At 36.6% G+C, this 126,612-nt stretch overlaps 3 protein-coding genes across 6 annotated transcripts; all 3 read left to right on the top strand.

The window, feature by feature from the left end:
* The first annotated feature begins 5,067 nt into the window (after positions 1-5,067).
* napab (N-ethylmaleimide-sensitive factor attachment protein, alpha b) lies at positions 5,068-15,628 on the top strand. The gene is made up of 11 exons (XM_060877681.1): positions 5,068-5,254; positions 5,790-5,869; positions 6,828-6,944; positions 8,469-8,515; positions 8,895-8,972; positions 10,491-10,546; positions 10,728-10,812; positions 13,097-13,201; positions 13,305-13,373; positions 13,705-13,755; positions 15,045-15,628. Exons 1-11 carry the CDS (start codon positions 5,157-5,159, stop codon positions 15,144-15,146), a joined length of 888 nt encoding a protein of 295 aa, XP_060733664.1. The 5' UTR covers positions 5,068-5,156; the 3' UTR covers positions 15,147-15,628.
* A 16,075-nt stretch (positions 15,629-31,703) lies between these two features.
* On the top strand, positions 31,704-49,992 carry st14a (ST14 transmembrane serine protease matriptase a). 3 transcript variants are annotated; one of them, XM_060877680.1, is made up of 20 exons: positions 31,704-31,719; positions 31,946-32,151; positions 35,362-35,521; positions 37,230-37,360; positions 37,528-37,598; positions 38,201-38,358; positions 38,457-38,486; positions 38,588-38,819; positions 40,951-41,096; positions 41,504-41,607; positions 41,698-41,795; positions 46,494-46,627; positions 46,748-46,852; positions 47,347-47,454; positions 47,552-47,671; positions 47,817-47,933; positions 48,135-48,318; positions 48,489-48,757; positions 48,959-49,095; positions 49,237-49,992. In XM_060877680.1, the coding sequence occupies exons 2-20, from the start codon at positions 32,107-32,109 to the stop codon at positions 49,396-49,398; spliced, it is 2,511 nt and encodes an 836-aa protein (XP_060733663.1). In that variant the 5' UTR covers positions 31,704-31,719; positions 31,946-32,106; the 3' UTR covers positions 49,399-49,992. The 3 variants fall into 3 exon arrangements, with proteins under 3 accessions (XP_060733663.1, XP_060733662.1, XP_060733660.1); XM_060877679.1 differs by lacking the exon at positions 31,704-31,719 and adding an exon at positions 31,733-31,762; XM_060877677.1 differs by lacking the exon at positions 31,704-31,719 and having other exon boundaries at positions 31,769-32,151.
* Positions 49,993-59,947: 9,955 nt separating this feature from the next.
* aplp2 (amyloid beta (A4) precursor-like protein 2) lies at positions 59,948-112,159 on the top strand. 2 transcript variants are annotated; one of them, XM_060877675.1, is made up of 17 exons: positions 59,948-60,213; positions 79,333-79,506; positions 80,562-80,691; positions 87,209-87,321; positions 89,706-89,908; positions 90,264-90,460; positions 90,583-90,750; positions 92,111-92,244; positions 92,381-92,455; positions 94,707-94,865; positions 98,205-98,333; positions 101,012-101,111; positions 104,092-104,256; positions 105,788-105,873; positions 108,190-108,267; positions 110,533-110,706; positions 110,857-112,159. In XM_060877675.1, the coding sequence occupies exons 1-17, from the start codon at positions 60,142-60,144 to the stop codon at positions 110,968-110,970; spliced, it is 2,271 nt and encodes a 756-aa protein (XP_060733658.1). In that variant the 5' UTR covers positions 59,948-60,141; the 3' UTR covers positions 110,971-112,159. The 2 variants fall into 2 exon arrangements, with proteins under 2 accessions (XP_060733658.1, XP_060733659.1); XM_060877676.1 differs by lacking the exon at positions 108,190-108,267 and having other exon boundaries at positions 59,949-60,213.
* The last annotated feature ends 14,453 nt before the right edge of the window (positions 112,160-126,612 follow it).

Below are 126,612 nucleotides of genomic sequence, written 5' to 3'. Positions count from 1 at the left end.
ACCCAACAAACAGTGAGTCATACTTATCCGTGCCAAAATCCCATACCACCTTTTTCCATTTTCAAGAGTAACTGCAGCCCTAACCTCCCTTTTTTCACTTTTTCTCTTTCACACAGCTTTTTACTTCTGTTCTGTTAGCACTGCATACATGGCAGATGTTTCTAAAGGAAAACATCATCACTCCCCCTCCACTCCAGCACACCTTCATGGAAATATACACAAATGAGAAACAGGATCGAACCACCCATTCCTCCACACTGACTGCTTTGCAGTGTGACTCATATGTGAAGAATGCAGTGGGCTGGACTGCTGAAGTTATTAATATATCTTTTCCTAGGGTCCCCTAAGTTTTCTAAAACGCAGTCAGTAAACACTGCATCCATATAAAAGAAGTTGAAAGCAGGTCCCTATTTGGATTTTTCCCTTAAGGCCATATTAATCCCCAAGCCTGTACTTTGTGTACTCTGTGTGTGTGTGTATCTCAGAGAGGGAGAGAGGGAGAGAGAGAGGAGGGGGGAAGGAGGATTCAAGTTCCAGCCTACTGGGCCCTTAAACAAGGCCATTAACCCTCAACTAAGTCACTCTGGATAATGTTGTCTGACAAATGCTGTAAATGTGTGTATTCATAACAGCTGGGGAAAAAAGAGAAGACAAAAGCAACAAATAAGAGAGTGACTCTTTCTGATACCTATCATAAAGTAAAATTCTGATAAAGACACATGCCATCATTTAATAAAGATCACCAGAAATCTGCAAAAGCTTATCATACACCCCACCTTTAAAAGTAAATATGTTTTTTCCATTGGCTAGGGTTTCACATTCATATAAGACATGATTATCACATGAACTTCCTCTTATTAAAATAATTCCAGCTCACTTTGCTCTTTACACCTCATGGATTTTCAATTGTTAGTTAACAATGTTTTCACTGTGTTTAGTAACAGGGATCTTCAGAAGAATCCACAAGCAGCACGTCCTGCATTTGCAAAAGATGTATTGTAATATACAGAAAATTCACAAGAAAATAAAAGCATCATGTTACTCTGTACAGACATATTTTGATTAGACATTTTACTCTGTTTCTCTTAACCAGTTCATGCCAATCAGTTGTATTTAAAAAAAAAATGAAGCCATACACTCAAATTCACATCAATGTAAAATGGAACTGTGCTAATTTCTTTAAAAAAAAACACTCCTGCAAATTATTACTTTATATTTTTCAAGCTTCCATGGTCCGATGTTCTCCTTGTCTCATATTTCCTGTCCATTGTCCAGCTTCCAACCACCATCCAAAAGCAAGCAGAGTGGTGGTTTATCTGATAATTTGCTTCTAGGTGTCAAAGAGTTTGTGAATATGTGTGCATGGCGCTCTGTAATGGACTGGCATACCAACCAGGGTGTATTCCTGCCTCATATTCTCTGACAGGCTCTGGATTCTATGTGACCCTAAACAGGATAAAGTGCTTAATGAAACTGAGTGAGAGTGGGCCTATCACTGTAGTACTTTTATACAGTTATAGGAAGTTTGTGTGTATTATTTTTCTAGGTAGGGCTTCTACAACTCTAAAATCTAAATATTCCAACATTTTTGCAACAAGAATTTGAAATATATTGGTGCCATTTTTAAATTAGGTCATTTATGTCATTTACACTCAAAATAACAGATTCTTGATGAAATGAAGGAAAATAAGAAAATCATTCAACATTAATAATTGAAATCCATATAAAGGAAACTGGTGTCAATTATTCATTTTGTAATTTGATTCAAAATATTTTTTGTATTTCTTTTTTGGAATTCCCATCATTTTATGCATAATGGGTATCATTTAATTGTACACAATATTGAAATAGCCTTTTCTTTCTGAATAATTAGAGCTAATTAGATTGATTTACTATCTATATCTAAGAATAAGGAAGATTTTAAAACTCTTTTTTAATGTATTTATATTAATTAAGTAACCTGTGTTCTTTGTGTATTGTGCTTTTTCAGCTATTAACAAAACAATCAACAAGTCTGTATTGTCTAATGTTGGTTTAAAAAAGTAGAACAACGAAAAAGATAAATATTTAAAGTAAAACTTTATCATGAATTACTCCAAGAAAAAAATGGAATATGAAGTAGCTAGCTGAACATAAAATGACAGCAACAGCTGTGAGAAAGCCAAAAGATTACAGGCCCTTACTGCCAGCTACACAGACCATACCCAAATACATCACTATGCCTACATGAGGAATACTCTCTCACTCACTCACTCATTTTCTACCGCTTATCCGAGATACAGTACCTCGGGTCACGGGGAGCCTGTGCCTATCTCAGGCGTCATCGGGCATCAAGGCAGGATACACCCTGGACGGAGTGCCAACCCATCGCAGGGCACACACACACTCTCATTCACATGAGGAATACCTCAAAATTAATTACACAAACCGCAACTCAGACAGCTTGAATGCTTACAGTAAAAAATCATGCCCCCTGGTGGGGAGTTGTAGGTGTTTTGTACCATTGTGCACTTGGATCTGACAACAGTTGCTATAATTGAGGATAATATACTTCTATACTAAATCATACTTCCCTGTCTTTAAACAGAATTACTCTTAAAGTGACATGACATACAGCTAAGTATGGTGACCCATACTCAGAATTCGCTCTCTGCATTTAACGCATCCAAAATGCACACACACAGCAGTAAACACACACACACCGTGAACACACACCCGGAGCAGTGGGCAGCCATTTATGCTGCGGCACCCGGGGAGCAGTTTGGGGGTTCGGTGCCTTGCTCAAGAGCACCTCAGTCGTGGTATTGCCGGCCCGAGACTCGAACCCACAACCTTAGGGTTAGGAGTCAACTCCTAACTTCCCCTTTAATCATCCTGTTCTTGACAAAACCTCACTACATTTTTCAACCAATTTTTGCTGAGTAACATTTTAACTTGTACATTGTCATGCAAGACAATTCAAATAAGTCAATTAAGTAATTGAGTTCATAGTTAAAATTTTTAAATCTATTAAATCACAGACTTCATGGACTGATGTTAAATACAAGGAGGGTCATCAATTTAACCCACCCCAATACCAAAATTGTAGTGGTAAGAGGAAAATGTACCCCACAGCATTCAATTTGCATAAGAGGTGATCTAATGAGGAATGTATGAAATGAAAGCATATAGCTGTTAATATGTGGATGTGTCTCTTTGAATATGCAGATCTTTTTGAACTAAACTATGTTTAATTCAAAAAACTATGTCTACAGTTAATTGAGGGAACAATGAATGCCAACATTTACTGTGCTATACTGAAGCAGAGCATGATCCCCTCCCTTCGGAGACTGGACCGCAGGGCAGTATTCCAACATGATAACAACCCCAAACACAAATCCAAGACAACCACTGCCTTGCTAAAGAAGCTGAGGGTAAAGTTGATGGACTGGCCAAGCATGTCTCCAGACCTAAACTCTATTGAGCATCTGTGGGGCATCCTCAAACAGAAGGTGGAGGAGCGCAAGGTCTCTAACTTCCGCCAGCTCTGCGATGTCAGCATGGAGGAGTGGAAGAGCTTTAAGCTTTACACTGACTTCTTTACAATGTAGCACAGTGTTATTTCTTCAGTGTTGTCACATAAAAAAGATACAATAAAATACTTACAAAAATGTAAGGGGTGTATTTACTTCTGTGAGATACTGTATATTTATGATTTTTGCATATATATATATATATATATATATATATATATATATATATATATATATATATATATATATATATATATATATATATATTTTATATATATATATATATATATATATGCAAAAATCATATATATATATATATATATATATATATATATATATATATATATATATATATATTCCATCCATCCAAAAATCATTACATTCAATATTCTCAGAATCCTCTGATACACCAACTGGCATGTCATATCATGAAAGCTGAGAACCTGTCAGCACCTGCCACTGGGAATGTTTGAAGTAAAGAATCTAAACAAGTATAATGCAAATGTTTATACCCTAGGGCAGTGAAATTATCAAATCTGATTGGTCAGAAGTTGTGCATTGCTTAACAAAAAGGCTCGGCCCCAGCTGTAAAATAAGTTACTGTATTATGAATGTGCTCAATCAGATACAACGTAGTTCCAATATCAACGGCTCATACGTAGAGACATTTTTTAAGGTGACATTTATTTAACAAGTCACCGATATCCACGTTTTGTAATGTTTCCTAGCATTGAGGGGAAAGGGGGGTCTATAAATATCATACAGGGAAAACCAGGGAATTAACCCAGGAGCTGGTGGTCACTGACAGCAAATCATTTGCCATCATATAAAAATTTTCATTTCATATCTTGTTTGTTTGCCCAAATACTAGTGCAGCCTGGTGGTGTTGGTGCCCATATCTGTCCATTTGGAACAAATGAAAACAAAACAAGTTTCCTCATCCTTATGTTTGCAATCAGTCACAGGCCTAACCAAATATTGTATTACATGTCTACATACAGTAGATACAATATTTGGTTAGGCCTGTGACTGTGAAACTGAGGTTCAAGTAACTTTGTATGACCTTTTAGAGACAGAGCAAGAGAAATTTTCTGTTCATGTGGTGTTCAAGGATTTGGAACAAATGAAAACAAAACAAGTTTCCTCATCCTTATGTTTGCAATCCTTGAACACCACATGAACAGAAAATTTCTCTTGCTCTGTCTCTAAAAGGTCATACAAAGTTACTTGAACCTCAGTTTCACAATCACAGGCCTAACCAAATATTGTATCTACTGTATGTAGACATGTAATACTGCTGTCAACTAACTTAAGTGTGGAAGGCTTACTTGAAACTAGTCATACGTGTGTCATATATTTTACTTTCAAATTTGTAACTTCTGCTTTTTGTTTATTTTTATCTTACATCTATTCATTTAACATATTTTACCCTTCAATTTAACCACCACTAGAAAGCATGCATAAAAATTAAGTTATCGTTAAATAGGTTACTTTTCAGGAATAGCAGTGACTCGTTTTATAAGGGCTTTTATTTTGAAAGGAACTTTCTTCTTTCCGTGTGGCCATCTCGGAAAACTCGATGATTTGTGTTGATGTGGCTCAGAGCTGTAGTTCTTAACTCACCGTTAGCGGTTTCCAGGAAATATGGACAACTCGGGCAAAGAAAAAGAAGCCATGGCTCTAATGGCAGAAGCCGAAAAGAAAGTCAAATCATCGCAGTCCTTTTTCGGCTCCCTGTTTGGGTGAGCAGTCAATAAACAAACTGTTTATTAGCATTAGGGTAGCCACTTGTTAGCTAGCTTTAGCGTTGTTAGCTATCCGTTTAGCATTGATCTGATCAACTGTCAGACCAAATCACGTGTCATATACAAGGCCTGTAACCTCGATTCTTTTGACCCGTGTGAACTTGGATAAAGTAATGGTGAAACACCAGTGTTTAACATTTTCAAGCCGTCTCGGCAGCCTTTCTTTCGCCTTTTAAAATATCCCAATATCAGTTACCGTAAACTGACTTATATACGTGCAGTTCGGTTCGGAGTTCAGTCTGGATGCAGATTGTTTGCTGAGTTTGATTGAAAATACACTCGCGCCTATTGTGCAAAATAATATTATGTGTAATTCTTGATGTGTACAGTTGTATATTTTCCTTACTAACACAGCACACACACATTATATATGGAAAATAATGTCCACCTTGTAACTAGCATTATAAATAATGACTATACTGTTATTTGAGGAAAGTGAAATCACAATTCTGAGTGCTTTTTGCTTGCTCAGGGGTTCTTCAAAGATGGAGGAAGCATGTGACATGTATGCCAGGGCAGCGAACATGTTCAAGATGGCAAAGAACTGGAGTGGTTAGTATGAATTCTATGCACTTGTAAACTTGCTTATAGCAATCTAATCAGCTCATCTTGTGGCAGCAGTTCAGATCATGCAGATACAGGTCAAGAGCTTTGGGTAGTTTTCACATCAAATATCAGAATGGAAAAGAAAATGTGGGTCTGACTGATCGTAGCTTGGATGATGGCACTAGATGATCTGATTTGAGTATTTCAGAAATTACAGGTCATCTGAGAGTTTCACACACATCAGTTCGATCAAAGGAGATATGGCTACTCAAATAAGCACAGCTGCAGTCAGACGAAAAGCATCTCAGAAGGCACAAAAACTTAAAGGCTCAAGTTTTGCATGTTGTGTTGACATTATTTTTAGAAGTAAGGGGCATTTTACTAGCCTCTCTTCAACGAAATCCATACTTGTTCAGTCTTTTTTATTGTGCTGTTCTAATATTTAATGTGCTTCCAGGAGCATGTAAGTCATATTATGTAGTTGTCAAATGTTGTAACATTTTCTTTATGTATTTGAGAATTATAGTCCTTTTCACAATGGAGTGGTAAATTTCAAAATTGTCTAGAGATGGCCTTATAATCCTTCCCAGAGCTGCTTCTATGAGGTTATGGCTGATGTCCTTTATTCTTGCCATAATTTAGTGCCCCCAGAACACCAAACTGCCAATAGTTCTGCTCTTATAGAGGTAGAGGCACATCTTGTGCATTTAATTAGTAGCATCAAGCTGCTATTAATGTTTTTAATGATTGTGGTATTTAGAAAGGGTGTACTTATTTTTACCCATCTGGTTTCTGAATGTTGGTTTACTTTATGGGGAAAATGTATACATATTTAAATTTGTGTCTTTTTGTTACCTGATGCTATTTGTTTGTTTTTTGGACATTGGTTGTATTTTTTTACTTTCCTTTTCCCCATGATTTTAGACTGATTTTTTTTTTTTGTTTTTCTTTGTTTGTTTTTTAGCTGCTGGAAATGCTTTCTGTCAGGCAGCACTGCTTCACCTACAGATTCAGAGCAAACATGATGCAGCAACAAACTTCATTGATGCAGGCAATGCCTTTAAAAAAGCTGACCCTCAAGGTTTGTTCTTGTTATATTTTACATTTTGGCATGATTTCCAAGGTATATTGCACAGACAAATATAACCTGTCGATTATGTTTAATGGCTGAATTCTAAAAAAAAATGTGAACAAATTCATATTTTATGCCAACAGTTTGACATTGAAATGGACATAATCCTAATTTACACACTTATGGATATATTAATGGAAGGCTTATTTTTGAACAAAGGCCTAAATAAAGTACAGCACAAATAGGAGACGGGAAATATTTGGGGATTTGAACTATTCACAAGTGCTGCTTTTTGACCCTGTTGGGGATGAGGATGAAACTCTTTGTCAGATGAATGTTTGATCATAAACTACATATAAAAAATACAATACAAAATAATACATCCAAAAAGTTTGACTCCGCATATCACACAATATGCTATTTACATCATGTATATTAGTGTTTGATTAATTATGTATCTAATGCAGATGCACTGTTTGAACACCAGTTCCAGTATGTCTAAACCAGGGGTCGGCAACCTTAAACACTCAAAGAGCCATTTGGACTCGTTTCTCACAGAAAAAAAACACAGGGAGCAACAAAACCCATTTGACATCTAAAAGGAAGATAACACTGCATATATCGTTTTATACCTTTATGGAAATTATAGAAAAACTGTAGTGTGTTGCATTTATGAAATCAATGAACTGCTACCAAGTAAACGAAATTTTATTTCTTCAGGCAAACAAAAATATTTTGAAAAATTTGAACTAACCTTAACAAAAAAGATGCTGGGTTGAAGGTTACTTTCAAATAAAATGTTCAATGTCTAATTGAGTCCTCTTCATATTCATGACCAGGGCTCTCAAGTTTTGAAGACAGGCAAGCTTGACATCTCCAACCAAAAACTGCAAAATTGCAAACACAGACTTTTCCTTTTACACTACTATCAGCAAAAGACACATGTAATTACTTTTTTAATTCTACTAAATTTCTGCTGTACTCATGTTTGCCATATGCGAATTCAAGGGAATTATGGCTGAATAGAATAGAAGCCTTTATTTTTTCACATATACATTAAGACATAGTGATTTTTTTTCTTGATATATCCCAATGGTGGCACTGCTGGGTCTTTGCGTACATCTGTGGAAAATGAACCAAAATGTACTTATTCACACAGAGAAGAAACACACACAAAAAATCCAAGAATCTTTGAGTTCCATGTTTGAATCTAGGAATAATAAATAGGAGAGAACATTATTTTATTTTAAATAGTGCTGGGGAAATTTTTTTTAGCATGATTGAAGCAAGTGAATTTTGCCTGAAAGCATTTCTAGTGTTTTCACTCATCTGTTTTGAGCAGCTTTAATTAACTCTTAAAATAATCCCAAAATGAATCGTGGATTCAGGCTTGAAAAAAATCCAGAAATACAAGCATATATTGTATACTTCTTAAAGACACCTAAATGCATTAATGTAATTAAAGGCTTCTTATGTTGCTGTAAATATAGAACAAGTCACCTGTTACTCACGTGCCTTCTTCTATCTCTACAGAGGCCATAAACTGTCTGATTAGGGCAATCGAGATTTACACAGATATGGTGAGTCTTCACTTAACTTTAATCTAAAACAACTGAACATTCATTTGTAGTTTTATTTTTATTTTAATGTAGTGGAATTTTTAGTGTTTGTGGAAATTGTTGCTAAGAAATTCCAATAATTGGTGTAATGAATGCCCCGAGGCGGAGGGTCTCGGATCTATTTGTGGATTTTAACAAAAAGAAACTAAAGTTCCACAAAGACAAATCCAATACAGTAATCAATATTTAAATTGTAAATAATATTTCTGTGAGCAAATAAGCAAATAATATTTCTGAAATATATATTTCTACAGAAATATATCAAAGTCTGATGTTCATGACACGTATTTGTGAAGGAAAATATATATAGTTAGGTTTAGAATTTTTTCTTGTATTGTAGGGTCGTTTCACAATTGCAGCAAAGCATCATGTGACCATTGCAGAGATCTATGAAACAGAGCTTGTTGACATTGATAAGGTAAGATTATTATGGGTTTTTTACCAAAGACTTTAATGATTTTAATTTTAATGTATATATGAATCTGTCATGCTAGCAAATTTTATGGCTAAAGTTTAGGGTAACTGTTCCGTTTCCTATATATATATATATATATATATATATATATATATATATATATATATATATATATATATATATATATATATATATATATATATACATATAGTAATGGCATGTTTAGGAAATTATTCATGAGAGAATTGAATGAACAGTCTGAATATATTGAATGAAAAGTCTGAATATATTGAATGGATTCTGACGTCATCAAGACGCACTTGATATCTTGTACCATAGGCAGAATGACTGAGTCAATAATAAACTTATTTGCTGCAATTTTAAGAAATGAAGAGATGGTTAACACGTTTAACAGTGCGTGCACGGCCCAAAGTCGTGCCGTTAACCACACTAGTGTCGGACTACGGATGAAGAACTGTATTCGCTATTTCACCGAGGAAGGTGAAGGAAGGTTTCCCCTATTTACATATCTAACAGACACGGATCAAGATCACTAATTTGGATCTCTTTTGGTGTCCACTACACTACTGTCTGCCTATTGTCTGATGCTAGGTAGGTGGATTAATATGGGTTTGTAATAGCAGATTTGGTTGTAAATTGTAAATAATTGTATTGTTATAAACTTTCAAATTACACTAGGTCATCTCACATCTCACTTTGAAAGTTTATAACAATAAAATTATTTACAACCAAATCTGCTATTACAAACCCATATTAACCCACCTACCTAGCATCAGACAATAGGCAGACAGTAGTGAAGTGGACACCAAAAGAGATCCAAATTAGTGATCTTGATCCGTGTCTGTTAGATATGTAAATAGGGGTACTTAATTAAAGTTGGGTGCATTTTCACAGATTCGAGTTTCCTGAGTCAATAGCTCCTGAACTAAAGGGTGTTACTACACAAATAACACCTCTTTTTTTTTTATCGTAGTAATGTAGAGAGGCAGCTACAACCCAATTTTCCTCAAAATCAGCTTTCCTCCATGGTGGACAAAACACATAAGTCTCTATGTGCAGACGACTGAGAAACAGATTTCAAGGGACCGTCAGCAAAGTGCAAAACCCAAAAAGCGAATACAAAAAACAGTCAATAACTTCACTGTAATACACTATACTGTCACCAAATTCAGCTCACACATCACTGATTTCCTGATAGTTATAATACAACACTTATTTGGGGGAAATGTCTTTTTGTATAATTTTTATCATTTTCTTATGTGACTGCTTGCACTGAGAGCATCATGATATAACTTGCAGCCTATACTAACCTATATTGCAAAAAAAAAGTTTATACAAAAAACTGTATTCCAGAACAGTGACAAGCCAGGCAACCAAAACACCATTGGTGCCTGTCTCAAGTGTTAAGTGTTAATGGTGTAAAAAAATATAGCAACAGCAAAATTCATAAGTGTTCACAAATGTTTATAAAGTTCAGCTAACATTAGTTATCTTTTTCAGGCTATGGCTCACTATGAGCAAGCAGCTGATTACTACAAAGGAGAGGAATCCACAAGGTTAGCACATATTTATGATCACTATACATACATACTCTGTTTATTAATATATCATTTTTGAAAAAGAACATAATTTAGGATTCTGTCTGGGGTGTTGATTATGTAATGATTGTCTGTTTGCAAATTATGGTGAAGTTTTTGTCAAATTGTATGACTATCAGTGATTCTCTTCTCACTACAGCTCAGCCAACAAGTGTCTGCTTAAAGTTGCCACCTATTCAGCTCAGCTGGAGCAGTATCCAAAAGCTATTGAGATATATGAACAGGTGAGTATATGCTTGTAGTGCTTTTTTCACTCTGTCAGCATGGTGGGTAAAATGACATTAATGTGAATAACTAACTATTGTAGCAGTAACTATTGTAACTCTGCATTCCCATCTTAAACACCAGTGCTGGAACTGCAAACATCTTTGTTTGCAAATTTGGAAGTGTACAGTATGTAGTTGCCTTTTGAAACCTGAGCTGAAATAGTGAACAACGGTTACACATACAACTTGTAATAATTGCAACATTAATAAATGCACAAATCATTCTTAAAGCTTTCATCATTCCCCACTGTGGCGCTGTGCTACACACCAGCATTTCAAAGAATCTGACTACTTGTAAACCACTAGATATAAACTCATAAAACTAATATTCTTATTGAAAAGAGAAAATTCTTTGAAATGTAGGTGTTTCCCCTTAAAATAAAAGAGAAGATTCTAGAAAAGGTAAGTTATACCTAAAGCATCTTAACCCTTAAAAGGGCTAAAAGCCAGTCATATTAGAATAATATCAAGAAACCCACAGAAGAGTCCACACTGTTGTATGATCCTCCCAGCAAAGGCATCCTTTAGACAGTGGGAGGGGTGTTGCAGCTTATGAGGTGGCAGCAGCCTTTAGTGAAATGGCAGCAGGGCAACGTGACCCAGAGACAGGCAGTAGGCAGCAAGCTGAATCCGTTAGCCCTAGTCTGAAAAAAAAAAGGAACACAGAAGAGGCACTCAATTAGGCGCGATGAGCAGAAAATAGCCGTTGTAAGGCGACCGTGTGTGATATATTTTATATATATATACACACATATTTTTTATATATATATAAAAAATATGTGTGTATATATATATAAAATATATATACACAAAAACACAAAAGTGATTTTGTGTGATAGTTAAATATTCTAAATAAACTACAAACAAAAAATACACATTTATTTTGTCCTCACATTCTTTCTTGTAACTCCTCTCTCAGTCACATACCTGCCTGAAAGGCTCATTATGCAGCTCATTATGCTGGCCTTTGTCTTCTCAGGTGTGAATCACATTAATATTCATGATAGTTGACGCCCACTCGCATATGCACTTTACAAACAAAAAGTGTCTTAGAAAATTTAAATCAATATATTGTTTTCTGTGAGCAAGTAAACAATGATTTTCACATAATTTTGAAGCAAAAACTCTAGGCTACAAGATCCAGTTCTCAAAAGTCTTGTGAACCGATGTTCTGTATGTGTTTTATGGCCTTATTCAAGTGATGTAAAATATTTAATTTTTCACTAACCACGCATAAACATTGTTTTCTCAAAAACACAATCATGTACATACATGCTGCTCACATATTATTGTAGTCCAGTTTGTGCTGATTACAGTGATATTAGACTTTAGCCATTTATGTATTTATAAGTAACTGAAAAAAGAACAAATGTCAGCGTTTGACACAACTTCTCCAGGCCCTAAAAATACCCTCAGACTCCAGAGGGTTAACGGCATTGGCCTCTTTCAGCGAAATAATGTGATAACTTGCAAGACAACTAGAAAATGTTCTGTAAATTGCCATAAGTCAATTTTTTTTTAGCTAAAGTGTTTAGGTGCATATTTATACTCTAATTTGGTTCAAAGCTAGTGAATAAGTAGTAAGGCAATTTGTCCTTGATGTACTGGCAATGGAAGGGGTCATACTGACCCATTGAGCTCAGCGACTTTAAACAATGCACTGTCATAGGATTCGCCCATTCCAAAAAGTCAGTTTATGAAATTTTTCCCTAGTGAACTGTAAGTGTTATTTTTGTGAATTGAAAGTGATTGTAAGGAACAACTGCAGTTCAAGGTAGGGAATAAGTAGACCATGAAAACTTAAAGAATTGAGTTACCAGTTGCCCAACATTGCATTACTAACTACAGAGTTTCAAGGAAAAGGTGTCTTGTTTGTTTATTATTCAATAATGCTTCTATAATACTGGAGAAATGGCAGCAGGCACCAATGTTACAAATTTTAGGCATAGTATGTGGATACTTGAATTCTCACTTCATATGTATTGACTTGGTTCTAGATGGTACTAGAATAATTTGCATGGTGGTGTGCGACCTCTTTATGGAAAATATTTCTTCAAATTCATTTAATTGTAAAAACATTACATTTTTTAAATACCTGGTACTAGCAAGTAAGCATTGCCGAGTTATATTTTTAGAAACCAAAGCTGCATATTTTTTCTGTAAACCTACTTTTGATGTTAGATTCTAACACCTTGTCTCTCTCCTTGTGTGTGTGTGTGTTTGTGTGTGTGTGTACTTGCAGGTTGGAACTCAAGCAATGGATAGCACGCTTTTAAAATACAGTGCTAAGGATTATTTCTTTAAGGCAGCTCTTTGCCACTTCTGTGTTGATATGCTTAATGCCAAGGTTAAATACTTAAGCCTACTTTAATTAATATATATTTATTACTTGATCATTTCTATTAATTTAATTCAGTCTAATTCTAATTATTTTCCTCTATTCCTAATAGCTTGCCTTGCAGAAGTATGAGGAAATGTTTCCTGCCTTTTCAGACTCACGCGAATGCAAATTGGTCAAGGTGAGGTTTCTGTTATTAATCCCTTTTAATGTTAATATGCTGGACACTAAAGTAAAATGTTTCTGATGGCAGTGAGGTAACCAGTTGTTATGTTTAGCAACCTACCTAACTACAATACTGTGGAGAGCAAAATTCACTTGTCTGGATGCTTCTGCTTTGTGTTTTGTTTTTTTTAATACCTTGTCTGTGTGTATTGATGATTAATAGATCTTATGTGCCCTGTATACTTTATCTGATTTTTGTATTTTTTGAAGTTAGCCTCTTCAAAAAAACTAAGAAATCAAAGAAATCTAGCTAACTTTAATCAACTACCATTGTCTTTGTTACTCAGAAACTTTTAGATGCATATGAGGAACAGAATGTTGATGCATATACTGACTCGGTAAGTCAACATTTTGACCACCTATGAAATCTTTAGCTTGCTTAAGTGGTACTATGAGGGAAAATACATATTTGGACACTTAACATTAAAATAAAAAAAAACATTAAATCTACTGACAGGTGAAGCAAATTGCTTGTGTTATTACAGTGGCACCTGCCAGTGGGTGGAATATATTAGGCAGCAGGTGAACAGACAGTTTTCAAAGTCGATTTGTTGGAAGCAGGAAAAATAGGCAGGTGCATGCATCTGAGTAACTCTAACAAGGGCTAGAGGACTGGGTAAGAGAATCTCCAAAACTTGAGGTCTTCCCAGTATGCAGGTGGCTAGTATCTAGTAAAGGTGGTGCGAGGTGAACCAGTTACAGGCTCATGAGAGCCCAAGGCTCTTAAATACATGTGGGGAGGGAAGGCTCTGCCCATCTGGTCTGATCCCATTGAAAAGCAACTGTAGCATAAATTGGAGAAAAAAGTTAATGCTGGCTACGATAAAAAGGTGGTGGAACACAAGTGCATTGTAGCTTGCCATATATGGGGCTATATACCCACAGATTTTTTCAGATTGCACATGATGACCACTGTCCACCATAATGACACAGACAGTGGGGCAGATGAGTATCAGAACTGTACTATGGAGCAATTGAAGATGGTGGCTTGGTCCGATGAATTTTTTAATCATGTGGGTGGCACCAGGATGCACTATGGGAAGATGGCAAGCCAATGGAGGCACTGTTAAGCTTGGCATTGATGGGAAACCTGGCATTCGTGTGGACGCTGCTTTATAAGTTCACCACTTAATGGAACCTGTATTCCCTAATGTCAGTAGCCTCATTCAGCAGGATAATGCACCATGCCACATGGCAATTGTTCAGAACTGGTTTGAGGAACATGACAATGAGATCAAGATGTTGATTTAGCCTTTAAATTCCAAAGATTTCAATTTGATCTGTAGCATGTGCTAAGTACAAAACAATATAATCACTCGATGCTTATTAAATAAAGTGTCTAAATACTTATTTCTATCAGTGTACATAAATATTACTACACACTCCCTTTATCCACATAATATCTGCAATATTGCAAATTATTTATTAATAAATTAATTGGATCGTGATTTAGCGTGATCTTTTAAGAATGGAGAATCAGGGAACTTTGTAAGTTATTCAAGAGTTTAATACTGCTTAAAATAACTTCAGATTTAAACATATGTACAAGTATATGAATTCTGTAGGCTGTGACAATTGCAGAAAATAATGTTTGTTATAATCTATTTCCCTTACTACCATTTTTTAGGTGAAGGAGTTTGATGTAATCTCACGACTGGATCAGTGGCTCACCACTATCTTGTTGCGCATAAAGAAAACCATACAAGAGGATGAAAGTGACCTTCGTTAACAACCATATTTTTCCCCCAATTTTCCTGTTATTTTTGTTTTTCTTTATTCTCTTTAATGCATTGTAGTGATTTCCTTTTTAAGTACTTCTTCCTGGTTCCCATTGCCTCATCTTTGCAGCTCAGACATGGATAATAGGCTACATACAGTAATGAAAGGACACTAAAAAATAGCTTGTTGTTTAGGCAAGCAGAGGTTTAAACAGTGCCTTAGAACTAAAACCAACTGCCCACTTTTATTACTATGCACAAAATGCCTTTTGCCCCAGTTTATGTTATGATTTTCTAGTAATTCAACAGACCTATTTACTAGTGTTACATGCATCAATGATGCCATTATGAATTCACTGCAATAACATTTTACTGTGTAATTCATCATGGCCTTCCTTGTGTATTCTCTAGATTATCCAGTTATTTTTCTTTCCTTATTTGTTTTATATTTAAAACAGTGATGAACACTGATAAACATTACTTCTGGAAATAAGGTTCTGAGATTATTACAATTATTTATATATATATGTATGTATGTGTGTGTGTGTGTGTGTATGTGTGTATATATATATATATATATATATATATATATATATATATAATATACACATGCATACATACACACACAGACATTTTTAATATGAATTTATAACATTAAAACATAGTTTAATGTTCAAACTATAGTAATACTGGGTTCTCTTACTTTCTTTTTCTCAAACATGTATGCTGTCCTACCCATGCAGAATATTTCAAAATTTCAAAATAGTTTAAAATAGTGAGAGCTAGAGCCAACAAAGGTGGTTTTCAATTCTTGTACAGGAAGAATCTTTTGATTCTGATTAGTACAGTGGTTTTACAACACAAATTTTGATCATTCCACATTTCTGTTCACTTTTGCTTTTTTTGTCTTTGCTGGAAACTTGGAGTTGGGATAACTCAAAGTCTTTACACTTACTGTTCACTTTAACACCTGTAAACTTCACCTGTACCTTCACTCAACTGGGAAGACTTTCCTGTAGATTTTGGAACTTGGCTATGAGAATTTCTGCCATTCAGACACTATATGTCATGCTGACTGGACAGTCTTATTAGACCTCTTAGTGGAACTCATATATAAGGATGTAAACATCTTTTGAATTGGTTATTTATTTCTTTGTAAGCAAACCTGGGTGTTATTCGGACTACAGGTTACGTGCTGAAAGTCCATCTCACACATGCCCACACCCACCAGGCACTTCATCTGGAACAGAGTACAACTGGTCTTCAGTTTTTGTGTGGAGTTGCAACAACATGCCATCAATCCTGTAGCTACTTGCACGGCTGTTGGCTCCTATGGGTGGGCTGAGCTTATTGATTAAGGATACTTTGGGATACCTTGGCTGGGTCGGGCTGTATGCTGTTTTCGTCAGTCCCTTGGCTTTGAAATTGTTGTTCTCCATGGATCTTGACAGCTTTGTTTAGCTTTTGCAAGAGGACACACACATTTTGCAAGACTTTATTGGCGGCATCATCTGGGCACTTCACTCTTCTGGTTTAACTCCTCTTGGACTACAGTCAGGTGGGGTATTTGGGGACCCTGCATGCAGCTTATACTACAGAGCAGGGTGTTTTTATGTGGCACCAGAATCACATGCTTCAAACTTAAGTTATGCACTTCTGACACCATATAATTAACTAAAACTATAATATAATATACTTTAAAGAATTGATAACATTTGTTTCATTTTTGTAACAAATGCTTACTTTTATTAAGAGCAACTAACTTGGTTATTACTAACTAACTAGTTATTTGTAAACATTGCACAAGCTCTACACTTTTTGATCTTTTTTCAATTTGTGTGGTCCTCACCAAATTCTAACAACAAACAAGTATAATTAAAGTCTTTCAATAAAGTATTTCTTTTCAAACAAACCTTCAGAAACCAGACGAGACACATATGTACACCCTACTTCTACAATTAATCAAACAGTAATTAGGATCTAGGTGTTATTAATGGCATGCACAAGATTAGTTAACGACAAAGTTGTGTGACTAACTCTAAAAGTAGAGCTTTTGGCAGTTTGGTGATCTGGAGCACTCCAGTGTCTACATCATACCAAAAGGAAAGGACATGTTTAACAAACATGATTAGAGAGCCATCAAGAGGGTTGTCTATTTTCTCACGCATGAGCATCACAGCAAATTCAGAACCGTCAGATGTTTAAAAAAAAAACGAGTCAAAATGCCCCTTCCCTTCAAAAGGTTTATGGCAGCATGACATAATTGCATATATACAACCCATAAAATTGTATATAACAATGTCTTTTTTGAGTAATAATTCCAAGTTGGAGATATTTGGTCATCATGCACAGTCCCATGTTTGGAAAAATCCAAACAGTGCGTCATTACAAGCATCTCAAACCCAATGTGGTGGAGTAATTTGGGCTTGTTTTGCAGCTAATTTTTTTAAAAATTGAAAATTGTAATGAATGAGAAAATTGCAGACTAACTACACTTTATTACCAGATTATACCAAATATGAGGCCATCTGCCCATCAGCTTAAACTGCACTCTAAAAAATGATGTGTTGGATTTACTTAAAATATGTATGCACCATTTTTGCATCACACTTTTTAAGTAAACCCAACTTGGAAAAAAATTACTTAAAATTAACAAGAAAACTTATATGTACTTAAATTTTTGGGTACACAACATTGTTTACTTAAAAATATATGTAACATGGTAGAATTTGCTAAGTAATTGCAAGTTAAGTTAACTTAAAATTTAAGCTAATTTATGTTAAAACAAGATAATCAATTGAGTTGAACCAATGTAAAATTTTAACTTATTTTAGATCATCAGCTATTGGTCTGCATACTGCACTGCTGCTTGAATGGGTTAAACGCAGAGCACAAATTCCTAGTATGGGTCACCATGTCACTTCACTAAAATAAATTACACATGCAAATCACACAAAATAAAGCATTTCACTTTATTTTTTTGAAACAGGCTGCAATCCAATGGTGAAGCCTAAAACCACACATCATGAATGTACAACAAATGTGTCAAATTAACAAATGGAAGTTCACTTCCAACAGGACACTTCCTTGATGCTGCCCCCTTTGCAACACTTTCTTGCTCTGAACTAGAAGGAGAAAAAAAACAGTTTTATATTTAGTACAGTATGAATAGGCAAGTCATTGCAGCGTCTTACTAGCATAGACCTTTTCAGTAAAAGATTATATATACTAAAATGACCTAAAATGACGCATCACCTTTTTTTTTGGCAAAATACTCATATACTGGTAATTTATCAAAACTGTTATTTAAAGATATTAATAGATTACGTTTTTGCATAATGTGCTATGCTGAGACCAGCGGATGTCGCTAGCGTGTCACGCCCTTCTGCTCCGCATTTACGCATGCGTAGAAGTTTCTCATTATTATAAGAAAATATGTTACGAGAAACAAAGTCATTATTGCGAGAAACCTTTTCCTTATTATGAGAAAATAGTACTGGTGGTATGATCCACCCGTGACCGCTAATTATATAAATGGAAAATCAGAATAATGTCATTTTTAATTTCATTTTATTCAAAAATCAAGATTCAGACGCAACAAACCAAACTTGCAGAATCGAAAATTAACCTGATTGGCAATTATCTGTTTGTGAATTATTCTAAAAAATGAAGAAAAAAAAAACGTTTCCAGCCAACTTTTCATTTGGTTCATTTTGATGGTGGGAATTGAACAAAGAACTGCAAAGCGTTACACGGAGCAGGGCGGGAACAGATGCGTCAGAATTCGCACTGATCTTAATGCAAACGTGCCAACGCGCTGCATGGTCATATACCTCTGAAATAAACAAATTAACCACTAGAACATTCATTCGATGGAGGCACACTGCTTTTAGGCGGACAATCGCGTGCACACTCGTTCCTCCTTTCATACAATAACTTACTTGTACAAACTGGACTTTCATAAGTATTCAAGTAACAAAATTAGTTTCTAATTGTTGAAGCTAAATTCGTAGCAATTCAGAAATTCAATTTAAAAAAGTTTCTTTCTTGACCACAAACGCATTAACACAAATAAACGAATGTACGTTAAAACGACAAATCTTACCTCTTTTCAGCATCTTCGTCTCTTTGCGTTTCAGAAAATATCTTCATCTAACACTACAAACAAGTGTTTATTAATGTAAAAACCTCAAAATCGAATATTTTGCTTAGTTTATAGAAAGTTAAGCTTACCTCTTTCCACCGTCTTCACATGTGCATCACAAAATGGCTCCAGTTTGTTTTTCCCCAGATTTGCATATCACATGGCTCACAGTCAAACTTAAAATATTATGTTATAATTACTTAGTTTTGATGCAATTTTAATACTAGTTGACGTGACTTATGTTTTTTCATTATATTTATGCATACACTTAGGTTCACCTTGTAACTTATATATTTATGTTACAGACACTATATATGCTAAGTAGAGGTTGGAAAGTTAAAATTACTTTGTTATTTGTGTTTAGTTTATTTATTTTTAAAGGTAATGGTTGTTCAGCCAACGAATCGTTTTTACAGTGTGGGCTGAATTAAGTTCAGGCAACAGGACAATGATCAGGAGGACAAGCAATACAATATCTGAATGTCAAGAGACGAAAAAAAATCAAGATGTTGGATCTAAATCTAAAGCAATTAATACAAATAATGCTTTCCTCATACTTATCCTGGTTGAATTTAGTTAGATTAAAATAAGAATTTGGGTTAAATTATTTGAGATTTACTAATCATTTAAGTCATAACTCATTTTACCTACTTGTGGGTGTTACTACAACTAATATTTTAGTAAGTTTTTCCATGGTATCCAGATTTATAATTTCTTTTTGCAACTCAATAACTGATGTCACCAAATGCTAAACCACGGGATAACTTTGGTCAGATGGGTGCAATTTTACATACAGTACAACAGTTTCAGCACAGTGTTTTCTCCAGTAAGTTTCAGTTAAATAGTATTAACAAAAAGAAGAATTGTTATAATTATTATAAGGAAAAATTCAGGAAGATTACTGTTAGCATGACTCATATGGTTGACGCCTCAACTGTGGATTTATTTAAAGCCTTAAGCTTTAAATAAACTTCTGAACAAACTCTTGCTGTGTTGTGGGTCAAGGTCAAGATCAATACAACTTTAATCATTAGCTGCAAATATGTCACTAACCTTAACAGGTTATTAGTTTGCTGTGCCACAGACAGTTTAAATTAAAATTAAAAGACCAGCATACCAAGTGTATATAATGCAATCACAACTTCGAGTGTAGAACATGGCCACTTGCTTGAAATGAGTACTCAGCTGAATGTAAAATAATGTAATGTTCACCACCTGAGCAAGCCAATAAATGGAGTTCAGTTTAAGCATTCAACAAAAAATATAACTGACTCCTTTGGCTCATTTACATAATTTCACATTTATATTAACTTACATTATACTATTTAAAGAGTTGATATGGTGATTCCCATAGGTACTCCATTAAGCACTGTATGAGAAGATCATCTATCATGTTGATGTTAGGGTTATATAATAGTCCAGTGATATTGAACTATGTTTCTTTTTGCCATTTCCCAATTTTCATGTGCATTTGCACCTTTAGTTCTGCAACCAATGTAGTTTTGTGGAACTGCTTGAGGTCTGCTAGTTTTGTCTGAGCCTTTGTATGGGATCCCTTATCATGTTGATGCTAGGTATGTTTGGAGCCTGAAATGGCCAAAATAAACATTATAGTCCAATATTATGTTACTCTAATTCTGCAATTAATACTGTAGTTACAGTAATCCTTTTTTTCTCCAAGGAAATAGACTTCAGGATGAGCTTTACACAGTGGAAATAAGCAAATAACATGTCAATTCAGTTTGATGTCAAAATATCTGGCATACCATATTAGCAAGCAAAATCCTGGATCTGAAAGACAATTAAGGAAGAATGCACTAATGAAAAAAATTATAAAACATAAGTATCACATTCTACAATACATTATACGTTCTCATAGCATATTTATAATCCAGAGCGAAGAAAGTTATCCTTCTGTTGTTCGACAGTACAACTCAAAAAGACAGAAAAAAGAATTTTTTTAAGCCTGTCTGGATAAACATTTTATCTGTGATGATCCCTTCCTAATACACTTTCAGTATAAAATTAAAAAAAGAAGAAGAAAATGTACAAGAACAAAATTTTTGGAAGAGTTCCATTAGGTTAGCATTACTCAGATGGCACAAAACAGTTACAGTGGTGTGAAAAAGTGTTTGCCCTTTTCCTGATTTTTTATTTTTTTTTTGCACGTTTGTCTCACTTTAATGTTTCAGATCAAACAAATTTAAATATTAGTCAAAGATAACACAACATGCAGTTTTTAAATTAAGGTTTTTATTATTAAGGGAAAACCAAAAAAATCCAAACCCACATGGCCCTGTGTGAAAAAGTGCTTGCAACTAAACCTAATAACTGGTTGGGGCACCCTTAGCAGCTAGAACTGCAATCAAGCGTTTGCGATAACTTGCAGTGGGTCTGTTACAGCACTGTGGAGGCATTTTGGTCCACTCAGCTTTCCTTCGTAAATCAATTGTTGTAATTCACCCACACTGGAGGGTTTTCGAGCATGATCCAACTTTTTAAGGTCATGCCACAGCATCTCAACAGGATTCAGGTCAGGACTTTGACTAGGCCACTCCGAAGTCTTCATTTTGTTTTTCTTTATCCATTCATAGGTGAACTTGCCATTGTGTTTTTTGCATTGGACCATTGGGTCCGGCTGCAGAACCCAATTTCACTTCAGCTTGAGGTCACAAACAGATGGCCACACATTGTCCTTCAGGATTTTTTGGTAGACAGCAGAATTCATCCATTTACAGTGCCTTGCAAAAGCATTCATACCCACTGAACTTTTCCACATTTTGAGGTTACAACCACAAAGAAAAATGTGTTTTATTGGGATTTTATGAAATAGACCGAAAGAAAGTAGCACATAATTGTGAAATGGAATGAAATTTTTTTTTTTTTACAAATAAATATCTGAAAAGTGTGGTGTGTATTTGTATTCAACCCCCTTTACTCTGATACCCCTAACCAAAATCCAGTGAAAACAACTGCCTTCAGAAGTCACCTAATTAGTAAATAGAGTGCACCTGTGTGTCATTTAATCTCAGTATAAATACAGCTATTCTGTGAAGCCGTCAGAAGTGTGTTAGAGAACATTAGTGAACAAACAGCATCATGAAGACCAAAGAACACACCAGACAGGTCAGGGATAAAGTTGTGGAGAATTTTAAAGCAGGGTTAGGTTGTAAATTAATATTCCAAGCCTTGAACATATCACGAAGCACTGTACAATCCATTATCTGTCCAGTGAAATGGAGTATGTCACAACTGCAAGCCTACCAAGACAATGGCCGTCCACCTAAACGGACAGGCCGTTCAAGGAGAGCATTAATCAGAGAAGCAGCCAAGAGGCCAATGGTAACTCTGGAGGAGCTGCAGAGATCCACAGCTCAGGTGGGAGAATCTGTCCACAGGACAACTATTAGTCGTGCACTCCACAAATCTGGTCTTCATGGAAGAGTGGCAAGAAGGAAGCCATTGTTGAACGAAAGCCATAAGAAATCCCGTTTGCAGTTTACGTCAAGCCATGTGGGGGACACCGCATGCATTTGGAAGAAGGTGCTCTGGTCAGATGAGACCACAATTGAACTTTTTGGCCAAAATTCAAAATGTTATGTGTGGTGGAAACCTAACACTGCACATCACCCTGAACACACCATCCCACCGTGAAACATGGTGGTGGGAGCATCATGTTGTGGGGATGCTTTCCTTCAGCAGTTACAGGGAAGCTGGTCAGAGTTGATGGGAAGATGGATGGAGCCAAATACAGGGCAATCTTAGATGAAACCCTGTTAGAGTCTGCAATAGACTTGAGACTGGGGCGGAGGTTCACCTTCCAGCAAGACAATGACCCTAAATATACAACCAGAGCTACAATGGAGTGGTTTAGATCAAAGCATATTCATGTGTTAGAGCGGCTCAGTCAAAGTCCAGACCTAAATCCTATTCAGAATCTGTGGCGAGACTTGAAAATCACTGTTCACAGACGTTCACCATCCAATCTGACTGAGCTTGAGCTATTTTGCAAAGAAGAATGGAAATTGCAGCGAAAGGTGGTTCTACAAAGTTTTGACTCAGTGGGGCTGAATACAAATGCACGCCACAATATCTGCCACACTTTTCAGATATTTATTTGTAAAAAAAAAAAATTAAACACCATTTATCATTTTCTTTCCTCTTCACAATTATGTGCCACTTTGTGTAGGTCTATCACATAAAATCCTAATAAAATACATTTTTGTTTGTGGTTGTAACGTGTCAAAATGTGTAAATGTCAGTGGGTATGAATACTTTTGCAAGGCACTGTATCAGAGTCCTGATCAGAGTATTTTCCCCAAAAGTGTTGGGGATTATTAAGATGTTTTCTGGCAAAACTGAGATGAGCCTTTATTCTTTTTGGTTTTGTCTTGGAACTCTACCTTGCAGGCCATTTTTGCTCAGTCTCTTTCTTATGGTGGAGTCATGAGGTGTAAGTGAGGCCTGCAAGTTCTTTGGATGTTGTTGTGGGGTCTTTTGTGACATCCTGGATGAGTCATCGCTGTGCTTTTTGGGTAATTTTGGTCGGCCGGCCACTCCTGGTAAGCGTTTTTTTTTCACCGCTGTTCCATGTTTTCGCCATTTGTGGATAATGGCTCTCACTGGGGTTTGCTGCAGTTAAAAAGCTTTAGAAATGGCTTTATAACCTTTTCCAGACAGATAGATCTCAATTACTTTCTTTCTCATTTGTTCCTCAATTTCTTTGGATCTCGGCATGATGTGTAGCTTTTGAGGATCTTTTGGTCTACTTCACTTTGTCAGTCAGGTCTTATTTAAGTAATTTCTTGATGCAAACAGGTGTAGCAATAATCAGCCAAACTGTTCTATCAAGTTACTGATGGCTGCCTGGTCAACGACAGAATTATTAGAATTTAATTATGTGACTTAATTATGTTTTTAAGAACCCCAAGAGATGAAGACAAACTGAAGTGAATGTTTTCTACTAAGGCTTCGATGCACTTTATTGGGATGTTATCTTCTAACTTGAGCAGAAGCAATTCTATGTTTCTGGTAACCACATGTGATGTACTTTTCTGATAGGACTAGTGCCCTTGCCATCACTGGCTCTTCAGGATGATCAACAGTATGATTGTGGTGTCTCTCACAAGATTTTCTTAAAGAAATCTAAGTAATATCTATTGTGTTTTCTGTTTTTATACATCACATCCTAAAGTCACATCCTTCAAATACACAAAAAACATCTTTCATTCTTCTTCAAATGAATTCCAATGTACAGAAATAGTCCTTCTGTACAGAAAAGTGAAAATTTAAACATTTAAAAGAAAACACTTCTTAGCTTCATGGTATCTAGATAAATGTGTCTGCAGAGCACTTGCAGTTTTAAACAAACATGGGCAGCTGTCAGAACGACATAGCTGGGACTGCCCATGACCAAATGTGTTGTGTAGCAGTCTGTGATGCCTCAAGAGACTTCCTTTGAGAGAGGACCAGGATCTGCAGATCTTATATTGCCATCTCAGACAGCCACCTATGGTAATAGAGGAAAAAAATCTTACTCACTGTGTCCAGCAAATAATCCACACCTGTAAAACTAACTGAATATTTCAGCATGACCAGCAATGTTTTGGGAACCTTTAGTACAAATTCATGTTACAATTAATAGAGCTGTCTGATATATATACAACATTCTTTATGAACTTTTGCTCCGTTTCATGTTATTACACCTTTTTGATGACAAAGCACAGAATGTGTTTCTTTACCTTCACATTATATTGTATATGTGGTGTGTACTGTATATACACAATATATTATTAAATAAATATAGATAGATATACATTTTTACATTAAAAACAGTTATTGATAGTATATTTTTCAAAAGTATGTCAATCAAATGTTCACAAGCATGTCCACTTAATGAAAAACACCATTAAATTTGGTGTCTATGCATCCATGTGGTGTGATTCAGCTGTAAGTGGAAGGACCTGTCCTGGACAACGAACACCTCCAGCCTGATCATGAAAGCTCACCAGCACCTGTTCTTCTTGAGGACACATCGCCTGTCTTCAGCCATCCTGGTGAACTTTTTACTGCTCTGTGATTTAGAGCATCCTGTCCAGCTGTGTCACAGTCTGGTATGGGAACTGCACAGCCGCTGACCGCAAGGCACAGTGCGCAAAACCGCATAGCGCATCACAGGAACTTCACTTCCAGCCATTGAGGACATCCTCATCCTTAGGATACGTTGTCTACATTGAGCTTGCAGCATTCTTAAAGACTCTCTCACATATATATATATATATATATATACACACACACACACACACACATACATATATACACACACACACATACATATATACATATTTTATATATATATATATATATATATATATATATATATATATATATATATATATATATATATACACATATATATACATACACACACACACACACCGGTCCTGTTCATTATTTATATGGACAGGATTTCTAGGCGCAGTAACCTAGGGAGGGAGTCCGGTTTGGGGACCACAGGATGTCGTCTCTGCTTTTTGCAGATGATGTTGTCCTGTTGGCTTCCTCAAATCAGGACCTTCAGCGTGCACTGGGACGGTTTGCAGCCGAGTGTGAAGCGGCGGGGATGAGAATCAGCACCTCCAAGTCCGAGGCCATGGTTCTCAGCCGGAAAAGGGTCGCTTGCCCCCTTCAAGTTGGTGGAGAGCTCCTGCCTCAAGTGGAGGAGTTTAAGTATCTTGGGGTCTTGTTCACGAGTGAGGGAAGGATGGAGCGGGAGACTGACAGGCGGATCGGTGAATCTTCTGCAGTGATGCGGTCAATATACCGGTCTGTTGTGGTGAAGAAAGAGCTGAGCCGCAAGGCGAAGCTCTCTATTTACCAGTCGATCTACGTTCCTACCCTCACCTATGGTCATGAGCTTTGGGTGAAAGGACAAGATCCCGGATACAGGCGGCCGAAATGAGTTTCCTCCGCAGGGTGACTGGGCGCTCCCTTAGAGATAGGGTGTGTGTGTGTGGGCAGAAGACTTGTTTTTGCCTTGACACTTGCCTTAGTGTTAATGTATAGATAGATATAGAACCATATAGAAGGATGGTTTCCTTAAGGTGTAGAAACATCTGTGTGTGTGTATATACATATATATATATATATATATATATATATATATATACACATATATATATATATACACATATATATATGTATATATACATATATACATGTATATATGTATATGTATACATATACATATATACATATATATATTTCACAGCATTTCACTTTTTCCACATTTTCCAGCCTTATTCCAAAATAAAGATCTGTGCCTTAATACAAACCTGTCTCAGAGCTCTACAGCACACCACCTGTGCTGGAGTGTGAAGTGATTTCAGTCTAGCAGTATGTCACAAGATATCAAGTCACAAGTCTATATTCTATTTCTAAGACCACTATGCTTAATATATTTTAAAACTAGCCTTATAATTTTCCCGGATCCAGGCTTTATGTTTAAAAGGCTATTGATTGTAAATACTTTGCAACCTATTCCCTGTAGCTCTCTCACTAACTCATTCCTTTCCAGATCATACTTGGGGCAGAAAACCAGCACATGTTCAACTGTTTCCTTTACTTGACATAATTCACATAGTCCTGTACCATGTTTCCCTATAATGTAAAGTATAGAATTGAGTTTAGTGTGTCCCATCCTTAGTCTTGATAAAATAACCTGATCCTCTCTACTTAAATTTAGTATCATATTACTTTGTCTTACGGTTTTATGTATATTATATAAATGCCTTCCCATTTTACACTCATTCCAATTCATTTGCCATTTCTGGTTACAAGCTTCTTTAATGATACTTTTCCCTTCCATCCTACTTAATGCTACAGTAATATTGAGGAAGTTCAGTTTTAAGTGACTCCTTTGCCATTCTATCCGATCTTTCAAATTTAATTATTACTCCAATTTGCTTTAGTCTGTACAAAATATTCAATATTTCTACATAAATATCAAATCTAGCTGTTTGATAAGTGAGTAGGCTTATAAGTGATGCCATTGAATCTGAACAAATCACAACTTTGTTTGGCGTCACCTCTTCCACCCAACTAAGTGCCATCTGAATTGCCACCAGTTCAGCAGTATATACTGAGGTCCCATCAGTCAATCTCCCATATTTTCCTATTTTAAATTCAGGAACATAAAATGCTGATCCAGTACGACCTATCGCTGGGTATCTTGATCCATCTGTGTAAATTGGAAGAAAAGTATAATAGACTGTTCTAATATATTCAATTGTATAGTTCTTAATATCAATATTTCCTTTTTTAACACTCTCATGAATTAGTAAATCAACTTCCGGTTGGCTAAAAAACCACGGGGGTATTGGGGAAATAGTTGGCGTTAATGAAAATGGTATGTTATCTAGCGATATTCCTGAAGCCCACTCCTTTGCTTTCCAAGCAAAACCACTTCCTGTCAGGTGTATAGTCTCCCAACTCCCCTCAATAATTGCCTTAGTATAATGTTCGTGTTTATGCCCTTGTAAACTGATCCAGTAAGCGACAGCTAATTTTTGGCGTCTTAATTCTAACGGGTACTCTCCTGTTTCCACTTGCAATGCTGAAATTGGAGTTGTTTTACTTGCTCCTGTAATACATCTCAGTGCTCGTGCCTGAATTAAGTCTAACCTTTTAGGCATACTATCTGATGCAGATCCATATATCATGCATCCATAATCCAAAACGGATCTTAAGAGAGTACAATATATGTTAATCATAGATTGTTTGTCAGTTCCCCATTCCTGGCCTACTATACATCTCATTAAATTCAGTACTTTGCTGCATTTCTCTTCAATATATTTGACATGCATAACCTATTAAATTTATCCCAGTCGGCTTTATCAAATCTCCATCTACTTGGCATTGTTTTACTTTGTTGATAAATTTCCAATCCCACATTGCATAAAATTGGATAATGATCACTTCCCAATGTAGATTGCTCTAGTACTTCCCATTGACATTCTAAAGCTATAGTTCCAGAGACTATTGTCAGATCAATACATGACATTGAAGAATCCCTTATATTGAATCTAGTACCCTTCCCGTTGTTTAAACAGACTAAAGCATGTTCCTCCATAAACTCTTCTACTACCCTACCATTTTTATCAGTGCAAGTACTACCCCAGAGTGAATTATGTGCATTAAAATCACCACACCATATCAAATTTCCTCCAGCTTTGATTATCATATTTAAATCCTCTAGAGTTAATTGATTACAAGGATTATAAAAGTTTACCACCTTTAATCCCCCTCCCTGAGTCCACACCTCTACAACAACACATTCCCCTAAGACATCTATTATTATTTCTCTACAGGTCACCCCATCTTTAACAAATGTCCCACATCCTCCTCCATTTGTACCAACTCTATCCTTTCTAACCAATTTGTAGCCCGGAATACAAAAGTTCAACTGCGGATGAAGCCAAGTCTCCTGAATACATATAATGTCTGGTAAAACTGCTAGCTGGTAGACAAATCTTTTAAGTTCTTGCCCATTCGCAATCAAACTTCGAGCATTCCACTGTAATATTTTCATATCTTACTTTTACTACTCTGACTACCCACAGGATCACCCTTCCCTACTGTTCCTTCAGTTTGTCCTAGTATCGTTTGCATCTGTTCCACTGACACTTCAGTAATACCAAGTTGCCGAGCCGCTGCAGATAAAACAATTTTCAGCTTTTCAGTTCTTTTGTCTGTTTGAGCTGAGCAATTAATGACTTCGGCTATAAATGCCACAAAATTAATTTTGTTTACCACAAGCAAGTTTCCATCCTCAAGACATTTATGACTGCAGGTGTCTTTAGACTGATTTACTATATTTTCCCTCAGATTTCCATTCATCGCTTGTACTTGCTTGACTGCTTGAGCATATGATATATTCTGTACTGTTTTGAGTTTCATTGCTTCCGTTGCTTGCTTTTGGGCTTTACAGCCTATAAACGCTGCACTGTGTGGCCCTCCACAATTACAACATTTAGGTTCGATCCCCTCGCCACATTTTCCATAATCATGTTCTCCGCCACATCTGCAACATCTTTTTTCCCCTTACAGACAGAAGCAACATGCCCCAATCTTTGGCAATTAAAACATCTCAATGCTGGTCTAACAAATGGTCGTACCGAATAACACACATATCCAATTTTAACACGTTCCGGTAAGTTTTTACAACTGAAAGTTAGTACAACAGTAGTACTTCCCTCTTTTTTACCATTTCTAATAGAAAGCAGACACTTCACATCTGTCACCATTTTGTTTGCAATCTGTGCCTTTAAAACGTCATCAGATAAGGATTAGAGATGAGCCGGATACTCGGCTGAAACGAGTATCCGGTACGGATAAAGCACTTCTGCCGAGTACGAGTATTATACGAGTAATACGAGTCAATATCTGTGCTCGGATTGAATGAAAATCATCATTGGGTAGCTGATTGTGTCAGCGTTCTGTGATAGGCTAGTAACAGCGCCCCTCCCCTACACACATACAGATGTATTGTGTTGCCGTGTCTCGCTCTGCTCACTCACAGTCACACACAGAACAGCTCTCTGTCTCTCCCTCAGTCACTCAGGTTCGCGGGTCTTTTCCGTTAACGTTTAGGGTTTCTTCAGCTTTTTACTTCGGGTTGTAACGTTAATAATATGTATTTACTAACCAGTAGAGTTCTGGTAAACGTGGGTTCGTTCAGACGTGGTGCTTGCTTGGTAGAATGCAACTCGCATTGCGTCTCTGCCTGTCGGAGATTTTTGTTCTTTTTTAAACCTTCAGCTGTCTCTAACCAGTAACCAGACACTGAGTGTCTGACACGTTTTTGCTGTATTTCATAAAAACATAAAGGTAGTAAGCTAGTGTTATAAATATTACAAATTAATTATTACCGGTTAAAGCCCCGCCCATTTCAAGACAAACCGGGTTAGGGCCCACCCACTCCGAGTACGGATACAGATACAGATAATTCATATGGTTAACAGATACGGATACAGATACAGATAATGCTGTACTCGCTCATCCCTAATAAGGATACAGGTACCCCCATAATTACTCCTTTAAATTCCCCCGGTACATAACAGTTGACTGCTTTACCTCCAAGCTCTTTGATCTTCAGTGCAATCTCTTGCTGCTTTTTGTCAACACAAAAAAGGAGGATACGGTTATTTGACAGATATCTTGCTGATTTAATATATCCAATTGATTTTTTGATTATTTTTGTAAGTTTCATTGGATTATTGATGTTTTCAACTGTTCCAGAAAATGCAACCATTACTTTGTATTCTACGTCAGTTTTCCTTACTTTGTTTATTTCTACTCTAGTATTGTTGTCATCTGACTCAGAATCTCGAGTTTTCCTTTTGTTTGTTGAATCCGTAATCTGTGACCATCCCTCACTATCAATTACTGAAGAATCATCTTCATCATCCATACTACCTGCTTCCATACTCTCCAGTCTCAGCACAGTTGATGCTACCCCGCCGCACGAGCCCTTAGCCGACAAACGGTCAGCTACTCACTCAACTCTACGATGTCGAATACCGCGAACTTCCCCTCCCGGCTACTGCACTCAACCGACGGCCACAGGAACCCTGACATGCACTGTTAACTGTGGGACCTTATATAGACAGGTGTGTCTCTTTCCAAAACATGTCCAATCAACTGAATCTACCACAGGTGGAGTCCAATCAAGTTGTAGAACCATCTCAAAGATGATCAGTGGAAACAGGATGCACCTGAACTCAGTTTTGAGCGTCATGGCAAAGGCTGTGAATACTTATGTACATACATTATCAAAGATTACAAACATACTTCTTTCACGTTGTCACTATGGGGGGGGGTATTGTTTGTAGAATTTTGAGGAAAATAATGAATTTGATCCATTTTGGAATAAAAATGGAAAATGTGGAAAAAGTGAAGCACTGGATACTTTCCAGATGCACTGAAAAAGTTAACAAATATACATTAATCACATAATAGTTTATCTTCTACGTTTCTTCTTTTAATTAAAATGAAATCTTTTATTTATTTAAATTAATTAAATCTATTTGTAAGAGGGGGATTTTATGTTTCACTTCCGTCTTTCTATGAAAAAAAAAAGAAATTAAAAATAATAATAAAATAATAATAATAATAATAATAAAGGTGTGTTTTATTAATAAAACAAAACCATACTAAGTGCTTTTTCGCAAACTCGAGAAAACAATGTGTTAGTTTGTGAGCCCGCTCTTCCCTATGAGCCATTTTGACGCAACAGAAACCTGTGTAATGTGTTTTTGCCGGTCAGTAGGTGTGACAACTAATGAGTATTAAAGTACCCGGTTTCATCAAAACTGAGTTTCTGACGTGTGACGTTTTTGCGCTCCGTCGCGTCTCCGAGGGCGCGGTCATGAGTCCCACAGGTTAGTATCGCTTTTGTAACCTGAATCCGGAAGTCACACACAGGTAAATGACATGTTCCGTGTGTTTGTGAATGCGACTCTTTATTGTTATGCTCGTTGTATATGAAACGAAATAGCTCCTGGATTTAGAAAATGTACTTTTAGTTATTCGTATTTGCGTCGTTTGTTTTTAATCATTGCGTTTTCATTTAAAAGACTACGGTTTTATTTGTTTGGGGTTATTTAGGTTACTCGGCTCACCTGCCGTCGACAACGAACAGCAAGACAGGTTTGAGGACTGGTTTTACTCAACCTGAATTGTTCTAAAAAGAAGTGACACCGGATGTCTAAAGGTACTGACGAATAGGCGGAAGAAAGAGAAACATTACAAACAAATCGGCAAATGTCATGGACCCGATGGATGCAGGAATGCGTTACACCCCAAAGTCTTCGGTAGGCCTTTTACCTTTTGATGCTATATTAGCATTGCCTATAGTATCATGCTTTAGAAAAAATGACCTCAGTAGTTTTCTACGCAGTTACCTGCCAAGACATGGTTATGAGTATAAATTACTAATATGGATTTTATAAAAGCCCATCTACTGTTTTTATTTTTTATTGTTTAATACGTTACTATCAGTTATCATAATTACTAAAATTAAAATAACTAAATTAAGATAAAATGATCAAACAAAGGTGTTTTTTATTATTCACCTATTGTTCTGCTTTGTAAAATGAGAACGAAGGTCCAATGTTTCACTGAAAGAGGTTGATAATTAAGCTTACACATATATGATAAACAATAACATGTTCTTTGTTCAATTCATCTTTTTAAAAGGACTGTAAACTGTTTGACTGGTTCTTTAAAATCTGCAGTGCTATAGATGAGTCTAGCTTTTTGTGTTATAAACAGTAAGAAGATAGTCCGTAATACACACACACACACACACACACACACATAATCTCATAAGTATATGAAATGGGATGTTTCAAAACAATTTTAATATTTAAATTTTTTGCATATGTGTCTTAGTGTAATAAGAATTCTGTAAAGGATAAAATAGATCACATTCAGGTATTTTATGTGATTCTGATATTGCTGTTTAGTTTCTGACATGAGAAGAAAGTACAGAGGACTCCAGCTGTTTACGCTTAAAGCTAAAGGCTGTTTTCCTCCTCAGTGAATGAGTGGAATTGCAAGATTACAACATTGACTGCCATTCATGAGAAAAATCTGAACTCAGTTAGATTTTTTTCAGTGGATTTTATTTGCATCATACCTTTTGTCTAATAAAATTCTGAGATCTGATATCTACATGAGTATTTACAATGGTGCATATGCTAGCGACATTTGGAATGTGTCTCTTCAGTGTATTAGCTAAGCGTGTCATGGCATGTATTTCTTCAAACAGTTGATGTACAGTATCGCTTTTGAATTATTAGGCAATCGTGTTTTACCACGTGTTCCTGCAGACAGGTTTCAAACCCCCAAAAACTGCCTTGGCACTACTATTATGCCATGTTATACTAAAACAATAGTACACACAACACTTTTCATTGGTGGTGTATTATGGTGCACAGTAGGGGCAGGCCTGGTCCTGTACACAGATAATTTAAAGCATTTTGCATGAACCGTACATAAGCACCACTAATAATTTTAAAAAGGTTCAAGCTAAGAATTTGTAATGTTTAATGTTTGTAAATAATGTTTCTTGTGGTCATGTCAGTTTAGTCACTATTCTAAATGAAAGTGAATGAACATGGTAATGGTCTAATATAATTTATGACAAAGGCTTATGTATGTGCATGTAGCTTTTGAAAGCCTGGCTACAAATTTAACACAGAAAGCCATTTTTTTATGCTGTACTGCCATCAAAGGGTGTTGACAAGACAAAAGAAAAACAGCACTGAGATGTCATTTTAGCTTATTAGATTGCCAAAAACCAAACCTGAGAAGTACAACTGACTCATAGTTGCAGTACACATTAGTGATGTCTGATAACATCTGTATCTTTCAAGACCTATCTGCTCAATTAGATTCAGGTCAGTTAGTTAACTTTAAAATAGTCTTTAGTTGCTTAAAAATGTATGCTTCAGGCCATCTGCAGTGTGAGGTTTTGACATAGTTGGTTGAATCTATTTAGATAATATAGGCCTATACACTTATGAATTAATCCTGCTGCGTTTATCATGAATAAATACAAGGAAACAATTCTTCTCGCAGTCATACATGCCCATGCAATAACATGAGGTAGTGTTCTAAGCAGTTCCTTTCCTTCTCCATACTCTTCTCTTCCCATAATTTTGGTACAAGTTGATCTTTGTCTCATAAATCGATTGGCTATAAAAGCTTTTTATTTAAATAAAGTTTTTCATAAACTCTGATCTAGTCTACCCAGTTTTTAGGATTGCCACTGGTTTACATTCTCTGCTATGTCTTCTGTATTTGCTCTGTTGAAGGCTTCCTTTTTATTGACTTTCACACAGATAAACCTTCCTATTGGAGGGTCATTTAAGGATGGCTTACTTCTCTTGCTGCCCTTTAGACTTCATTTTAAGAGTTTACTGCAACAGATTTTAAATGTAATGCAACAAAGCCAAATCTAGACCTTTTAACTCCTTACGTCTAATAGAAATAATGAAGGAATAACACGTACAGTTGAGCAGATGGTTACCCAATTACTTTTGGTTCCCAAAAAAGGTGACAGATCACACAGGAAAAGCTGTTACAATGCTCACCTGTACAACTTTGTACTATAATGACACTAAAATTAAAGTGGGATGTCTGTACTTCTTTTAATTTTAACTTCAGTATAATGTGGTAGACAGCCCAAGTAATTAGAGTTGAGAATTTTGGTGCCATTCAGTGTGTCCAGGAATGATTCTATTTACCTGACAAAAGAGTAGAATTCTGGTCACGTTTGACAACATAGAGAGTCTCACACTTATCCCTCACACAAACCCCAGTGATGAGTGGCATTGCATTATTTAGCTAAGATGTTTACTTGTAGACTAGCTGTCTCAGGTAAATGGGTATTAATGTGAAATGGGAACCATCCAAACTACATACAAGTTCTGTCTTAAAAACCTATACAACCACCGTAGCTGTGATTAACAATTCAATGAATTGTGGCTATTTGAATTAGAGGTTAACAGCAGGTAAAGACAGAACTGCCAGTATCAGCATGCTTAAACACCTAGCCTACATTTTAACAGCAACTTTTTTAGTCAGAATCATTATATTAATTTAATAATTAATTTGCTTTCATGAAGTGTGCACTTGTGCTGACTCCACAAGTTTGTCAAACCTTATGAAACACCGAAAATTCAAACCCACCCAATCTTTACCTGAACATTCTTCAAAAGAAGAGATTAAGCATGAGAAAAATTTGATCATTTGTACGAAGTAATTAACATGGTCAATATTGGAAATATGCTTACATTTAAATAGGTACCTATAAATAGTGCAGAATCTCAAGTATTAGAGACTCCACTACTACCTGAGCTCTCAGTGTGCTAATTTAAAAAGATTCAGTGATCAAGTGGGTATGGCACTGCAGCATACAGAAACAATACACAGATCATATCTGGTTTAAAAAAATACATTAAAATTAGCTCTTCTGTACTTTTCATTTAACTGCCTACCATTGCTTGCATTTTTAGGACAAGGACTGGGACCAAGCAGTAACATTTCTTCCAGCAACAGATTCCAAAAAGCTGGAGAAGAAGAAACATCCAGGGAAGACTGGTGCCATTATTGGCATAGTCATCTTTGCTGCTGTTGTGGCTTTGATGACAGGACTTCTTGTGTGGCATTTCCACTGTGAGTTCTTGCTGAATGCAGTTTTGTTAACTGTTATCCACATAATGTATTAAGGCATAAAATTACACTTTGGCTCAAAACCCCATATTTATTGAAATAATTGACATTTATAGCAATCAGTGTTGTAATGAAATATGCCTGGAGGAGGACACGGGTACATTTTGATTTTACACATTGTGAGAAGGCTGGTTAGAGAGCCAGCCAAAACATCATTACATTTGATATTATTTCTCTTTCACCTATTGTTTCTTCAGCCAGCTTCCAGGTTTACGGTCAAAGGATTTGATTGGGGAAACTGGGCTGCATAAAATTGTCCCGTTAGTTATTTTGTACTGTGACATACTAAAGCAGAGCATAATCCCCTCTTTTCGGAGACTGGGCCGCAGGGTGGTATTCCAACATGATAGCGGCCCCAAACACACCTCTACAACAACCACTGCCTTGCTAAAGAAGCTGAGGGTAAAGGTGATGGACTGGCCAAGCATGTCTCCAGACCTAAACCCTATTGAGCATCTGTGGGGGATCCTCAATCAGAAGGTGGAGGCGCACAAGGTCTCTGACATCCACCAGCTCAGTGATGTTGGCATGGAGGAGTGGGAGAGGACTTCAGTGGCAACCTGTGATGCTCTGGTGAACTTCATGCCCAAGAAGATTAAGGCAGTGTTGGAAAATAATGGTGGCCAAACAAAATATTAACACTTTGAGCCCAATCTAGACTTTTTTTTACTTGGGGGTGTACTCACTTTTATTGCCAGTGGTTAGACATTAATGGTTGTGTATTGAGTTATTTTGAGGGTACAGAAAATTTAGTTATACAAGCTGTACACTCACTACTTTACATTGTAAAGTTCTTTACATCTCCATCTCTACATAAAAAACATCTAGGTGTTATGGCCACTACCACTGATTGCCCAAATATTATTTATACCAACCCACCCTAATGTAATTGGCTGGAACTGGCCCTGATGGGAAGTGGTAGCTCCAATGCTCAGGGATGAAAGTTCAAAAGTTGTTTGAGGTTCAAGGCCCAGCACAGCCAAGCTGCCACTGTTGGGACCGAATTTACAAATATGTCCTTTTGACCATAAACCAGGAAGCTACCTCAAGACGCAACAAAACAAGAGAAATAGAGCAGCACTGTCAGGTTAATATGTCACTATATTCAGTGATAATGCAGTTGTTTTTTTTTCCTTTTTTTAGTATCACTGAAATTATTGTTCAACATGTTTGCAGGAATGTGGTAGTTGTTAGTAGACTATTGTGTAGCCATCTAATGGTATCCCAAAATCTAATTTGTGTGAACGTGTGTGGTGAGGTTTTCTGTCACAGTAGCATTTGTCAGAGAAAAGTTTGCAAATGTAAATCCTCAGTTTGTTCTACATACAGTTGTGGAAACATGAATATACAATATGTTGCAGATAAGCCAGAGTCTTTTAAAATGTTTAATTCTTTTTTGAGGGAAAATCAGTACATATTGAAATCTGTTGTCATCTGAGGTTATTTTCTGTTTGTTGAATTTGCTGAGGATCACACAATTGTAATTAATATACAAAGAACTAAAGGAGGATGTTCTCTTTTTTGTTTTACCTTGACCTTAACACAGAAATGTTTGTTTGTGTTTATTTCATTTATATGGAGCAACGTATGACCTCTCTTGGTAATTTTAGCATCTTTTTTTATGTTTTAACATCTATGCCTGGTCTTTTAGTTCGGAAGGATACCAGGGTGAAAAAGATGTACGCTGGCTCTATGAACATCACAAATCAAGTCTTTTTGGAGGCTTATGAGAACCCCAATAGTACAGAGTTTCAGGACCTGGCCAACCAAGTAACTTCCCAAGTAAGACCTATTGTCAGAACACCTGAGTAATGTAATTAGCCTTGGTTTGTGGGATCTCTCTCTCTCTCTCTCTCTCTCTCTCTCTCTCTCTCTCTCTCTCTCTTTTTCTTCCTTTTTTTGTTTTAAAAGGCTATAAAATTTTTGTTTCTCAATGCTATCCATTTCAGTTAAGAGAACTCTACTCCAGGATTCCCCAGCTGTCAAAATATTATGTTGGTTCTACAGTACAAGCTTTCAGGTACTGTCATTAATCTGTAAACTTGACTATACTGTAAAGAAAAAAATAACCTACAGTTAAAAACAAAATTTATTCTTTTAACCCAACCACTGGGGTATACATATTGGGAAGTGTAATTGGTTTATTTGTTTTATTATTAGGTTCATTTGGCAACAACCAAACGGGTTCTGTTCTTTATGAACCTGCTGATTTTATGAAGTTGTTGCCAGTTTTTAGGTAATTAAAGTCTGCCAATTAGTATTTGTTACATACTTCAAATAATACCAGTTTGTTACTTAGTCATTGTTATTTTTATTGGGTTATTAGCTTGGTTAAGGATATTTTTAGTCATGTTATGAATTATATATTTATTTTACAAATAACAGCGGTCATAAATGTCAGACTTAATATTTGAGAAACTATTAGTTTAATATTAGGTTAGCTACATTTGTGAATGTTTATTAAATATAATGTATATTCACACAGACATGGTGTGTGTGTGGGTATATATGTATTTATTAATTACTATAATACAAGGGCATTCAGCAGTTTGCTGTTTTTTGGTGAATGAAATGATTGCACATTGTATAAAATAACATTGTCCTTCTTCCCTCTTACTCTAGTGAAGGCAGTGTAATAGCATATTATCTGTCAGAGTTCCATGTTCCAGTGTCACAGGAGGCTACTGTGGATAACACAATGACTACTATGGATGACACGATAAAGAAGCAGCGAAGTCTAAAATCAGACAATCTGTTATTCACTAGAATAGATACTTCTGGTACATAATTTGCATGGTTCTATGTATTAATTTAGACCATATCACATTTTTGTCATCTTACCATCTAATTTTTTCATTGGGTCTTTTTCTGTTTATAGCTTTAGATTCTCAGATATTTACAAAGCAGAGTAAGTTGTACTTTTTAAAAATTTGGTTTAAAAATTTGAATGAACTGATATGTTTTGTGGGTTGCGTGTAAGGAATGATACTAAGATTTATTTCCCTACAGTGTATACGTATGCTGTGCACACAAGGCCTAATGAAGTCATTGATATCATGTCACCTGGGTTTCCTAACTACCCATATCCACAAAATACGTTTGCACAGTGGCAATTACGAGCTGACCCTGGCAACATCATCAAGCTAGACTTCACTACTTTCAATGTGGAGGAAGACTGCAGCAGTGACTTTATCAAAGTGTATGACTCACTCTTGGCAATGGAGAGGCGACTTATGGCTCAGTAAGTTTGAAGTACTTTTTTCTTTTATTCTTCTTTTCTTTAAAAGGAAAAAAAAATAAACTTTTTTTTTTTTTTTTAATTATGTATGGGATACAAGTCATAATTAGTCATTGTGTACATCTTATTTACAATACATCCAGTTATAGAATGTCTGCAGATTAGTTACAAATTTGCTGGACAAATTATTCATGAATAAGAAAATAGATTTTGCTGATGAGTGAGTTGTGGCAGCCGGTAAAATAAATCTCACTGTTTATTTATCTAATTTCCCTAGTCAGTATTCAGGGACTACAAACTGACAGACTATTCAGAATTCATGCACATCTGGTAGTCATTTCATTATTAACAGCTGGCTATTAATTACTCTTTTAATAATTGTTTATGCAGGAATGGATTTCAAAATATTTCCCATGTGTTTTTCGAATGTTTGTTTAATTTTTTGGGGAAAATTTCTATATTGAAATCTTTTGCGTTTTTGTTACCTTAAGATATTTGTTTACTGAGGTTGGTGAGGACTGCTAAATTGTTATTTAGACCCTGAATAAAAACATTGAAAAGGAAAAGGAAATGAGGTATCTATTAAATGAAGACTAGGGATGTGGCAGCCTAGTGGTTAAGGTGTTGGGCTACCAATCGGAAGGTTGTGAGTTCGATTCCTCCGTCCACCAGGTTCCCACTGCTGGGCCCCTGAGCAAGGCCCTTAACCCTCAATTGCTCAGTTGTATAAAAATGTAAGTCTCTCTGCATAAGGGCATCTGCTAAATGCTGTAAATGTAAGACAAAATAGGACTGGTAGAAAACCAAAAAAAAAAAAACAATAAAGCAAAATGTAATTTTGCTTTATTGCAAGAGGAAATAAAAAAGTCAATTATCAAACAAGTAAACTTTTAGTGATGACATTTCTGAAGTGTGTTCACTTTGCTGCAAAAAATGGTTTAATTAACTAGAGTTTAAATAAAGACTGGTTAGATAAAGGCATGAATGTGCAGGTGTACAGGAGTGGACTGGCAATGCTACTTATTTTTTTATTTAGACATTTGGATTGAAATCAAAAGATGACTGAGATGATAGATCAGATCTTTTATTTCCTGGTTTTTTACATCTAGATGTGTTTAACACCCTGCCACCTCTTGTGGGGAACCAAGCAGTTTTTCGATGAGCAAATGATATTACAAATGACACAATATTTGGTTGAATATCCCTTGCTTGCAGTACTGATATCATTAAACTGTTGCATTCTTCATTTGTGATGCTTTGCCAGGCTTGTATGCCAGTTAATTTCTGTTGTTGCTTTTTGAGGGACTTTTCCCTTCAATCTTCATATCAGGAGGTGAAACACATTCTGTCTTTTGTTGCATGATGAATTTCTTCCTAGTTCGATTGGATGTATTTCCCTGTAAATTGGGAGACAGAACGTTTCTTTAGACTTCTGAATTCCTTTTGCTGCTAGCATCATGAGTTACTAATAATAGTTATATGTATATTAATAAAGATGTTCAAGAAGCAGCAATGCAAACCCAAGTGTTTAATGCACCAATTATGTTTGGCCAGTGAGTCCCAGCTTAATAAGTTAAAAGTTTTTTGTTTTCCCTATGCAGAAATTTTGCATATGAATGAATAGGTGATTTATAGTGAATCGACAAAATTGATGTATTATTTTATGTCTTAATTTTATACGCACACTTTGTGACTTTGTCTAAATTAGGTTTTCAGTTTTTTCCCTATTTCTTTGATATTGAATCATATCCTGCTGAAGGTTTTTCTGTTATTGGCTCACTCTAGCACCACCTGCGTATATTTGGGCATGTTTCATGAAAAATAGATGATTTGGGGCATGCTGTATTTACAGTATATGATTCTCAAGATTTTGCGTCCCCTCATCTGAAACCAAATTTTCCAAGGTTTGCAGAATTGGGGGTACCAAGCAACTATCTTTGGGGAGGGTTTATGGAGCTAATGTATGGGGAAATAAGATGTATTGAAAAATAATTATATGGAAATAATATTGACATTGTTACTTACAGCATTATTGTGGAGGACTTCATATTGTGAATGTTTTTTTTCCCCATATGCCTCTATCATTAAGAAGATTAAGAACAGTTTGATCTTATTCCTTTTTTGAATTTAATAGGAAATGTGGACACTATTCACCCAATAACCCCCTCGGATTTATCTCCTCTGGAAATGTCATGCTGTTGACTCTTGTAACCAACGAACTAGGGGACTTTCCTGGTTTCAGAGCACAATTGTCTCAGGTGCCTGTGGAAAGAAATGGAGGTATGAATAAGGAATATTTAAGGGATCCATCAGTGGTTTAGCCTGTACATTTAAATGCTATATATTATTTCATATTTCATATGCTAAACACAGTTCATAGATGTAATATACTGTTGTAAGGTCACATAGTGTATTATAATGTATTCATATTGAACTAAAATTGTTTAAAGGACAGAAAATTTGTTTAAAAGTTTGTTAAAAGGAGTTATTGACTCTACATTCACGTGTTAAAGCTTTTAACATAATTTCATCTTGGTTGTGAATAGTATTTAGATTGTGAAAATCGATTAATTTTTTTAAACAAACAAATGTTTTTTTTTCCCCAAAATAAATACCTCTCAAAATGCCTTCTCGTGAATCCCTTTTAAGACCAGATTTCTCTTTCTCTTGTTTCTGCCTGCCTGTAGCAATGACATGTGGTGGAAATCTCACAGGAATGTCTGGAACTTTTACATCACCAAACTATCCAAAATACTATCCACCACTCATGAGGTGTGAATGGAACATCGAGGTTAGACAGCCTCTTATACTGAAACTAATATTTGACTACTCCCTTTACTGCATTTAATCATATTTTTGTTTGAACATTTTTGTCCTGAAGGTGCCACCTACAATGCATGTGAAGCTGACCTTCTCTAAATTCATGATGTCTGTCGGTGGGTCCTGTTTGAATGATTTTGTCCAGGTCAATGATGAGAAGTGAGTAACAATGCAATTTGTTGGGTTTGTTACTTACCTGAGAGAGTGCAAGTGTGTGCCTAAGAGTAGAAATATTGACAACATTAATGAAACTAAGACAATGATTGTGCAAAATAAAAATTGCACACATGATTGAAACTTTTTTGCTACTTTTTTTTTTTTTTTTTTTTTTAACAAAAATCCTTCTCAACATAGCTCAAAATACTATCAGCTTTAAATGCAATCAGGCTAATGATATAGGGATTACAGTTCAGTACTGGTGAGCTCAGCAAGACCAGAAGGCCTGGAAGACCATGGAACACATCTGTGGTGGATGACCAAAAATTTCTGTAATGAAAAAAAAGCCCTTCATAATAGCTGGCCAGGAACAACAGAACAGAACAGAAATCAACTCTCAAGAAAAGCCTTAACCAGAGTATTTTTAATATTTCGGGCCCAATAGCAAGCAAGTCTTCTGGTGGTAAAGGCATTTTAAAAGAAATTGTAATTCATAGTCATATAAATATAAACGGCAATTTACCGGTGACAGAAGCACTGATGATGCAGAAATCCATTACAGATTATTCTATTTGAAGTGAAGTGAAGTGACGTGACACAACTAAGTATGGTGACCCGTACTCAGAATTTGTTCTCTGCATTTAACCCATCCAAAGTGCATACACAGCAGTGAACACACACACGCACACACACACACACCGTGAACACACACCTGGAGCAGTTGGCAGCCATTTATGCTGTGGCACTCGGGGTTGGGGGCAGTTGGGGTGGTTCGGTGCCTTGCTCAAGGGCACCTCAGTCGTGGTATACCCGAGACTCAAACCCACAACCTTAGGGTTAGGAGTCAAACTCCTTTACCTTAGTCACCTTACTCTTTAACTCCCATCTACCTTTTATTCTAATAGCTGATTTTAATAGCCATTGCTTTCTGTGGAGAATTAATCATTGCAATACAAAAGGAAAGAAGATTTAAAGATTTTTTTTTTTAATCATATCTTATGACTTAAATTATGGATAGAGTACTTCTTTAAATTCAGGAAATATATCATATAATATATCTTCTTCTTCTTTCGGCTTTTCCCTTCAGGGGTCGCCACAGCGAATCATCTCTCTCCACCTAACCCTATCTTCTGCATCCTCAACACTTGCACCCACTAGCTTCAAATCCTCATTAATTACATCCATATACCTCCTCTTTGGCCTTCCTCTTTGCCTCCTGCCTGGCAGCTCCATGTCCAACATTCTCCTACCAATATACTCACTCTCCCTCCTCTGAACATGTCCAAACCATCTTAATCTCGCCTCCCTAACTTTGTCCCCCAAACGTCCAACATGGGCTGTCCCTCTGATGTACTCGTTCCTAATCCTGTCCAATCTTGTCACACCCAAAGAGAACCTCAACATCTTCAGTTCGGCTACCTCAAGCTCTGACTCCTGTCTCTTCTTCAGTGTCACTGTCTCTAAACCATACAGCACGGCCGGTCTCACCACTGTCCTGTACACCTTCCCCTTGATTCTTGCTGATATTTTTCTATCACACAGAACTCCTGACACCTTTCTCCACCCACTCCAACCTGCCTGCACTCGCTTCTTTACTTCTTTCCCACTCTCTCCATTACTCTGGACTGTTGACCCCAAGTACTTAAACTCCTGTACCTTCTTCACCTCTTCACCCTGTAACCTTACTATTCCACTTCCCTCCCTTTCATTCACACACATGTACTCAGTCTTACTACGACTGACTTTCATTCCTCTTCTCTCCAGCGCAAACCTCCACCTCTCCAGGTTTTCCTCCACCTGCTCCCTGCTCTCACTACAGATCACAATGTCATCTGCAAACATCATCGTCCAAGGAGACTCCTGTCTGACCTCCTCTGACAACTGGTCCATCACTATAGCAAACAGGAAGGGGCTCAGAGCCGATCCCTGATGCAGTCCCACCTCCACTGTAAACTCCTCTGTCTGACCTACAGCACACCTCACCACTGTCCTGCTCCTCTCATACATGTCCTGCACCACTCTGACATACTTCTCTGCTACTCCTGACTTCCTCATACAGTACCACAGCTCTTCTCTTGGCATATCATAATATATATATATATATATATATATATATATATATATATATATATATATATATATATATATATATATATATATATATATATATATATATATATATATATATATATCTCATAACCTTTTTGCTTGTGACAATTTTCCAATCACAATCAATTTAAAGTTGGTAAAGTACAATACAGTAAATTGTATAAACTGGTATTAGTTTCAAACTCTGTTACGAGAGATTTGCATGCTTTCTAGAGGACAACCCAGATACCATGCAGAATTTCACACACACACACTATAGCAAATGATATAGTCCTAAGAAATCTCTAAACAAAAACCCTAGACCAATTCCATGGTCCAATGATAAATGGACAAGGAAGCTATAAAAAGAGGCAAAATGCTGTAATACTTTGATTCAGACATCCAACAAATCTAGCAAAAACCTTTGAAACACATTTAATCAGTTGAGAAACTTCTACTTTAGATCTAGTAATATAGAGCCATACCATCAGCTTTTTTCAGTGGAAGAAAATAACATGTTGCTGTCTTTTTTTTTTTTATTTCGAGAGTGTCTAGAAAACAACGTGGACACTTGGAATTTTAAAAGATTTGAACCCAATGAATTGCTGTGGTACTTTGCCTAATTTCTTTGTAAGATTTCTATCAAACAGACTCTTTTAGAGTCAAGGTAGCAAACACCCTTACTGTCTGGCCTACATAAACAAGAAATTGGAGTACATCAAGGAAGTATTTTGTCTGTAACATTTGGGTACTGTACACCACCAAGGCACAGAATTGGCTTTAGAGATTGACTCTGAATCCTTATTTGTTTTGTCAGCATTCAACATTATATGAAAGAAAACCAAATTACATCTGTTTATTAGGTCTACATATTATCTGGAGAACCTAAAAGTGGATTTAAACATTTTGTAATTCCTCTGTGGGAATCCACACAACATACCACACTATAAAAGGGATCTAAATCTGGGAATCAGCAGCGGCTTTTGGAACAAATTTATTGTGGCAGGGTATATGTATCCACAGCAAAGTTCCGTTTTCACTGCAGAATCTATAAAAATTGACCACCCCAAAAAGTGTGAAGACTTAATTAAATTTCTATCTCCTGTCATCTCAATGAATTTTAATATTATTTTCTGCTGAGTACTTGGACAGTCAGGGCCTTTTTACACCTGGTCACTTCATGTGTTTTCTCTGATCCGATAGCTCTCTGATTTGTTAAAACCGTTCCAATTACATTAGGGAACATAAATGCGTCTTGGCGAATCGGATATCAATCCGATCTTTCTACTCCCGCTCAAAATGCAAATATATTTTACCTCATTTCCAGGGTAATTAAAATGGAACATGCTTTGGTGTATGCGGTTTTCAGAATGCAATCAAAAAAGAAGACGAAAAAACTTGTTACTATGGTTATGCTACAAAAAACAGCATTTACTGTTATCTGCATTTTCACTGGCGGCAGCAGTGCATTTTAAGACCCAACGAGACACCTGGGTGAAAGATCACTTGCGAGTGACGTACTTCCGTTTGGGAGGAGTATAGCGCAGATGTATGTGGCTTGAACAACCACATTCATTTACACCTGTCCAGTTTCATCTGAAATGCGTCCCAGACCACCTCCTGAAGTGGTTGATCGATCGGATTTATATCCGTCTCAAAAACGTTTCGGAGGGCATTTAGACCTGGTCTAAAACGCATGAAATGACCAGGTGTAAAATGCCCCTCAGAAATATCTGGTAATCAGCAAGCAGGCAATGCTCCCAAAAATGCATTATCTACAGAACCATTAAAATTCTCTATACTTTCATAGAATTGAGACTAACATGAAATGCATACAGTAAAAATAGATGGCAATAGAATGGGATTACTAAACAGCGAATAAAATAAAACAATGTTCAGATAAAACGTATTCCCTTTTTTAATAATCTGTGGGAGTGAGTCATGCCAGTTAGGACACTCAAAACACAAATTTTATCAGGGGTAAATTCTCCAAAGTGCTCATCTGGTCAGAATCCATTGTCCACCAAACATATTTTACTGTATTATTATATATTGTAACACTTCTACCCCTTTGAAGAACTTGTTTTATTCTGTTGTTACTTATGAACATTAAACCACTTTACGGCTAAATTTGGATTTAGTTGGTTAAGAAAAGTAAAATTTTAGGAATGCTGAATCTTAAACATGTTATTTAGATTTACTTCTGAATAACTACCGGGCTTTCACCATGATTATAGCCATAGAATCTTGTATGGCGTTAAAAAGAAATGGTCTCGTAAACCGATGACACATCTAAAAAATACTGTACTTCCTGCACCTTCACCTGATTTTGGATATAATTCCCTAAAATAATTATTGGAAGACACATTCATTACATAATTTAATTACATCAATATACTGTGTTAGACCACTAAAATAAGTAAACAAAAACCTACTAGAAGACAAAGATGATCTAAATACTGCAGATCCATAGACAACCATTATTACTTTGGAATTTTTGAATATTTGAAGCTGTAATAATGTTAAATGTCAGGATATTCAAGCCCAAAATTCGGTAGTTTTTGGTAAAAAGATAATTGGGTGTTCAGGTGTTGACTTTGTGTTTATCCAAAGGCTTTGTGGTTCACTACCATCTTCCACCATGCGGACCAGCAACTCAAACCAAATGACTGTGATTTTCTACTCTGATGCATCAAATGTGGATCGAGGCTTTAATGCAAACTACAAAGCTTTTGTACCAACTAACCGTAAGTGTTGAGCCCTATTCTTCAAAAGGAACTCAAGATATACCTTTGCCACTTCCAGTGCCAAAAGTAACTAAGACTGGCATTAGTACTAAAACTCCTTTCTCTATCTTGTTCCCTCAGCATGTCCTGATAAGTTCCTGTGCAACAATAAGCGCTGTGTCAGTAATGCCCTGGTCTGTGATGGTTGGAATGACTGTGGAGACAATAGTGATGAGAAGAAATGCGGTACGTACTGCCAGGACACTGACCTAGAATACCTGCACGTACTGAGTTGTCAGGTTTTCTACCAATCATAACAATATTTCATACATTGATATACTGTAATAATGAGGGTGTGGGGTAGCCTAGTTGTTAAGGTGTTGAGTTACCAAACGGAAGGTTGTGAGTTCAATCCCAGGTCCACCAAGCTGCCACTATTGGGCCCCTCAGCATGGCCCTTATCCCTCAATTGCTCAGTGGTATAACAATTAGATAATGTAAGTCTGTCTGGACAAATGCTGGAAATGTAAGTGTAATATGCTCTGTTTGCTGTGAGAGGTGAACATAACTTTTTATACTTGTCCCTGTAGATATAAAAGTAATTTTGACTTAGTAGCTGTAAATATATAGCCATTAAAATGCATAAGTTTATTATATAACTAATATTATTAGCAGTCAATATGTAGTGTTTATGCATGCATTTATGTTTTTTTTGTTTTGTTTTTGTTTTTAACTTACAGAATGCAAGTCTGACATGATCAGATGTAACAACGGTCTTTGTAAGCCAATGTTCTGGAAATGTGATGGTGTTGATGATTGTGGAGACAGGACCGATGAAATGAATTGTGGTAAGAGCTGAGCTTTAAACATAATTAATGAATTATGACAAATTAATCTTTCATGTTTCACATTCTCTCTCACACACTCTCTTGCACTCTGCCTTAGGACCTGCCTGTAAAGAAGGAGAGTTTGCATGTGGAAATGGTGTGTGTATCCCAATCAAACAAAGGTGTGATGGGAGAAATGACTGTAGTGATAAGTCAGATGAAGCAGACTGCGGAAGAAGTAAGTTACATGTTCATGTTAAGGTTATCCATGATGTCATTACATATTACATTAGATTACTTTTCTTTATCATAATCAACATTACCATATTAATGTGTCAACCTTTGTAATTGTATTTATATATCTGGTCTTTTTTCCCTTTTAGGCACTGTATGTCTGGAAACTAATTACCAATGCAAGGATGGCCAGTGCATCAGTAAACAGAACCCAGAGTGTGATGGAGAGAAGGATTGTACTGATGGGTCAGATGAGAACTGTGGTGGTAAAAAATAAAATTCAAGAAAGCTAATACATAATTAATAATTTTTTTTATTTGAGATTTGATATGTAATATTAACTTACATATTAACAGGTGATTTGGACTGTTGCACTGATTTAAAAGATACTAAAGGAAATTCTATAAATTAACTTTTATTTTCCTTTTTTATGTAGCCTTAATAATATTTCCTTACCTCTCTTCTAGTATGTGGAGTGCAGCCTTTTAAAACCTCACGTATTGTGGGCGGTCAGGATACAACAGAGGGGGAGTGGCCTTGGCAAGTCAGCCTTCATATCAAAAACTCTCTGCATGTGTGTGGAGCATCAATCATCAGTGAGAAATGGCTAGTCACTGCTGCTCACTGCGTACAAGACGAACCAAAAATTAGGTAAACATGGCTCATTTTATGCTTTATATTTACCATTGAAATTAGTGTTATCTGTTTTTCTTTTTTCTAAACTACTTATGATGTATTTAAAAAAAAAAAGCACAGGGCACCAAATAAATAAGCTTGTCTAACATCTTCCAAAATCTGTGTGCATGTGTGTGTGAGAACAGGCTCTCTCAGCCAGAATCATGGGAGGTGTATCTGGGCCTCCACAGGCAAAATCAGTTGAATAAAGCAGAAAAGCGTTATCTAAAAAGGATCATTGCTCACCCCAATTACAATGAATTTACCTTTGATTACGATATGGCTCTTATGGAACTGGACACACCTGTCGCTTTCAAGGAAACCATCCGGCCCATTTGTTTGCCATCCTCCTCTTACGTCTTCCCTGTGGGCAAATCAGTGTGGATCACTGGCTGGGGTGCCACCAGAGAAGGAGGTGTGTTCAATTGGTGTTTAATTGGTGTTTAATGCTTATGATGTGAAATGTTCACTCACTCACTCTAATCAGTTTCAGCCAAAGCATTTATGTACATCACAAAACTTTTGCATTTTTTAAAAGGAGTGAGAAACAGAATATTTCTTTGGAAAGATCTGATAAATATTTAAGTGAAATAAATATTTGTGTGTGTTTGTGTAGGTTCTGGTGCATCACTGCTTCAGAAAGCAGAGGTTCGCATAATTAACAGTACAGTATGTGATTCATTGATGAATGGGCAGATCACATCACGCATGACATGTGCTGGAGTCCTAGCAGGAGGGGTGGATGCCTGTCAGGTGTAGTTTCTTTCTTTTTTTTTTTCCTTCAAGTAAAATGTACCTACTGGTAGTTATCTTACTATACAGACACAAATGCTCATATTACATATTCATATCATTTTTTTAGCTAATGACTGATTCTGTATTTTTCCCTCTCAGGGAGATTCCGGGGGTCCTATGTCTAGCAGTAATGTAGTTGGACGAGTGTTTCTGGCAGGTGTGGTGAGCTGGGGTGATGGATGTGCCCGTAGAAACAAACCTGGCATTTACACCACTGTCCCAAAATTCCGTGCCTGGATAAAAGAGCAAACAGGAGTATAATTGCAGAAAGAAAAAGATGATGTTGGCTGTTTCAGGAAACCGAGTTACCAGGACTTTAGTGAAGCAAGTTGATCAGAAAATGATATTTATTTTGTTTATGTGCCCGAGAGGACAAATGGAAAAGATGTTTAGAAATGTATGATATTGAGGCTGTCTCTGAAATTAGGTCAGTGTGATGAGCCCATAGCATTATGACCCTGTGTCCATGAAACAGTATGTTTTAATCAATTCTGTCTCCAAAATGCATGTAACCATCTCTTGATTGAAATATTAGTGTAGACAACCGTTTCACATTTTTTGTGAATTGAAGTACCAGGCTATGTCTTATTGTAAATAGATTCAGATTACTTCTTTAAATTTGTTTCTTAATAATGAATTGCTTACTATTTGATGCCTGTTTTGTAGATATTAACTGTTCGGAGTTAGGATTATATAGCATATCTTTTCAACACTCTGGGATCCCTAAATACACAAAATGTAAACTAAATGTGAATAATGAATTTTCTCATTCCTGTGTCATTCTGTTTTTATCATCAATGACTTGTAATCAGAACATACTGACCTAATGTTTTTTAAAGGTCTACTAATGTGCCATTTCCGAGTGATTTTGTGATTTTTAACCTATTTTACATTTTTGTGTTTTAATATTTGATTTTCTTTTACTTTGTCATGAATTGCTTCAGGTTATAATCCTAAATGCTAAAGGTACTGTTTTTGCTATGTACAAGACCCGTTTTAAAACAATTTACTTTAATAAATGATGCTTGTCCTTTTTTAAAGTCTTGAAATACGATTTAAAACTTCAAGTCTTGAGGCATGAATGCAGGCTTTAATTCTACCCAAATAGGATGGGTACAAGTGGAAATAGGTGGAAAGGAAAGCATGCAGCCACACCACGCCTTAGTGGACAAGATGAAAAACCTGATCCTGATCTGGTATATGCAAGAACACCATTAGAGATCCAGATCTTGATCAGAATTGGTTGATGTACTAAAAGGCTACAGTATATGTAAACAATTAATATACCTTGTAATTACAATATTAATAGTGTTCAATATCTTGTAGTGTACATGTGCACTCATTCTGTGCATTTTCAACAAAGTGATTTAGTGAATATCCAGTATATACAGTAAATGCTATCATACAATAGTCATATCCTTTCTCACCTACCACGCCACATAAGTAAAATATGGAGCTATCTGCTATAAAATATTTTGGTATAACTATATATATATATATATATAGAGAGAGAGAGAGAGATTTGTAAACACCTTTAGCATTTAGTTGTTTAGCATTTTTGTTTGGCACTAGTTAGTCACTCAAACATTTCATGCAGCGCATGCTTGCTGTAGCAGTACCTGAGTTCATAATTAGATTATCATTTATTTATTTATTTATTTATTTTGTGAGCCATTGTCCCTTTTATATACCTTGCACTGTTTTGCATTTGAAGGTTCTTGTTTTCCACTACACAATTGGTGGAAATACCTCTAATTTGCACCTAAATTTCATATTAATCTTAGTGAATAGCTACAATACTCTAGGTGCAAGATTTATAGTAATACGTCCAGTGTTAAAATTTCATATAAAAGCATGAACAATGTGCTCACTGATTTGGCCACCCCCTGCACTGACTGTATTGCATTGACTATTTTGACACATTTGAATCCTTCCAGTTGTTACTGGCTGTAGTGATAGCTGCCATTTTGGAGATTTATCCTATCTGAATTGGGCTGGAAAGTTCATAACAGCAGCTATCAGGAATCGGCAGTCCCCAGCACACTCCTGGTTGAGCCCTGTGATACACATTCTAGCTTAATGTGTTTTATCCCTAGACACTGAGCACATCTTGTGTTATTGTAATCAATTAGAACATCCGTAGGTGTGAATATTAGGAATTAAATGCCAATTAACTCTACTGTGGTCACAAACTCCTCTTCTTGTTTAATAATTACACTTGAATGGTAAAAATCAGTAAAACCACTCATTGTGTTTAAAAAGCTAAACACAGTCATCAGACTAGTACCTGGGTGTTATGGTACAGTACGCCTTATTCTAGATATGCACAGAATTTGAATTGTATTTTTGAATTTGAATTTATGTACCAAAAATAGACAGTTTTACACTGTGTACATTTGGATTTATATAAATCAGGGTTGTCAAAGACTAAATCTGTCTGGGCCAGATCAGCATGTTTATGTTTAGAAGTTGACAACCTTCTTAAGGCCCCTAAAATTCTAACATTTTTAATCGGTTTACACAAATAACCAGCGCTGAAAGTAGAATAGCACATTTCTAGGAAAAAAATATGAATAAAAAAACCTATTTTGTATAACCTGGAATAACATGGAACAGACTGTGCAGTTCTATCTCAATAATGCAATAAGTAATGTGAATGAACAAAGCAAAGTGGATTACTTTTATAAGGTCTGGAGTTTGTTATTTTGCTTATATAAAAGCAATTTGACAATGACTACAATGTTTAACATATTACTTTATCTATGTTCATATTTGTATTTATAGTTTTATTCATTTTTGTGAAATGTCCAAGAGACAAGTTAGTTATCAAGTGAGCATCAGAATTGGAACAGTTGGAGAAGGAGGCCTTCTCTGATGAATCATGTTTTCTTTTACATCTTGTTTAAAGCCAGGTGTGTCACTTACCTGAAGAAGAGATGGCACCTTTGCCATCGGTTAAGTGCCAACGGGTATGGTGGAGGTAATGTAATGCTCTTGGCAATGTTCTGCTGGGACTCTTGGCATTCAGCTGAATGTAAATTTGACACATACTAAATTACTTAAACAGTGTTTATAAATGGTAGTGACTTCATTCAGTATAATAATGTGCCCTGCCACACTGACAACATGCCAGTGAATTTAAGGTGGTGTTTTGGCCTGCAAATTTCCCAGACCTCAGTCTGACTTCCCATCAGTGGGATGTGCTAGACCAGTGGTCTTCACTATTTTTTTCATGTGACCCACACTGATAGGACAAAGTCAATAGGAGAGCCACTTTCACCACAAAGTATGCCAAGTTATTCAGTCTTAAATAGCTTATCTGCTTAAATACAATGTACAATATTGCAATACAATTATTACTCCAGTTGCGGATGATGCATGCTCCCCATCAGTTACCTCTTTTGTCACTGTCACATTGCTTTGTTGCTGTTCATTTTGTGCGCGGGATTGTTTGATAAGAAATCGATCCATTTTTTAGTCCGTGTGTACAGTAAACACAAGTTGTTAACTAGCATGAAACACAAACTAGCTTCTGGCAGGCCGCCAAAAACTGGCTATTGCGCAGAACGCAGTGAGTCAGTGACGAGTCAAATAATATATATAAATATATATTATTATTTGTAATAGAGCACATTCGTTTTTCTATGCTTCCCTGATTGTTTTTAATGTTATTTAAATGAAAAATAAATTTTAACCACATGATCATATCATCGTATTATTTACTGCCATGCGAGCCGCATATTAAAGCTTGGCGAGCCGCAGGAGGCTCACGAGCCGCGCAATGAGTAACACTGTGCTAGACAAACAAGTCTGAACCATTGAGGCCCCACTTCTCAACTTACCGGATATAGTAAATTTGGAGAATGGCCACATATTGTCCTATTCCTATTCCTGTCCAATTCTTCTATTATATGCAAGTAAGGGCTAAAGCCTTCTTTCAAGCCCTACCTTCCATATTTTCTATTTAATATTTGATTTTTTCTGTCCTATATTACTAGTGCTTTCTGGAGATATACAAGAAAATGTATACTCATTTGTTGCATCAACTGCTCAAGTGGACAGCTGTAAGAAAGGGTTTTATTTAAATAACCACTGCCATGCAATGACTGATTGCCATTTTGCTTCCACATTGTTTATAAATGTGCAACATGTTTTAGATAATTAGTGAGTTTCTGATTGTGCTGAGTAAACTATCACAATCATTAAAAGTAGGCAAAAAGGCTATAACAACTTTTTTTTTTACAGTAATACTGGCAGCAAAAGGATAAATAAATAAAGTTTTGGAAAGTGCAAGTGTTCAATGTTTGAGTGATACTGGGGTAGGTGGGTGGTAGGAGGCAGCAGGGTGTTGAGTACTCTGACTGCCTCAGGGAACAATTGGTTCCAGAGTCTGCTGATGTACTTTCTTCTAGTTGGCAGGAAGGTAAAGAGTATATGAGATGAATGAGAGGATGCAGAGATTGTTGAAAGAGATTTTAAGGGTGGTTAAAGGGACCGTGATGATCTTTTCAGCTGTTCTCACAATTTTCTGTAGGGTGTTGTGGTTAAAGGGGCTAGGGAAGTTTAGCTCTCTTCAGCCTTGACAGAAGGGAAGGCACTCTGGGTCTGTTGGCAAGTCAGGTGGTGTTGAGAGTCTAGGTGAAGTCCTCCATCATGTGCACACCACGAAACCTGAAGCTTTTGACCCTCACACTTGGATAACATCATCTGATATACTGAGATTAAATTTAAAAGCATTTTCCTCGCTAATGCGCGGTCCCTGGTGAACAAAATTGTTGACATTTGACTTTGCTTAACAAACACTAAAAGGCTTATGGACTGTAATATCATGATTTTCACTGAAACATGGCTCAACGGCAGTGTACCAGACAATGCTATCAAGCTAGTTGGACACCACACACTCCAGGCAGAGAGAACAACAGACGAATCCGGTAAGACCAGAGGCGGAGGATTTTGCATTCATATTAACAAAGCCTGGTGTACACACTCTTGTCATTATTGGAAGGCACTGCACAGTTGGCAGCCAGGGGCATCAAAAAGGCCAAGCACCTTTCCACCTTAAAGACCCTGATTCCAGAAAAACAGTTTGCAGAGAACTTTACAAGGCCAACATTAATGGAAGAGTTGCAAATGCTAAACCATTAATCACAGACACCAGTGCAAAAATGTGAAAAAGTTGTTGGCATAATCATAAAACCTGGATGGCTAAAGACCTGAGTGATATGGTCTGATCAATCATCATTTATAGTATTCCCAATAGCAGGTAGAGTTTATGTATGAAGAACCTCCAAGGAAGCAAACAACTTGGACTGTCTGGTTCCTACTCACAAACATGGGGTGGATCTGTGAAGAGTTTAGCAGCCATAGCTTAGTATTCTGTAGACACCATCATTAGCCAACATGGTCATGCTACTGCCAGCAAGTATTTGAAAATTCTAAGTGATCAGTGCCATATGGTCCAAATGATGTTTCCAGGCATACACACAGCCAACACAGTTCAGTCTTGGTTTAAAGAGCACCAGTATGAACTTCAACATGTGCGAACTTTTGGAGAGACCTGAGAGAAGGTGGTTCTCTGCTCCAATCTCTCTGAAGCAACTAGAAGATATTCTGATAGGTGAATGGTACAAAATTCTACTAGAATAGATTCAGAAATTGTATGAATCTATTCCAATAAGGCTAGAAGCTGTATGAAATGCAAATGGTGATCCAAAACATTATTAATAAAGAGATTATTTATCTATCTCTATCTGTCTTTATATACAGTGGAGATCAAAATTAGAGAATTAGATCTAAATTTCCTAAATAAACCAGAGTAAAAGAACATTTTAAGCATATTTTGAGTTACATATATTTGGAAGCACAGAATAAACACTTCAATGAGAATAAAAAAAAAACACTGATCAAAATTAGAGAACACTATCAGATACCTCCCAGTAAATGGTGTTAATTTGGCACCTGGTGTTAATTTCTTTAATTATTTGACAAACCCTATTTAACTGGCAGCCTAATCTCAGTGGCCAATTGGTTTAAAACTGCAGATGAGATTGCTCACCAGTTCAGCTCTGAACAGAGTAAGGACCTGTCTCTTTATAGAGTCTTGATGTTTAAGAGAATTTGGACTGAAAGCCCACTCTGCAGTGAGCAGAAAGAATCAAAAGGCTAGACTAACCTTTGCTGAAGTGCATGTCATGTGGACAGAGGAGAACTGGTACAAAGATCACTTTATTGATGAAAGCAGGTTTATTTATTTGGGTCCGGTGGGAAACATTATGTTCCATTGGGGAAAGCATGAACCCAATGTGTGTAAAGAAGTCAGTGAAAGGTGGAGACGGAAGTGTCATGGTTTGGGGGATGTTTTCTGCAGCAGGAGTTGGGCCACTTATACAACTACATGGCTGAGTTAATACAAATGTTTCAGCCCCTTCTTCGACAGCATGTGGTTCCTTCCCTGCGTTCATCACACAATCAGCCAGGAACTGACCCAATGCAGTCCCTTTCTTCAGCTGATGCTGACCAGTTGAGATCTCCTAGGTCGTGTAGCAAACATAACTTTTAGTTCTGGAAATGAATAATGTATCTGGAATTTCTGTGCATACCAGACCAACTAGACCGTCCTTTTCCTCAGACAAACCTCCATGATGAGCAGTGTTAGCATTATTTATCTATATTTACTGGCGAAGCAACCATTTTGAAGCTGAGAAAAATCTGCAGCATTGAACAAACATTGGCTATAGACAATACAACAATTTGGAATGTCTTAAAAAAAATAACTAAAACGCCTGCAGTAAAAGCCTGGAAAAGCATCACAAAAGAGGAATCAATTTGCTGATGCCAGAGTCACAGGCTTGATGCAGTTATTGTAGGCTTTGTAGATGCCAATATTCCGTTTTCCTATTTAAGCTTAGACAAAAATTTATCAAGAGTAACTCCTCCTAGGGCTTTCGAGCCACATGCACCAAATTCGGATATGTTGTAGACCCTGGCCTGAAGTTGCTATGACTTTTCTAAGCGATCCGAGTACTGGTACTGCCGGTACCGGGTCTCAAAGTGGCCTTTTTTCCCATAGACTCCCATTATAAACTTTGGAGATTTATAACTCGGCAAGCTTTCGAACTATCTACACCAAACTCGGCCAGCTCCTTTAGGGTGATACTCTGAGCAATGTAATTGTTTTATTGTTTTAAATTTTAATTGGTGTACCGACTGGCCTTTCTGTTGTGCCGCACCCCCGCCCCCAAAATATGCAAAATCAAAAACTTTTTACAACATGGACATGTGACATATCAAAACACTCAGAACAATGAGGGGAACTTCCTCACGGGTATTCTGATGACGTCATGTGACAAAAAGTAACACTGACCCCTATGTCCACTCGCCTCCAAAACGCACCGCCCTTTACGAATACTTGCATCGTCAAAGCCAACATCAATGTTTGTCGCGACAAACTTTACAAATCTAGTTTACTTTAAATTTTGAAGGAGCTGTGAAGAGAAAGACAAAAACTACAGTCAGTTAGGTAATTATAATCTACTCCTGATGGTAGCAACATCATTAATACTTAAGTTTACAGGAACGTTTTGTCTGAAAAATGTACAAAGAAATGCATCAGACATCATCATGCAGCAAGATAATGACACACTGCCAGCTCAACAAAGGACTTCATCCGTGGGGAAAAATGTTTAAGGCTGGTAAGGGAATCACCAGAGCTTAAACCAATTGAGCATGCAATTTACCTCAAGAGTAGACTGAAGGTAGAATCCCCACAAAACAAACAACACCTGGAAAAAAAAAGCTTGGGAAAAGTACAAGCCTGGAAAAGTGTCACAAAAGAGGAAAGCAACAGTTTTGTGATGTCAGTGTTTCACCAGTGTGATGCCATATGAAACAATATGCAACCAAATATTAATGATCATTTACTTTAATTCCCTTTACAAGTTCTAGTATTTACCTAAGTAATTAAAAATTGTGTGGGTTGCCAACCAAGGATGCTAAGTAAACAAACAATTTTTTAACATATATCAGCCATAATATTAAAATCACCTACTTAAAATTGTGTAGATCTCCTTATGTCCAAGGATATGACCTCCCTAACTATTATACAAAAGAAATAGTGATGAGCTGTGTGTCAATGCTAAAATATTATTATTTAAAGGTGATATTTGACATTAAACGGATTTCAAGATACCAAACATTAACGCACCTGTTTCTTAGATGTCAACTCTCTGTCTGAGGTAAATGCGAATTGGTAGGTTGATTCCATTGGCACAAGTGACCACTCGGGCAGGTTTTTTAATTTAAATTAAAATAAGATTTACATAGTACGCGATCTATTCCAGATGTCTGTACCTTTTCCAGACATAATGTGCCCTCTGGGTGCTTACTCGGTTTTCTGCTAAAGTTTCAGAACACGGTAATTCAGTCTGTGACAAAGATTTCAGCTGCTACTAAGCACATATCTTTTGTTCTCACACAATTGCAGTCTGTTTGTGCACAACTTTGAATTGCTCATGCACGAAACTGTATGTAAACTCAAAATCACCATGCTCATGCGTGAATCCGTTGTTCTTATTTTTTGGAAACCTGTAAGCGCACACTCAATCACACAACTTGCTCTCAAAACTTCCCTCGCTTTCATGCTCGTGAGAGTTTCCTTTCTATCTTAAATTTTCGGTGCAATAATAAAAGTGCTTAAAGCCAGTTTTACACTACAATTTCAACACTTTAATTACTTATTATTAGTCATGGTGAATGGCTACACGATCTTTGTGTATCTAATGTAAATTTAATGAAATTTGTTTTGTTTTCCACCCATTAAATCATAAGCTTTGTCTGCTCTTTGGCAGTAGGCTTTAATAGCCAAAGAAACGGCTTTTATTGACTTGTGTTTATATTTTATTTTTGAGTTACAGATGCTGATTTTATAGTTGGTTCCCAACCACAGAGGCCCATTAATATACTGAAGTCTAAACTCATTTAAGTTGTCACACTGAAGTTCTCATATTTGAGATTTTTGTGGAGCATTTACATCTGAATTTTTAATCTAGCCACAGAAATTGCAAGCCAGTGACTTCTTTGCCGAATTGCATCAGGAAGAACATCCGACATAAAACATCCCAAATTTAACCATGGGATTCATCAGTGTTAATTCCATACAGGCCCAGTTTAACAACGACTGCCACTAGCACTGTTGACCTACAGGGTGCTGCTGGAAATTGGTCTACTGTTGGTTGAAGCAGGAGAGGAGGAAGAAGGATTTGCAGCCAGAGAGAAGAGGAAAGGCAGGAGTATAGGTCTGAGAATAGGGACTCTTAACTTTGGTACAATGACAGGGAAAGGTAGAGAGCTGGCAGACATGATGGAGAGATGGAAGGTAGATATACTGTGTGTGCAGGAGACCAGGTGAAAGGGGAGCAAAGGAGGTAGTATCAGAGGGGGATACAAACGGTGTGGATATGAAGAGAAATGGGGTAGGAGCGATCCTGAACGATGAGCTTGTGAGGAATGTTTTAGAGGTGAAAAGACTGTCAGACATGGTAATCAGTTTAAAGTTAGAAATCGGGGTAATGTTGAATGTCGGCAGTGGTTGTGCTACAGTACACATGTAGGCTGTGAGTTAGAATAGAAGAAAAGTTTCTGGAGTGACTTAGATGAGGTGATAGAGAGTATTCCCAGATGGGAGAGAGTAGTGATTGGAGCAAATTTGTTTTCAGAAGAGAGAAGAGTGGACATTCAAATGGACTATTGAAAATGGCCCAGCAGAGGTTGTACTTCCTTTGTCAACTGAAAAAGTTCAACCTGCCCCATGCACAGGTGACACAGTTTTACTCAGCTGTTATTGAGTCGGTTCTGTGCTCTTTTATAACTGTTTGGTTTGGGTCAGCCAGCAAATCAGAATTAAGAAGACTGCAGCGGACTGTTCGGACAGCAGAAAGAATTAGTGGTGTACACCTGCCCAACCTCCAGGACTTGTACAACTCTAGAGTGAAGAAACGGGCAGGTAACATCATTACAGACCCCTCTCACCCCAACCACAACCTGTTTGCTCTTCCCCCTTCGGGAAGAAGCTACAGATGTCTGTGTACTAAAACATCTAGTCTCAAAAACAGTTTTTCCCCATGCCATATCTGGCTTTAACAGCTATATTATTACCTGTGTTCTGTAATTCATTTTGTAATTCATTCTCCATCTCTAATTACTGTCTCTTTCTCAAGAACTATGTAAATATGTAAATCCTTACTGTATAAATGTTTGCTTTTATGTACGTATGCATGTATGTATGAAAATATGTATGTATGTATGTATGTATGTATGTATGTATGTATGTATGTATGCATGTTTGTATGTATGCATGTATGTATGTATATATGTATGTATGCTTGTATGTATGTATGTATGTATGTATGTATGTATGCATGTATGTATGTATGTATGTATGTATGCATGTTTGTATGTATGCATGTATGTATGTATATATGTATGTATGCTTGTATGTATGTATGTATGCATGTATGTATGTATGTATGTATGTATGTATGTATGTATGTATGTATGCATGTATGTATGTATGAATGAAAGTAGGTATGCATGTATGTATGTATATATGTAAATATGTATGTATAAATGTATGTATGTATGTATGTACGTACCAAGAGAAACTCAAAAATCACAACTTCCTTGTGTGTCTGCGCACACTTGGCGAATAAAACTGAGTCCTAGTCTGATTCTGAGTCTGATCAACCAGTAGGAGGCGCGCGTTCGCGTGTAGGCGGGGTGCTGAACGCTGATTGGACGTCTGACAGGAGACGGCGCAGTACATTCCGTGATTAGACAAACGCACACGCAGTGGCTGCTTTAGCTACATGCGCCGTTCGTGTGGAAAGAAAAGAACACTTTCCCGAGAGGATCGACGATTTAACAAGGGAGCAGTTGAACAACTGCTGCGGTGTAAAGGCTGGTGACAGAATCCTTTAAGCAGAGGTGAAGCCGGACGCTGTTTGGGAGATGGATCCAATCCCGGCGGTGTCTATTTTGATTTTGGGAATCGTTGTCCCTGGTCTGGCTGGATATATGGAGGTAGGCTTTGACACGCAGCTCTTTCACTGATTGCGAACAGCGGAAATATATTTTCGAGCGTATTGTTATTGTTCTCGTAGTGTTCTTTAAAGCTTGCTCATATTTTACATCGGAATGTTTTCCCTAAATTGTGAAATGCGTTCAATTCCCTATATACGACACAGGCTTATATTTTAGGTCAACCCATTTCCTGTATTTTGCTTTAGATTGCAATGAGTTATTTGTTGAGCATATTTTTTTAAATTGAGCATATTTTTTTTTTTTGCATGGTTTCATTATTTTTAAGGATAACAATTTTCCCTTTACTGATCTTACATAAGGATGCAATATTTAAATAGACCTCCAATAATCCATAATTTATTGCTTGTTATTTGACTAGTCTCAGGTTTAGTGTATTGTTTTGCTGATTAATGGCACTTAACTAATCTATATAATGTTCCTCAGACCCAATGAATCTGAATTCATGTCTACTATACTGAAAGTAAGATAACCAATATGCAATAGATATGAAATATGTTGCCAGACATGTCACAGCGTGTTACACTGGCAGTATAATCACAGTATAGGATTTTGTCCATGTCAACCTTCCCTGTCTATCTGTTATTTATTTATATATATATATATATATATATATATATATATATATATATATATATATATATATATATATATATATTAGAGAGAGAGAGAGAGAGAGAGATAGATAGATAGATAGAATTAGGGTCCATTCCGGATATAAAGTGAATCCTGTTAAAGTACATAATGATCATTTTGCTGCAATACTGAGCTGATCACTGTCCCTCTTCATGGGGGTATTATGTAAGGTAATCTGAGTTATTGCTGTTTCCTGTCTCTAGTTTCCTGCCTTGCTTTACATCAAACAAAGTTGGACAAGACTGTGATCATTAGTAAATCCTCAGTATATGAAATCTTAACCAAGTCTTATTAAAAAAAATATGAACTACTCTAAAATTACCATACCATTACCATATGAAAAAATGAAAATGATTTGATTTACCCCAATGAAAATGATTTACACCTTGTAGCTTTCACTTTAAGAAATACTGGATGTAACATCTGTTCAGATCATATCTGTTTTGAAATGTATATTAAAAAAACAACAACTGGAAAACAAATACAGATTGTTTTACATAAAAGCTCTTTCATCTAAAACTCATCATTTTTAGCATCAGAAAGAAACCTTTTCAGGCATGTCATTTACCAGACCTACGTAATTATATATTCAATATTTTATAAATTCTATATGTTTTAAAGTTTGTAAACGGAATGAAATCTGAAGATGCACATACGGTTTGACAAAGGAGATCTAGAAACATTTCTAGTATTTCATCAGCTCAATTTATGGTGTTTTACAAATTTCAGCTTGATTAGACTTATTCCTGTACTTGTTCCCCATAACTAACCATTGCAATTTATTTCCTCCTTTTTCCAAAGATTATGGCCCAACCGTCGCATATCACACCAGGTTCTTTTCCCATAGGTGTTTATTTTTAGTTTTTTGTAATTACATGCAGGCATTCTCGAAATCCACTTAGATTAATTGGCAGCCTTACTGTTCACAAATGTCAGTCTTTTTTCATATTTATTTAGGTTCACTCTCTCTTGTATTTTGACCCCAAATGTATATGGTTCGAGCAAAGGAATCAAAACAAACAAGAAATTCTACAGTGCTTCTTTGTTCAAGACATGCTTATATATGCAAAACTACATTTTAGCAGATTGATGTAGTATACCCAATCTCAGCTCAAGCAGATTTGCAGTCTAAAAAACAGCTATTCAATGACCAGGTCCCAACCTCAGCAGACATCTTCAAGTTTGGTTCAAATCCACATTATCAGATCACAGTAGTCTTAGAATTGGCGTGTGGAGGCTGTAATGTGGAGGCTGTAATGTTCACCAATGTCAACATAATTTGGGTAGTTATTGAAATTTACACAAAGTATTCAGCTGCATATTGTGCAAATTATCTCAGATTTATTTAATTAATTAAGTGGACAAAGACATATTGCAAAGCCAGTTTTTTATAGGTTTGTGTGCAAAAAAAACCCAAACCGAGTTTTAGGTGGATGGTATTCTGTAATCTAGTTAATGTATTCATTGATAAAGACTTAAACACTTTTGTATGTGGCTCTGGATAATGCCTTAAATTTAAATGCAAACAACATAACCTGAAGAAAATTTACTAGACAGATTTGTTTTTCCCAAAAGATATGCTTGCTTATGTATGGCAAAACATTAATAGTTTCACCCATCTCATTACATAACAATGAGTTTGTAACCAAACTGAGAAGTTTAATGAAGATTCCCAATGTTAACCCTGGCAAATATCTGTTGATTGACCGATGGCACTCAGGGACATTAATCACTAAATTATAAAGAAAAAGTTGTTTAGCCTTCGCACCTTCCCCTTTGTATGACCACATCCCAAACCCAAACTTGCTCTGACTTCTGCCTTATTTATGCTTTTCAATTTTTCTTTTTTGCAAATCCACATAAGCATGCATGAGTTACAGTTCTTTGAGTAAAATAATCTCTACCTCATGTGTTGGTCATATTGTTTACAAATGTCTGCATGTTTGTGATGATGATGATTGTGTTTCAATAATTGCTGAGTAGTTTAACATTAAATGAGTGAACACTGGACAAAAATCCAAGGATTATTTAACAGACGTAGGTTTTACATATTATGCAAATTAGTTTATAGTTTTAATGCGTGGAATAAGCTAGTTCTTGAGGCTTTTTTCTGGGAAAGAACCCATGGAGTCAGTGAAAAATGGAAATGTGTAGGAGTTATAGTTGATGAGGATATGAAAGGAAAAACCTAAGCTATTGCTACACCTATTAGGCTAATTGGTCCCCTTTTACTTTCCTGAATAGCATGAGGTAATGCTGTCTATAGTTTGTTTAATTTCTTTTAGATTTATGTTGATGATTTGTTTTAAAACAGACAAATACTAAATCTAGCCACAGTCAGCAAACAACTGCAAACACAATGAGCGGATTGCATCACAGGTAGCTAGAACTCACCAGCTTACATAGAACACTAAATAACACTAATTACTAATGAACATACTAATCAAATTTTATGCTACGATGTGACGGGATGGCTAATGGCTGCCATTTTCATATAGTAAGGAAGTCAATGGTAGAAATTCACTCACTGGTGAGTACTATAATGTTTGGGCTTGATTTTGAGCTTGTTTCGAACAGTCTGAGAAACTGTTATTTGTTTCTAACCTTGCCCCTATTACTGCCTGTCGGTTTTCTTATCCATCCACTGTGTTGAAGTTCATCATGACCCAAAAACACACTGTTTCACATTATTTATCATTATCAGCATCATTGTGAGCTTGTAGTGTATCCAATGACTATATATTTTAAATGTTGTTTTATTTTTTGTCACAGAGGTCTGTGTGGGGGAAGACTGTAGTTCCTTAATAGAAATTTGTTATTTAACTGCTACAATTCACATTCCTTTAACTTTTGATACCCAAGTATATTTCCAAGTAGTTTTGGACTACTTATAAAGCTAAAATATGCTAAAGTTGGCTAAATGCTGTAAATGTAAAATATACATGGAATTTTTTCTGTGCTGCTTTGGTGGTTGGCTTTGGTGGTTTCTTTTAAATTAAGTGATTTTAACCTAAGAGCTTCTTTTGTCAGAATGCTAAAAATAAGATGACTGCAATAGTAAGATGCATGTAATCATCCTTATATAACTACGCTGGACCTGTAAATATTGTATGCATAATATAAATAATCTATGATACTCTACCTCAAACATTCTTTATAATAAGCACTACAGTCCAAGTGGGTGGATATACAGGCATTTTTAAACAAGAGATCTTTGTGTTACTGTGTGACGGATGCATCTATATCTATATCTGCAGATGATATTAATTATCTGTGTCCAATAAATATTCATTCATCTTCTACCGCTTATCCGAACTACCTCGGGTCACGGGGAGCCTGTGCCTATCTCAGGCGTCATCGGGCATCAAGGCAGGATACACCCTGGACGGAGTGCCAACCCATCGCAGGGCACACACACACACACTCTCATTCACTCACGCAATCACACACTAGGGACAATTTTCCAGAGATGCCAATCAACCTACCATGCATGTCTTTGGACCGGGGGAGGAAACCGGAGTACCCGGAGGAAACCCCCGAGGTGGAGGCGGGAATCGAACCCCGACCCTGGAGGTGTGAGGCGAACGTGCTAACCACTAAGCCACCGTGCCCCCTTCCAATAAATATAAACAACAATTTCAAGCCATAAAATCTCACTATTGTATTATTTTAGTAATAAAAACAGTTTACATACAAAACAGCAGCAGAATTCACAGTAACAAACCATACTAACGCCTGAAGCATAACAGCATGTATCACCCGAACATTACAGTATTATGCACTTTGCTTAATTTAAGTCGAGCCACAATGAAAATTGCACAGTTTTAGTTTATGCACATGCCACATTGCTTATGGTATGTAAAATAATAAATCGCTAAATAAACTAAACTAAAGGTACTAAACCCCTTATTTAGCAAACATTAATACCATTGCCAGAGGCAAAATTGAGGAAAAATACCAAATTATTTATTTATTATTATTATTTTTTTAAATTAAGTAATCAGGCCAACATCAGAAATTTACTTACAGATTAGCAACTTTGCATATGGCCCAGAATCGTACTGTGTGTGTGTGTATATGTATGTATGTATGTATGTATGTATGTATATATATATATATATATATATATATATATATATATATATATATATATATATATATATATATATATATATATATATATATATATATATATAAAATCATATTGAAGTTTTCAAAGTCCAGTCATGTTGGACAGATATTAACTGGCTCATATATATCAGACCTTAAACCAAATGAACATGCAGTCCACCTTCTGGAGAGTAGACTGACAGGGAAAAAAAGTTGTCATTTTCCTCCCAAAATATAAACCAGTAACATATAGGTCATCCTTTAGCAGAAATTTGAAATATACATTCTCTGTAGGAGTTTCTCACATTATTTTAGAGAAATTTTGGGTCTTTCTTATTTATAATGTTACTTCGTTTATTTTGTTTCATGTTTGAGGGCATTTGTTTATGTGCAGCTCCCTTAAGATCCAATCACAGTATCTCAATGAAATTGAGGTCTGAACTTTGATGTGATACTTTTTTGTTTGCTTTAGCCATTCAGATGTCAATTTGCTGGTGTGCTTGGGATGAATGCCCTGTTACATAACACAGTATTAAACCAGCCTAAGCTGCTGGACAGATGGGCACTGCAGAATGGTACATTTTGTGTAGAATGTATAGAGATGGCCTTATAACATTTACCCAATTGAAATTCAAGAACATTAATTTCTCTCCCATCTCTTTCTGCAACACAATAAAAACAAAACAATTAAGAAAAAATCAAGGAACTTAAGCTAATTCATCACAAGAATGTAACTGTAATCTGTATTTGATCTGTATTTTGAGACTAATCTGTAACATTGGCCATAATAATGTCTAATCAGACTTTTAAAACAATGTTTTTCACTGCTCACAAACACCCCATAGAGTGATACGGTAGCCAAGTTAGTATAATAGAAAGCTAAAGTTAAGTGTACAACAGGTCCCCGCTTCTCAACAGTTGCATTCACCAGATTCATTAGACTGGTACTCTTCTCAACTACTTCTTTCTTAGCTGCTGAAAGCATCCCTAGTCTGTGGTGCCTCTCCGTGCAATGCAGGATGTTGTATGTAGAAAAGTAGCTAACGGGTAAAAAAAAAAAAAAAAAAAAAAAAACCCTGCTGAACTGATGTTTCAATGGCTTCAATAGCCTCCTGGGTGACTCAAAACAACAATAAAAGAGGTAAAGATGGAAGATTTTGTCAGGATTTGCAAGAGTCAATAAAGGTCTGTTTAGTCAGAATTTGCAAGAGTCAACCAGGGAAGCAGGTGGGTGAAATAATGTTAATGCCTCGTTTATGTTAAAGTTTATAGCCTAAAGAAACCAAGATTAAAATTCTGTCTCCATGGAGATAAAAAGGCATGGTCATAACTAAAACGTACTGTTATTTTAAGCGATTTAACTAAATTACACATTACATTACTATCAAATTCATGTGTGTGTGTCTGCGTGTGTGTCTGCGTACACAGTATGAATGCATGTATTTGTATATTTTAGGTCACTATGGAGGAAACCTAACGTTATTATTTAAGTTTATCTTATATATACATTAAATATACTATATCCAAAACAAGATCTGTGTTAATAGGGATCAGCTACATGCCGTCATAAGGTTATTTATCTTTCTTTTTATTATCTTGGGGACATTTTGTCCCAACAAACTGATAAATGTACTCACACAGGGGCTGTGTTCTTTGGCTCTTTGTCACTTTTGAGCAGGGGTGTGGAGTTGATATTCACAACATCATGGAGAAACCCAGTCTCAAGGACAGAATATCACCCCCAAGCCATCTGTACATTTTGTACACCGTCTTGTCTGCATGGCTCATTAACACCTCATTTTTCTCTCCGCAGTGATTCACAACAAGCACTGATCACACATTGACAACTAATGACGGTTAGGAACAGTTTTCTAGAATGAGGTTAAACTTATTGATGAACTCTCATTTGAAATCCGTTGAAAGGCATGTTGAAGACTCAGCAGACGCTAAGTAAGGCTCTGATAAAACTCAACTTTATAAAACACATTTGGCAAATCCCAGAACTGTTCATCACCCTGAGAACAATATCCACAGTCAGTCGGCTTATTGTGGTGGTAGAGACTGAAGAGTTAAGTTTGGCCTCATGATTGGTTATTCTTTTCATGTTTGCCTATGCCACTAGGTACAATATCTCAAGAATTAGTGGTTGATTGATTTTTCTTTTTGTAGGATATTCTATTTTAATTATCATTGTAACCTGCAGCTGTTCTGATTAGCTTTTCATATTGATTCAGACAGGGTCACAACAAGGACAAATGTCTGAAATATTTTTTAAGGGTTTCACAATGCTGCTTTTAGGAATTTATATAACACACTCTGGTTTCTTCTTCTGGTATTCCTGTTGAGTTCCTGTGTCATTTAATTGCAAACAAGAGGACATTCTAAGGCCATAATCGATACCAACAGCCTATTGTCTACAGATGATGAGCAATCTAGTCAGAGAGAGAGAGAGAGACCACCTTTCATGCTTCAGCCACTGTGAGAGACATTGCAAGACAAAATAGGGATTGAAAAGTGTTAATTATTTTAAACGATTTTAGGAAATGGATTTTTATAAGTGTAAATCCAGTGGACTCTTTGGACTGTGTGAGAACAGGCAGACTTAATTAAGACTCAGGTGTAGACTGTTGGTTCCTGGAGCAGAGCAGAGGATAAATGTCTATTTTTGTCCTTAACATCTGGCCTGGTTATGTGTGGAATGTAATCCTCTCACAGCAATGTGGATTCTAAGGGTGGATAAAGAGAACTAAGGTTGCCTGCTCAGTCACATGACCTGAACTTAGAAAGAATAAAACGGAGAGTGGCAGATCAAGAGATTAACTAGTTGAGGCTAGATTGGTTAAAGCAGTAAAGCACAACAAGGCAAGGGCATGGAGCACATGAATCCATAGAGGGCCACTTGTGAGACCAGCCATGAAAGGCTGCATTCAAAATGAGCGTTGTGTTGGATACTGTAAACAGGAAGTGAAACTTCATCATTGCTAGGGCTAGGCAAGAAAATAATCTCTGTTTGCATTTGTATCTTGTATGTAGCACAGGACATTATTACATGTGTGGTCTGGCTTATTCTAAAATTTCAATAAAATATGGTAATTATATTTTTCTATATTAAATATTTGTGTCTATCGTTCATCCGCATTTTATTGCCTCCAGTATTTCACTGCACAGAAAAGCCCCTGATGCCCCTGATGCAGCACTTACACAGCTGCATTGATCCACTGCTTCTTCAGGATCTTATGACACATTCAGGTACACTGTATTTTTAATGGGAGGAAGGATTAATGTTTATTGGACCACAGGCTTTTAGTACATTATTTGGGTTTTGTCCAGTTCACAGAGAGTTAGAGGGGGAACAGGAAAAAAATGTTTATTAAATGTTTTTTAGACAGCACACTCTTCAAATGTACCAACCAAATGCACAGATCAACCATATGATTACTTGGAGACCTAGGATGTAGAATTGCTGAAATAGTAGTGAACATGACTGACATCTCAAACTTAAAAATATTTGGAGCAAATCAGACTCCCAGAGTGATAGAAGCTGCGGCGGTTCATCAGTAATCAATTCATAGCAGATAGACATAACTAGGATAGCTTGGTATTTTATTATAATTGGCAAACATTGTAAATATACAGTTGTGTTTATGTGCTCGTGTGTTTGTTTGTGTTGTTTGCTAGATGTCACTGAAACTGAATGAGCACTAGCTAGTTAGCAGCTATTCTAAGTTTGTCTGATTTTGAAAAAGTCTTTTGATACTTTTACTTATGAGAAGATACTGAGACATAAAAGTCCAGACCAAAAGATACCTCAAAAGCCACTTCTGCTGTTGATTGTTGTGGGTGCTCCTTTTCCAGTTATTTATTCATTTTTGTTTGTTTGTTTGTTTTTAAAGCTCATATGAGAAATGCTAGTTAATGACAGTTATTTGGAAGAAAGCTGATTCATATTTTACCAAATTATGTTCAACAATAATTAACTACTCATTTCTTTTCTAGGTCACTAATTAGTAGCATTTGTAAGCAACTGAAAAAATATTATTTTAAAGAACATATTTTATTATTTAGTTAAAATTACCACCAAGTTAGATATTGCCTCAGTTCTGAATTTTTAGTGTAACCCCATATTAGGCAGTTGAGCTCTAACAATATACAGCCCTGCATTGTACAGAATAGACTAAGCCTGTTTTGAGGGGTTTTAGAGAGACTTTTGTTACTCACAATTGTCAGGTTTCTGAAATGTTTCCAGCCCCACTACATCAAGAAAACTGAAGCTAGTCCAGAAAATCTGGCCATGGGGAAAAGGGAGCCATCATCTCAGTCTTTGTGTGGGATGCAAGGTCACCTTGTGCACACACATTTGAGATATAGACATTATCCTCTCCGTAAACCTTCTTTCCTTCTCACAGTCTTTGTAATATCTTAAAAAAATTACCCATTACATCAGGAACACACTGTTTGCCCTTAGACATTTTTCCTTTTTGTGTGACTTTCTGCCGCAGTGGGCCTCTTACCATTTGTAGGTGTAATAATATCTTTATAGAGCTAAACAGAGCAGTGATAATGACACTAGTATTCATCATCGAAGTTTACAATTCACAAACTGTAAAACTCCAGAAAAGAATTGTTAACAGAACAACAGCTACAGCCTGTAACTCTAAAATCAAAGAAAATGCCGGTTTAACTCTGATTTCCCACTCTGGAAGGGCTCCTCAACTTTGATTTCACAGCATAAGCTGAACACAATGTGGTCACGCACATGGTCAACAGTAAATAAATATATAGCAATATAATGTACAGTATATAGCAGTGTACACATGTTCTGACCATACAGTTTACTGTTTTGAGAAAGTAAATACATCATAAACTTAGACTAGCATGATAGCTTATTGCTAACAAAACACATATTACATGTTGTCTATGTTTTTACCCACTTTGTAGATTGAATTGTCAAACAAAAATGGCTTCTGTGTTAAATCAAATGCAGAAATACAGAGTTTGTTGCCTAATTTATGGACAAAAGCCCTATTCGGATTTTAATCCCGTCCGAATCTGCCATGTCTGTCTTTTTCTCACACGACCTGTGTAAAAATTCCAGAGCAAATTACCTACTGTTTTTCAGCAAAATCAGTGCTCCTATGAGAAATCTAATCCCGTCTGAATGCGAATATCTGTGATTGCCGAAAATTTTCCAAAACGCGTTTTCTTTGTCTGTTTTGGTCAGCGTGAACTACCGTATTAACCCTAGCGCACCGGTATTCAAGTTTCTGCTTTCTGCACATCAATAATGGATGTAAATGTGTTTGCTATCCTGCAAAGAAATAAAAAAATGAAATCAACAAGAAGAGCCAAATCACGTAAATTGTTAAGACTGGCTACTGTAATATCAGTTTCAGGTAAGAGTACTTTCATTTCTATAGTCAATTACATAACGTGAAAATGAAATAAAAACGTATTTATTCCAGTGGGTTTATAAGAAGTTCTATATAAAACCATATGATGTTAATAAACTATTGATCGGTCATATGACTATATGCAATCCACGCATCCTGGACATGTGATCTTGTGCAACGCCTACATGTAAAACACAGACACTCCTACCTCCGTAATAAACACAGAGATGTTAGTCCCGTCTGAATCCATACATGAAATGACAGACGTCGGCTGAAAAAAATTCTAACTCCAAATAGTGCTAAGTCATGTATTGTTTTCCTTCTGATGAGTCTTCCATGCAGACCATACTCGTACAACTGTAAATACATAATCACAGACTGTTAATTAAGTATTATTATGCACACTGTGTCTGTGTGCGTGTCTGTGTGCGTGTCTGTGTGCGTGTCTGTGTGCGTGTCTGTGTGCGTGCGCGCGTTTGTGCGCGTGTGTCTGTTTGTGTGTGTGTGTCTGTTTGTGTGTGTGTCTGTTTGTCTGTGTGTGTGTGTGTGTCTGTTTGTCTGTGTGTGTGTGTCTGACTGTCTGTGTCTATTACATAAAAAACATTTACGTGCACACTATATACCTTATTTACTCTAATGAATAATTGTATGACGTGTGTGTGTGTGTGAGCTATGAGCTAGGATGTTCCCTCTAAGCATGTCCAGTCAGAGGAGATGATGACGTCTTTGTTTGTTACTCATCACACCTCTTTCTCTCTGTGTCACTTCCATTGTGCTGTAATGGAGTGATTGATTCCGCTGTGATTTCTGGCAGAACTGTATATCAGATGTGAAATTTCACACTCCTCCTTTGCCAAATTAGTGAGAGCACAGACAGCCATTTGAGCTGGCCTTTGGTTTAGAGATGGCTCTCTGCTACTTCATGAGTTTTAATTTCACTTTTAGCAGGAACATGGGTAGAATGTCCCTGACTGACTGCACTGTATAAATACAAATATACATGCACAGATTCTTACTGAATCTCACAAAATAGTTGGATATGAGATAATATACAGTGGGTTATAAGTGCTCTTTAATTGTTTTCTGAAAATGTCTGAATTTGTCATATTTAGAGAAACTGTGAATTAAATGTGTGGTTTAGCATAATGGTAGTTGGTCAGAGAGAATAAAATGCTTTTAAACCTGTTATTTTTAATTGAAGTTCAGTTTTTGATATTTTTAATCTATTAAACACCTATAATATCAACTATAATACAAAATAATATCATCATCATTTAGTTTTAAAATCACATGAATCTGTAACATGGTTATTTAAAATGAAGGTCAGGGAAGAATTAGATGAAGCCCCTTGTCTTTCTGGTCTCTAGGCAGAGTGTATAAGGAGCAACATATAGTATGATTATACTGTGGTGTAAAAGTGTTGGCTAATTTCCTGTTTTTTTTTTTTTTTTTTTGCACGTTTGTCACAGTTTAATGTTTTAGATCATCAGACAAATTTAAATACTAGTCAAAGATAACACAAGTAAACACAACATGTAGTTTTTAAATGAAGGTTTTTATTATTAAGGGAAAACTAAATCCAAACCCACATGGTCCTGTGTGAAAAAGTGTTTGCCCTGCATTAAAACATAACTTTACTGTAGTTTATCACACCTGAGTTCAATCTCTCTAGCCACACACAGGCCTGATTACTGCCACACCTGTTTGCAGTCAAGAAATCACTTAAATAAGACCTGACTGACAAAGTGAAGTAGACCAAAAGATCCTCAAAAGCTACACATCATGCCGAGATCCAAAGAAATTCAGGAACAAATAAGAGAGAAAGTAATTGAGATCTATCAGTCTGGCAAAGGTTATAAAGCCATTTCTAAAGCTTTGGGACTCCAGTGAACCCCAGTAAGAGCCACTATCCGCAAATGGTGAAAACATGGAACAGCGGTGAACCTTCCCAGGAGTGGCCGTCCGTTACCCCAAGAGCACAGCGATGACTCATCCAAGATGTCACAAAAGACCCCACAGCAACATCCAAAGAACTGCAGGCCTCGCTTGCCTCAGTTAAGGTCAGTGTTTATGACTCCACCATAAGAAAGTGACTGGGCAAAAATGGTCTGCATTGCAAAGTTCCAAGACGAAAACCGCTGCTGAGCAAAAAGAACAATGGCTCGTCTCAGTTTCGGCAAAAAATCATCTTGATGATCCCCCAAGACTTTTGGGAGAATACTCTGTGGGCTGACGAGACAAAAAATTAACTTTCTGAAGGCATGTGTCTGATTACATCTGGCATAAAAGTAACTCTTTCAGAAAATGAACATCATACCAACAGTAAAATATGGTGGTGGTAGTGAGATGGTCTGGGGCTGTTTGCTGCTTCCAGACCTGGAAGACTTGCTGTGATGAATGGAAGCATGAATTCTGCTGTCTACCAAAAAATCCTGAAGGGATTTGTGCAGCCATCTGTTCTTGACCTCAAGCTGAAGTGAACTTGGGTTCTGCAGCAGGACAATGATCCAAAACACACCAGCAAGTTCACCTCTGAATGGCTGAAGAAAAACAAAATGAAAACTTTGGAGTGGCCTAGTCAAAGTCCTGACCTGAATCCTGTTGAGATGCTGTCATGACCTTAAAAATGTGGTTCATGCTCGAAAACCCTCCAATGTGGCTAAATTACAACAATTCTGCAAAGAGAAGTTTGCTGGCCAAAATTCCTCCACAGCACTCTAACAGACTCATTGCAAGTTATCGCAAACGCTTAATGCAGTTCTTGCTGCTAAGGGTGCCCCAACCAGTTATTAGGTTTAGGGGCTAAGCACTTTTTTACACAGGGCCATGTAGGTTTGGATTTTGTTTTCTATTAATAGTAAAAACCTTCATTTAAAAACTGCATGTTGTTTACATATACATATACACACACAAATGAACAAAAAACAGAAGACCTCTTTTGAAAAAGCTGTGTGTGTATGATTGAGGCCACTGGCCTATTTGCTGTCTATGGCACAAACAAAACTTTGTATGAGGTCTTTGTATTCCATCAAACCAGAGTTTCTCCAAACTATTCCCACGCATTAACACATTCTAGTAGCAATACAGTTCATTTACACTCTGAAACCTATTCACTGTCACATCACATATTAGCTCCTACTTAACAGCAGTGTTATTCAGGTATTTAAAGTAAACAAAGTATGTTTCCCAGACATCAGGATAATCTATCATTCTGTATTTGTCGGTTGGCTTATCTATCATTTTGCCATATTATAGAGTTCCAGCATACTCTGCTGTTAAAGAACCTTCTGCACTTTATGCAGATCTCTATGCATGAAGGACAGGCAGGTCTGAGATAGTTGAATTTCTTAGTATTGCCCATCTGGCCTCTACCCCACAGCCTTTGCCTTGCCTTCACTGTTTAAAATGCCTTTGTTCTAAAGGAATTTCATAATACCTTCGCTGTGATTTTCCTCCATCTCTGGAAAATTGTCCGTAGTGTGTGATTGCGTGAGTGAATGAGAGTGTGTGTGCCCTGCGATGGGTTGGCTGTATCCTGCCTTGGTGCCCGATGACGCCTGAGATAGGCACAGGCTCCCCGTGACCCGAGGTAGTTCGGATAAGCGGTAGAAAATGAGTGAGGTGAGTGATTTTCCTCCCTGCATTCCACAGCAATGCTATTAAATGTCTCAAAGAGGTGCCGAATGCTTAATGCAGCAACACAGCCTTTCTGCTTAACACTGTAACACTAACTTGGTTATTCTCTTCTCTACCGGTAGTCAGTTTACAAAGGAAAAACTGATCATTGGAAAATGTGAATCTGTTGTGCAGTGTTAGCAATGCTGATTAGTTAAAAAATGAAAACATATCGAAATGGTGCTGGACTTAAATCCAAACTTGTACCAACAACAAAAAACACACAGCAGTTTGAATATTCTTTGACAGAATATGATGCAACGTTATAAGCATTTATATGACCCATAATAACAGTGAAGTGACACTGACGGCTACAGAACCTGAAAGTATATTAGCTCCACACCCATGCTTAACAGATGACAAGGTGATCTTCCAGAATACCTCTAGCTAATTTGGCTGTTGTTTTGCATACTTTTGACACTGACATTTGTGATGAGGTTATGAGTACGGTGACTTTCTAATGACACAAGCAGAGATCATTTTCGTGTGATCAACACTGCACTGTACAAGGGTGCAGAATCACTCCTGTCTTTTGTTCTAGATTTTCTTTTGCCTCTCTAACCAGTTTACAGGAGGCTTAGATTCTGAGATTCTCAGATCTCAGAGATTTCTTGGTCTTTTAGATCTTACTTCTTACTACATAGAACTTCTATGGTTCACCTCTGTATTTCTTTGCAAATCGCTACCTGGCCAATTGATTCTTCCTGCTGATGAGTAGCTTGCATCTTGTGGTATGGCTTATAATACTTTCCTCTCAAAGATTCCTTGTAATGACAACTTATGATACTTTCAACCTTGCCCTGTGAAACCTGGGCAACAAAAGCAACTGTCAGTTATATATGCTCCGATATTTTTTTTAGCACTGGAAATAAATGTGTGGGTTCAAACAATACCTCTAGATCTAAATATCAGGAAAGGATAACTGAGAATTTGCTCTATTGTCTTAGTCATTTTTTTGATTTTAAACCCATGTTCTGTGTTTATTATCGTGTGCCTTTCTCCCATACACACTGAGCTGTGATGTGTGGCTGCTGTAGACATTCCATTATACTTTCTAAGAGCAATGTTGCTACACTTTATGCTGGTACTCTTGGAACTTCTGTGGTTTTGTTCCATCTACCTAATCTGTTGGGAAATGTCTGCTGTAGATCTTCATATGGGTGAAGAGGGTGAAATTGTCATGAGGCAAGTTTGCTCACCATAGTTTCTTCAAATCACGCTGAGCTGTGAAGTTATGAGAGTTTAAAGCTGTTAGACGCTGTGCACAGTACTTATTATAATTCTTCATTTGTGTTTGAAATAATTCTGATTCTGTTATGAAGTAAAAACTATGCTGACATGTCTAAACAGTGTAACTTGAAAGTGGAGAAATACACAAGGGTGATTGAAATTTCTTTTTTGAATCTGTGCAAGTAGCCTAGTGACCGGAAAAGTTACGTACAGTTTTGTATAGGTTTTGCACTTTTATAGTGTCTGTAATACGTACAATAATAATCTTGTGGCATGAAAGCCAGCAGCAAATTGTTAAAACAGCGTGAGAGAAAAAAGTGTGAGAGACTGAAAAGAGAGAGAGAGTAATGAAAGGGAACAATACACACAAAGGGAAAGTGTATTTTACCACTCTTTGGTTTTTACTGTGATTTACATGAGTTGCATGCCTTTATCCTGAGGTAATATTTTTTTTCTCTTTTCTCTGTTTTCTGTGTGGTTGGTGTCCTGGTGATGGTCTGGACTCTAATGAGCTTTGGGCATGCCAGAAGTTTTTGTGTAGAAGTGTGTGTCCATGTCCCTTTCTGTGTGTCTCGCTGGTCTGTGTGTGTGTTTTTTTTTTTTTTTTTTGGGAGAAGCTTAGATTTTGGATTTGGTACATCTAAATGACACCAGTTTGTGTGTGTATGTCCTGTTCATCAGTGTAACACTGACAACAAAACAGTATATAGTGAGAAAATATAGTGGGTATTGTATGTTGATAGTTGATAACTTAAAGCATGAAGCTGTTTTTTTACACCTTCTGTTATTGCTGTATACTTAGTCATAAACAGCGTCAGTGAGGCTGGGTTTACATCTTTGTTTGCCTTTTTCCCTTTAATCTTCCTCACAGTTCAGACTGGAATCAGTTTAGCTTTAATGAAAGACTTTGTGGAGCTGCTTCCTGTTTGAGTCAAAAAGGAAATGAGTGATGCAATAAAGCAGTGGATTCTGTCTGCAGAAAGATCAGTAGGGAAGACTTTGTGTATCCAGTGGATATAAACCTCCGTGCAGTCGTCTTAGTTGTGCTGGTTTTTGTGATGTAATAAATAAAACCAACATCAGATTCTACTAACATATAAAGTTACTAATAACTTATGATCTAAATTTTATTCCCCTAAAACCTTTTGAATTGTGTCTCTTTTAATATCACACAAAAAGTTACTTATAAATTTGATTCTGCAATTGTCTTCAGATCCACCATATTGTGAGGGGATCTCCTCTGCACAGCACTTTAAGTAATTCAAATGATAATTAGTGATGAAAAAATTAGTCATTAAAATCACTGTTTCCTGCTCTATTTACTGCATTTTCTTTACTGTTTATATAAAGGGAAGTTGGCCTCTTGTGGGAATTGTTTTTTGCTGGAAGTGATTATGCTGTGATAATCCCTTTGGTGTAGTGATAGGCCTAAAATGCCAAAAGACATTTAACCCAAATGCCTCTAGAGTCTCAATTGGACCAAAGAGGAACCTTTTGATGCAGGAACAAATTCTAAAAAAATAAAATTAATTAAATCAATTTAATACATTTTAATATTTTGAAAATGGCTTAACGGGTCGATGTGAAACTTGAGTGCTTATTGGGATCGCACACATACGGGGCAATAAAATTTTCATGCCAGTTGAGCACTTGATTACTGACATAATGCTGAGTTATATGTGGATATGTGAGACATAATGCTCAGATATCCACTGTGTAAGAAAATAAAATGATGAGGGCAAAGATTTTAATGAAGAAGTAGTTTATTCCAGCATAGCAGTGACAAAATACATGAAGGTTCATCTGAGTCAAGAAGAACACAGGACAAATCCTGCTCAAACATTTTATACCGTTTTTCCTCTTTGTAATTTAAATGTTGTTTTGCTTTAAATGTTAATTGAGTGTAAGAACTAAGTGTCTCCCAAATGGCTCGGTCATACATTGTCGTCTAGCCGGGTTGCCTTTTAAATGTTAATCATGGTCACATACACCTTGCCTTGGTATTGTTACTGGTGTTTTCACCCAAATTGTATTCACTGTTATGTATATACCCTTTGTTTAGTGACTGTCTTGGTTGTCCTGCTGCCACTCCTGTACTAACAATTAATCAAGGTTTTTCATTTAGCATTATAAACATATTACCTTATCATACTTAAGCCTTTTTGGGAATGCGCTCTTTCTGACCTGTATCTTGGAGTGGAATTTGGGTGCACACAATTTGTAAATTTTTTTTTTTTTTTTCTTTTTTTTTTCTTTTTTTCCACCATTATGCAAAGCAGGAAGTTTGGCAATATCTAACATATGCTTTTTTTTAATTTGTACCAAAAACTGCAGAAACATCAAGAAGTAATTTTGTTTTGTCTCCTTTGAATGCGAAATGGCAGTCCAAGATCTGGTTCAGCCTCCGTAAGTTATTGCAAAGGCGGATATTTCAATTGGGCTTAGGCACCCCCACAATGGGGCTGGATCACAGGCTGGTGGTTTTCCCAAAAATCCTGTCTTTCAACATTCAGTATTTCAGCATTCCACCATCTCCTCTATAGGTCTGACTATTATCTCATGATGGGGTTTTGATCTTATGTTGGACCAGCATGGACGAAAAGACTGAGTTGCTGAGCTAGCAAGAGATTGTCTTCCCACTTCACCAGGGCATGCTCTTGGGGATCAGTGGTGACATAAGCAAAAGCAGACATGGCTGGAAATAGTGCAAACAATTTCTTTAGAATTTTAATATGGTAGAGTTGCATGTCTGCATGCTGACCTGATTGTCGGAGACGGTAATTTACAGGTCCCACCCTCTTGAGGATCATGTACAGGGCCTGACACTTGGCCAGGAACTTGCAGGCAGTATTGGGGACGAGGAATCATCACCTTTATGCCCGGCTGGGACTCCCGGGGCTGTGTGGGTCGGTTATAGGCCCTCTGCTGCTCATGCTGGGCCGCCTCGAGGTGCTCCAAAATGATGGGACAGACCCGATCGATTCTGGCCAGCAGATTCCTGACAAAGTCAATCATTGTCAAAGTCAAAGGGGGGTGTTGTCCTTCCTAGGCTTCTTGCACCACGTCCAGCAAGTGTTCAAATTGGGTGAATCCTGTAGAGGCTTGATGGGTCTCTCATGCCATGAATGCATGAGACCGCAATTGTCATTGATCTGTGTTACTGGGTGAGGTAGGACTGATGGTCATGCCAGTGTAATGGTGCTCCCAGAATCAGGGAGAGTGAACACTGGCCGTTAACCTCTACAGTGAGTCGGGGTGCTATTGTGGCCAAACTGGCATGAAGGGCGCAGTCTGCAAGCCATTGTTTGGGGTTCTCACAGAGGCGTGAGGTTGGACTCGGTTGGTATGGGTGGGGCGGCCTCCGATTCTCCTTTGCTCCGCGGGAGGTTCTAATCTACAAATTTTTATTGTTGTATTTTTAACATTATTTAGTCTGACAATACATAAACTGCATGAATCATAGGTCCTCACACTAAACATTATTTAAAATGCACTTGAAAAGGAAAATAAGAATGAACAGAAGTTTACCAATACCAAAACTTTACAGTTAAGGTAACAACAAAACTCCTGTATTAATAAAAAAAAAATCGGTATAAGCAATGGAAACATTTCCGTCAGTAAAATAATAAAATAAAGCTTTCATAACTCTTAAAGCACTGGACTGCCTGACTGTCACTTTGAAGTCATGTATTGCTTATGAAAACTGTAATGTAATAAGGCAGGACTTGACTATGCAATAACTCAAAAAATGTGAGGTTATATCTCCTGAAAGTTATGTTGATAGAGGATTGTCTATATTAAGGTTCTTTGTTGGAAAGGGATGGAAAAACACAGATGTCATTAAAACCCATGCTCTGTCGTGCTTAACCCCAATTTATGTTTGGGATTTGTGATCTGTACTTTAATGTCTAATAGACGTGATCTTTTTTTACTCTGTTTAATGCATAATGAATAGAGGGACATGATTTTGTATTAACATGATTTGTATTATTTTGTATTTTGTATTTTGTATTTTGTAGTTATGTTTATCTGTTTTCTCCATTTCCCTTATTCTGCACAGGCGTTGGCAGCTAATCAAGGGACTGGCTTTGCAGTGGCAGAGCCTCAGGTGGCCATGTATTGTGGGAAACTCAACATGCATGTCAACATCCAGACAGGCCAATGGGAGCCAGACCCTTCTGGAAGAAAGAGCTGCATTAGAAAGAAGGAGGGTGTGCTGGAATACTGCCAAGAGGTGAGACAGTTATTCAGCACTAATGCTTTGTACGAATACTTCTATAGCTTGGTGTAGATTGGTTTTTAGTTAAAACATAACTGCTACTTTTTGTCATGAAATGTTCTTAGTACTTATCAAAGAGTATTGGTGGTAATATTTTTTTAAGCAGATTCTTTTTTTTTTTTTTACAGATTCTCTTGAGCTGTCAAACCAGTTGTGTGTACTTATTTTTATTTTTAGTCTTATAAATATGAGGCATGGATTTTTCACTGACAATACAGAGGCTTTTTCTTTCTTTCTTCTCTCTCCCCACATACTTTTAGTATCCCTTATCTTGACTATCATTCATCACTCTGCACTCTATACTTTAGTCTCTATAGCCCTTCTACCACATCACCATTGAATTCACAGATATTATTTGTCAGAATGAGTGGATTAATTTTCTAAAATAGAACTGCTTTAACAGTAAATCTGGGTTATAACATTAACGACAGGTTTATATTAATGTCCTTGTTATGCTAATTGCTATTTGTGTTAAACCACACATTAACAGTCACACTGTGTTGTAAAGTTTACCAGCACAGAGGAATCTTCAGGAAAGAGCTGATTATACTTTCCTGTTTCTCAAAATGGCAAGCTGTGTTTTTTTGTGTCACAGACTAAAAGAGTAAGAGAACTTAATATGCTGGTGAGGGATTGACTGTTTAGCTTTGCTATAACAAAACAGTGTTAATTGGAACCATCTTTTCTCGCATGTATTCCACAAGATTTAATGTCCGTTTAAATTTTGCATAAATTAGCCTTGTAATTTAAAAAAAAAATGGAATTGTTGGCAAATTGTTTTAGTATAAATTGAAACCACACACTCCACACTTCACTGTTGTATGAAAACAATTCAGTAAGGTTAGTTATAGTTGTGTACACTTCTACTGCTTTTTATTAAGAACACTTTTTTTTGAGAGACACTATTTTCTGCATTTAATTTTTCCCTCTAAATAGGATGTGTCTAGATATTGAGGCTTTCCTCATTGACTGCTGCTAATGTTAAAATGTTTCTCTCACTTTTCTGATAGATGTACCCTAAACTGGAAATCACAAATGTTCTGGAAGCCAACCAACCAGTCAAAATTGAGAACTGGTGCAAGAAAGGAACGAAAACATGCAAGCCTCAAGCCCACACTGTGGTCCCATACAAATGCTTGGGTGAGCGATATCTAAATAATTACGTCTTAGCTTAGCTAATATGTTAAATGACATGATAAAGTCACAGTGCAGACTCTTTTTTAAGACGTACATCTAATAGCTCTAAATGGTTCAAAAAGGCCAAGAAATGTTATCTCAGTAGTGTCTGGAGATCCTAAATCTTAGATTTAATAAAAACACAGCACACTTGTTGTGTGCTGTGAACACATTAAAAAGCTAAGCCCTGGCTCATGGTCAGTAATATAGTGGATTTGAGCTCCATGATAGCAAAAGTATGCAAAGCTGTTATAGTGCAAAAAACTTTTCCTTTTCCAAGAAAGGGTAATGCCATAAAGACATTATTTTCATTAAAGTAAGTAGAAATATATTATTATTAATAATAGTACTATTATTGTTGTTGTTGTTGTTATTATCCTTATTATTATTATTATTATTATTATTATTATTATTATTATTAGTGTTTCAACAAACAAAGGTTCAGGTTTTTTAGGATCTACAGTACTTTTCTTTATTGTTATTCATGAGGGTTGGGATTTTATTTATTTATTTATTTATTTATTTAAAAAGATTATTTATTTATTGGGATTTATTTATTTAGCTGGTCAGAGACTTAGTTGTATTATTATTATTATTATTATTATTATTGTTGTTGTTGTAGTAGTGGTTCAAGCACAAATTCTTTGTAAACTTGGAATTGTTTGAAAATCAGTAAACTAATTGGATAAAACCTGAGTAGGTGCATTGTTCTTGCAGTTTTAGTACATACACCTGTTCTATTTTTTCATTGCTGTTTGACTTTAATTAAGTCAGAAGTCTTAGAAATATGATAATTTTGTACAGGATATATGCTGTTATGCTTCTGGCATTAGTATGATGTTGAATTTTGCCACTACTTTGTATTTAAATTGTAGGTTCACACAATATAAATGGGCGTTGCTTGGCTTGTGGTATTGTAGTTTGAATATAATAATGCAGAGAAATAATAGAGCTTTGAGGTTTGTAACACAGTCAGCATTTGAAGACCAAATGTTAGGGAACCGTCAGCATTTGTCCGTTATGGGGAACAACTGAGGCATAAGGATGCTCTTGAAGAAATATGACAAAATGCACACATTATCCATTAGTCAAATAAAAATGAGTCCTCTCATGTTGCTAAACATGAAAGGCCATGTTTGTTAATAAATGCAGCAAACACTTCACAGTTACACTTCACAGATGGTAGCATTAGCTCTTCTTCATCATCATCTTCTTTATTATTATTATTATTATTATTATTATTGGCTAAATGACAATGGGCAGCCAACCCTAACTCTATAAACAGCAGGCTTCGTCACCTGGTGCCAAATTCACAGACCTGCTTGAAGAATGGAAGAAAAGGACCTGTACCCGTCCCAAGAATGTCACCCATAATGAGTTAGATATTCAGGCTGGTGTGAATCTCAATAATTATTATTGTCATATGGCAGCCACATGTTTACCAATGTTAATCAATTGCTTGATTATTAATGAGTATTATATAAATTATTATTATGAATAAATTATTCAGTATTACTTACTTAGAGAGCTCTAATTCACAAATGCCAAAATGAAGGGATGTAAGGAAAAGATTTGTAAGTTTAGGTGCAAAGTTAGGTGTGTCATCATGCATAGCAGGAGGAGCTAATGTCAGAGTCAGATTGGGCTTAAATTTGGTATGGTGCATCAGTATGATCTTACTTTTTTTTTTCTGTAACTTTAGAGCATACATACAATTCAAATTTACACATATTTAATATGTTTTGACTTTGATATTGAAACAATTTGTTCTTTTTTTTAATATATTTTTTACGTCAGTGCTCAACTTCACCAGTGCTTTTTTGGCTTAATAGGCTAATGTTTGCAGTGGCATGTCTGTATCAAATGTAGTGAAATGCCTTCCTAGAAGAGTAGAGTCTGTTATAGCAGCAAAGAATGGACTCCAAATGAACTCCCATGGGTTATATAAACGTTAGGTGTGCACTGTTTAAAAGATAAGAGAAAGAAAAGTTTGTACAAATGATTGGAACAGAGGAGTATGGAGAAGGGAAGGAACTGCTAATGATCCAAATCATAGTATTTCATCATATGACTGAAATATGACTTGGAGATAATTTATGGAATTATTTGAGAAGGCATGTCTGAGCAAGGAGGCCACCTGACTGAGCAACACCAGTACTGTCAAGAGGAACGGGCAGAAATTTCAGCAGCATTTATTGTGAAGCTTCAGGAAAGCTACCTCAAGTTTCAGATTCAAGATAATCTCTTTAGATTTTATTTGGTCTCTTTTTTGTTTTGTTTTTTTATTTTTAAATGTCCTCTTATGGTATGTATATAACATTTAAGTAGTACCACACTTTCAGTTGCAATAAAATGCTGGAATTTCCCCCTTTTCTTTTTTCTAACCTGCATCACCCTGGTGCTGAATGGTTGAGTTGTGGTGTTGGAAAAGCTATTAACACTAGCAATGGACTGTGAAATGGGCTGACAGTAGGGGGCTTCACAAAATGTCTATTTTTTGTGTGATGAGCTTCACTGCATGACTTTTGTCATGTGACACATGATGCTCATGTTTGAGGCACATGTACACATCCATTCACACTTCATATTTTGAATCATAGGGTGTTTACTGTGGATGGTACCGCATGGACATCCTAAAGATGGCTGTGGATATAGTTTTCTAGGATAGTTTAAATATTACAATTACTTAGAACAATGTACATTTAAGTCTCCACCATTGAACAGTCATTAACTTTAGTTGGATAGATTTAAATTTCAATCTCTAATGAATTTTTTTTCTTTTTTTTTTTTTTTTTTCTTTTTTTTTTTTCTCTTAGGACAATTAGCAATCTTTGACTCTATATATCTGACTTCAGTGTATAGTTATAGAAGAGAAATTGCTTGTCACCAAGAATAGGATTGGTTCCCTTTTGACTCTGATTTCTCTAGAAGTTTCCTCCTTTTGTTGTCTCACTGCTTGCTCATTAGGGACATATTTAACATGTAGTGAAATAGAAAATATACTGGATAGCTGCAAAGCTCTTTTGTGACAGTCTGCTGTTAAAACTGCAAAAGAAATAAAATTAATTTGTATTGGAGTGCTTCAACATATGCAATTTTTTAGTCTGTTTAATCAAATTCACTTTGGCACAGGTGAGAACACAGTGAGGCCATTCAGGTGCAGACCGGTCAGAAACCAAGCTGCTGAGCTATGTAGTCTTAGTACATTCTTAATCAAATTCTAGTAGTATGAAAACAATTCAAGTGATTCAAGGAAGTTATCCCATGTTTCAGGTTGTAGCTGACTTTTTTTTGGATGTGAACTGCTACACTGAGCCACACGGTGCAGACTAAGCAAAGGACAGAGCTAAATGCAGTGTAAATGTGTCTTCAATACATTTTTTGAGATGGCGGATGGTTTGGGGATAAATTGTGGATATGAAATCACATGTACACACAATGTTTTAAATGAATACTTTCTATAACCACCAAGCAATATATTGAGTACAGTATTTGGGTCGAAATAAACATTGTACTGTAATCTGTCACTAGAGGGCCTCTGAAACATTTTGGCTTAATTTCTGAATCATTTTTACATTATCTGCCCATATAAATTTGCTGGTTTGAGGCATTTGGCAGAATCCAAGTAGGTAATACATTCCTAGCCACTTGAGAAATGATCCTGCTGCTCTTTTCAGGCAGTCACATCATCAAAAAATATAAAGGAACATACAGCTGTGCTCAAAAGTTTGAAAGACTTGAAAGAAATTGTTAAACATTGCCATAGGACTGATAATGCAAAAGCGTAGTGCATTAATAAATCATTAATTATCACATAGTTGTTTGACTCCTATTTGAAACCTAATGATAACTGAAATCACCTTAACAACCCCTAAATGTTTACATATCCTTGAACATTTTCCCACATTATAAACACACAGGTTGACACACAGCGTTTTAAATGGCTATTAAAGCGAAGTTTCAGCACATATGGACTTATTGTAATTGGTGTCTGTGTGTGAATAGTCAGTGTCTGTTAATTGCTCTCTCAATGATGATGGAAGTAAGAAGGGTCTACTTAAGTTTTCTTCATTTGTTTTCTGAAATCTTTTGTTTTCTCTTGAGGTTGTCTATTTCTAGACATTGATGATACAATTGTTATTTTGCCCTTGAACATTAAAAGAGAGAAGTTATTTGTTCTTTTTTCCATGACCGTGGCTCTACACCTATGTATCTGCCATGCCTCTTGAATTGACTGACTTTAATTTTTTATATTTTATTTTTTTATCAACAATTTGATGACCGCTTGAGTCTCAGATTAGTCAGATCTTTCAAGAAAGGATTGCAAATGTGCAGCTTAAGTCTGGAGTGGTTAAAACCCACCCATTCTAATGTTAGAAATCTTGTTGCGTCACTTGTTCTGTAAAGTTTAAAGGTTAGCAGGATGCACCAGATACCCTAAAAATGTCAGTGGATAATAGTTATTCATGTTACTGTTTTTGTTTTTTGTTCTTTTTAAGTAACATTTTTATAGAGGACTTGATGATGGTTTGACATGGTCATGTGTAGCAAACACTGCAATATACACTATGCTCCATTGCCCATTTGGGATCATTTATTTTTTGGAACATAGAGGACAAAAGCAATGAATAGTTATGCAGTATTGTAAAGCCTGAGTAAGAAAGCTAGAGAGAATTGGAAACACTTCTTGTATGCATTTCTGTGTTTTGTCTCAGCATGTCTCACTCTCTTTATCTTGTCCCTCTTCTGACTCTTTTGTCATTCTGGCAACACTGTGTAATTTAACTGTCCTGACTGGTTTTCCTAGTGGCATTTTTACCAGAGAGAATGGCCCAATTATTTTCTGCCCTCCCCTCTAGGAGCACTGTGGCTATTCTGGGAGTTCAGAAACAACACAAAGTCTCTATTTAGCACAATATAGGCTAAAATTTCAGCAGATGTAATATTAATCTTTCTAACAATGCACATATCAGCTAATGCTGTCTTTCTGTTGAGGGTTCTCCAGTAGAGCTAAAAATATTTTTCCTCACATACACCTTTGGAAACAGGGGTCAGAGCACAGTGACCGCTATGATACAGTGGAGCAAAGAGGTTAAGGAGCTTTTTCAAGTGATTGTGTCACTGTCCACATACTTATAGAACCAATTTTAATTGGAAAGTTGGAGAGTTTGCATGATGCTTTCGTTTAAAATTTTATATGTATTTATATAATATATATATATATATATATATATATATATATATATAAAATCATATTGAAGTTTTCAAAGTCCAGTCATGTTGGACAGATATTAACTGGCTCATGCCTTCTCTCTTATATGAAAAGAATAATTGCTGTGTGTTTGCTCGTGGGGCACCACTACAATTTGACAGCGGCACCAGACTGTTTTGACGCAGTTAGCTAAAATTCTGGAGCCTTTTTTTCCTGACTACAACCGTACTTTTTAACTTTAAAAGCTCTGTGAACCACTGAGCATGGAAAACCCTTTGTCAAGAGTTTTGGATTTACAAAATATTAAACATGTCTCTGAAATAAATTAAATTGTAATTTTTGCACCTTTCACGGATCCTGTAATTAAAGCCTGCACTGTGATCACATGCTTATTAGACTGTTTATTTAAGGGGTGTGTCCTGGGGATTTCCATTTGGGGCAGACATGAAATGAAATCCTCAGGCACGATTCGATCAATAAACAACAATCTAGCATAATCTGATAATAGGGGATTTGGGTGAGGACAAAACACTGAACCGTCGTATAGCATGCTTTTATTGGCCTGACATTTCATGCTGAAGTTCGTGTGTGAATGTCTCAAACATCATCTGGTGAATCAAGAATTGTCATGGGCCATTGGAACTGTCCGCAGCAGGGCATTGCTTTATGTTGGTCCTGGTGGATCATGTAGCACAGTACCCTGAAGCCATGACTCTTTGCAACATCTCAGCACAAAGTTTTGTGGAGGCACTTTCACCTGAAAGAGATTTTGACCTATCACACACAATTCGCAAATTATACTATTTATATATGTTGTTAAAAAAAAAAAAAAAACAGATGTAAGAACATCAATCCCAGCCGTATATTAGGAACCCTTGACTATATTAGTTTCAAAGTGCTTGCATTAATACTTACATCGAGCTCCAGATTATGATTGTGCTGTAATAAAAATGCCTTGGCAATCGACTGGTAGATTGTGATCTATAGGTTGATGACCACTGTTATAAACAGTTGTAAAAAGTGTAAACTCCAAGCTGATATTATAATTTGCAAACAGACAAGAGTTCCTGTAAATGTGAGTTTAATTTTAAAGAACAGAGCGAGGCAATATGTCCTGGTTAATTGTCCTTATAATGATAAGATGATATTGAAAATCCTCATAACAATCAGTTTTGCACAAGACAGTTTAGTTGTTGTAACATAAATTAGTAACACAGTTGTTGTCAGTGGGCCTTTGAAAGAATAGTATTGATATTTTTTTTTCTGCAGTTGGAGATTTTGTCAGCGATGTGCTACTTGTCCCAGCAAAGTGTCATTTCTTCCATAAGGAGCGCATGGACAAGTGTCTCAGTCATCAGCAGTGGCAAGAAGAAGCAAAGGAGGTAAGCAGAGTGGTATTGAAAACTCTCACAAATAAGACATTAAAATCCTCACAGTTTCGCATGGTAATCAGATTAGCAGCCGAGTGTGATGCTGTTAATTCCCAGACAGCTTTAATTTTACCCTCAAACTTAAATTGGGCCTCTCAAACACCTCCTGAACACACACAAATGCAACATACAAATCAGTGCTAGTTAATAAATCCACCTTTGCTACTGCAGGATTAGTTACAGCTTTTTTCCATGTTTGGTTAACCTTGGTGTCACTGCTGATTTAAGACTCTGACTATGGTTTAAGTGTTAGAGGAAAATCTTGAACTACAGACAATAAATCTACATCAGTGAAGACTGTTTTTTTTAAATTGAAAGTGTCTCACCATTCAAGTAGTACAAACTATGCAGTGTGATCTCATTCCATTGATGCACAGGATAGAGTTGGGGCAAAAAGCTATGTATATGTACTCAGTAATTGCTCACTTACAAAAAAAAAATAAATACTTAATTGAGGGGTAAAATCATGTATTTTTACTTGGTCCATTTGTATGGAAGCCATATTCTCATTTTGATTGAACTTTTTTCCTCTTTGCAGATTGTTTTCTTCTGTAATTACTCCTTTGTTGTTGGGATCCTCCTTTTTTTTTTTTTTTTTTTTTTTGACCTTTGGAAACTTTATTTGGGTGGGTCTTAGAGTGAGTTGTTTACATGAAACCTCTGTTGTTCAACAGACAGTTAGCCACACCCATGCTCTGATAGTGGCCTCTGACATGGCAGAACGTATGGAGCAGTGCTCAGCAACAAGGATTAGATGAGATCTGAGATGACACATCAGAATTTCAGCTTTCATTTTTTAATATATCTCAGCTGTTATGTTAATGTAGAATATGGCACTTTTCTTTGGTTCCACCTATTTGTCAAGTGCTTAAAAAATATTTGACATGTCACTGACAGGTGTTTCCTGTTAGCCGGGTATGCCCTGTTAATAAAGAAGTAAAGTAAACAAGTAGCTCTGAACCCCTACTCGTAGGTTAACAACTGGGATTTACCTGTGAAATCAGCATTTGTTGTTTAAAAGTATAACCTAATATGAATAGCAGAAAGCTATCTATGGAACAAAACCATTTTGAACAAAGAAAAAAGAGGGAAAATGTAATAAATCCATTGCACAAGCACTGGCTTTAGTCAATACAATTTATAATGTCCTGAAAAACAAACACTACTGATGTACTAATAACCTGACAACAAACCGGTCAGCCAAAAAAAAAGATTAGCAGATGATGACAAAAATATTGTGAGGATTGAAGGTGTCTCAGTCAACAGTTTTAAAAAAGATGGCATCAATAGACTAAATTATAGAGGCCATACCACAATATTCAAACCAGTTTGAATAACAATACAACAGTAAGAATCAGAAGGCCAGATAAGAATTTGCAGAGAGAAATAAATTTCTGGAACCAAAAACTCTACCAACCTTTAGAAAGATGCATTTAATTTAATTGCCGGGATCTTGTAAAGAAACATTACGTGTATAATTTACTTTAAGACTGTCTGTTCCGCTACTTTTACTTAGTGTGGGCTGCCACCAAAGGCTTTTTTTTTTTTTTTTTTTTTTTTTAACAAATCTAGATGTAAATATTATGAAATGAAAGCTGTAATTCTGAACAATCATCTCATTCATTTTATCTTTTGACCTTAAACCAAATGTTTTCAGTGCATAATAAAAACAATACAATTGACCTTGCCATTTTATTTTTCTTCTTTTGGAGAGGAAATTATTATTAAAGTATTTCTTTATCATACTTTCTTCATTCTATTTAGTTGAGTAGCAGTTTAAATAACTATTGTTAGCTTGGTGAAGAGACTCAAGTCTACCTTTAAACATTCAGGGTTTCGACACCATTATGGATATATTCAGTATGATGAAATTTAACTTTTTAACTTATAATTTTTTTAATGATAGACCTCAAAGGATTATGGCATTTGAGACTAACTGATGCAGTAAAATAGCACATCTGCCAAATTTTTACACTGTTATAAATGTAATATGGTACATTTTATTTTCATATACAATGGTTCACATTGCCATTATTAAACATAGCTGTTTAAAAATAAGAATTTTGGCCAATAATAATAACCTTGTTGATTTTTGTTAAAATAATTATGATTGCTGCATTGATTCATTTCGGGCTTTGCCTTATAAATTCATATACTGATCCAAGTAGTCCACTTGTGAGAATGCTAACCAGTTGTAGCAGCTTGAGGAGAAAGTGTCCAGAATAAAAGACGGAATTTCTTACCCACCTGTGGGCAAGTGTTATCAATTGTGGCTGTATTTGTGAATAAGTGTATCTTTGCTTTTAAAGCATTCTACTTGTGTATTCCTCTGTTAGGCTTGCTTAAAGGCGAACATGGTGCTGCACAGCTACGGCATGCTGCTACCCTGTGGTGTCGATAAATTCCATGGCACTGAACATGTTTGTTGCCTGTCTGCTCCTGCTCAGGAGCCAACTCCAACTGTCATCGTGTCTCAGGACGATGATGCCGATGATTATGGCAATGAAGTTCAGGTTGAGGATGTGGTAGTAGAGGAGGGGTAATAATTTTTCATTGATCTTCTGTCTTGGTTCTCTAGATACCCCGAATTAAAGCATCAGAAGTATACATTAGACAAAGCAGATTCTGGCAGCGCATTACACATACTTTTGTCACTTACCATTATCCAAGAACATTATAATAATAGTAATGATAAAAAAATACAAAAAAAAGAAACCCTGGACACAACTGAACATAACATGATAATTATTAATAGTCTTCAGTGCGGATTTTTCCTTCACCACCCCCTTCAGTCATCCTGAAGACTTGTCCTTTATGGTCTGTCCTTTTCTCCATTTTCCCCCGTACTTGTATCACACTACTGTTAAGCCTGAAACATTTTGTCAACCTTACAGTGAGCCAGAAATGGATGAACAGCCAACCCAGAAGGAAGCTGAGTTGTTTGATTATGAGGGAGAAGATGACAATGACCAGTACCACTATGTGTATGAAGATGAAGATGAAGACAAAGAGAGTGAAGAGAAAGAAAGGAAGAAGGAGAAGGCCACTATTGAGAGCCAGGACAATGACATGTCTCTCCAGGAGATTAAAGGTTAGTAACACCAATCTTGAGTATGCTTTTTGTAGTACATACATATTAATGAATAAGAGGCTCAGGTTTGTTGGTACAGAGGGTACCACTCTATACTACACTAACTGTAGTCCCTGTGTTAGCTGTGTGCTCCCTGGAGGCAGAAACTGGACCATGCCGTGCCTCCATGCCCCGCTGGCGATTTGATATTCACCTTGGGAAGTGCGTGCGCTTCATCTATGGAGGCTGTGCTGGGAATCGCAACAACTTTGAGTCTGAGGAGGACTGTATGGCTGTGTGCAAAAGCCTGAGTAAGCCAGCAAAGACACAACCTCACCCTTTTCTTTGTCAGTATTGGCTTATGCACCAACCTAAAGGGACTTAATTAATTAAGCTTGGTTATTTTTTCTCTATATGCAAAATGTTGTGACCGAATAGTGAATAGTATTTACTTTCTCTTTGTACCAACTTAATTCACATAATTATTGTTCTGTGAATTTAAGAAGCTCCGTCATATGAGGCAATAGAAAACAAGAAGTGGTGTCAAACAAAGACTGTGGTGTCTTTGATAAGTAAAAGAAAAAATTGTAAAAACTCCTGGAGACAACAAGAGGAAAATCTATTCATCAGAATCAGACACAAAAGGAACATCCTCATTTTTTGGAACTAATTGTTTATGCACTTATTTTACTATCCAGACAGAGATATTACTGTACTCCAACCTGGAGACATAAGGTCGAAATAGTATTTCTGCATCATGTAGTGACATATTTTTTATATTAGCAGTATCCTATTAATATTATCTACATAAGCTTCAAATGTGCAAAAGACTGAAGTAAATAATCACACCAGTCATTTTCAGCTGTTCATGATGCAAATAAATGGCTGATTAGTGTTACTATATAATCAGAAAGCTTCCTTCTAAATGTCTTTTCTTACTTAAGTAATCAACATCCAGTTTCTTCACACATTGCTTAAACAATACAGAAAATGTAAACTGGGGGTATTGTTTGTGTTTCTTTAAAATATAAATCTGCACTTGCATCTGCCTTCGTTTCCTCTTCAAATCCCTGACACAAACTCAGAATGATTTGTCAAATAATGCCCAAGTGAGGAAAGAGTAATTCATAACAGAATTTTCTAGTCTGTCAATAATCTATAGCATCAAAATCTGCACTAAGGTCAGAACCCAGTAATAGATAATTTGGTCTCAGTACTGTGATGAGACCTAAATCCTTATAGATAGATCTCATGAATATTATTCCTATGCAAGAATGAACATAGCTTCTGTGCAACAACATTTTTTAGGACTCTGAATATAGGACAGGTTTATAAATTATAGACTGACTGCTGACAACTAGTTGCTTATGATTCCAAATATTCTTCTGCAGTAGAATATCATTTCAAGCGGTACGTATTTTAGCATTTATTTATTTGATCATATGTATTTTTATTGTAAGAGACTGACTTCTCTACAAGAGTGCCACTGAGTGTTTGCTTGTTTTTGTCTGCTTTCCTTTTTTCCATGAACCTTTCTAGCATGTCTGACACTATAGAGCCAGCTAGAGAGATGAGAGAGATGTTTTGTCTATGTAGTTGTGCTTACCTTAGTACCATTTATCTTATTTGACTTTCTGGTATTCAGTGTGCTTCTATCCTTCGTCTCTTTAGCTCTGCCCTCCACTCCACAGCCTATGGATGATGTGGATGTGTACTTTGAAACTCCAGCCGATGATCAGGAGCACAGCCGCTTCCAGAAGGCCAAGGAGCAGCTTGAGATTAGACACCGCAACCGCATGGAGAGGGTAAGGAGAGAAAGGGGCTGTGCGGAAGGAGAGAAAAAAGAAACTGGACTGGGAAGATAAATGATGGATAAAAGAGCACACGATATACATATATACACTTGCATGCTTACCTCTGCCCTTTTTCTTTATTTCTCAGGTGAGGAAGGAATGGGAAGAAGCTGAACATCAGGCCAAGAATCTGCCAAAGGTAGATAGACAGACCTTGATCCAGGTAAACACATCATCCTTTTTCAAAAATCGCAAGCCACTAAAGAGCAGAATTGCACAGCAATATGAATTCTGCATATTCTTCTATTTTTGCTGCTGAATTTTAAGAGGAATACCACAGTAAACAGTAGCAGGAGAGATTTCATGTCTGTTGGGCCAGGGTTTGGCCTTCATGATCATTTTTAATGGAGAATATATATATATATATATATATATATATATATAATTATATATATATATATATATATATATATATATATATATATATATATATATATATATATATTAATAAAATGTAGTTTATACTATATAGATATATATTATTATATATCTTGGCCTTGAGATTTCCCAAATGGGAAAAGAAACCTTTTCTTTTTTATTGCCATGTTGACTGCTTGAGTACATTAGCATCTCTCCATTCTGCTCTATAATTATATAAATTGTCCTTTATGCCAAATGGAGTTGAAGGCTTTTTAAATTATGCTCAACAATTTCTACTTTGGTCTCATCAGACAAAAACAATGATTTATAATAATTAGCAATGTTTTGATTGGGCTTTTTTTCCCTCCCCTTCATTTTCTGATAAGAATTACCCCCCAACAGGAAGAAGTGTTGAGAAGAGATTGTTGTTCCTACATTTCTCTGCTCAGCTTGAAGATCATTTATTCCTATTTGAATCAGGATGTGGCTGGATAAGCCAAGTTTAGTCTTGTTGAGGAGTTCTAACGCTTTTTTGGAGGCTGGTTCACTTGCTCTGTTTTTAGAAAAGAGCTTTTTCTCATCAAGGAATATTCCAGCAATGAAAATTACATTTGAAATTTTGGTGTTATTTAAGCCTTGTCTTTCAACTGTCATTTTCTTCTGTGTTCTTGTCTCTGGTTGTGTCTAGTAGATAAGGTCTAAGATCTCTTTGATTGGGTTTGGGGGATTTGTCTGGATGGGTGGAAATTCCCTACATTTAAGGAGTTTGTGTTAATCGCCCATGTTTTTTTTCTTTCTCAGAGGTTATTTGCTGCAGCTAAGTTTGTGAAAGTTTGCTTGTAAATCTTTTAAGTTAGGTTGTACCACCCATTACAAATAGGGAAGTGTTTGAACAGAGCTTTCTATCAGCCACTTCCTAGTTCATATACAGAGTGTCTCTGGTCTCTCTCTCTCTCTCAATAACCTTGGAAGCGAATTTGTGAGGTCAGACATTGATGTTGGACAAGAAGGCCTGGCTCGCAGTCTCCTCTCTGATTAATACCAAAGGTGTTCTATTTCAGGACTTCACACCAGACTCGCTCACCTTTGTCTTCAAACTGTTCCCACTAAATTGGGAGCATGAATTATTCCAAAATTTGCTGGCATCCTTAAGCATTAAGAGTTCCTTTCACTGGAACTAAGGGGCCAAGCCCAACCCCTGAAAAGCAACCCCACAATATAATCCCCCCTCCACTAAACTTTACACTTAGCACCATGCAGTTAGGCAAGTACCGTTCTCCTGGCAACTGCCAAATGCAGATTTGTCGGCTTGCCAGACAGGGAAGCATGCTTTGTCACTTCAGAGAACGTGTCTCCACTGCTCTAGAGTCCAGTGGTGGCTTTCTTTACTTCACGGCGCTTTGCATTGCAGTTGGTGATGTAAGTGATGGAAATTTCACAAAAAGACTTATTGCACAGGCAACCTATCATGGTACCACGGTTGAATTCAGTTTGCATGTGTAGGTGCTTGTACACTTGTGTCTATGGAAGTGAGTGGAACGCTTGAATTGAATGATGTGGTGGGGTGTTTGGGGGGGGGTTAGGATGTGTGTTGCTGACTGCAAATGGCTGTTTAACTTACTCCTCACTGGTTGTTTTACAGAGATGATATTGCAGTTTTCAGCCATGCTGTAGATATTAGCTCTACTGTGAATTTTGTCAAAAGTCTTTTGATCAAAATCAGATTACCCTCAAAGCAGTATCATTCTATCTGTATATGTGTGTGTGTGTGTGTGTGTGTGTGTGTGTGTGTGTATATATGTATATATATATGTATGTATATATATATATATATATATATATATATATATATATATATATATATATATATATATATATATATATATATACACACACACACACACACACACACACACACACACACACACACACACACACACACATATACAGATAGAATATATATATATATATATATATATATATATATATATATATATATATATTATATATATATAAAAAATCTCACTCTCTGGCTCTCTCTTGTCTGTGTGCAGCATTTCCAGGCTATGGTGGAGTCCCTAGAAGAAGAGGCAGCCAGCGAGAAGCAGCAGCTGGTGGAAACTCACTTGGCTCGGGTTGAGGCCATGCTAAATGACCGGCGTCGTTTTGCTCTAGAGAACTACCTTGCTGCTCTGCAAGCTGATCCACCCAGGGTTAGAAAACACACACACACACGGTTTATCTGAAAGAGAGAGAGAGAGAGAGAGAGAGAGAGAGATATCTCATTCTGCAAATGGGAGGAGCATGTGACTGTGTGTCTCCAACGTTTAGTTTTTTACCTAAACTGAATGTTTTTTTTAAAGTGTAAAAGTGGGTGTAAATGTGCAAACCTTGCTAGCCTTCAAACCTTTCCCCATCAGCACCTACCAATTATTACATATTAAGACTAACACAAGAATATGATGATTGTGGCTTGCAGCTCAAAAAAATGTATAAAGCGTATTTCAAAACATTAGAATAGTTAATTTCCACTTTGAGCGAATCGCTTTTTTCGCAGTATAAACACCACGATTCTCCCAGTCAGGTTCAGTACACTCTACCACAACTATGAGGTTAAGGTTAGACTGATTACTTGACAGATGTCCAGAAGACACTCATTGACACCCTCCATAAGCATGATAAGCTACAGGATATCTTTGCTTATATGGCTGAGTGTCACAGAGTGCCCTATCAAAGCATATTCATGAAAAGTTGACTGAAAGGGCAAAGTGTGGTAGGAAAAGCTGCACAAGCAACAGGGATGACCAGGGATGTCAAGTCACTCCTGAACCAGAGATAAAACAGAAGTGTCTTACCTGGACTTAGAAGAAGAATTGGTCAAACTCACTGGTCTTACTCAGTGGTCAAATGTCCACTTTTCAAATGAAAGTACATTTTGCATTTCATTTAAAAATTAAAGTCCCAGAGTCTGGAGAAAGAGAGGTGAGGCACTGAATCCAAGCTGCTTGAAGTCCAGTGTGAAGTGTCCACAGTCAGTGATGATTTGGGGTGCCATGTCATCTGCTGGTGTTGGTGCATTGTTTTTTTATTAAGTCCAAAGTCAAAGCAGCCGTCTACCAAGAGATTTTAGGGCACTTCATGCTTCCATCTTCTGACAAGCATTATGGAGTTGCTGATTTCCAGAAGGACTTGGCTCCTGCCCAAAATGCCAAAACTACTCAGAACTGTTTTTCTGACCGTGGAATTAGTGTGCTTGACTGGTTGGCCAACTCACCTAAACTGAGCCGTATCGAGAGTCTATGGGGAATTAAGAGGAAGATGCGAGACACCAGACCCTGCAATGCAGATGAGCTGAAGTCCGCTATCAAAGCAACCTGGGCTTCCAGTACACCTCAGCAGTACCACAGGCCTGATCATCTATATGCCATGTCACATTGACGCAGTTATTTGTGAAAAAGGAGCTCCAACGAAATATTAAGTGCATAAATCATACCTTTTACCCAGAAGTTTTACTTTTCTGTGTTATAAAAAATGTCTTTGATTATCCTATCTAATATTTTGAGATACTGGATTTTTTATTTTTTTGAGTTGTGAGCCATAATTATCAATTATATCTATATATCTATATATATATATATATATATATATATATATATATATATATATATATATATATATATATATATATTTTTTTTTTTATTTTTTTTTTATTTGTGTATGTATGTGGAAATATAGTTATTTGATATATAATATATTAGTTATTTGATCCCCTGCTGATTTTGTAGATTTTCACCTTACATAGAAATTAACGGTCTACAATGTTTATGGTAGGTTTATTTTAACAGAAAGGGTCCAGAAAAAACATTAAAGAAAGGTTATAAATTCATTTGTATTTAATCAAGTGAAATATTTGACCCTCTAACAACCAGCAAGAATTCTGACCCAAACAGACCAGTTATGTGTACATGAGGTAAAATTAGTCCTGGCCCTTTAGTGCTCCTAATCATACTACAACTCATTAATTGTTAATAGACACACGTTACAGAATAAATCTGTTCCATTCAAACCTCTCCACCACCATGGGCAAGACCAAAGTTATATTTTATCAGTATTGGTGTGAGGAAATAGTAAGGACAGCCTCACATTTAGTTTGTGCTTAAAATGGATAAAATTACCTACAGGTGTATTACATCAGTTGCAAATTATTAGAACATTGTTTCAGAGTATTTTGAAGAAGGCTTGCTTTAGTTAAAACTCAGATATTTAGTTTGGTTTTCTCTTAATTGTTGAAGTGAGAGGTATCACCATGGGTAAGATCCAAAGAGCTCTCTGAGGCCTTCAGAAAGAACATTTTCTATGCTTATGTGTCTGATAGGGAATATAAAAAGATCTCAAAAGAATTTGTAATCAGCCATTCTACTGTCCAGAAAATCATTTACGAGTGGAGAACATATAAAACAACATGACATGACCAGGTCAGACCAAATCCACTTCAAGGGCAGACTGCAAGATGCTTAAAGAAGTCTTCAAAAACCCTACAGTATCATTACGGGACCTTTAGCAAGCTCTTGCTGTAGTTTGTCAAAGTACATGAATCTACAATCAGAGAGAGTCTGCACAACTTTAATTATCATGGGAGGTGTGCAAGGGAGGAAACCATCTGTCTCAGCATCAACCATGCTGTCTAAGAAAAACATGAGGGCAAGACTGAAGTTTGCCAAAGAACACAGAGACAAAGTCCATGACTTCTGGAATAATGTGCTTTGGACATATGAGTCTAAAATTAAATTATTTGGAGGCCAGTAAAGTGTGCATTTTTAGCATAAACCAAATACAGCATTTCAGCAAAAGGAACCTCATACCAACTGTGAAACATGGAGATGGAAGTGTTTTGGTTTGGGGATATTTTGCTGAAGCAGGGCCAGGCCAGATCATCATAGAATCCACTATGAATTCTATATTGTATAAGGTGCTTGAGTCCTTGTACATGTCAAATAAATTGAAGCTGAAGCAGAACTGGACCTTGAAACATGACAAAGACCTAAAACACCAGTAAATCCACCAAGGACTCACTGAACAGTAAAAAACATGGTTCTGGAATGGCCAAGTCAAAGCCTAGATCTACATCCTATTGAGATCCTGTGTAGTGATTTGAAATGGACTATGCAGAAACTCCTCAAACTCCTTGTGAGAAACTCCTCAAACATCACACAGCTGAAAGAATTCTGCATTGAAGGGTGAAAGAAACTTTTTTCCAGTTGATGTCAGAAACTGGAAGATGGCTACAAGAAACACCTTATTGAGGTTATTTCAGCCAAAGGGGGAAATACTAGCTATTAGGGCATAGGGTGTCCTTATTTTTTCCTCAGTTTGGTGATTTCTTTTGTTTAATAAGTAAAATCAAAGTGATTTTTATTGCTTGCATGCTCATATAAAGAGCTGAATATTTAATGGGGTGTCCTAATTTTTGTTGATGACTGTGTGTTTTCCCCCTCTCTTTTCTTAGATAATCGAATCATTTAATTCAGTAATCCTTTTCTTGCTTTCTACAGCCATACCGTGTACTCCAGGCTCTTAGGAGGTATGTTCGTGCAGAGAATAAGGACCGACAGCACACGATTCGTCACTATCAGCACGTGCTTTCCGTTGACCCTGAGAAGGCAACCCAGATGAAGTCCCAGGTTCTCTCTCTCTCTCACACACATACACACAAACTAATTTATTTAAAAAAAAGTGTGTGTGTGTATGTATATGTGTATGTATATGTGTGTGTGTGTGTATGTATGTATATATATATATATATATATATATATATATATATATATATATATTAGTTTTAAAGAAGTTCATGTCTGTGTAAATGTAAATTTTTTTGTGGTTCTGCAAACATGTCTGTGTGTGTGGCTCAGAGAAAACTGTCAATCTCCAAGCCTCTGCTGGAGGGTAAAGCTCTTGGTTAGCTTGGTTGTTTTTAGAGATTTGATTGGGTGGAACCTTGGAATCAAAACCAAAGACATGATTTGCATACTAGGCTAACTCATCATTGCATGTTTTTTTTTTCTGGAAGGGAACAAGAAGCACAGAGAACTTCAGTCTTTGTGATCAGGATTGCATAATTTTGCCTCCTTTTAAATGTCTTTGTTCTCTAGTTTATTTGTTCATTTAGGCTCAGATCAGCTTTAACTAGTAATCTCAGCCACATGTTGTATAACTGACTGGACATTCGAATTGGCAAGCACTGTTAGAGGATTTGGGTTTTATATAACCCAGTCTGTGCTTCTGTGTTAGTTGTTGTCTCAGAACTCTGTTCTAATTTCTGTCTGAGTTGCAAATTGCATTTTTCATAAAATCTAAATTGTATGTTTATGGCTGAGAATTAAGATAATAATTCATATCTAATGCTCTTTATGACCCATTTCTTTTTATTTTTTTATTTGTAGAAAGCGATATGCAATTTCATTCCTTTATTGGACTTAATTACAAAGCATGTGTAAACTTTACATCTTTAAACTGTAGGTCTGTTTGTTCTTTCTTGTGGTTTCTTCTACTGTTTTTGGCTTCTATAACATTTGGAAAATTTCCACAGTGTGACAAAAGTCCAGTTTAGTCTCAGATTGTTAGATCTGCGAAAACATATGTAAATGTTTGTGTCTTTGTGCTTGTGGTTGTAGACGCATGATAAAAAAACAGTATTAAAACACATGGTTGGGGAAAGTAGTTCTTTCCCCAAAGTATCAAAATCTTCTGCTCATTTTGAGACTGGTACTAAAGACACTACCACTTTTTGTGGTCCTAAAGTGTACTTTACTTTTTGCCACATGCTTGGCACTTAAGCTAAAATTTGCTTTTATACCAGTTTTGTACATAACACGCAGTTTTTTGTGCACTTTGCGGCCCAATTATGCCTGAAAATGTGTGCAACCAGCTTGGTATGTTTGTGTGCATGTGTATGCGTGTGTGTGCACACTAAAGAGAGAGCAGAAGAGATGGGTAGAAAGAAATTACAGAGTTGAGGTATAAACAAAGGAAATTTGAAGTTGAGTTTTTAGGATAAACATCAGTGTCAGTGCCATCTGCTGTTGGATTTTAAGCATTGCATTAAAATGCAATGCATCGAGCCTGCAGTTATGCTGCATTCAAGTTACCCAGTTATTGTCAACATTTATGCCTTTGAAGTACAAAGAGGGGTATAGAAAAAAGCAGAATACCTCCATGGTCATCTTTTATTATAAATATTATTGTAAATGTTAATAGATTTTAAAAAGGGAACAGCAGATTCTTCAAGTTAGGTACAGGTTGGGCCTCTATTGTTCAAACTTGTTTGTCCAGAAAATTTCACAGATGAGATTCACAAGGTGAGAGGGTTAGGGTTAGGGTGTGGATGAGATCTGTAAAATTTGGAGACCAAGTCAATACCTTGACCTCTTTTGTCAGGTTCATAAAATCATTCCTAAACATTTTTTTGTAATGGGGCAGGGTGCATTTGTCCTGCTATAAGGGGCCACTTGGAATTACGCAAGCTATCTGAGGCAGCGTGATGCTCTGGGCAGGGTGGGAAACCAATGGGTTCTGGCATTTATGTGGATGTAAATCTGTCATGTCCCACCTACCAGTCTGTCTATCTCAGTTTGGCCCACAATTTGTTCACTCATATCATTGTGCGTGCCTGATCCAGCACACCATCACCACTTGCTGCCTACTATATCCCACACCTTGGCTGATCAGTGTATAACACAAAAAAGTGCTTCTGTGTTTACTGCTGATGCTGTAAGCAGTCATGTTGATTTGGCATCACTATAAACAGGGACGGAACTCATAATTCCCACTCATAGGCCAAATGAAGGCTGCAGGCCTTGTGTTTGACACGCGTGACATAACACTTTTTTCTGATTAGCTTAACTCTGAACTATTAATGAACATAACATGCTTTGAGGCAGTTACTTTCCCAGTCTCAGACTTGTTCTCTATGCTTCTACCTCTGGTTCTGCTGCCTTGTACTGCATGTACATTGTTGGACCCTTTCACACTCTTACTCCTCTTTTCTTTGGATAAACCCTGAAACTATTTCTCATTACCGGCTAACAGCTCATACCAGTCTGAGTTTTCAGACTCCTTTCTTATCTGAATTTAGGGTATGATAATGTTTTACGCATATGAACCTCCATATGACATAGACATATATAGATTTACCACCAAATCAGATTATGCTTTTTAGAAAACAATTCCTACACACTAGCTTTAATATGTAATATAATGCACAAATGTAATATTTAATATGAAAGAGAGCCTACCTGGTACATAAATGTGAAGCTGGTCACACATTGATTGTAAATGTAATACAAGTGTTTGTGCATTCTAGGTGGTGACCCACCTGCGTGTGATTGAGGAGAGGATGAATCAGAGTCTGTCTCTGCTCTATAAGGTGCCCTATGTTGCAGACGAGATCCAGGATGAGATTGGTAAGTGTGTGGCTGGTGAATGGAGGAAATGGTTTATACCCAGTAGTTAGTCATGTGTGTGTGTTCACTTTATAAGACTACCTGCACATTCATGCTGGTATCTAATTAGCCGTGTAAAAACATGCAGATATAGTGATCAAGAGATTCAGTTAATGTTCACATATTACCTTATATTTATAGCATTTAGCAGATGCCCTTATCCAGAGCGACATTTTTATCTAATTCTTTTTTTTTTTTTTTACAACTGAGCAATTAAGGGCCTTGCTCAGGAGCCCAGCCTTGGCAGCCTCGTGGACTTGGGAATCAAACTCACAACCTTTGATTGGTAGTCCAGCACCTTAACAACTAGGCTACCACGTCCCTCACATCAAATGTGCAGTCTTGGTGACCTTGATCATGGCATGACTGTTGGTACTAGAAGGGCTGATTAATTAAAAAAGATCTGCTATGATTTTCACACAGAACATTCTCTAGAGCAGGGCTGTTCAATTAGTTTGTCATGGAGGCCAGTTCATGAAAAGCATCCCAAATGAGGGGCCAGAGCGACTTGGCTTTCAATATGAGCAATGACACAGCAATATAGGAGCCCATATGAACCCAAGAAAGCTTTGTTTTACTACATTTAAACATGCTTGTGTTGTGTTTAGAATCTGCATTACAACATCAGTGCATTGTAAGAGAGCCATATCACACTCATTTAGATTTTAACTCATTTAACAGTGATTTAAGCCCTCATAACAAAAAAAAAGCTCACAATATGGAAAATATCATAGTTTTATGGTATTTTTTGTCAAAATAAATTATTTTAGTATGCTTATTTAAACTAAAACAGCCGTCTCAATAATAATAATAATAATAATGGCAAACATTTAGGCTGCCTTCTAATGAGAGAAATGACAGCAGTGAAGAGCAGAGAAATCGGGTGTATATGTTCTCATTGTAGCACACATACAGTGGTGCTGGGCTGTGAGGGATGTGAGATTGCTCGTTTTGCCGATGCCATTCATGTGTGAGAATGATGATTTGCACGTGTAAGTGGAGCTAGGGTAGTAGAATAGGGTTAATGTTGTTTCACTTTATTTCTACCTTCATTTATTTATTTTTTTTTAACAAAAACATCAAAAAATTAACTAATGATGCTAATGTTCTCTAGGAAATTATACTAATGTTCAGCCATTAATAGCAGTTTGAATCTGTGTGTGTCAATCTTTTTGTTTATATATGTGGCCAAACATTCAATGATGTGTAAACTTTTGATCAGGGTTGTTTAGGTGATTTCAGTTATCATTAGGTTTTAAAAAGGAGTCAAACAAGTGTGTGATAATTAATGACTTCAGATGGATGGATATAAATATATAGTGCATATCGTCACTGTCGGGCGGAATCCTCGTATCTCCAAAACCATTGTTTTTCAGGAAATTAAAAAAACGCCGTATTTTTTTTAAATTATTAAACATTGTATCGTTAAAGTTGTTATTATACCTTATATTGCTATCATATACTGTTGTGTACCAACATTAACACAACATTTTCCCAAAGTCACGTTTTATCGGAGATACAAGCTTTGACTTGGGAGCAGAGAGATACAAGATTATGCCGTCATTGATAAGAATGGTACGGACACAGACGTCGCTGCTGCCAGCAGTGTTCAATAAAGTCTGCGGTCACGTTAAGCCTTTTGACAGAAAAGGCTTCAGTAGTTAACCAAAGCTAATGACTGTAGTTACATACATCTTCCTAAACTCTATTTTAAAGGTTTAAGAGCTATAAGTGATGCAATACAAAACACGATATGCTGATTAGGCTGTCTAATAGGTGGAAATTAGTCTAATCTGCTCGCAAACTTACCTTCGTGGCTCACGGGTTTCTTTCTGCACAGAAGCATTACAACTATCGATTTTTAACAAAACAGGCCTACTCAAATGTATCTAACCTAACTATTTTCACTTGTTAGTGTCCAAAAAACAGTTTTTTACATGCACAGTGCCAAGAGAGGCATTGTCTATAAGTAGGCTGACTTAAAGTCAGTAAAATAATAATAAAAACAATAATTTAATAGTGGTATCCAAAACATTCAATTTAATTCAAATATTATATTATAAAAAAACATTTTAAAACGTCAATGAACATGTATAATAAGCAGTAATAAATAGTTATTTAAAATACATGAATAACACAGATAAACATCGATAAAATCATAGTTAAAGGGATAAAAAATTAAATTAAAGTTCAAATTATCGTTTCACTACATTATACGGCATGTTTACGTGTAATAACGAGGCAAAAAGCCAGCCAGCTTGCTTAAAGTGATTAGCATGACGGTTGAACATAACGGTTTGCCTTGACATTGTAAGATACAATCCTATCTTATCTGCAGTGCACAGGGTTTAGTCCGCGTTGCAGTGGATTGTCTTGCGCTAAATTCCTGTCCTCAGACGAGCACCAGAACTAGCGGGGGTCAAGATTTTTTTTTCTTTGAGCCCCACGAAAATCACTTTAGATATCACTTTAAGACGTGTTGATTCGTTGCGACTCTTAATCTTGAGGAGAAACATGCCGCGCAGCTCTCCCGCGGAGTGAAGAGGTGGAGTTACGAGATTTCTCAGACAGTTGAAGTGTCCAATGGAGTTAAGAGATTTGTGTTCAAGCTATTTTCAAGACTTTAGATTGGTTAATAACTTGTAAAAATAACAGATCAACGTGGGGACTGACCAATAGCATCGATATGTGAAAAAATATGAAATTGACCAAATTTGGACATACGAGGTTTCCGCCCGACAGCGACGATATATACTGATGGATGGATATATATAAACAGCAACAGTACAGTGGGTGGAACAGACATGACATTGTTGCCTCTTCATCCTGTCTGTCTCTTTATTCCTGATTTATTCACCAACATTCTACTTTCTGGTTCTCTCGCATTCATTTTCTGTGATTTGCTTTATTTTCACACCTTTTTTCTTATGCTCTCTCTCAGATGATCTTCAGGAGCAGAAGGCAGATATAGATCTATTCCTTTCCGCAGAGTCACAACCTGATGTCACCGTCTCTTCTGAGGAAAGTGTGGAGGTCCCGTCTTTCAAGGGCAAACCCTTTCGCCCTTTCCAGGTCAACACCCTGGGCTCACAGTCTGAACCTGAAGGTAAGTTCCTGTCTGTATCTGTTTTAAATTTACTTCTTCAATTCTACCTACAGCTCTTCCACTCAAAATTTTTCAAGAATGTTTCATTAATGCTGGTTAGTCAGGAATATTATTTCCAAGACTTCTGGGCTGTGCGATGGAGTGTCGGGAGGCTTTCGGGATGTACTGAAGCTTGAGCACGGTCTTCTAAGAGCTTGCCTTTGACAATCTGCTGCTGCTTTCTGCATGTTCACTTAAAATACCAAGCATTTTTAGCTGAAATCTTTTTTGGCTTTCTTTCAGTTGTTAGGCACAGCTAGATAATCCTGTTCTCTTGGGTTTCTCTTTCTTTCCTTCCCTTCCAATTCCTATCTTTTTTTTTTCTTTTTTCCTCTGCTTCTCACAATACCTAGGCGATCTCTCTGATCCCCCACGTGCCTTCAAGAAAGGTGGGTCTTTATAGCTGGTTGTCTTGTCAATCCATCGCTTCCTTAACACTTGTCTTTCATTGTTGCTTTTTTTCTCAGTTAAATTTCCCCAATTTATTCTCTATTTGCTGCTTTTAGGATTGTTTCCTTTGTTGTATATCTTGTCTTCCTTTAGAACTGACTGCTTACCTGATTATTTGTCCATTACCTTTGTGTCCCATTCAGCCTCCCCTTCTCTGTTGGCTTAAGAGATTTTTTTATTTTTTTTAAATCACTTGGTTTGTTAGTTGGTTGGTTAGTGTTCACCAGGTGTTTTTGGTGCTCCCATTGCAAGATATTTGAGTTACTAAATACTTCATGACAGCTCAAAACAATCTGGCCATTGACCTGGGACCAAAAAATTGTCAAACTCGTCTGGGTTGTAGAAGACACATTAAAAACTCACATTTTACATATAGAATAATGGCTCTGGGTTGTGTCAGTAAATAAGTGGTAAGTTTATCTAACTTTGTTGGCTAGATATATTGTATATATGTATAAGCTATAGTGCAATTTGATTTTGTTAAAAGTGGGCAAATTCCAAAAGACTTGTTTATAGCTTTAAAGAGAAAAGAAGTCTGGTTTCAGGTCTGATTCCGGCTATTTCTTGCTAAATAGTTAGGCATTTTCTTTGTTCACCATTTTGGCTGGATGTTAGTGAAGGTGACAATTTATCCTCATCCTGGAGTTTGTATCAATACCCAGTTGTGACGTCGTTTCACTTTGAAACTTGAGGATAACTGGCTAGTGATTAATTGTTAATCTGATATGTAAACTTATATTTAATAATATGACTTGTAATCTTATATTTACTGGTTTGTTTGGATGTCATGCTAACATTAATAGCATGATGATAAAAGAAAATAGTAAAATGCATAGATTAGTTAATAGTAATAACAGATAAATCTGTAAGTTGTGATTAAGGGGACAAGCACTGGCTGAACTGGCTGTTTTTTTGTTACATGAAGAACACTGAAAAACCAAATTTTGTTTGTGTTCGTCTCATGATTCTTTATCTCTACATTTTGATGCATTCAAATATAACATCTAATATGTCAGCTTTGTCGCTGTTTTTTTTTTTGTAGGCTCTGGAATGATAAATGGTCTGGATGGTTTGATTGGAGCGGAGGAGAGAGTTATCAACAGCAACAACAAGATTGGTGACAATGAGGTGAAAAACTCATGGCTTTTCTATCATAGTACACATTCATCAAATTAAACTATCCTAAAAAACTAACTCTGTATACACTAAATGGCCAAACATTTGTGGACACCTGAATTTGCATGTGAAGTGAGTGTCTTTCCTAAATATTTGAAGTACAGTATTCTTTAAGATGTCTTTGTATGCTGTTGCATCAAAATCTCCCATCACTGGAACTAAGAGGTCCAAACATGTTCCACCAAGTTAAATGAATGAATTTGCTCCTCACTGTAACATTTACTGGCAAAAAAAAAGAAATACTTTGGTAATGCAATAATATTTATGTACATTCATTTGTTATTTTATATTGTACATTTACTACACCTTTCACATATACCATTTATTAATTCCCATATAATACTATTTTGCATTCTTAAATCATTCGATCATTCTTAATATGACACTAATCATTGCATGTCATATTTTCCTTATTTCTTTCCAATACCTACATCCTTGTTCTAGACTTATGACTGGGATGCACTTGACTGAGTGTGGTGTTGTCTGTATGCATGCCAGCTTGCCTCTTTCTGTAAACCTAGAGGTTTGTGCAGGAAACCTGAAAATCTGTAGAAACATTCAGAGTCTGAGTGCGGGCCTGTGTGGTATTTGGGTTAAAACATTCTGCTTGAGATGATGGCATCATAATTACTTCTTGGCTTTACTATCAGGGTACAGACAGATGAATGAAAGAACTCTTAATTTTTTGAGCAGTGTACAGTGCATCCGGAAATTAAGCAAACACTTAATCATCACTGTATAACCGTAAGTCAGGTAAACTTCAGGTATAGCAATCTGTCCAGTACGAAGCACAGGTGATTGTGATTCACCCGCTTGGGTGCAACTGAAAGTGATGAGTGCACTGGGGAGGTAACACCAAGACACCCCATCAAAATGCAATGATTTTGTAAGTGGTGGCCACTGAAATTTGCTCTCATCCTACGTGACCTGATTTGTCTCTAGATTTGTGGGTTTTTTATTTTAGTGTCCTTGTCACTTCTTGTAGAAGGAGGCAGTACCTGCCACCCAAGCAGGTTGCACAGGTAGTCCAGCTCCTCCAGGGTGGCAAATCCATACATGCCTCCACAAGGAGGTTTGTTGTGTCTCACAGCAGAGTTTCAAGAACACGGACAAGACACCACAAAACAGGAAGTTAGCAGGATCCGTATCTGCTTCTATGTGAAGAGGAACATGATCACCACAAAATGACCTCCAGCAGGCTGCTGGTCCAAACTATCAGAATCAGACTCTATGAGGGTGGCAAAGAACACCAGAATTAGCAGGTTTGCTATTGGTGTTACTGCTTCTCTTCATGGACAAGAGAAGGTTCACACAGAGCACATGTGACATATGTGAAAGAGTGTGGAGATACCCTGGAGAATGTTTTGCTGTCTGCATCATCCAGCATGACCTGGATCCATAATGGTGTGGGGAAGAATATCCAATGGAACCATGTTTCATCCTGGTGCATGACAATGCTTGGCTTCATGTGGCCAGAGTGTGTAGGTGGTTTCTGGATGATGGTCATTGATACCATTGACTGGCCCTCAGGTTTCCCAGTTTTGAATGCAACGTATAACCTCTGGGGCCTTTTGTATTAGAGCATCTGAGCCACCAATCTGCCACAGACTGCCCAGGAGCTCACTGATTAGGAGATCTAGGTCTAAGAGGAAATCCCTAGGACACCATCCACCATCTCACTAGGAGCATGCCCAGAAGTTGTTGGGTGTGCAAACAGGCACATGGGGGTTATTTGCATGATGAGTTGCAATGATCAATTTTTTTGATCTAATTTTTTGTTCAAATTTTTTTTTTTTTTTTACTTTGATTGAAATCAAACACAAATGATTGATGATTGTGCTTTCCATTGCTCATTGCATTCTGTTCTCAACAAATTGCACAACGTATATAAGTAAAGATTTTTAACTTGAATATTTTGTTCCTTGAGATCCATAAAACGGAAAGTCAACTACACTCCATGCCTCCTCACTTCTTCACATATGTCTTTCTGGCTGAACTGGTGAAGATCCCAAGAGCTACGTTTCAAATTCTATTGGAAATCCTTCCCAAAAGAATGAAGGCTGTTGTAAGAGGGGCAGACTCCAAATTGATGCCCCCGAATGGAATGTCTGCAAACTGTTGCATATAGTATATGTCTAAATGCCATCGTGTGCCACTTTGGTATTAACCCCTCACTTATGCATGCGTAAAGCAGCTTGGAATATGGCCCAGACTGTAATTACTAAACTCCCAGAGTGAATAATTTCAGCTGCCTGTCTGTGTTGACAGGTGATTGATGATTCATTGGGTGTTAAGGAAGTGGTTTACAGTACTAAGAAAGTCAGCATTTTGAATGTTGAACCTCTGGTGAGTATTTTTCCCCTCCACTCCTTGGTACAGCAGCCCTTTTGGTTTTACAAGGACCATTTTTGCCAGTTTGTTGTCTGTATATTCAGTCCCCTCTGAAAGTTATAGGTAGTCCCCTCTGTATTGTTTTTACTATACACTGAAGACATTTGAGTTTGCAATCAAAAAATGAATATGACAAGATGGCTTATAACATTTAGTTTTCTTTTCCTTATATTTCATGACCACTCAAATTTAAGGTTTGAAGATTTTGAACAGATAATCTTAAAGTAAATTAAAGTTAACACCTTTATATCCCTTGCCTGTAATAACTGCATCAAGTCAATGAGCCAGTTACATCAAAATACAGTTGCATTCTTCTTTTGTGCTGCTGGATTTATCCAGTCTAAAATCTCTCATTGTTTTTGAATCTCTCAAATGTTTGCCCCTATTATGAAATCCTTTGTTGAGCTAGCTGTGTGTTTTGCATCTTGCTGCATGATTAAGTTCTTAACAGTTAGATCTATTTCTCTCAGGTTCCATCAATAAAGTACAGTGGTCCTGTTTCAGAAGCAGCCATGCAAACCCTGCCTATTGAAGGTTGTTGATGTCAACAACCCTTTTCTTGGCCATCTTGTTCAGTGTCTTCTTATTATGCCAGACATTACAATTTGTTATAAAGGCCATGCCCAAAGCTAGATTTTCACTCTTTTCTTAGCTTTGAAATGACTTGCATTTCTCCCATAGATGGCTCTTTGGTCTTTATGTTGGTTTGTTTATTTAAAATAAATTTTTAACAGGAGAAACCCACAGCAAAATATTAATATTAAGACACCTAATTTGCTTAAATATTAAATATAATATTGCAACAAGGAACGCATGTTCCAGTGCTTCTGATCACTTAATTTCTTTTGATCACATCTAGGTATATGGCTTCAGTTTATAACAAAAACAAAAGAATTAGCCTTGCTGTTCCAATACTTTGCACACACATGCACACACAAGTTCAGTAATTACTAAAATGATGTGAGTAAAAGACACCTAGACTATTTAATTATGGCACAAAATATGTATCATCTTATTCAGTTATATTAATATATCAATTTACATTTCCAAAAAGCATGATTTGAGTGTATTGCATGTGAGTATGAATGATCACGTTCTCTACTTTCCATGCATTTACAAAGTTCATCTTCCATCCATTACAATCTTAGTGAATCTGTCCAGTTCTGCATATACAAGCAATTAACGGCTGTTCTCTATTTACCTTCCTTCTTGGAGTTAAACTCACTTTCTGGTCACAAGCACAACCCTTAACCACCAAGAAATAAAGAAATTGGTGATATTATTGCTTCAAAATAAATAATAATCTATGACACATTATCATGTTTTATCAGTTTTGTATTCTTTACATTGACTAGAATGAACTGTATACTACAGTGAGCAGTCTATGGACAATGTATGTTTTATATATAATTTATCTTTAGTTTGGTCAGAATCAGAAATGATATGCTTGCTAGGAACAAGGTTCATAGTCAAAGGTCATATAACCTTCCTATATCCTTATGCTATGTGTGAAGGAGCTCCTGAATTCATTCAGACAGTACTGCAGTTTAGCTTAGTGTATAATCCTTTCAATTTCAGCATTTTCAAATGAACTGCAAGATGTTTTATATCATTTCACAGGATGCACTGTTTTTTTCCTCTCTGTGTACTGTATTTTTCTTTCCCTGTGTTATGTATTTTAACAATCCTGCTTAATGTCTAGAGAATATCAGATGCTAAGCAAACTGTACTGAGATACCAATATCTGCTTCAAAATGTTTTCTAATTTGAATTTTTTTTTCCAGCACTCAAAAATACATATAACACTAAATTTTAAACAGATTATGATGGTGAAAGCAATCAGATAGAATATAGGTTGATTAACAGATAATTAAGTGACTGAATAGGTTTGTTCTGCTTGAGGGTATTTCTGATTACGGGGTTTACATAATATTACATATATTACAAAATACATAATACTTTTTTTTTTATGTAATTATTTTAAATTTCCAATTATGTTATCTGTTAGATTATTCACATTAGACTGTGTGTAAACATAGCTAAATGTCTTCATTTGAATAGTAATTTATATATATATATATATATATATATATATATATATATATATATATATATATATATATATATATATATATATATATATATATATATATGTATATGGAAAAGGTTTTGCCAAACTCTGAATGTAAGTGTACTTCTGGTTTGTTTCTGTTTTAACAGTTTAGTCACAAAGGGAACCATGAGATATTTCGCCCCCTAGAAGATTTTAACTTTCAGATTGGTACTCTGGTTTACTTTCTGGTGATTACAGTTGCTATAGCTACTGTGATTGTGATCGGTCTGGTCCGTCTAAGAAAGATGCAGTATGGCACCATCAGCCATGGAATTGTGGAGGTCAGTCTGAAACACACACAGGCTTCTTTTAACACTAGGCAAATGGGATAACATTGAAAAGTGTATGGATTTGTACTTGTGTAGAAATCATTTAATATGATACATTTGTTTTTTTTTGTTGTTGTTGTTGTTTTTTGTTTTTTTGTAAAGGTTGATCCTATGTTGAGTCCTGAGGAGCGTCACCTGTGCAAGATGCAGAACCATGGCTATGAAAACCCCACCTACAAATACCTGGAGCATGGTGAACATACTACTGACCAATAATATAATTGTGCTCTTAGAATCAGAATTGCATATTGAATTCATTAAGATTCAAAATCAAGTTATTTAACACTGCTACTAGTTCCATTATTGCAACTGCTGTATCATGGAGCACTGTTTATAATCATAAACTGAATCTTTTAAATGGTAATGTATTGAATTTTTAAATCTAATTAGGAATCCTCTGATAAATCTGATTATGAAAACCTTTTGGTTTTTCCTTTCAGTAGCTTGCTTGTACATGCAGGTTATTTGTACCAACTTAAATGTATAGTAATTCAAGACAAGAAAATGAGTGAGTTTATTTCTTTTATTTTATGTACTTTATTATTATAACGATATTAAAGATAGTATAAAGCAGGTGTTCCATTTCTTCATCGTTATTTTCTGAATGTTGTCATTTAAGGACAGGTTTGGTTAGTTAAAATGTCTGTTGCTGCCGCCTGTACAACTTGTCATAAGCCTGTTGAACGTTTGCGTGGATTGAGTGATGAGAGGGTCAGCAGCCCAGGCATGCTTGCTTTGTATCAAGGGAAAAAGAATTGTTTCAGAACGCGTATGTTAGTCACTACATTTGGTCAAAATTGTATACATTTAAGACTGTGGGTGTTGATTATATTAAGGAAGAGTGGATTATGGTTAAAAGCATACAGTAATTTTAATGTAATTTATCATACATGCACACGCATGTGATACTTCAAACATTCTAACTGACTATTTGAAAAATTGACTAGTGCTCAACTCACTACAATTAGGCACTCAAGAACATGTAGCGATTGCATCCATAATGTTTTTTCACAAAAGATCAGGCAGTTTTTGAAACTAGTAAGATGCTGGTCGCTGATTGCAAAAAAAAAAAGTGTGATGAGACCTAGGAGCTGGAGACCTCCATGCAACATTTGGATCTTTCTTAAATCTGGTGAAATTCTACAAAAAAGATGTTTTAACATTTTGCTTTTTTTATTTATCACTATTTTTAAAGTTCATAATTGTTTGTTTCTTTCTTCTTCCTGTGGCTGTCACTATGCACCCAAATGGCTTTCTTGAACCCTGTATTTGCCTGCTTGATTGTGGGAAGGGTAAGGGGACATTTAATATAAGATGGATATATTGGTGGAAATGTATTTGATTCCTTTGAAAACAACTTTGTGGTTACAGGCAGGAAACATCAATAAAGTCATTTCCATAGTAACATGGTCTGCTGCAATTTTCTGATTCTCCTGTTTGGCTTTGTTCTTATTTTAATGTTATTTCACTAATTACAGAGTTATTTTAGTAGTATATTATGGCAGTATTATTTTGATAGCAGCAAAATTAAATTATAAAATGACAAATCTCTGTTTTGGTAAGTAATCTGAAGTAGACTAGTGACAGTTCAGTATCTGCAGTCACAGTTGCCATTTTTTTCAGTGATTAGTGGATGCAAAACTGTTGGTACAAAGACAGTTCAAGTTCAACTTTATTTCATTTCCCGAAGGCAATTTTGTTGCAGCATACAGGCATATCACAAAAACAAAAAAACAAACAGAACATAAAGAAACAACACATTCACACAATTCACAAAGAATTAAAAAACTTTACCTTGTATTTAAAAGTTTAACAGCTGATGGAACAAATGAATGTTTGAACCTATTTGTTTTATTAATGATCCTGTACCTAATACCCGAGGGTAGAATCATTATACATAGGGTGGGAATCATCTGCTAATATAGTCTGGGCTTTCCCCAAAACCCCTCTGCAGTATAACTGGGCCATAGACATCTGCTTCCTCCCTGTTATTTTACTTCCCTGATTTATAATTCTCTCTAAACTTCTCTTATTTTTAACATTTAGAGAATTAAACCAACACACAAGTGAAAAGGACAGCAATGATTCGACATAGGATCTGTAAAACATACTCATCAGTGTTTTGTCCACATTAAATGACCTTAATTTCTGCAGACAATACAATCTTTGCTGCCCCCTCTTACACAAAACCTCAGTGTTTGGAGAAAAGGACAATTTATTGTCCAAAATACTACCCAAGTGTTTATACTGTTCCACACTCTCAATACTCACTCCATTTATACTAGTTTGTTGGAGTTGAATAGGTTTCCTCTGAGTACTAAAATCAATAATCATTTCCTTAGTTTTGAGAGCATTTAGTTTTAAGAAAGCATTTTGACACCAGCTCACAAAATCAACCACAGGACCCTGCATTGTGTCCTCCTCACTCAGTAAACTGACAATTACAGAATCATCAGCAAATTTTAAAATGTGTCTTTTTTAAAACTACTCCTACAGTCATTTGTGTATAAAATAAACAATAGAGGGGATAGGACACACCCCTGAGGTGACCCAGTAGATGACACCAACCATTCAGAAAAGCAATCATTAACTTTAACTCTTTGTGTTCTCTGTACAAGAAAATCCAAGATCCACCCTACCAAACTGTAATTCAGCTCAAATTCATTAATACGTTTCTCAACTAAAATATGTGGCTGAATGGTATTAAAAGCAGATGAGAAATCAATAAAAAGTAATTTAACAAATGTTTTTGGCTTATCCAAATGCTGAAGTACTAAGTGTAAGAGAGTTGCTACTGCATCCTCTACACCTCTCTTAGCCCTATAGGCAAATTGGAGGGGATCTAACAAGCTCTGAGTTCTTTGCATAATCTCTCTCTTTACTAAATGTTCAAAACATTTCATCACCAGAGACGTAAGCGCCACCGGTCTAAAATCCTCTATCGTTCGTACATTTTTCATTTTAGGTACTGGGATCACTGTAGACTGCTTCCACCGTGCAGGTACTTTTTGTTGTTGAAGGGACAAAACAAAACCTGACTGCTCCGGACATTCCCTAAGTAGTCAACCACTAATATTATCAGGCCCAGGCGCTTTCCTAATTTTACACTGTTTAAAAATGGTTATCACATCTTCCACATTAAAAAACATGCCATCATACTCCCATTTAGCATTGACTTTACATTCATCTTAAAATCATAGGAATCAAATCTTAAGTAAAAATTATTAAATTCCTGTGACAGAATTGCATCTGAACTGAACTCCTTCAAACTAATTCTATTTTTTGTTTTCCTATTTTCTTGACCTGTTATTAAGCGCATCCCCTCCCAAACAGAGCCTAAATTTCCCTTACTTAGTTTTAACTCAAGATCTTCCTTATAGGCTACTTTAGCTCTCTTAATTTCCTGTTTAATTTCTATTTTTAGCCTATCACGTTCCTCAATATTTCATTCTTTAAAAGCCCTATTTCTTTTTAACAGAAGTATCTTAATTGATTTTGTGGCCCACGGCTTACTGTTTGGAAATATTCGAACCGTTTTCTCAGGAATTAACATATCCTCACAAAACGTAACATAATTACATATTACATCACTTGCTTCATCAACATCTGGATCAGTATCCATAAAAACTGTCCAGTCTGTACATTCCATGCACCCTTTTAAACATAGTGTAGCATCTTCAGACCAGTCTTTTATCTTAATTACCTGACTTCTCTCGTTTCAGAACATGTATATCCAGTTTTATATACTGGAACAAGTAATACCATATTATGATCTGAAGTTCCCAAAGGTGGTTTTCCAAATGACTTATACGCTCCTTTAATCGATCCATAGCATAAGTCCAAAATTTTATCTTTGCGTGTTGGGCAGGTCACATACTGATTTAAATGGCCCAAGGATTTCACTAATGTACAATTATTAAAATCTCCAAGAATAAAACTGGGTGCGTCAGGGGATGTAGACTGCAGTTCATACACCACACGTTCAATCTCCCTTGAGATCAACCCTTCAGTGGTTTTTAAGTGGTACTATCCACAGCAATTTTGTATATTTAGGCCATCCTAGCCTGTGTGATGCCATCCTCAGCATCAGCAAACCCCAACCAGAGGTATGGTATCATTATGGTACCAGACAGGTACCATAAACAGACAGGTCCATAGAGCTTACAGAGTGATGATCACTGATTTCTCAGGAGTTGCATGTGGTTAAGTAGACCAAGAGAGAAAGGGAAAAGGCAAAATGTGGTAAAAGGTAAATGTGCTAATCAGTCATCAGTGATTGTTCGACAGCCCTAATGTCTAATTCTCAGTCTGACATTTTATGCTATGTTAATATTACACAAACTAAAGATCTAATATAAACTCAAAAGAATTTGAACAGATAAATCACACAGAAAACATTATCAGACTACACAAATGCTAGAAACAAACATTACTTGAGGGTCTCATTATAAACTATTACATTAAAAATCTGTTAAAATCATTTAAAGGACATAAAGTAACTGCAATTTTAAATGAGTAGTACTGTATTAAACTAACATACTAATATTTAGCAATTAATGAGTAATTGTTTTTATTGTAATTGTTTAATATTTTTGCTGCGGCGGTTTGAGGGGGGCCTGGTCTAGTTAGTGCTTTGGTGACATGATACAGCTTTCCCACTGTTGATCCTATAGAGTTTATTGTCCAACCTTAGGCAAATCATTTTTGAAATTCTATTAACTTACATTAGTTACCATATATGTTTTATTTAGCCTTAATTTTCTTCCTTTCCCTTCAGACTGACCATAAAATACAAGGCATCATGTATTCCATTAACAATCATGAGATTTTAATTGACAATTTGGGTACCTCTGCAAGAAATAGTGACTGGGCTGTGTATAGACAATTGTTTAAATATCCACTCAGGATCTAAAGGACACTGGAACTTGCAGGATGTAAAGTTATTCAAATTATTTTCACTGTATTCCCAGTAAAGCATTGTAGAAGAACAGTCTTATCCAAGTGAAAACCCAAGGTGGCATCATATTTGGGTTTTAAATAGGAAGCACAGCACATATGGTGAGGAAGAATGTTAACACAAACAGATTGAGAGGAAGAATTTATCACAGTTTTAGGGCAGCCATAACTAAACTGAGCTGACAGCATACAGACAGGTAACATCACTACCTGGCAACTGCTTCATCTTTATGTTCAAATAAAAATAGCACCGGAACAATATTTCCATTGCTGCAGAACACTTATTTGTTTATTTGCTTCTGTCTGTCTATCTATCTACTCCCTAAACCGCTTAATCCCTTAGGGTCACAGTAGCTACATGGGGAGCGGACAGACCTAGACCAGTCTTTGTCAACTTCCTCCAGCTTCTCGTTGGGGATCTCCAGGCAATCCCAGGCCAGCTGAAAAATATAAACCCTCCAGAGGGTCCCAGGTCAACCCCAGGGTCTTCACCCAGATAGCTGTACATGGTACACCACTAACAGGAGGTATCCATGGGGCATCCTTTCAGGTGCCCAAACCATCTCAACCAGCTCTATTTCAGCATCTCCCTGATTTTTTTACAGTCTCAGAGTGTAAGCCTTGCAGAAAAATCTAAGTTCTGCTGCTTGTATTCACATTTTTATTTTCAGTTATTACGCAAAATTCATGACCAAAAGTGAGGGTGGTGATGAAGATTGAGTGTTAAAACTAAGCGATAAGGCAAGGCTCCTTGTTTACCACTCTGCACCCAGTCTATAAGCAATCTCACACTCCCCATTTCCATCACTCATGAACAAGGCTGATGACCTACTTAAACTCCTCCACCTAGTGACAGACTATCCCCTTCAGCAGTCAGGAGCATGCTATCCTTTTACAGAAGAAAACCACTGCCTCAGATCTGGAGGTGCTGATCCTCATTCAATCTATCTTACATTTGGCTGCAAACCATTCAAGTCAGCACTGTAGGCTATCCTGCAATGGAACCAGAAAAACAACATACTCTGCAAAAAGGGACCTCCCGACCACCATGCCAGACGCCTTCCCCACCCTAGCTATGCACACTCTCTGCAGCCATTTTTGTCTGCCAGTACCCATCAGCTGAAACTAGAATTCCCCAACACAGCCAGCATTAAAAAGCTTCTTTCTTTAGAACTAATGGCTTCCCTCAACCCTGGTGCCCCCTATGGGGTCCTGGGGTTCCCACCGTGACAGGCACCAGCAAGCTTTAGGCCTAAGCTACATGCAGCTATGAAGGTTTTGATATCCCCACATTGTCTGGGACACCAGAGAAGTTTTGTCATGTAGGTGGGAGTTGAAATCATACTGTACAGAGTCATCTGCCAGTCTTTCTCCACAGAGCCCAACAATTCTTATTGGGTCTGGTGGTAATCACTTTTGCCATCTGATCCAACTCACCAACAGATCGTGATCAGTTGACAGCATTGCTCCTCTCTTTACCCAAGTGTCCAAAACATATGGCCTCAGGTCAGATGAAATTACTACAAAATCATTCGTTGACCTTTGGTGTGAGGCATCCTGCAACAGTACCATGTACTCTTTTGGGCTGCCTTGTAATTAAACATGTTGTGTGTAATGGACAAACTATAACTAGCACAGAAGTCCAATAAAAGATCACTGCTTGGGTTTCGATGGGCATTGAAGTCTTCTAGTAGGATAATGGAGTGCATGAGTAGACACCCTAAAGGATTTCCCACCTATTCTTCAAAAATGCTGAAATTCTACGCTGGTGTTGGGCGTACATGTGCACACAACTGCAAGGGTTTCCCTCCTATCCCCCAGGAAAACTTCAGCTGCTCAGCAGCAAGCCAGGGACTTATGAGATCCACATCATCTGGCACCACTCAGCAAGGGCAACTCCTGTGTAGTCCATCCCATATTGTGGAGTTTGGTTCCGGAGACAGCACTGTGTGAGGAAGTGAGGACAACTATATTTAGTTGTTACCTCTCAAGCTGTGCCCCTTCACATTGCCTTTTTAGGCTAAGCCCAACTGAGTTTTGTTGACTGTCCACCAGGCACTTGCCAGCAAACTCTACTCCCAGGCCTACCTCCTGAAGTAGGTCCCCAGCAGAGGTGGGTAGTAACGAATTACATTTACTTCGTTACATTTACTTGAGTACATTTTTTGGTTAATTGTACTTTTTGAGTATAATTAAAGTTGTGTACTTTTACTCTTACTCAAGTAGATTTTTAGTGGAAAAACTTTTACTTCGCTACAATCGGCGGCATCCCTCCGTTACTCAAATGTTAATAAATATGAGATTTAATAAATAATGATTAGTTTATATGACAAGTCTCGCGAGACGTTGGAGAGGCTGCGCATCTCCCGCTGAAGTTTAGCGCGCCTTTAGTTGGAAGATGATGGCTGAAGCAGAGGAAGACGTTTGTGCTTTATCAAAGGCAGATCACCCCTGGCCTCAAATTAATTCTATATTTTCACTCCAAGATGTAAAAAATAATAGCTTTATAATGCGATGCATTCTGTGTGCATCAAAACAAACAGACATCGCAGCTTACAAGAATTCCAGCTCCAACCTAAAAAAACACATATCGGTACTGTAAGTGTCAAAATTATGCCTATTTGATGGTAATTTGGTAACTATGGGCACTTTGACCTTAATGCAATACTACATTTCACACACTGTCTGAATGTTTTCCCTCATATACGCTCTTGTGCAATCCTGTGAACCCTAAAAAACAACACGTTCATGAACAAACGTTCATTATAACCGTCTGCATTTTCATATCCATGTTCCACAAAATAAATTGAATTGCATGCTGTAAGATGTTTTGCATTTATACGCAAATCCTGACATCTCACTTAAGTTTTTTTTTCACTAAAGTGTAGAACATATACAAGATAAAAACAGGATTATATTTGTTTTATCCCTACCTAAAGAATACATGTACTTACTAAAATGTAACAAATGTAAGAATAAAGTAAATTAATCTTAAAAGGAAGAGCAGGTTAGCCCAGCACATCATTCATTTACATCATTAAACCATTAATCACATATTATATATATATATATATATATAATTATATATATATATATATATATATATACACACACACACACACACACACACACACACACACACACACACACACACACATATATGTATATATATATACGTATACACACATACATATATATATATATATATATATATATATATATATATATATATATATATTTCAAGCTGTGTTTTATATTAGCAGAATAAAGAGACTTTTATGGAGAGGTGTGTGAAAGCTCTCCAAGTAGTTTGAAAATCAGGGTTTTTGCTTCATATCAATCAGATGAGAAGTAACTAGTAACTAACTACTTGAGTAGTTTTTTCATCGGATACTTTTTTACTCTTACTCAAGTAACTATTAAGATTGTTACTTTTACTCTTACTTGAGTACAGATTTTGGATACTCTACCCACCTCTGGTAACCAGTTTCCCTGTTCTGAGGGTACCAGATTTTCTTTACCTTTTTTTCACAGAGGCCTTCTGAATCATGATCACCCAAACCCTTTTACCTTGAAATACCCTATCAGGAGCAATTACCTCCCAACAGCATAGCTTTGAGAATCAATATACCACACAAGTCCTTCTGTCATGACAAGGCCCATGCTGACAAATGCCATAATTATGCAAGGTCAGAGGAGCATGAACAGACAGTCTCAAGCTGACATACCATCAAGGCTATTGTAACTCAAATAACCATATTTTACAACTTTAGGGAGCAGAAAAGCATCTCAGAAAGCACAACACACCAAACTTTCAGATGGATGAGCTGCAACACTAAAATAACACATTGAGTCCAACTCAAGTCAGCCAAGAACAGGAATCTGAGGCTAGGGGTGGGCAAACCTTTTGACTCATGGGCCACAGTGGTTTCTAAAATTTGACAGAGGGGCCAGGCCAGAATAGAAGGATGGTGTGTTTGTGTGAACTAATATAAATTAAATGTAAAAACCATTACATGAACAGATATGGCCTTTAACAGGCACCGAAACATCAATGTGCAGGGTTCATTGTACAAATTGTTTTCCAAAGGTATTAATTTAATAACACAGTAAATAAACTCCCATTTAGTTTCAGTGGGAACAGTGTTGTGTGGTGCTCCTTTTTTTGCTAGTGCATCAAAGTCTGGAATTAGTTTTGTTGTGGCAATTCTCAGGATAGGTCTGAGGTGTTGGTTAGTTAACTTGGATCGGTGACAGGCTTTGTTGATCTTCATTACGCTGAATGTCTGTTCACATACATAGGTTTAGCCAAACAACCTCAGCATCTTCTGTGCCATCCTCCGGAGGTTTGGAAATGTGGCTTTGTTAAGTGAAGCATAAAAGTCGTTCAGTTAAAGAGAGTTGAACTTATCCGTCAAGACGGAATCAGATTTGTTTGAAATTTGTCTGGAGAAAAGAGTCAGCTTGGATTTGAAAGCTCTAACATTTGTGTACATGTCGTGCACAAACTGATCTTTCCCCTGTAGCTTCATGTTCAGCTCATTCATGTGTGAAAATACTGTATGTCTACAGCAAATGCAAAGTCACAAAGCCAGTTCATGTCGCTTAGCTCAGGAAATTCTCCTCCTTGAGGTCCCACACTCGTTGATACACTTTGCCCAAACTTAACCAGTGGACACTAGAGTGGTAAAGTAAGTCCTGGTGATCTGCATCGGTTTCTTCCAGGAATGTATCAAACTGACGATGCTGAAGTCCCCTTGCTCGTATAAAATTAACAAGTTTTACGACTGGATTCACGGCATGATTAAGCTGCAATGTAGACTTACACAGAGCTTCCTGATGAATGATGCAGTGAAAGAAAATAACATCCTTATCAGGTATTTCCTCTTTTATTTTTTCCTGGATTCTTTTTAGTAGCCCAACTATTTTTCCAGTTAAATTTGGCGATCCATCGGTGGTAACATTGGCAAGTTTACTCCAAGGAAGCTTCATTCTCTCGATGACAGCAGGCACCTGGTTATACAAGTCCTCTCCCTGCGTTTTTCCTTTCAGGGACTCCATGGTCAAAAACTCCTCTGTAATCTCAAAACTGTCGTTAATCCCTCGGACAAAAATTAGGAGCTGAGCAGTGTCTTTTATGTCTTTACTTTCATCCAGTGCTAGTTTACTTTAAACCAGTGCGAATTTTTGAAAGAATGCATGGGAGAGACAACAGGTCTCTTGTGTCCAGAGAGCAAAGGAAAGAACTGAAAAAATCAGTTTAACACGCAGAACTGTGAGTTAAACTGATTTTTTCAGTTCTTTCCTTTGCTCTCTGGACACAAGAGACCTGTTGTCTCTCCCATGCATTCTTTCAAAAATTCGCCTTCGGAGAAAGGCTTACTAGCCTTTGCTAATTTGAATGCCAGAAAAAAACTTGCCTTGGTATTTGACTAACAGTTTGTCTGTAAAAAATAAATTTGCTGCGTCTGCCAATTGGCCATCAATGTCTGAGCTGTAGTTGCCCATTCTTGTGTAGACTGTTTGCTAGCGTAGTTCGCATGCTTTGTGGCAAAGCGGCTGATGTTGTATTCTTTTTAGAACCACTACAGTTTCTTTGCATATCAGACATACAGCCATTGATCGGACTTTAGTGAAAAAATATTTTGTTGTCCACTCTCTATTAAATACTTGGCACTCACTTTCTACTTTTATTTTCTTTGGTCTGCTCATTTTTAGTGAAGGGCTCAAAGTGCAAAGTAAAAAAGTGAAGTAGAGAGTAACACATTACACTCAAACAAAGGTCAATGTCTTTGGTCAATGTCTGTTGGGGAAACACAGGCATTATAGGGAATAGGTAAAATGAAGGAGATTTAATTGTAATAAAATTTTATTTAATAATATAATTGGGGGGGGGGGGCACGGTGGCTTAGTGGTTAGCACGTTCGCCTCACACCTCCAGGGTCGGGTTTGATTCCCGCCTCCACCTTGTGTGTGTGGAGTTTGCATGTTCTCCCCGTGCCTCGGTGGTTTCCTCCGGGTACTCCGGTTTCCTCCCCCGGTCCAAAGACATGCATGGTAGGTTGATTGGCATCTCTGGAAAATTGTCCCTATTGTGTGATTGCGTGAGTGAATGAGTGTGTGTGTGTGCCCTGAGATGTGTTGGCACTCCGTCCAGGGTGTATCCTGCCTTGGTGCCCGATGACGTCTGAGATAGGCACAGGCTCCCCGTGACCCGAGGTAGTTCGGATAAGCGGTAGAAGATGAATGAATGAATGAATATAATTTGGACAAGTTTGGTGGGCCGGATTAAACAGCCCAACGGGCCGTATATGGCCCGCAGGACGTAGTTTGCCCATGTCTTGGCTAGAGTGAATACAGACTCAGCCATTGTGTACAGATGAAGACTGGGAAAAGACAATGCAAGATTTTTCGAATCACAGATGTCCAGTTTTTAAATTAATCTACTTATATATAAACTGCATAATTTCTCACAGAGAGTTTACTATGAAAATATATCATAACATTGATCTTTGATCTCTGTCTCAACATTGTCAGGTCAAATCATTTAAACACAAGCTTTATCATTGTCTCTTCACTTGACTGATGACTTTTCATGCTGCCACGAGTACTAATATAATCATTGATAAATAGAATAATTTATGTTTTGTTGATTAAGTTTCCTTATTTTTTATTAGATCAGTCAAATATTTTAAAACCAATTTTTTGTTTTTTTAAAACCAAATTTACAATTTTGTCAATTGTAAAGAGTCTATCAGCACTTTTCAATTTTGATGATGTGACTTCACTGGGGACATCTTGTAATCCAGATTTTGATTACAAATTAATCGATCAGATCCATTCCATTAGTCTACTGCACATCGCTATCCAACAAGCCTGACATTTACTGTTTGAGAAAAATGCACTTAGCTTGAAAAGTTCCAGATTTTTCTGGGCAGACAGTTTAACCTTAAAAAGTAATAAATACAAATTTCTAAAGCTCTAATATCCTCACAAACTTAGAGATTAAAACACAGAATTATTTTCATGTCACAAAATTTCACAGAACCCATTCCAGCAATTCACCTCCGGTGTCAAGTTAACCTGTACAACGTCTCTTATTTCTTCTTCCTTTTGTTAAATAAGGCATTAAACAGAGAGACCCATTTATACATTTTAGACATCCTGCAATGTCCTGGAATGTGCCCTGTTTGGAAGTTGTGAAAAACAAATAAAGAAGAAAGACATGTTTCTTCTATGTTTTGCACTGTCATATGGTTAACAATGCAACCTCTTGTAAAATTAAACCTGACACCAAAACTGCCAACATGTTTATAAGAAAACTCACCAAGAAAAACTCATGAGATACTCACCACTGGCGAGCCTTCTAAGAACTGGTTTTCCATGGACTAGAGAGCCATCACAGAGCCAAGTCTTACGTCACTGTATACAACGTTATACAGCAACGTTAGCGCAGCAGCAGCAAACACAAACACAACATCAACAATGGCGGACATTGCTTTACTGCTAATGCTCATGGCTTTGTGAACCTACATTGGCATCCAAACATCCAAAAGTCTAGACCAGAAATGTTTTGGTGCTACTTAAGAACCACTTTTCCTGGTTCAGAGACGGTGCTTTGGCTGTGGAAAAGAAAGAACTAGTTCTAAATTAGGCTCTGGCTCCGAACCAGCACTCAAACTGCCTTGGTGAAAAAGGGGCAATACTGGTTACTGGAAGTTCAATATGGCATCTCATGGCAAAGAACTCTCTGAGGATGTGAAAAAAAAGAATTGTTGCCCTATTGTTGACATAAAGATGGCATAGGCTACAGTATATAAAGATTGCTGCAGCACAGTGGCCAAAACCATACAGTGGTTTAACTGGCTGTCTTCCCAGAATGATACTATATATCCTTTCTCCCCCCCTGCTCCTGTGGAGACGATGATTCCTGCCCTGAGGATGATTCCTGCCCACCCTGCCCTTCACCCGGCTGGCTGAGGGCTCAGTTTGCCTGTTTGGCCGAGCTATTTGCATCGGTTGTGGACTTCTACAGGCTTTCTGCTCAGCTGAGTACATTGCTTGGCACTTATGTTTGCCAGTGGTTGCTCTGTTGCTCGACTCTGTTGCTCGGCGGTGGATGTTGCTCAGGACACTTTGGTGGATGTTGTTCAGGACACTCATGTTATATCTCCTTCTAAGCACACACAGACACAGACTGGTTTATTTGAAGCCATTCTTTAAATTTACAATGTAAACTAAACACAGTATTAACAAAACATAGAACACATTAGCTTAACACACAGTCAAAACGTGATCAACAGAAACTATTGTGATTTACTAAACTGCTGTTATAAAGGGAAATAGTCAAATTTTTTCAAGTAGGTCAAGTCCCTTTGTGACTAGACCAAACTTTAAACCAAGCAGGATTTCATCCAGGATGTCTGTGCTTGCGGCTAATTTTCTTTGGCTAAAAACCCTTGTGGCTAACTTTCTTTGACTAAAAAAATTTGGCAAATTGAGCATTGGCCCATGATCCCAAACCAAGGCTTCAAAATAAAAGTATGATTTTTTTCTAAAATGGTGGTTTGACAAAAATTACAAAAAAACCCGAAAATATGTAAACTATAGAAACAATATTAAGGCAGCAGTTACACTCCCACCAAATTGCACAATCATTAATGTGGGACTTCTCTGGATACAATGTTGGTTACTAATAGTCACTTTAATTCTTCACAATAAACGTTTTTCTGCTAATAACCCATTAGAGGTGAATTTTAACACTGTAGCCCTTGTCTGTCTTAAGCAGTGTAACAAACTTCTGTATAGGTCTTTCTAGGAACATAGTTTTATTTGTGGGTTTTCTCTTTTTGTTAAATGTAGTCTCACTATCTAGAAACCTTAGATTTCTCACTCTGCCATCTGATCCTGCGTAGACTTCTGTGATTCTGGTCAACTTCTATTTGTTTTGTGCTCATTTTGCAAGAGGACAATTTCGTTGACCTCAAAATTCCTTCGGTTCTTGTACCACTTTTGTCTTTGTAAGTGCAAAGGATATTCTTTTCTCCATTGAGTCTAGAATTCATTTGCTAAATACTGTACTTTGTGCCACCTCTTATGGAGATAAATATCTTCCCTTGAAATTGTCCTGGGGTCAGAATGATTGTGGACATGATCATTGTAAGATTGTGGTTAAGATAGAACATTCAAATGTACAGTAGTGAGTGGTCTGCAGTTAATGATGGCCATAACCTCATTCAGGCATGTTCTTAAAGAAGTACTGTCAAGCCTTTGTGATGACTGATCAAGAACAGCAGTAAGAATACTTCTTATAAGATATCTTATAGATCAAATTATATTGTTTTTATTTTCTCTATTTGGTTAATATTTTTTGAATTTTATTTTTTTTCTTGCCACCACCATCTCCTCTGGCTTGCTCATTAGGAATAGCTGTTAGAGAGATACTGTATAGTATTTTAAATTTTGAATTAATATTTTAACATTAATTTTAAACTTTATTTTTAATTCTTATTATTTTTATTCTGTTTCTATTCTTTTGTAAAACTGCTGTAAAGCTGCCCATATGACTTGCTGCTGGAGGTCTCAATAGAATTCACATCATAGAGCCTTTACTCTTTCTAGATCCATTCCTTTTATGAGTTCTGCAAAGTCTTGCTCCAATGAAATTGATTCCTTGGTCACATCTCAACTGGTGAATGTTTCCTCTGATTGCAATAAATGCCCTTAAAGCATTGATAAATTAAGTTTTTTCATTTCTTTGTATAGCCCTTGAACATTGACATGTGAGTAAAAGAAAATATTGCTTGAGATCCTTCCTTTCTTCCTTGATTCATATTGGACCAAAATGATCAATACCAGCATAAGTGAATGATGGAGTTCTATCTTGCGGCAAGTCATCCACTTTTTGTTCTTTCACAGGCCTTCAATACATTCTGCACTTAACACGTATGCAGATGTGTGACAAGACCAAGCTGCTACATCCCAAGATCCATTATACATTAGCCTGTAGCTTATTCATTGTTAGTACACATCTTCACATCTTAATGATGTACCTTTTCGTGAAAGAGTTTAATAAGTAGACTTTTTTGGGAGTATTGCCAGATGCTTCACGTATAGGAGTAATGTGGCTTGACAGACATCCTCTAACCGTTCTTCATCCAAAAATGGTTTTAACTTGTACAGCCTACTGTCCTTGTTCTTTGCATCTGCTTTCTTTAACTTCAAACTTTTGAACCATTGATGATAACATATAGCTTCTTTTCTTTTTCTAGGCTTGTGCCATCTTTGGTTCCTTGCTTCACACCTTTGAATTCTTTGATTTTGCATTTCAGTCTATCAATTGCTTTAACTACTATTGACCCATCAGAGAATTTCTGTAGGCAATCCAATAATGAGTTGATTTTCTTTGCCTTAGTGTTGCCAGCAAGAGCTTTGTGTAGTTTACTCTCATCTTCCTTAATTTCTCCCACCTTGCATTCTCAGGTAGTTCCTTTTGCCAAAGAAACTTTGGTCCTTAGAACAAATTTAAGGTTTTAAGTTGCTCTTTAACATTGATAGGCATAATCAGCTGCACTGTCCTGAGAGGCAACATAAGCCCATTGTTCAGGTTTTGGGCTGGACTTGATTCTCTGTATATGATTATGAACACTCAAAACCGTCTGGCATCATTGTTTATGTAACCAAGAACAACTGTAGAATCTGTCCAAGAGAACTCCCTTATATCTTGTGTTTCTAGTTCATTCACTCAGCATGTCACTGGTTTGAACTGCAACACTGGCTGCTGAGTGTTCTACTCTCAATATAGTGACTTTGGTTGCTGAAACTCTTGACTTTCCCTTTACCAGACAGCAATGAACTCTGTTTGATTTATTAATTTCATTTCAGCTAGATTGGGTAAGTCTT

The sequence above is a fragment of the Tachysurus vachellii genome, chromosome 9, assembly GCF_030014155.1.
Source record: "Tachysurus vachellii isolate PV-2020 chromosome 9, HZAU_Pvac_v1, whole genome shotgun sequence".
Lineage (NCBI taxonomy): Eukaryota > Metazoa > Chordata > Actinopteri > Siluriformes > Bagridae > Tachysurus > Tachysurus vachellii.
Note: the sequence above shows the minus strand (reverse complement) of the source record. Positions and strands in the feature narration are given on the sequence as shown.

Excerpts from the sequence above, each read along its gene's own strand:
- napab (XM_060877681.1), top strand. The coding sequence starts at position 5,157 with ATGGACAACTCGGGCAAAGAAAAAGAAGCCATGGCTCTAATGGCAGAA. Across the intron at positions 8,516-8,894 it reads TCGAGATTTACACAGATATG|GGTCGTTTCACAATTGCAGC; the intron begins GTGAGTCTTCAC and ends CTTGTATTGTAG. Across the intron at positions 10,547-10,727 it reads AAAGGAGAGGAATCCACAAG|CTCAGCCAACAAGTGTCTGC; the intron begins GTTAGCACATAT and ends TTCTCACTACAG.
- st14a (XM_060877680.1), top strand. The coding sequence starts at position 32,107 with ATGGACCCGATGGATGCAGGAATGCGTTACACCCCAAAGTCTTCG. Across the intron at positions 35,522-37,229 it reads TCTTGTGTGGCATTTCCACT|TTCGGAAGGATACCAGGGTG; the intron begins GTGAGTTCTTGC and ends CTGGTCTTTTAG. Across the intron at positions 49,096-49,236 it reads GAGGGGTGGATGCCTGTCAG|GGAGATTCCGGGGGTCCTAT; the intron begins GTGTAGTTTCTT and ends TTTCCCTCTCAG.
- aplp2 (XM_060877675.1), top strand. The coding sequence starts at position 60,142 with ATGGATCCAATCCCGGCGGTGTCTATTTTGATTTTGGGAATCGTTGTC. Across the intron at positions 98,334-101,011 it reads CAACCCAGATGAAGTCCCAG|GTGGTGACCCACCTGCGTGT; the intron begins GTTCTCTCTCTC and ends TGTGCATTCTAG. Across the intron at positions 108,268-110,532 it reads TTTTGAATGTTGAACCTCTG|TTTAGTCACAAAGGGAACCA; the intron begins GTGAGTATTTTT and ends CTGTTTTAACAG.